The sequence below is a fragment of the Castor canadensis genome, chromosome 16, assembly GCF_047511655.1.
Source record: "Castor canadensis chromosome 16, mCasCan1.hap1v2, whole genome shotgun sequence".
NCBI classification, from domain to species: Eukaryota; Metazoa; Chordata; class Mammalia; order Rodentia; family Castoridae; genus Castor; species Castor canadensis.
The window spans coordinates 7,531,770-7,641,215 of NC_133401.1; the positions used below are offsets into that span (position 1 = coordinate 7,531,770).

The 109,446-nt window shown below is 45.5% G+C and overlaps 7 protein-coding genes, 1 long non-coding RNA gene and 1 other non-coding gene across 20 annotated transcripts; 4 read left to right on the forward strand and 5 right to left on the reverse strand.

Annotated features, from left to right (window-relative positions):
* Positions 1-9,112: 9,112 nt before the first annotated feature.
* Ovol3 (ovo like zinc finger 3) lies at positions 9,113-11,222 on the forward strand. The gene is made up of 4 exons (XM_020168324.2): positions 9,113-9,206; positions 9,285-9,349; positions 10,294-10,495; positions 10,981-11,222. The coding sequence occupies exons 1-4, from the start codon at positions 9,113-9,115 to the stop codon at positions 11,187-11,189; spliced, it is 570 nt and encodes a 189-aa protein (XP_020023913.1). The 3' UTR covers positions 11,190-11,222.
* A 7-nt stretch (positions 11,223-11,229) lies between these two features.
* Polr2i (RNA polymerase II subunit I) lies at positions 11,230-12,524 on the reverse strand. 3 transcript variants are annotated; one of them, XM_020168201.2, is made up of 6 exons: positions 12,314-12,524; positions 12,173-12,227; positions 11,815-11,888; positions 11,665-11,739; positions 11,512-11,563; positions 11,230-11,350 (listed from the first exon to the last, which is right to left on the reverse strand). In XM_020168201.2, exons 1-6 carry the CDS (start codon positions 12,370-12,372, stop codon positions 11,288-11,290), a joined length of 378 nt encoding a protein of 125 aa, XP_020023790.1. In that variant the 5' UTR covers positions 12,373-12,524; the 3' UTR covers positions 11,230-11,287. The 3 variants fall into 3 exon arrangements, with proteins under 3 accessions (XP_020023790.1, XP_020023796.1, XP_073914955.1); XM_020168207.2 differs by having other exon boundaries at positions 11,230-11,403; XM_074058854.1 differs by having other exon boundaries at positions 12,340-12,478.
* Positions 12,525-12,878: 354 nt separating this feature from the next.
* Tbcb (tubulin folding cofactor B) lies at positions 12,879-20,872 on the forward strand. Its single transcript, XM_020168190.2, has 6 exons — positions 12,879-13,132; positions 13,513-13,656; positions 17,019-17,115; positions 17,700-17,891; positions 20,332-20,404; positions 20,592-20,872. Exons 1-6 carry the CDS (start codon positions 13,019-13,021, stop codon positions 20,704-20,706), a joined length of 735 nt encoding a protein of 244 aa, XP_020023779.1. The 5' UTR covers positions 12,879-13,018; the 3' UTR covers positions 20,707-20,872.
* Positions 20,873-24,375: 3,503 nt separating this feature from the next.
* Positions 24,376-26,782, reverse strand: LOC141418229 (uncharacterized). 2 transcript variants are annotated; one of them, XR_012442917.1, is made up of 2 exons: positions 26,162-26,782; positions 24,376-24,745 (listed from the first exon to the last, which is right to left on the reverse strand). It is a non-coding gene; the product is annotated as an uncharacterized lncRNA (long non-coding RNA). The 2 variants fall into 2 exon arrangements; XR_012442918.1 differs by having other exon boundaries at positions 26,093-26,782.
* Positions 26,783-36,214: 9,432 nt separating this feature from the next.
* Positions 36,215-44,994, forward strand: Capns1 (calpain small subunit 1). The gene is made up of 11 exons (XM_020168722.2): positions 36,215-36,360; positions 37,613-37,814; positions 38,820-38,853; positions 39,144-39,233; positions 39,400-39,457; positions 39,554-39,618; positions 41,744-41,812; positions 41,913-41,991; positions 42,134-42,250; positions 44,318-44,376; positions 44,493-44,994. The coding sequence occupies exons 2-11, from the start codon at positions 37,630-37,632 to the stop codon at positions 44,517-44,519; spliced, it is 783 nt and encodes a 260-aa protein (XP_020024311.2). The 5' UTR covers positions 36,215-36,360; positions 37,613-37,629; the 3' UTR covers positions 44,520-44,994.
* Positions 44,995-45,830: 836 nt separating this feature from the next.
* Positions 45,831-47,369, reverse strand: Cox7a1 (cytochrome c oxidase subunit 7A1). The gene is made up of 4 exons (XM_020168731.2): positions 47,222-47,369; positions 46,489-46,575; positions 46,296-46,380; positions 45,831-45,951 (listed from the first exon to the last, which is right to left on the reverse strand). Exons 1-4 carry the CDS (start codon positions 47,234-47,236, stop codon positions 45,896-45,898), a joined length of 243 nt encoding a protein of 80 aa, XP_020024320.2. The 5' UTR covers positions 47,237-47,369; the 3' UTR covers positions 45,831-45,895.
* A 5,722-nt stretch (positions 47,370-53,091) lies between these two features.
* Positions 53,092-83,163, reverse strand: Znf565 (zinc finger protein 565). 4 transcript variants are annotated; one of them, XM_074058362.1, is made up of 7 exons: positions 83,055-83,163; positions 78,853-79,000; positions 76,262-76,356; positions 74,034-74,130; positions 70,601-70,727; positions 69,801-69,896; positions 53,092-58,598 (listed from the first exon to the last, which is right to left on the reverse strand). In XM_074058362.1, the coding sequence occupies exons 4-7, from the start codon at positions 74,043-74,045 to the stop codon at positions 57,331-57,333; spliced, it is 1,503 nt and encodes a 500-aa protein (XP_073914463.1). In that variant the 5' UTR covers positions 74,046-74,130; positions 76,262-76,356; positions 78,853-79,000; positions 83,055-83,163; the 3' UTR covers positions 53,092-57,330. The 4 variants fall into 4 exon arrangements, with proteins under 4 accessions (XP_073914463.1, XP_020024343.1, XP_020024332.1 ...); XM_020168754.2 differs by lacking the exon at positions 74,034-74,130; XM_020168743.2 differs by lacking the exon at positions 78,853-79,000 and having other exon boundaries at positions 83,055-83,098.
* Positions 55,971-56,074, reverse strand: LOC141418290 (U6 spliceosomal RNA). The gene has a single exon (XR_012442972.1). It is a non-coding gene; the product is annotated as a U6 spliceosomal RNA (small nuclear RNA).
* Positions 83,164-83,165: 2 nt separating the features above from the next.
* On the forward strand, positions 83,166-99,746 carry Znf146 (zinc finger protein 146). Of its 6 annotated transcripts, none has more exons than XM_074058383.1 (5): positions 83,501-83,591; positions 87,185-87,219; positions 88,815-88,916; positions 90,251-90,342; positions 96,741-99,746. In XM_074058383.1, exon 5 carries the CDS (start codon positions 97,476-97,478, stop codon positions 98,352-98,354), a length of 879 nt encoding a protein of 292 aa, XP_073914484.1. In that variant the 5' UTR covers positions 83,501-83,591; positions 87,185-87,219; positions 88,815-88,916; positions 90,251-90,342; positions 96,741-97,475; the 3' UTR covers positions 98,355-99,746. The 6 variants fall into 6 exon arrangements, with proteins under 6 accessions (XP_073914483.1, XP_073914486.1, XP_073914482.1 ...); XM_074058384.1 differs by having other exon boundaries at positions 83,534-83,550; XM_074058382.1 differs by lacking the exon at positions 87,185-87,219 and having other exon boundaries at positions 83,166-83,550.
* The last annotated feature ends 9,700 nt before the right edge of the window (positions 99,747-109,446 follow it).

Genomic DNA, 109,446 nt, shown 5'->3' on the forward strand with positions numbered 1-109,446 from the left:
TCCTCCTTCCACTCTGAATCAGTAAAAGTTTCAGCTCCAGGTAGCAAACTAATTTACAGGGACCCAAACTATAAGGATATTTGTTATTCTTATTACATCATCATGGACCTGGCCTCTTCTCTCCTACTTTTCACCCTCTGAATGTTTCACCCTCCAGCTTAGGGCTTCCCAGTTACAACGTGGCTGCTCTAGCACCCAGCAATACATCCTCATCCAGTCAGAGCAGGGCAGACATAAGGGTAGCAAGAAAGAAGTGCAAATTCTTCCCAGAGGCCTCCCTGTCAGATTAGTCATGGGCAACGGGAATGGAGATTGCTTCAATTTGCTTGGACCATCTGCGCCTTGCTGGGCATGTTGTTGAAACAGAATTGGGTTCTTAGCAAGAAAGGAGAGTAGGCCGTCATGTCCCTCTTCCAAATGCTAAGACATTAAGCCCTGGAAGGATCAGACTTGCCCAACCACGTTAAGAAACCACCTCTGATGGTGGAGCCCCCACTGCTGATGGTGGAGCATGCAAACCCGCATTGTTCCAGCAGGAAGCCAATGCCATGGTTTTAGGGATATTCCAAAGAGTTTAACAAACAGGTCATTTGTAAAGGATTGGGCAGGAACTAGGGAAACCACCATGGCTGGTACAGTGCCCAGGACTGGTGCCAGAAGAGAGGCACAAGACACAAAGGGACAGAACAAGATCCCAGAGCAGGTCCTGGAGAGGGGGCCCGCCCTGAGGCTACTCCACAGGCGGGAACTGGGAAGCCAACCCTTTTCCTTATTGCACCTACCCCCCTTCCCCAATCGGTGGGGAGTCCACTATCCAGATCCTACCAACAGCCCAAAGTGATGCAGCCCACCCTCAGCCTTCCAGGATCAAGAGCAGGGTGGAGCCAGTGAGAGGCCTGGAGGCAAATGTCTGGCTCCAGGTCTTCCCCCACCCCCACCCCCGTCCCGCCCCATCGCTGTGTTTCCAGCAGTGAAGCAGGAGCCAGTTTCCCCAGGAGACTGGTGCTGGCATAGGGCACCTGAGAAGAAACAACACTGCTCTCCCCACCCATCTGCCAGCTCACCCCTGCCTGTGCCCCACATCTGCCCTTGCCAGGCACACCAGTCATGACTGCACGAAGTCCAGTAATTGTGAGACAGAATCACTTAAAATCCTGTTTCACAAATGGGTCGGATGAGACCCACCCAAAAGCCTATCCAGCTACCTCATCCCTCATAACTTCCTACATCCCAGTCTTGTGTGTGCTGCTACCAGGCCTTATGCTAAGAACTCTACATGTGATCTTTAGAGATCCACAAAACCAGGGAGACTCATTCCTTAGTCCTCTCACTGCAGGAGGGAAGGCAGAGGGGAGTCCCTCAACTTCCCAGTCTGCCCACAACTCAGGAGTTTGAGATCCACTATGATAACACATTTTGAGGGGGTCTCACAAGATGAAAGCTTTATTTTAGTAAAACATGACAAAGTAGGGAGAAATAGGAAAGGTAGAAACATCTCCCACAAGAAGACTCTAAATGCTTATTTCAAAAATACCCAACATAAGAAAGGGCTGGCGGAGTGGCTCAAGTGGTACAGTGCCTGCCTAACAAGTGTGAGGTCCTGAGTTCAAACCCTATACCGCCAAAAAATAAAAAAGACTCAAATGGTGGTTCTTACCTGGGTCTTTATACTTTGGGGGAGGGGTTCGTGTGGTCATGCTGGCCAGCAAACCTAGCCGTTTTGCCAAATTTCCAAGCATTGAAACTCGGTTTGGGATGGCTAAAATGAGTCTTGCTTATAATTCAAAAACATGGAGGAAATTCTTTCCTTTGGGGCTGGCCGGATATTTCCGCGTCTGGATCCCCAACTATTCTCTCTTGGCGGCCCCTCTGTATGATGCCACTAAGGGGGACCCCTCTTTACTTATCTCCATTGACACCCCTTTCCGACGCCTTCAACAGGCACTTCTCCAGGCCCCGGCCCTCCACCTACCAGATACCCAAAAAACATTCACCCTCTATGTCCATGAAAATAAAGGCTTAGCCCTGGGAGTCCTGGGTCAAGACAAGGGTCCAACATTTGCCCCAGTAGCATATTTATCTAAAAAGCTTGACCCCACAGTCCGGGGATGGGTCCCCTGCCTACGGGCCTTGTCGGCGGCCTATGTTCTAGTTCAGGAGTAGAAAAAACTCACTTTCGGGGGGGCAATCACAATCGTTTCCCCCCACCACCTGGCGGAACTCCTGACCTATCAGTGCTTAAGAACACTTTCCCCTTGCCAGATCTTGTCGCTTCTTGTCTCCTTCCTCCATGACTCCTCCATTACCCTCCGTGCTTGCTCCTCCTTAAATCCCGCCACCCTCCTGCCCACCTCTACCGCCATGCCTACCCACTACTGCGTCGAGACCCTGGAGGCCCTCCTCCCCGTCCACACATCCAGGAAGGGCCCCTGCAGGGCTCCATCTATACCTGGTTCACTGATGGCAGCTCATATGTGGAGGGGGGGTGTACGGACAGCAGGTTATGCTATAGTGAGTGTCCTTAACCCAAACCATCGAGGCACAGCCCCTCCCTCCCAGTACCACCAATCAGCAGGCTGAACTGTTTGCAGTTACGAGGGCTTTTGAGCTGGTGGCCGACCATTCTCTCACTCTATACGCTGACTCTAAATACGTCTTCCACATCCTCCTCTCCCACTCAGCTATCTGGAGAGAAAGGGGATTATTAACCACAAGAGGGACCTCTGTCACCAACTCCACTGTCATTACCAACCTACTCCAGGCCTCTCTCCTTCCTTCTACGGTTGGAATCGCCCACTGCCGGTCCCACCAAAGGGATAGGCGGCAGGGGAGAGCTACTCCTGGCTCTCGCACAGCCACAGGACCAGATTCCTAAACCGGCCCATGAGTCACTCCCTAGACACGTCCTCCTTTCGTATCGACACTCCATCTTCCACACTAGCGCTCAAAATCTCAAACTTTTCCTAAACTCGTTCTTCCCCCTTACCCCAGAAGATTCCCAGTATTTACACCCCCTCACCTCCACATGTCCACTTGTCAGAGGACTAACCCACACACCCCTTTGAGGCCCGGCCCATTCCCTTCTCACCAGGCCAGGGGACACATCCCAGGGGCGGATTGGCAGGTAGACTTTACAAATATGCCCAGAGTGAAGACACACAAGTACCTTCTGGTTCTGGTAGACACTTTCTCGGGATGGGTAGAGGCCTTCCCAACCTCCAATAAGAGGGCCTCCACTGTGGCCTCTATCATTGTAACCCACATCATCCCTAGGTTTGGAATGCCTACCTCCTTCCAATCAGATAATGGCCCAGAGTTCACCTCCCAGGTGACACAAACAATTATCAAGGCCCTTAATATCCCATGGCATTTCCATATCCCTTACCATCCCCCCTCATCAGGAAAGGTGGAACGCTCCAACCGTACTTTAAAGGAGGTTCTCACCAAACTCACCTTAGAACTACACCTAGATTGGGTTCAACTCCTACCAATAGCCCTCTTCCGCCTACGGGTGCTCCCACGAAAACCCACACAAATATCCCCTTTTGAGGTGATGTTCGGGTGCCCAGCTCTGCCTCCGGGAATCACCTCCTCCCGGGCCCCCTCCTGGGACACCTCGCCTTCCCTCTTCTATCCCTCATTCGAACCCAGTTATGGCAACACCATGACACCTTATCTCCAGACCCTTCACGCACCCATCTCTCTTTCCCTTTAAACCCAGGGGACTGGGTCTACTTCTCTCCCCCTTTCCCTGAAAAGAAACCCCTTACCCCAAAATGGAAGGGGCCCCTAAAAATCAGCCCAATTAAAGGAATCTCCGGGGAAAATAACGTCTTGGATTCATATTTCCAGGCTAAAGCCAGCCCGGTCCCCCGGAGACAACTGGCAGGACGACCCCATCGACACTTCACCTCCACCCCCCCACTTTCGTTTGTACCCCTTCCCTTGGGAACCCCTTGAAACTTCACATCTCTCGGCTTCATGTTCCCTCCCCACCTCCGAAGATGTCTTAACCCTCTCCTTTTGTTCTCTGCTCTCACCCTCCTCTCCATGGGTGGGCTGGCTAACACCGGAGGGTACTTTTGGAGGTTTAAGATAGAGAAACCTACGCTGTCTCACAAACCTCTGTCACCAGCCTAATGGGCACTGGAGACTGTTCTCCTAAGGGATGCCAAACCTCTATCTCAATCCCCTTCACACCCAGGTATGGTGGCCCCGTTGGCTATCAGTGCCCTTTCTTCACCCAAACTAAAGAGTACTGCAAAAAAGGGGCCAAATGGACCCACGAATATGGGGGATGCCCCGATTGGTTTTGTTGGTCCTACTGGGTACTAGGATCAAAGGGACCAAACAACGAATTTCACCTTTATAGGGGACAAAATGGGACCATCGTGGTCCATATCCCTGACCCATGGGACAACAGATGGGTCCAGGGTGAAATGATAGCCCTTTATGCTGGGGGCACTGCCTCCAAACCCTCGGCTCACATTATGATATCCAGGGAACTAACCCTTCCAGTTCCTACACAGAAGGAGGTGGCTACTAAGGTTCTACAATTCGAACAGAACCTACAAAAGTCCCTTCACCAGCCCTCCACCCCCCCAACCTGGCTCCAATTGTTCCAGGCCTCACTACGACTCCTAAACCTAACAGTGCCCATTAATGTCGCTGACTGCTTTCTATGTGCCTCCCTCCAGCGGCCTTTACTGGCCACAGTTCGCATTAACATTTCTTCTTCTGTCAAGGCTTCCCCTGCCTTAGGGAACTCCTCATGCACCCCTCCCTTGCCATCAGTACCTCTATGGGCACCTGACTCTACACAAGGTCCCCTTCCTACACACACCTGTTATACCCCACCCTCAATAGCTCAGTCCAACCTTTCTCTCTCCTGTCAACGTCACAGTTACAGCACAACTGGCGTCCCCCTCGGGGCTATATTTCTGGTGCCACAACACCCTACACTCCTGCATAGCTCAGACTACTCCCGGGCCCAGCATACTGGTGATCATAGATCCCCAACTCACTCTTTACGGGGAAGCTGAATTCTCCCTCCTATTTGGCGCTCAACCAAAGTGCACCGCTTTCTTGCCCATCATGGTGGGTATAAGTCTGGCGACCTCCGTAGCTGCCACAGGCTTTGCCGGGGGAGCTCTCGGTCATAGTCTTATTTCAGCAAGGGACTTTGAGGAGCGCTTACAGATCACCCTTGAATCCACCTCAGCCTCGCTGGCCTCCCTTCAACGCCAGCTCACTTCTCTAGCTCAGCCGGCCCTCCAAAATCGCAGGGCCCTAGACCTCTTAACGGCTGAAAAAGGGGGGCACCTGCTTCTTCCTCGGGAGGACTGTTGCTACTATGTCAATGAGTCTGGGATTGTAGAACAAAATGTCAAGAAATTAACAGATCTGGCCAAGGACCTCCTAAAGGGACCCACTAGGAACACCCTAACCGACCTGCTGGACTCTCCTCTCGTCACCCGGCTCCTGCCTTTCTTGGGCCCTTTGTTCATGCTGGTTACTCTCTGCGCCCTCCGACCCTGTTTACTACAGTTCCTCAGATCTCAGGTGAGCAGAATCTCTAACCAAACTTTCAACCAGCTTCTCCTCCAAGGATATCAGCCCCTTGTAGCCCAGCCTGAGGACACCTGCGATGGATCCCACCAGGACCCCGGGTTATGAGCATCATCAACCCCTCACAGAGCGCCTGCTTCGATTCCTCGACTCCTTACGCGAACCAGGAGATATTATGGCTAATATCTGCCATACACAGATATTAGCTCAGATTGGGCTCAGAGGATTGGCTCGAGCCCATTTATGACCTGTGGCTACAAGGGACCTTCATCAACTTTAGGGAAGAAGAAATTTTCATCTTTGAAGCTTGGGTGTTTGCCATTATGATACTCACTACCCCAACATCATTTGCCAACTGACCCTCCCTTCCCCTACCCCGCCCCTTGCCAGCTCTAAGAAGCCAGAGCGAACACAACGCCCCCCTTCCTTAACAAACAAAAAAGGGAGGAATGTTGGCAATAATGGCGTCGATAGGTTTTTGTTTCTTACTGTACCCTTAGGTTTCAATTTCCCAGGACCCTTGGGTTTCAGTTTCCCAGGGTCATAATACCACCCAGCTTAGGACCTCCTTACTTCCCAACCTCCAATCGGCATGGACCAAAGGGCCCTAACCAATCAGATCGGGCCAAATCCCACCAAGGGGTATTTAAGCCCGTGCCCTTCCTGCTTCTCTCTCTCCTGGCTCTCTCCCTCTCCCACCCGGCAATAAAGAATCTCTTGGCCAGATCACTCCTCTCTGTGTGGTCACTTTGGGCCTACATTTGCTTACAGGTTTACCCAAAACACAGGGACAACAGGTGCTAGACACACCCTTTAGGTTTTTTTTTTTTTAGTGGGACTGGGGTTTGAACTTGGGACCTCACACTTGCAAACCAGGCACTCTACCACTTGTGCCATGCCTCCAGCCCATTTTTTGCTCTGATTATTTTGAAGATGGAGATCTCTCAAACTATTTGCCCAGACTGATCTCAAACCTCCATCCTCCCAATCTCAGCCTCCCAAGTAGTTTAGGATTACAGGCATGAACCCCAGCACCCAGCTGTGTTTTTGTTGTTGTTCTTGTTATTAAAATTTTCAGCTTCTTAATATTTAACAGGGAGAAGGCAAGGTGATGGGAGGAGAGCTTAATGCTCTCATTTTTCAGTTCTGCTTCCTGGTTGTTTTAATTTCAGAGTCTGGCCCTTTTGATATTCATTATGTGCAATTTCCCTGTCAGCTCATGTGTCTATCCTGCCTTAATTCCATTTGCGCTTGGAGACTGAGGCTCAATGAGATGACTTGCAGAGATAAAGTGGCAAAGCTCAGCAGGCAGACCATCAGCACTGCCTCCCTTCCATCCCCAAGTGAATCAGCAAGACTGTCCGCTGGATTAGTCACTTTTTCATTGCTGCAACAAATTGCTGAGACAACAAAAGGAGGAAAGGTTTGTTTTGGCTCATGGTTTCAGAGTTTTCTGTCCATGGTTGACCAACGCCATTGCTGTGGGCCTGAGATGAGAACATCGCAGCAGCATGGAGGCCAGGAAGCAGAGAGCCAGAGAGTGAAGAGTCCAGGGACAGTGGCACACCCCAGTGACCCACTTCCTCCAACCAGGGCCCATTGCCCTGTTTCCACCACCTCCCTCTAATGCCATCAAATTGTGAATCCATTAGAGGATTAATCCATTGATTAAGATCAAAGCCCTCATGATTGGATCCACCAGCTGGGGACCAAGTCTTCAATACATTATCCTTTTTTTTTGTTTTATTTTTTGGTGGCACTGGGGTTTCAACTCAGGGTTTCATGTTTGCTAGGCAGATGCTCTACCACTTGAGCCACTAACACCAGCCCTGTTTTGTGGTGGCTATTTTCAAGATACATTCTCACAAACTATTTGCCTGAACTGGCTTTGAACCTCAATCCTCCAGATTTCTGCCTGAGTAGCTAGGGTTACAGGCATGAGCCACCAGCACCCAGCTTTGGTTCTTTTGTTATATATATTTTATATTTTTTTCTTCTTTTTTTTGAAACGGGGTTTCACAGTGTAGTTTAGGTTAACCTGGAACTCACTATGTAGTCCACGTTGGTCTCAAGTTTGAGATCCCCCTGCCTTAGTCTCCCAAATGCTAGGATTACAGGTATGTATCACAAAGCCTGGCTAACACATGAACCTTTTGGGGGACACTGTATCCAAAACATAGTACAGGAATTGTGAAGAAATTCTTCTCTCACCAAGCCATTGTACCGGTTGTTCCCTCTACCTGGAACACCCTCTCCTTTCACCTGAGCATGGTTCTCATCCAAGATGCCATCCTGGAGCCCTAAGCTGGATCAGAAGCCAGACTGGGACTTCTGGTCCCAGTCTCCCAGGTAAAAATTCCCCCATCACAGATTGGATCACTCTGCCTGATCTTCTTAGTCTTGATCATTCTGTGCTCACTCTTGTCTCCCCCATTTTCAGTGCTGAGCTAGTCTTTGTCTTAGTAGGAGCTCAGGAAATTGTTGGTTATATACATAAGAGTAGGTAACTGCAGGAGTGTTCAAAACCTTTAAACCCTACTTCAGACATCAGATGAGGACTGATCCAGAACAGAAACTGGCCAGAGTGCTGGGATGGGGTTCTGGGAACCCCTGGATGGGAGAGAGTTCCAGGCAGTCACTAGTTGCTGAACTATTAAACTAGTGAACTCAAGACCTTGTGCTTGCTAGGCAGGCACTCTACTCTTGAGCCAAGCCTCCAGTCCTTTTTTCCTCTGATTATTTTGAAGATAGGGCCTTGGTTTCTGCCCAGGCTGACATGGATCATTATCCTCTAATTTATGCTTCCTGCCATAGCTGAATGACAGGTGTGCACCACCAACTCTTTTTGTTTGTTTGGCAGTCTGGAACTGCAATCCTTCCTATCTCAACCTCTCAAGTAGCTAGGATTACAGTCATGAAGCCATCAGTACCTGGCTAACAAACTAGTATTTTAATACATGGCAAGCCCTGAATAAGTGCTGTGGCTACATCAGCTTTGGGCATCAGGATCAGAAAGGCAGAGCCTCTGATCTGAGGATGCAGAGACTGCTATTGTACACCCTCTGAAGCTGAACAATCACAGCTGCCCCCTCCCCTGCTTCCTCAGACAGCTGCTGTGATTTGAATAGCCAAGTAGGCTGATGGATGTCCAGTGGTGACTGATTTGCCTGGCAAACAGACCCTCAAGTCCTTGCCCTGCCAGTACTGAGGCCATGTTTCTTTCCTCTCCCCAGCCCACAAAGCTGCCTAGCTGTTTCCCTTTGCTGTGCCTCCCTGGGGGCCCTAGTGCTTGTCTGCGCCAGGATGGAGAGTTCCCTCAAAAGCCTAGGAAAAGGGAGACCAGTAGCAAGCTACAAGGCAGTGGTAACTAGAGCCAGCTAAGGCTGCTTCCCTAGGCCTGTCACAGAATTTGCATGAGAATGAGGTCCCCTTCCACCACTCCCCCTCCCTTCCCAACTGGGATAGTTGTCCTGGGGCAGAGGTTTGACAGCAGGTGGAGGAGGCAGCCTTGCCTGCAAGGAGTCATCCCACTATTCCCAAGGCAATGCCCCGTGTCTTCCTGGTCAGGAGTCGGCGTCCACAGCTGTCTAACTGGGGCCACCTGCCTGACCAGCTCCGGGGAGATGCCTACATCCCAGGTGGGCCCCTCACTGAGCCTGGAGTTGAGAGGTAGGGTAGATCCAAAGCATCACCATCTATCTGGCTTCTCTCTCCAGACTGCAGCAGCCTGGCAGGACCAGCGGGATACCAGACTCCTGGCCTTAGCAGCTCCTGGGCAGCGGTGAGTCTCCAGCTGACCCACAAGACTAGGCTGTTTCACCCCCGAAGGCTCTCAGCCTCAACTGAGGCTGGCTGACCCTTACTCCTGGGCTTATCTGCACCTGCTCTCCAGCCTGAGGAACTCTTGTTCCCTACCCTGTGAGCTGTCAGGCCTTAGTTAAGTCCCCAGAGTGGGCAGCTGCAAACCAAGGGGGGAGGGTTTGTGGGGGCCAGTGGGGTAGAAGAACCGGTTTCTACCCAAGAAGTCAATTTCTTTTCCTTTTCTTTTTTTGCAGTACGGGGTTTGAAATCAGAACCTTGCACTTACTAGGCAGGTGCTCTACCATTTGAATCTTTCCCCCTGCCCTTTTTGCTTTAGTTATTTTTCAATTAGAGTCTCACATTTTTGCTGAGGATCCTACTACCTCCACATTCAGAGAAGCTTGGATTACAGATATGTACAACCATGATCAGCTTATTTGCTAAGGTGGGGGGGGGTCTCATTAACTTTTTGTCAGTGTTGGCCTCAAACCTCCACCTCTGGAGTACCTGGGATTACAGGAGTGAGCCACTTTGTCAGTTATTGGACAAGGAAATAGGGATGGAATGGTTAAGGGACATGTGTGCACTGAAGGAAAGCAGCACTGGCCAGACTAGAATGTGCTGTTATTTCAGTGAGAGCCACATGCTGTTGTGGGTACTGGGCAGCAAAAAACACTCCACTTCTTTACTGAGCTAGTTTCTGGTGAGGGCTGGGGCATGGACAGTTATCATTAGGGAAGGACACTGAAGGTAGTACTTGCTATGGAGACCCCTAAAATAAGGTAAAAGGGGTAGGGTTTCTGTAGGGAAGGCCATAGAGACAGGGTGGCAGCTAGACTTCCTAGTCCTCCTCCACTTCAGTCACTCTAAATAGCAGTCTGCAAAGTAACAAAGATGGGGCTAACTCCTGCATCTCTCTGGCAGCACACTCAAGCAACCCTGGCCTCTGCTCCCAGGGGGTCTGGGACCATTGGCTGCCCACTCTGCCCCAAGGCCTTCCCACTGCAGCGTATGCTGACTCGGCACCTCAAGTGCCACAGTCCTGCACGCCGCCACGTGTGCCGCTGCTGTGGCAAGGGCTTTCATGATGCCTTCGATCTCAAGCGCCACATGAGGACACACACTGGTGAGCAGTGGAAGGGCCAGGGAGGGCTGCTGGGCCCAGGCCAGCAGATATGGCATATGGAGTTTCCAGTGTTTGTGTTTGTGTATATGGAGCAGGGACACAGACCTGGCTGTACTTCAGACCCAGCAGGTGAGGGCAGGAGTCTGGCAAGGGGCAAAGTAAAGATGAGTGCTGGATACAGAATTCAGGTCCCTTTAGAGGGCTCTCACCCTAAAGTAACAGTCAAAGGAACTCCCCCAATTGCTAAGGGTCCCTCTCCCTCCCCCAGGGGAAGGAACTTCCTGGTGAGGGTGGTTGCCACTCAGGAGTCTGGCCAGTGTTTGCACTTTGTGAAGTAGCAAAGAGTGGGTCACAAACAGGAGAGTCTGGTGAGCTTCGAGCAGGGACAGGAAATGCTGTCCCTACAGGAGAGCAAGATGGAAGCACCTTTAGCTCAGAAGCCATTGCCCCTTCTCTCCTCTCTTGTGGGCGCCCCATCTTTGCAGGGATCCGGCCATTCCGCTGTGGCGCTTGCGGGAAAGCTTTCACGCAGCGCTGCTCCCTCGAGGCGCATCTCGCCAAGGTGCACGGGCAGCCGGCCAGTTACGCCTACCGCGAGCGCCGCGAGAAGCTGCACGTGTGCGAGGACTGCGGCTTCACCAGCTCGCGGCCCGATGCCTACGCGCAGCACCGCAGCTTGCACCGCACGGCCTGAGACCGCCCTACCCACCGGGTTAATAAACACGGAACCGGGCGCAAGGACCTGCTGTTTATTACAGGTGGAGGCCGGGGGGGGGGGGGGAGGTAGGCTGCTCACTCGGTCCAGCGGTGGCCGCAGTGTGGGGCGGTGCATACGTAGTACAGGCGCATGGCGTCCTGGCAGAAAGGATGCATGGTTACAAGGATCTTGACCCGACGGTCGTGGGACCCTATGAGAGCCCAGCCCAAGATCCGGGGAAGAGCAGGGTCACCCTAAAATTAAGTGTTTCCGCCCCCACGGGAAGGACCAAGCCTCAGGCACCCAGGGAGTCACTCACCTCGGCCCGGGCACTGTGAGACTGGAAGAACACTGCCTCCTTGTGACCACACCTGAGGGGACGGCTCAGTCACTGGGGCTGGACGCCCTTCCCTCCTCCCTCCCTCGCCCGGAGAGAACGCGCCAGCCCCTCCCCGAGGCCAGCCGCGCTCACTTCTGGCACGGGTGGTCCTCGGTCCTTGGCAACGTGGGGTCCTGGGACACGTCGGCGATGATCTGGGTCAGCTCGCTGCAGGGATAGGGAAGTGGAAAACCACGCCTCCCTAGACGACCCCCTGCCCCAAGCCCTGGTCCCGCCACTCACTCCACTTCGTGCGTGATTTTGTTAACGTAGATGCAGCTGTTGTCTGCTTCCTGCTGGTAATCACAGTTCCGGCACTGGGGGAGGACGAGTGGGGCAGGAAAGGGGGTCACAAAGATGCCCAATGGGACTGGAAGGAAGGGTGGGGGGAAGGTTCCGAGAGAGGATGACGGCGGGATGGAGTATCGAGCGAGGTTAGGTATCTCGGGGAGGGACAAGACAGGACTGCGGGTTCACTCGGGGCCCAGTCAAGGGGCAACACCAGGACACGTCGGGAGTGTGGGTCACGTGGGCAGGAGGACGTAGGGAACCCGAGGGCCGGTTGGAAACTATGGGGGCGTCCCGGCGGGCTCACGCTCACCGCGTACAGCAGAATGCGGTTCTCCTTGTCCTCCTTGGGGTACAGCATGTTGTTACTGTGGGGACAGGGAGAGGAGGTCGGAGGTCATCCCTGGGGCCACTCCTTGCTCCCCAGCCACACCTCCTGCTTCCCCCGCCTCACCATTCCTGGCAGAACCGAATACCCACAAAGCCCGGCTCGTAGGTCCCGTCGGGTTCCATAGAGACGCGCCGCCCGCCAAGCCTTCTGCGCTTGCTCGGCCACGCTACAGGTCGCGCAAAGGGTCAAGCCCCGTTGCTGCGCCAAAAAGGGGCGGAGTTGCGCGCGCGTTGGGTACTCAGCGGCCTTGCGCTCCGCTTCCTCGGATCTTGCCTCGGTCTTCTGATGTTCTATAGCAATTGCTTCCAGTTTGGGGACCCTGCCTCCCTAGTTCAGGGGATGGTATGGACCTAGTATTAAAGCGAGAATATGGTGCGCAACGTAACCCACCAGGCGCTGAGCAGAAATCGAAGAAACCATTGCTCTTTGCTAGGCCCTCGGCCATTGCACATGCGCCGAGCTTAACCTACGCAGAGCCAGACAATTCCTGCCACTCCTTCCTCCCCGCTTCACTCTCCGCCCGCCCGCCTTGGCCGTTTCCCGTGTGGCCATTGGAAGAACAGTGAATACGGAAAGCCTCTCCGGAGAGTTGTTTCTGGCTGTAGCGAAGGGGCGACAACGATTGGCGAACCCATCTTGGGAGAGCGTGCCGATTGGTCAGAACTGGGATAAGGGGCGGGGCTTACAGCCCAGAAGCGGCGGCGGCGGCTCGCGGAGCCGGTGTGAGGCGGCTGAACCGGGCTGCGGGCCACGACAGGGCGCGGCGAGATGGAGGTGACGGGAATCTCGGCGCCCACAGTGAACCTTTTCATCAGCAGCTCCCTCAACAGCTTCCGCTCTGAGAAGCGGTACAGTCGTAACCTCACCATCGCCGAATTCAAGGTGCGGCCGTGGGGGTGGGGTTAGGAGGGGCGGGGAAAGGAGAAATGGGGGGGGCTTCCCGAACGTGGGGCGGGGTCTGAGAGCTGGAGGGCGGAGCCTGAGGTTACCTGAGGTTGCAGAGCCCGGGGGAATCTGGCCTTGGGGGGGTGGGGCGGGAGCGAACCTGAGCTTCCAGAGAGCCGGGACGGGGTCAGATGCTCTAGAGAGCCGGGGCAGAGAAGAGGGGGCGGGACTCCCGAAGGAGCAGGCATGGGTGAGGTCTGCGTGCCGGTGGGTCCTTTGGAATGGCAGGGATAGGATGATGGCTGTTGAGACAGAGGTAGCTTCAAGGAAGAGGATGGGCCACTGACTGCCTTTCTCATCCTTCCCTTGTCCCGCAGTGTAAACTGGAGCTGGTGGTGGGCAGCCCTGCTTCCTGCATGGAACTGGAGCTGTACGGAGCTGATGACAAGTTCTACAGCAAGTTAGATCAGGAGGCTGCACTGCTGGGCTCCTATCCCGTAGATGATGGCTGCCGTATCCATGTGAGGCCACCCTGTCTGGGACCCCATTCATTCATTTATTCAGCAGATTCTTGCCGTGCTTTGCCCCATGTGATAACCAATATTGGTCCTACCCTCATGGAACCCCCAGTCCAGCATGGTGAGAAATGGACCATCACTAGACAGGGACAGCCTAGAGTTATCTGGGCTAGGTTAGCGAAAGCTCAGGGGACTGGGAGCATCTGGAACTGATGCCTGACTCCTCCTGGCACTACCAGAAGGGACTTCCTGGAGGAATAGATGTCTGAGCCGAGCCCTGAAGGATAAGAAATGGGGTGACCTAGGAAAAGAGGTAGAAAGGGCATGCCAGGTGGAGAGAATATGTAGAGGCCTAGAGCTAAGATGAGCTATGGTGAGCAGTGAGGCTGGAAAGGTTGGGAGAAGCCAGAACACAAAGGAACTCTGAACATCAGTTCACATCATCCTTTCTGTCCTCAACCTCCTTCCCGTCCACCTCTTCTGCACCAGCCACATTGCTACTTATACATCCCAGGTGAGCTCCACCTTAGGGCCTTTACATATACTGTATTATATCTCTACCTGAATCATTTTCTTTGTGTGTGACCATATGGCTTTCCCCTTCCTTCCAGTCATTTCTTAAAATGTCACATTCCAAATGACACATTCACTGACCCTCATACAAAATTTTAAGCTCATACCTATCTCCTTTTTATACTGTTATTTTACATTTTTTCCCTTTGTTAATACCACTCTCTGACATATTATGGATTTTTCCATTGTTTGGTTTATTCTGTCTCCCTGATTAGAGTGTCAGGAGGACAGAAGTTTTCCTCACTCTAGTTCACTAATGCATCTCCAGCACCTGGAACAATGTCTGCCACAGAGAGGTTACTCAGGCCAGCACCCAGGAGGCTGAGGCAGGAGGATCTTGAGTTCAAAGCCCTGTCTTAAAAGAAAAAAAAAAAAGGGAGTATAGCTAGTGAATCATTGTTGAATCTGTAAAATAATTACCAGAAAGAGGGTATGATTAGCTCCACTTTGCAGAGGAGAAAACCTAGCTTCAGAATGGAATTTGCTTTCTTAAATGAGGGTCACAGATGTAGTTCAGTAGTAGTACCTGCTTAGTATGCATAAGGCTCTGGGTTCCATCCCTAGCACTGCAACAAAACAAAACAAAATGGCCAGGTGTAGTGGCACATGCCTATAATCTTAGCACTTGGGAGACTGAGGCAGGAGGAGTTCAAGGCCAGTCTGGGCTACACAACAAGACCAGAAGAACTGTCACTGGAATTTTGATCTCAGTTTGCATTACTCCAGAAGTCATGGTGCTCAAAGAACTGGGTTTTTTTTTTTTCTTTTTTTTTTTTGCCTTGTTCTCTCTTTCATTTATTCAATAACTACTCATGGAACAGCTGTGTTGGGCCAGGGATATAACAGTGAACCACTTCTTAGAAGACATGGAACAGCTGTGTTGGGCCAGGGATATAACAGTGAACCACTTCTTAGAAGATCCCTGATTTAGCTCCAGCCAGTGTTGTGAGGTAGCATCACCTAAATGATCACTAAGTGTGAAGGCTTTGGTGAAGACAAGGCCCATGCAGGGTGATCATGGAGCTGGACGACCCCATGCTGGGGAATCTGAACTGTCAGTGAGATCTGAGGGGACTGCCTGCAGCAGGTGCTGCCTGAGCAGAGACCTGGAGAGTAGAGTTAAGAGGGGAAAAGGTGCCCTGGGAGGAGGGCACCTTTCACAGCATGTGAAAACACCCTGAGGCAGGAGGGAGCACAGAAGTGCCAGGGACGGTGGGGAGGACTCAGCCAGGAAGTCCCTGCTCTGACTTGTGTTCATAGGCTCATTTGGACTACAGGCGGGGAGCAGACTGGAGAGCAGGAGTGGGGAGGAGGTTGCTGGGACAGTTCACATAAAGTGACAGTGCCATGGAAGGCTCGGATTAGGACTTAGGTGTGGGCAGTGATGCCCTTAAACAGAAGGCTCTCATGCTCCAGTTGTTCCGGTACAGGCAGGCCCCTGACATCCCAGGCTTTTCAAGGAATATGGTCCAGAGGTAGAATCTCAGGGAATTTGGTGTGTGTGTGGGGGGAGGGTACTAAAATTTTCTTTTCTGTTGATAAATATCAGCCACATTTACTGCCCAAATAGCACATCAAACTTAGAAAAATCCCTGATGGTACAATTGTGAATTGGAGGCCAGCCTAGGGTACATGGTAAGATCCTGTCTTCAAAAACAACTCTGACATAAAAAAACAGATCACTGACCCAGAGATAAGTTCCGTGTCCACCTTGCCTGGAGGTTCACACCAAATTCCTTGAGGTTGTTCTAGACCTTTCTCTTTCCCTTATACTCACATCCAATCTGACACAAAGCCTGTCAATTCCACCTACAAAATCTGTCCAGAATTTACACTTTCCTCCTCTTCCACCCTGGCCCAGCCTCCATCCCTTCTCCCTGGACACCCAGCAGTCTCCTCCCTGGCCTCCTGCTTCCCCCGTCCCTGTCCCTCAGTCTGCAGCCAGTGGGAGCCTATGTACCCATAAGGCATGTGAGAGCCTTCTCTGCATCTCACTCCAGATAACCCCTGAAGTTTCCAGCAATCTGTGTGTCTTCCACTCCCTCCAAGTCACTCCACCCATCTGCACTGGTGCATTGGTCTCTGCTCCTCCACAAAACCAAGGACATACCTGTTTGGCCATTGTGCCTACTGTTCCTTCTCATCCTCAGGCCTTGGCTCCCACATCCTGGAAAGCCTGCCATGACCACACCCCCTTGCCCTTTCTCTCATCTCTCTTCTAGTTTGCTCCCTAGCTCTCCGTCATATCATCTAATGTTCCGTACATGTATCTGTTCATTTGTTTATGGCTGGTCCCCCCCCAGCAGAATGAGCAATGACTGACCAGACAGCAGGGCGTATCTGTTTTTGCTCTGTGTCCCCACCACCCAGTGCAGGTCCCACAAGCACCTGGATGAGCTCTGTAAGCAGCAAGTAGGCGAATGTTTGGAGTGGTGCAAGACAAGATAATTCTGGTTCTGGAGGTGGGGATCAACGTAGGAGGGTCCCAAGGGCCCAAGACCCAGAAGGCTGTGAACAGGTTCAGGGACATCAGTAATATTGATGTCATCTGGGGACAAATGCATCCTCCAGGGGCTTGGATGGGGGTGATGATAAGGAGATGGCCAGTGTCCCTTCTGCTAGGCAGAGGAGAGGAAATAAGATGGATAAAGGTGAGGATGGAGGAACATGGCTTCTCCCACAGCGGGGGAGACCTGAGTCTACAGAATGCTCCAGTGTGCATGTGCATCCCAGCACCCCAGGCTTCCCTGGCCAGACCTTGACCCTCACTGGCCTCCATCCCCTCCCCACAGGTCATTGACCACAGCGGTGCCCGCCTTGGGGAGTATGAGGATGTGTCCAAAGTGGAGAAATACGAGCTCTCACAAGAAGCCTACGACCAGAGACAGGGTGCGTAACGCACGGGATGGCCTGGGTGGGGCCCTCGGCGGTGGCAGGGAGGTCAGTAGTGTGGGCAGTGGGGAGAAAGAGGCTTAGCGGATGGGGGAGGGGACAGATGGGCATGGGAGAGGAGTTGAGGTAGACAGGGCATGGAGTGGGATTGGGGGCTGGGCAGGGAGGTGGGGGCTTAGGAAGGTGGAGAAGAGGTTAGGGCAGCCTTCAGTGTCATTTAGAGGCCTGGGATGGAGTGAGCAGGGTGTGAGGCAGAACATGCTAGATGTGGACAGGGCAGTGTGACTTGATCAGAGCAGGCATCTGGACAGATAGGATGTGTGGTGGGAAAGACTGGGTTCCAAGGGCCCAATGAAGGTAATGTGAGACTTGAAGGACCTGTGACAAGAAAGGCAGCACCCTTTCAGTTTCTGCGTGCTAGGAACCTCGAGTCCTGGGAGAGGGAAAGCTGTGATGGGAGGCTGGTGGGGCTAGGGTGACAGCTGGAACATGAGTGTCTCCATGAATGTCGGCCCTGGGAGGGGGCGTTAGCTCCTGAGGCCAGAGACTGGGTCTAACCCTCTCCACCACCCTGCCCGCAGGCACAGTCCGCTCCTTCCTGAAGCGCAGCAAGCTAGGCCCGTACAATGAAGAGCAACGGGCACAACAAGAGGCCGAGGCCGCCCAGCGCCTTCACGAGGAAAAGGCCCAAGCCAGTGCCATCCCTGTGGGCAGCCGCTGTGAGGTGCGGGCACCGGGGCAGTCCCCTCGCCGGGGCACTGTCATGTATGTAGGTATGTGGTCCATGGGTTTGCAGGGTCCCGAGGCTGAGAGGGATACCATTTGTCCATTCAGTAGAGTCTCAGACCTCTGCTTTGCCCTGGGATGGGTAGTGCCTAGGGCCTGGCCTCAAGGAGATTCCAGTCCAGAGAGGAAGACAACCTGGGGTGTTGGGTGGACTGGGGGGAGTAGAAGCACAGATACAATTCCTGTCCCACACTCTTAAGTGTGCAGCTCATCAGCTGTTTTGCAGTGCTGGGGATTGAACCCAGAGCCTTGCACATGGTAGGCAAGACCTTCATGTGCAAAATTGTGCCACATCACAAAAGTCATTTTTTATTTTTATTTTTTGGAAGTACTGGGGTTTGACTTGGCCTCACACTTGCTAGGCAGGCACTCTACTACTTAAACCACAGGTCCAGTCCTTTTGCTTTAGTTATTTTTTGGATACGGTCTTGCATTTTTGTCCATTCAGTCTAAATCAAGCTCCTCCTTATTTACACCTCCCAGGTAGCTGAGATGACAGGTATGTGCCACCACACTCAACTATTGGTTGAGATGGGGTCTTGCTAACATTTTCCCCAGGCTCACCTTAAACTATGATCTCCCACTCTTTACCTCCCAAATATCTGGAATTACAGGAGTGAGTCATCACACCCAGCCCTTACTGTTCTTTAAGACGAATTCTCACTAGGTAGCCCAGGCTGGCCTCAAACTCGTGATTCTCCTACCTCAGCCTCCCAAGTGCTAGGATTATAGGCGTGTGCTACCACGTAGCACCTCAAGTCAATTTTAGGACATTTCTGTCTCCCCCAGAGAAAACCCTATAATTACTATCATCTACTACGTTTCTAAAGCACCACTTCCCCTCCTCTAGCCAACCAGTAACCTACATTCTTCTGCTGTAGATTGGCAAAAATCTACATGTTCTGCATGTTTCCTTAAATAGAGTTGTACAACATGTGGTCTTTTGTGATGGACTGTATTCATACCACTGACGTGTTCAAGGTTCATCTGTGTCATACATGTATCAGTGCTTCATTGCTGCCAAAGAAGATTGCACTGTCTAGATAGACCACACTCTGTTCATTTATCGGTGATGGACATCTGGGTCATTTCTACATTTTGATTATGAGTAGTGCTGTTAAGAACATTCCTGTATATGTGAAATATTTTCATTTCCATGGTAACTTTGGCTTACCCTTATTTTGCAGGGTATGGGAGAAAGGAAGTATTGGGGTTTGAACGCAGGGCCTCTCACTTGCTAGCCGGGCACTCTACCACAGCCCCAGCTCTGTTTGCTTTCATTAGTTTTCAGATAGGGTCTCGTGCTTTTTGCCCAGACTGGCCTCATTCCAAAATCCTTCTACATACGGTTCCCACATATCTGGAATTACAGGCATGGACCACTTCCCCAATGTGCTTGTTGACATGGTACCCTGATAACTTTTTGCCCCAGCTGGCCTCAAACCTGTGTTCCTCCTCATCTCCACTTCCTAAGTAGCTAGAATTACAGGAGTGAGCCACTGAACCTGTCCGAGTTGTTTTTCTTGTGGTACTGGGGCTTGAACTCAGGTCCTACACCTTGAGCCACTCCACCAGCCCTTTTTTGTGATGAATTTTTTTGAGATAGGGTCTCGAGGACTGTTTGTCCGGGCTGGGTTCAAACCACGATCTTCATGATCTCTGCCTCCTGTGAAGCTAGGATTATAGGCATGAGCCACCATAACCTGGCTCCGATTTGTTTTTCTTTTTGTTGACTGTCTCTTAGTTTGCTAACACAAGTACTACCTATGGGGGCTTATACAACAGAAATTGATTTCTCACTGTTCTGGAAGGTAAAAGTCCAAGGTCACACTGTTGGCAAGTCTGGTTTATTCACTGCTACATTGCTACAGAGGTCTCTGTGTGTGAGCTCTTATTTTTTATTTATTCTTTTTTTTTTTTTTTTGGTGGGACTCATTGCTATGCACTTGCAAAGCAGGCGCTCTACCACTTAAGCCCCACCTCTAGTCCATTTTTCTCTGGTTATTTTGGAGATGGGGGTCTCATGAACTATTTGCCTGGCTGGCCTTGAACCTCGATCCTCCCAATCTCGGCCTCCCAAGTAGCTAGCATTACAGACATGAGTCACCAGCACCAAACTGCATACAAATCTTGTTTCTGAACGTCAGTCTGTTTCTTGTGTGACCTGTGTTCGAGTGTGAGAGCACATCTGTGCCTCTCTCTGAGGCAGTGTGGCTCTGTGTCCCCCTTAAGTTCTTACAGAGGCTGAGTGAATGGGGATGGCATGGGAGGGAACAGAGAGGCAAGTGAAGAGTTTGCCATCTTGGTCCATGGATGTAGCAAGAAGTGGTTTTCATTAGGACAGGCTTTCCATTTGACAGGCAGCATTACTAGGGGAGTGATTGATGACCATGTCCAGAGATTTCACTGGGATTTCTCCCTGGGCAGGACTCACAGATTTCAAGCCTGGCTACTGGATTGGCGTCCGCTATGATGAACCATTAGGGAAAAATGACGGCAGGTAAGTATTCCCGCTGAGGCACCTGTGTGTGTGTGTGTATGTGTGTGTGTGTGCATGTGTGTGCACGCACACATACGTGCTATGTACGTGGAAGCCCATGCACACTGCTGGGTGAACCTGCCCATTTAGCATGAAGAGTGGGAGTCATGTGGAGTCCTGACCACTGCCTTCCCATCATACCCTACAGTGTGAATGGGAAACGCTACTTCGAATGCCAACCCAAGTACGGTGCCTTCGTAAAACCATCACTTGTGACAGTAGGAGATTTCCCAGAAGAAGACTATGGGTTGGACGAGATGTGACACCCAAGGAAGGGCATCTCCCTGCTCCAGCTCCTGACTCGGCCACTTGTTGCCCACCCCTGTGCGTATACCCATGGCTGTTTTTCCCTGACCCCATTGTAATTTTATTCACCTTTCACCTGCCATTGATTTTTCAGACTTACACATTAAATTCATCAGAAACTGAGGAAGTACATGGAGGACTCTGATTTGGGGAGGGGAAGCTGGGGAAATGAGGGAAGCGAGGGTCCTTGGCAAAGTAAAAGTAGTGGTAGCTGGAAGCTATGAGATTGTTCTTTGTCCTTTGCTACTTTGTTCTGCTGCTGTAACACATAGGGCCAAAACATACTAGCTTAAAGAAGATGAAAGGTTAATTCTTTTGCACGTAAGTCTTACGTCTTCACCGGAGGCAAGATAGTGTCAGCAGCCAGTGTCCATCTCTACATGTCTTATTGCTCTCCCATTCTCATGATTCCCACCTCATCTGCTCCAGCTACCAGGAAGAAAAGAGGAGGGGAAACCCTTTGCCTTTAAGGAAGATGAACAACTCACAACTTATTCCTAGCTCATTGACCAGAACTTTGTCATATGGCCACATGTAGCTGCAAAGGAGTCTGGGAAGTGTAGTCCTTATTTTGGGCAGCCATGTCCTCTGCTGAATGTCAGAAATTCCTGTACTACAGAATAGGTGGACCTGCCTCATACTCTGAGGTGAGGGACTGTACGTGCTATTTCATATTTTAAAGAACTAGAAGCACCATTAGCATGAAGCTGCTCTCCATAGTATTCTAGAATCTGGCAGAGAACACCATACTCTCAGGTATGTGATGTGTGGCACCTGTGTGTTCAGGGGGGAGCCTGAACCCCATCATGCATGTGTCTACATGTATAATCACAGTCCCTCAGGAGCTCCTGGAAGGAATTCCTGGTAGGATGACTGTTCGAGGGACTACCTAATTGTTGTAGTTGATTAATTATAACTTCTGGAGAATTGGGAAGCAGTGGCAGGAACACCAGAGTAGAAAGAAGGAGGTGGGGGTGGGGAGCCCTCGCATCCACACAGAGCCTGATGCTATGTGCTCTGATACCCGCCACGAAGCACACAGATACACTTCCGGACTCACACTCAAACATGGGACACCCAGTAACATGCAGATTAACACCTGGAAGCCACACACAAACACATACACTTAGAGACTGACGTCAAATACAGAATATACCTACAGCTGGGCGCCAGTGGCTCACGCCTGTAATCCTAGCTACTCAGGAGGCAGAGATCAGGAGGATCGCGGTTCAAAGCCAGCCCAGGCAAATAGTTCATGAAACCCTATCTCGAAAAACAATACAAAAGGCTGGTGGAGTGTTTCAAGGTGTAGGTCCTGAGTTCAAACCCCAGTACCGCCAAAAAAAAAAAAGAATACACCTACAGAACATACCCCACTCAGAAAAATTAAGTCAATGTACCAAAAAAAAAAAAAAAAAGTTTCTTTGGCCCACTATTCTTTTGGCTCTGTTCCTTTTGAGCCTGTGGCAAGACAGAGTATCATGCCTTGGCTATGGCAGGGAGCCCATAGCAGAGAAAAGCAGCTTACTTCTTGATGGCCAGGAAGTAAAGAGAAAAAGGCAGGAAGCAGCAAGGACCCCACTATCCCCTCCAAGTACACACCCCCAGTGACCTAACCTCAAGCTAGGCCCCACCTCCTCAAGGCTCCATCACCTCCCAATAGCGCCACAGGCTGGCAATCATACCTTTAGCATATGGGCCTTTGGGGAACAGCTAAGATCCAAACCACAACACATACCAAACTAAGTTCAGCCAGAGACTCCAGCAGAATTAGCACTGAGGCCCCGAGACTCACATTAAGCTCAGGCTGCAGAGGTACTCCCATAGGATTGTAATGGGCACTTGGAAACTGCTTTGCTGATGCCTTTTCCCTTGAGTGCACAAGGATAAAAACCTTGCATCCCAGCCTTTATTTTGCCTCTGTCTTGTCTTAAAACTTTGGGTCAGATTCAACTCTGCACATAGGTGTGTCTGTCTAAGGACTGGTGATACCTAACCTATCTTATCCCCTTTCCATGCCGAAGGCACAAAAATAAGAGTAATTGAGGCATCTTTCTTTGGCTTTTTGGCGGCACTGGAGTTTGAACTCAGAGCCTCATGCTTTGCTAGGCAGGCACTCTTACCACTTGAGCCACTCTGCCAGCCCTAAATGAGGCATTTTATAATGCCAGCTTTTACAATGTCTTGTTCCAGAAACCTCCAAAAAGGCATCTGAAAGTCTCCAGTCACTGTCCTAATCCTGCAGTCACCATGGATTCCAGGAAGAGTAAAGCCTTGCAGAAAGATCACCCCATGATGAAATCTCTTCCAAACAGGGGCAGTCATTTCATGGGAACCAGATTGTCCCCTGCAAGTATTAAGGTCTTCAGAGGTACCAGAGAGGAGGGGGATGGTGGTCAGTGTGTTGGCATAACACTAGCTGCTGTAACAAATACCGCTTCCCCACCGCCATACACACACAACCCAATGGAGATGTTCTGGGTGGTCACCAGCAACCTCAGTGCAGTTATTCACACACCAGACTCCCATCTTTGGCTTGATCATTTCCTCAAGCTTGAAATTACCTGGTTTCCACTGATACATGGGAGGGAGGAGGTGTGGAGAAGGTTCTCTGTATTGTTTTAAAGTCTGCTGTGGAGGTGAGGCACATATTTCACTTCTCATCTTGCATGGGTGAGAACTCATCAGTCACGTGGCCCTGTAGATGTAGTACACGTTGAACACGCTTCAGAGCTTGGCAGCCCGCCTCATTCATTCCTATTAAAAAGAGGACCATACACTAGCTATTCAGGAGGCAGAGATCAGAAGGATCGTGGTTCAAGGCCAGCCTGGACAAAATGAAAGCAAGCCCCTATTCTCAAACATACCCAACATAAAAAAGGGCTGGCAGAGTGGCTCAAGTGGTAGAGTGCCTGCCTAGCAAGCGTGAAGCACAGAGTTCAGTCTCCACTACTGCAAAATAAATATTTAAAAAATTTAAAGAGGAGCATGGATGTTGGCGTCCCCACCACTGACCACCCTTTACTGGTCATTCGATCCATAAGCTCAGGGGAAGCAGCAGACAGGAGCTTTGGGTTTCTCTCCTGCAGACCAGTTCAGTCTTCCTGCCAACAACTGACCAGCACCCATCCACCAAGCCCCTTCTGAATTTAACCCTTTTGAGAACAAAGTGAACCTCACTTGATTTCATAAATCCTCTGATCAGTGCAGATGAAAGACAGTGAATGGCCAACACTTTCCTCACATTTTGTGTGTGTGTGTGTGTGCACGTGCACACGCACCCATGGTACTGGAGTTTGAACTAAAGTGCCTGCGCCTTGAGCCACTCCACCAGGCCTTTTTTGTGAAGGGTTTTTTTCAAGATAGGGTCTCCTGAACTATTTCCCTGGGCTGGCTTTGAACTGCGATCCTCCTGATCTCTGCCTCCAGTGAAGCTAGAATTATAGGCGTGAGCCACCAGCACCAGGCTTTCCTCACATTTTTTAAACTATGTTTTTAAGCCCCCACTGAATATTAGGTCTGATGCTGGAAGTGAAACTGGAGTTTTAGGCCCCAGGCTCAAATTCCTGAACCTCCACATGCCAGGTCCGGCCACTGGTCCATAAATGCCAAATAAAGAGACATGGTAAAGGACAGAGAAAGATTTATTACACAGAAGGGGCAGCCACAGTAGGGGCCAAGTAAAAACTTCAGCCCATCTTCAGCCACCTTCAAGACACAGACAGCAGCCTTAGGTTTAAATAGAGAAAGAACTGGGGCAGGGGGAGAAGGGTGTGTGTATGTTCTCCTGGGTTTTGGAGACATTATTACTGTCATCACTTGAAGAGAGCAATCTGGTTCCCAAGAGATGATGACTCCTGCTCCATGGTGCAGTCTCATCATTACAGGTAACTGCCCTCATTTTGGGAGTGATCTGTGTCCTGCAAGGCTCCGCTGATCCTTTGGGGTAGTTTTAATCCTTTGTAATGAAGATGTTATGGATCAGTCCCGTCCTTCCTGGAGCCCAAGGTGATTGCAAAGGGAGTGCAGAGAGAACGATTTAGAGCAAAGACAGATACAGAACAGAGGCAGGAATTCCAAGCTTTTCTCCTGCTTTTTAGCTAATTCCTGGGTCCCAGTAAGGAGTCAGTGCTTTTTGGCAAAAGCAGTTTAAGTTACAGGAACACACCCATGAATTGAGAGTTAAAGGCAGACAAGTACAAAGATAATTACTGAACATTGATTTTTGTTGTTGGGTGTTTTTTTTTTTTTTGGGTAGTACTGGGGTTTGAATTCAGGGCCTTGTGTTTGCCAGGCAGGTGCTCTACCACTTGAGTCATACCCCCAGCCCTTTTTGCTTTATGAATTTTCAAATAGGGTCTCACATTTATGTCTAGGTGGCCTGGACCCAATCCTATTTATGTTTCCTTCAGAGAGGGGTTGATGGCACACACCGGGTTTTTTAAAGGGGGGGGTTGCTGAGATAGGATCTCAAAAACTTTTTGCCCCAGCTGCAATCCTCCTGATCTTGACCTCCAAAGTAGCTGGGATTACAGGTATGAGCCACTGCACCTTGCTGGGGGTTTTTGTTCTTTGTTTTTAATGATATCCTATTATTAATAAGGTTGGTGGCAGTCAGTGAGGAAAAAAATCACCGAATCTGAGGCCTGTGTAGTGGCACACACCTGTTATCCCAGATAGGAGGTGTTAATAGGAAGATTGAGATAGAGGCTGGCCTGGGCATAAATTATTCAGAAAATAAATCAGAAAAGGCTGGGGGCCATGGCTCAAGTAGTTGAGTGGCTGCCTGGTAAGCCAAGGTCCTGAGTTCAATCCTCCCCCCCCAAAAACAAATTTACCAAAATCTGCCAGGAAGGGATGGAGGGACATTTGGTGATTTATGCTGACCTGAGTCCAATGCTAAGCAAACATACTGAATGCAGCCTTCGCTTAGACCGGGGCTAAATCGCTAATTTAAGGATTCCCAGCTAATAACGGCTTCTTAAATTGTTTTTTGTGCCGATTACAAACGGGATATGGGACTAGTCAGGAGAGATGTAATTAGCAATAGTCTTAATGACGAGGAGCGAAGGCCCTGGAGCCGGGAAGCCCAAGTCAAACCCCCGGCTCTCCGACCAGCAGCATTCCTATAGGGCGAGCGATGCCAGTCCCTGTCGGAGAGTTAAATGAGCTGATACAAGCCAGGAGTGCCCGGCCCATGGGGGAATGCTTACTCGTTACGAATTAGCTGCAGTGCAATAACGTGTTCTATGCAGCCCACAGTAACCGCGCGGGCTGCATTTAACCTTCACGGCGGCCCTGCCCCCAGTTTCTAAACCGGCTCCTTTTCCCACCCTCATTCACCTTCCTGGTGATCTTTCCTCCCAGGAAAGGATTCTCAGACGTTCCCAGGACTACCCTGTCCTCCCAAACCTCTGCATCCCCGGCGTCCCAAGCCACGGCCATAAATCTATCACCAGTAGGCAGCAGCGAACCGCTCAACCGCTGAGCGCGCGCGGCGCACTACCGGGCCCGCATCGTGGACTGCAGCTCCTGCTTTAGCCAAAGAACTTCACTTCCCAGAAAGCCATGCGACACCCTCCCCCATCTTCCTCCTGCCTGAACACGAAGTCTTGCCCCTTTTTTGTGGCGCGGGGAATTGTGGGTGGAGAGGTGTGGCTGACCCCCGCGCGGTGGGCGGTGCTGCGCAGGCGCAGTTGGAGATTTTAGGCGGTGAGTATCAACAGCGTCTGGGCGGTGCTGTAGACAGCGTTCAGGACGTCGTAGTAGCAGCGAGATTACGTCACTTTACGTCCCTGAGCGTGCAGGGCCGCATTCCTCCGCTCTGTTGCCTTGAGTCTCAACCGTCCACCTACCGGAGTTTATAGTGGGCCCTCAATGGCGGGTCAAGTTTCAAGATGATCTCGTCTTGAAGGAAAACAAGCCGGGCGCTAATGGTTCACGCTTGTAATCCTAGCTACTCAGGAGGCAGAGATCGGAAGGATCGGGGTTCAAAGCCGTCCTGGGCAAATAGTTCGTGAGACCCTATCTCGAAAATACCCAAAATTAAAAAAAAAAAAAAAAAGGGTTCAAGATGTAGACCCTGAGTTCAAGCCACAGTACAAAAAAAAAAAACCTTTTTTCTTAAACCTATTAAAGGATTTTAATTTAGAACAGTATCAGGATTCTGCAAGGATTCCGGACTCCTGACTCCGTTTCAGTAATTGTCACATACGGCCAATCTTGTTTGTTCAATCTTGTTTGTCATTTCATCCGCAAGTGTTTCTGTGTGGGTCTGTAAAAAAACAAATGATCTCCATTGCACCTTTTAAAATTGCACTAGTTTTAACGTAACATAGGATCAGCATTTAAAAGTCCCTGTGTTTCACAAATGTCTTTTAAAAAAAAAAAAAAAGTCTTGCTATATAGCCCAGGCTGGTCTCCTCTGGAGCCTTCTGCCTCACTCCCCAGTGCAGGAATTACATTTGTTCACCACCATGCCCAGCTCTTAAAATGTCATTTGACTGTTGGCTTGTGCAAATCACAGTCCAGTGTCCACTGGCTACATTCAGGTGGAAGCTCTCAAGTCTTTTATTCTGCAAGAGCTCCTCGCCCTTTCATTTTTTTTCTGGGGATTTGCCATAGTCTTCTGTTAGCTGGTTGCACCTCTTGGCATCCTTTAATATGTTCCTCTTCCCTTACTGGTTACTATAGACTGGTAGAGCCAGTACTGGCTCTACTGTAGACTGGGTCAGATTAAGGTTCAGTTTTGGGGTAAATATACTTTAAGGGTATATAACACTTCCTGATGGAAGTGTTGAGTTCTTCCATCAGGAAGCACATTCCATCTGGTTGTCTTTGAGATGTTAAAATCCAATGTTGGAAGCCTGGCCTAGTGGCCCACGCCTGTAATCCCAGTATTCAGGAGGCTGAAGCAGGGGAATAGTGAGTTCCAGGCCAGCCTCGGCTACATAACCAGACTGACTGATCTCAAAAACCCAAAACCCAAACCAAAGCTACAATAAAATAATTAGTCATTGCATGTTAATATTTACTAAGATAGCTATCTTCATTGTATGCACATATGAATAATAAAACAATAAAAAAAAGAAAAAAAAAGATAGCTATCTTAAACAAACAAAAATGTCTTTTTTCCAAAATGGACAGGAAGGTAAAACAGGACTGGGGGTTGGCATCATTGGGAGGGGAAGAGAGTATAAGGAGAGGGTGTGGGAGGGTGAATATGGTGGAATATTATGTACTCATGTATGAAAATGGAAAAATGAGACCTGTTGAAACTATTCCAGGAATGAGGGGGTGGATAAAGAAGAATGATGGAGGGGGTGAATTCAACTATGATATATCGTAAGAACTAAATGTCACAGTGTACCCCAGCACAACAATAATAAAATAAATAAAATCATAGGACAGAAAATAGAATGGTAATTTCCATGTGCTAGAAGAGAGAAGGTGCTATTGATTAGTTTGTGTAGAGTTTCAGTTTTACAAAATGGAAAGTTCTGAGCCTGGTGCCAGTGCCTCACACCTATAATCCTAGCCACTCAGGAGGCAGAGATCAGGAGGATTGCAGCTCGAAGCCAGCCTGTGCAAATTGTTTGTGCAATCCTGTCTTGAAAATACCCAACACAAAAAAGGCTGGTGGAGTGGCTCAAGGTGTAAAGACTCAGTACCACAAAAAAAAAAAAAAAGGAAAGTTCTGGAGATAGATGGTGTGATAATGTGTTTTATGTTATGTGTATTTTGTCACAATAAAATTTTTGAAAAAAATTGTTATGAATAACTTTTGAAAAATTTAAAAGTGAGCTGGAGGGTGGCTCAGGTGGCAGGGCGCCTGCCTAGTAATTGTAAGGCCCTAAGTTCAAACCCAGGTACCAAGAAAGAGAGAGAGAGAGAGAGAGAGAAGAAAGAAAGAAGCAAGGAAGGAAGGGAGGGAGGGAGAAAGAAAAATAATTATAAGAGTATTATTCTACACTTTGAAAATCTTTATGAGGTCTGGCTAAAAAGAGAGATGGATTCTCATACATGCTGTGCGCGATCTTTTGAAGAGTATCATGGAGCCTCTAAAACTGTACACTCATGGAAGAATAAGACTGGAAAAGCCAGAACACATCTTAGTAGTGCTATGAAAATTGTTTTAACTTCAAAGACTCCTGCATAGCCAGGTGCTGGTGCCTCATCCCTGTAATCCTAGCTACTTAGGAGGCAGAGATCAGGAGGATCATAATTCAAAGCCATGGCAAACAGTTTGACTCTATCTGGAAAAAACCCATAACAAAAAGTACAGGTGGAGTGGCTCAAGGTGTATGTCCTGAGTTTCAAACACCAGTATCAACAAAAGAAAAAAACATGCACAGTAACAAGAACTTGCTGTCACTGTAGGCTGGAGAGAGGAGGTGGTGTCCCCAGAGCCAGTTCACTTAGTAGAAGCTGGGAAAACAGTGGAATTGTCTGGCAGGAGCCAGAGCTGCAGAGGAGGCACGGCCACAGGGAAGTATGGGAGATTTGCCCTGTCTTCTTGTTCCTGCCTTCATCTGCCCCTGCTTCCCACTTAACCATCTCCGTGAATCCAGGGGAGACCAGAAGTTCAGCCTGGGATGCTGAGAGAAAGAGGCGGGTGAGCTGCCCCCACATACACTCTACCGGGGGCAAATGCAGGGCAGACAGCACAGCATGGTTCCCCATGCTGTCACCACCCCTGCTGTCACGTACCCCTGGCCCGCTCACGGATTTACATTCCAGACCTGCTCCAGGGCCAGGCTAGGCTGTATCCACTTATGTGTGTGTGTGTTTATTTGCAGGATGGAGATTGGACTCAGGGCCTTGTGCTTGCTAGGCAGACGCGATGCCCCCACCCCAGGGCTGTATTTTTGGTAATTTAAAATATGTCCAAGGACTAGGAGTATGACTCAGTGGTAGAGCACTTGCCTGAGGCCCTGGGTTCAATCCCTAGCACAGCAAAAAAAAAAAAAAAAAAAAAAAAAAAAAAAATATATATATATATATATATAGAGAGAGAGAGAGAGAGAGAGAGAGAGAGAGAGAGAGAGAGAGACAGAGAGAGAGAGACAGACAAACAGCATAATAATGTCCACTAATGCTTTGGCACTTTCCTCCTTAAGAGCCCTTCATTTGAGTGTCACCTGGCTAGGCTGCATACCCCAAAGTGACTCACCAACTTGGCTGCAGAGATGCTGGCTGTAGGCTGGTTGCTGGAGACAGGACTGTAACCTGAGAACCTCCCCTGGGCCTCTCCAGAAAGTCCCTCCCAGGGCAGGTTGACTTTCTCCAGAGCAGGTGTTCTGAGAGCTGAACACCTTTTCTGACCTTCTCTGATAGCACCTCAGAAGTCACACAGTATCACCTCTGCTGACCAAAGTGTCACAAGCCCACTGAACCCAAGAGGAGACCACATAGACCCCTACTCTTGTGTGTGTGTGTGTGTGTGTGTGTGTGTGTGTGTGTGTGTGCCAGAACCACAGATGGAAGGTCAACGACTTGGTGGTCAAGTTTTCAAAACAGCCCTCCTCGCTGTAAAGAACATTCTTTAACAGAGGGGGTTAAGCTCATCAAAGTGCAGTATGTTCATGGGTGGCAATATCAAGGTGAGCTCCCTTCATGCAGTTAATATACACTAATAAAAATGTAATGGCAGGCACTACTCAGGAGGCACAGATCAGGAGAATCGTGGTTCAAAGCCAGCCCAAGCAAAAAGTTCCACGAGACCCTATCTCGAAAAACACCTTCACGAAAATAGGGCTGGTGGAGTGGTTCAAGTGGTAGAGTGCCTACCACTTAGGAGCCCCTAAGTTCAAACCCCAGTACCACCAAAAAAAAAAAAGGCCAGGTTGTAATTGTGATAAATTTTTTTTTTTTAATTAACATCCTAATTCCCTGCCTAACCCCCTATGTCAGCATGGTGCTACAAGAGCCTAGCAACAAGGGAGCCTGTGAGAGGAGAGGGATCAGGGGAGGGACAGGAATCTGGTCATCACATAACAATTTGGGATAACCATACTTGTGTTCAGACCTGGCTCTCCCAGCCACCCTGTGGCCTCAGGCAAATGACATCACATCTCTTAAACTTCTCTTGCTTTCTCACAGGGTCATGAGAGGCCTTGGCAAGACATGTGTATTAGTCTGTTTTCTGTTACTGTAACAAAATACATCATCCTGGGAAATGTGTAAGAGAAAGAGGTTTATTTAGATCACAGTTTTGGAAGCTGAAAAACTTAAGATCTGGCAGCCCCGTATTTGACTTTTGTTGAGGGTCTCATGACAGATGGCATCATGGCAGGAGTGTGTGCGAGCTCACATCATAAGACACCAGAGAGGGGGGAGGGGCTGTTAGAAATGTAGGCCCCAAAAGTGACCACGTGGAGAGGAGTGATCTGGCCAAGAGATTCTTTATTGCCGGGTGGGAGAGGGAGAGAGCAGAGAGCCAAGAGGAAGAAGCAGGAAAGACAGGGGCTTAAATACCCCTCAGTGGGACTCAGCATGATCGGATTGGTTAGGATCTTATGGTTCATGCTGATTGGAGGTTGGGGCAGAAGGGGGATTCAAGCTAAACTCCAGGCAGGACCGTGACCCTGGAAAACAGAAGCTTAAGGGTGCAGTAAGAACTGAAACCTATTGGCGCCGTTATTGCCAACAGGGGCCAATCTTGCTCTTTTATAAAACAACCCCTTCAGGGGAAATAACCAGAGGCCCAATAAAAATGCATCATTTCCTTCCAAGAACCCCCAATGACTTAATTACTTCACACTAGGTCCCCCTCTTAAAGGTTTCATCATTCCCATATTGTCACACTGGGGTCCAAGCTTGCAACACATTAACCTTTGGAAATGCACTTAAACCATATCCACACCATCTGTCTATACAGCAGTCACTCCAGCCAGTCCCATTAGCCTCAGGCATCCCTATTTTGTCTTTAGTACTTGGTGCCACTATAACATTAATGGCTATTTTTTTGGTGGGACTGGGGTTTGAACTCAGAGCTATGCACTTGTAAAGCAGACGCTCTACCTCTTGAGCCACACCTCCAGTCCATTTTGCTCTGGTTATTTTGGAGATGGGGTCTCTCCAACTATTTGCTCAGGCTGGTTTCAAACTGTGATCCTCCTGATCTTAGACACCTAAGTAGCTAGGATTACAGGCATGAGCCACCAGCAGCTGGCTGAAGGAAACATTTATTTGTATGTTTTGTGTGTTCATTTGGACGTACTCGGGTTTGAACTCAAAGTCTAGCAAGTACTCTTCTCTTGAGCCACACCTCCAACCTTTTTATTTTTGAGATCGGGTTTTGCTTTTATGCCTGGACTTGGATGGGTCACCATTCATTTGTTTGTGTTTCCCCAAGTACCTGGGATGACAGGCTCAGGCCACTGTGCTCAGCCATTGATTGAGATGGAGTCTACAAACTTTTTGCCTGGGCTGGCCTCAAACTGTGATCCTCTTTATCTCTGCCTCCTGAGTATCTGGGATTACAGGCGTGAACCCCTACACCTGACCTGCACTTTTTCCAATGCTTCTGCAAGGGCGGTGGTATGCCCAACCCTTCTACTCACTTGCTGGCCAAAACAAGATATATAACCACTCCTGAGTTCAAAGGAGTCTGGGAAGTGGTGAGGGGTATCAGCAATGCTTGTTGTACTGTCTCCTTGGTAGTGCCAAAAATTCAATTAGAAAATCACATGGAGCATTTAATTCATTCAACAAATATTTACTGAGTACCTAAAATGTACAAGGTACTGTTCAAGAACTAGGTACATTCTGGCTACTCAGGAGGCAGAGATCAGGAGGATCACGGTTCAAAGCCAGCCCAGGCAAAGAGTTCTCGAGACCCTATCTCAAAAAAAAACTAACAGGAAAAAAAGGCTGGTGGAGTGGCTCAAGGTGTAGGCCCTGAGTTCAAGCCCCAGTACTGGAAAAAAAAAAAAAAGGAACTAGGTACAGAACTGGAGGTGTGGTTTAAGTGGTAGAACAACTGTTTTGCAAGTGTGAAGTCCTGAGTTCAAATCCCAGTCTCACCAAAACAACAACAAAAAAGAAGAACCAAGTACCTAGCAAGGCAAACAGAGCAGGCAGGCATGGTGGCACACCTCCGTAATCCCAGCATTGGAAGACAGAAGCAGGAGGATCAAGAGTAGCCTGGGCTACTCTTAGCTAGACCTTATCTCAGAAAGAAGAAAGAAGGGAAGGGAAGGGAAGGGAGAAGGGAGAAGGGAGAAAGGGGGAGAAAGGAGGAGAAGGGAGAAGGGAGAAGGGGGAAGGGAAGGGAAGGGAAAGGAAGAGAAGGGAGAAAGGAAGGGAGAAGAGAAAAGGAGAAGGGAAGAGGGAAGGGAGAATAGAAGAGGGAAGGGAGAAGGGAGAAGGGAAAAGGGAAAGGAAAAGGAAAGGAAAGGAAGAAAAGACAGATAGGAACCCTAGCTTTGGAAAGCTCAGATTCTAGTGGAGAGGGCAGATGAGAAACAAGCAAACCGCACAGTGTGTCAGCCAGGGATAAACGACGAGAGCACTGTAGGGATGACGAGGGTATCAGAGATCTGAGAAGACTTTCCTGAGCTCACTGGATATGCAGACTTGAGGTAGCACTAAGGTGGAAAGGCTTGGCAGTGGAGTTGCAGCCTCATGTGCCAGAAGAGCTGCTGTTTGGATGCCGCTGGCTTGCACAGCCCCATTGTTGAGCTTTGTGGGGTTCAGCTGGGAACATCCAGGTGAAGCTGCTAGTGGGCCTCCTTCTCAAGGAGAAGCGATAGGAGAGGATCTTCCTAAGGAGCAGAGATAAGGGCAGAGAGGTGACAGGGCACATCAGTAGGGACTCGGTGACTGGATGAGAACTTATTTGTTTTCCAAGGCTAGAGGCCTCGCACGCCAGGCAAGCAGTCTATCACTGAGCTACACCCCTGGGGGTGAGAGTTTTGACTCTGGTGGAGTGAGGTGAGGCTGGGCCAGGGCCCTGAGCCAGGAGGGTCCTGATGTGACTCAGGTGTGCATGTACTCTCTCTGGTTGCAGGTGGGAACACTGGGGGGACAGAGATGGGAGCAGGAGACCAGAGAGGAGGCTGGTGCAATGGCCAAGGAGGAAGGGAGGAGGGCCAGGCCTGGGTGGCAGGAAGAATTGAGATTCTGTACCTGCTCCAGTAAGATTGGCTGATAGCTTGGAGTGGGTGTAAAGGAGGCAGAAGTAAAGGACGAGCTGTGGTGCTTACTCTCAGTCCCTGGAAGGACAGAGACGCTGTGGACCAAGTTGGTTAAGGAGTGGGCTTGGGAGGCAGGCAGGAGCTCAGTTGGGATGTGTGAGGCTTGAACAGCCTCTAAAACCCCGGCCCTGCTATCCTCCACAGAGATGGTGGGTAGACAGACGACAGAATGTAGGAGACTGGAGATCAGGCTGTTGGCTGTCTGGGCTGAAGACAGAAATCTGGATGCTGATAGCCTAAAAATGGAATTTAAAGCTATGCACGTGTGTGTATGTGTGTGTGGGAGGCACCCAATGGCATCAGTGGACAGACAGGAGGATCAAAACCTAAGACATGGTTGCCCAGGATTAAGAGACAGGGAGACAGCACTAATGCAACATGGCTGTGTTGGGCAAGAAGAGTTAGGAGAAACAGGAGTTTTTTGTTTTGTTTTTGTGTTTTTGTTTTGAGACAGGGCCTCACTATGCAGACCAGGCTGCCTGGAACTCTCAAACCTCTTAGAGTGCAGAGATTACCGGCATGTGCTACCACCTCAGGCTGCAGGTTTTTTTAGTTCTACAAGAAGTTTGGGAGCATGAAACTAGCATCCTCAACTGAGTTTTTTTTTTTTTTTTTTTTGGGTGGGGGGCATGGAGACAGGGAGACTTCCTAAAAGAGGAGACTTTTGAGCTGACACCCCAAGCCTGACTAAACAGGCAAAACAAACAAACAAATAGGTGTTCCGGGCATAGGGCACAGCCTGTGCAGAGGCCTGGTAGCAAGTGAGCCTGAGGACAGGATAGAGAACTGAAGTGGCTCAGTGTGACAGGGAGGGGTGTGGTGAGAGGGATCCGGATTAGTCACACCAAATGACTAACCATCAGCCAAGCCCAGGTTCAGAATCCGGTCACCACCCTCGGTGACCCTGCCTTTCAGAGACTCCCTTTCTCTCCTGTTTCATCTTGTCTCCTATAAGGCTTGCAGAGCAGTTGCCTGGCCTGGCGGGGCCCCAGCATGCCCTCCGGAGGCATTAGGTGCAACTGTACTGTGATCTTGTTATTTGAGCTATTATCATAATAATTATATCATTGAAGAGTCATTGAAGTGTGTGGTTAGGCATACAGAGTAGGGAGCCTGGCTGCCTGGGTTTAACCTCAGTTTACTTACCTGTAAAATGGGGAAAACAAATTTCACTCATCCCACAAGGCTGTCCTGAGGACGAGTTGCAGCAGCTATCCAAGCATTATTTTAGGATGACTGAGAGGCCATCAGTTGAGCGATACAAGTGGGTTCCAGGCACAGCTGTGCTTACTCAGTGTTTATCACTGAATTTTGATAGGGCCTCGTAAGGAGTGGTGCAACCCCTATAACCATTGTACATTTGAGAAAATCGCTGCTCAAGTTACTGTTTTGGAGTCAGGTGCTGGTGGGTCATGTCTGTAATCCTAGCTACTTGAGAGTTCAGGAGGATCAGAGATCGAGGTCAGTGGAGCAAACAGTTCCTGAGACCCCCATCTCCAAGATAACCAGAACAAAATGGACTGGAGGTGTGGCTCCAGCATAGAGTACAGGCTTTGCAAATGCAGTCTTGACTTCAAACCCCAGTCCCACAAAAAAAGTTACTGATTTGGGATTGTCCAAATCCTGCGACAAAGCCAGGATTCAAAGCAAAGCTTCACAGCCCCCAGGAGAGTGGCCAAGGGCCAGACAGCCAAACTGCCCAGGACCCAGGAAAAGGGCGGGGCACCCAGGCTGGAGGTACAAATTGGACAGGGTTGGGATACCGAACGCCTGGTCTCAAATAACCATATGAACACTTATGCTCATATGGTCTTTAGAGACTGGGGCAACAACTTAGGTGACCCTTGAACCCTGGGGTGCAGGGACATGGGTGAGGTGGGCAGCAGCAATCCTGGCTCTGGCTTGTCGTCACAGATTCAGGCGTCTGTCCCCCAGCTTGTAAGCCCAATGAAACTCGGGCTCCCTTGGTGCTCTTAAGTTTGGTCCAGGCCAAGAATAGGGGCAGCTTGCCGAGTCCCTTTCGGAGCGGACCGTACACCGTGGTCGGGTGGAAGTGGCCCTCAGGCGAAAATTCACACTCTGCCACCGGGAGTGTTCCCTCGGAGCTTCAGTCTCCGCATGCGTCCTCTTGCACCGGAGCGGAAATTGGAAGCGCGATTTAGTCTGGGCAGGGTTTGAACCTGCGGTGCTGGAAGCGCAGAGCCCGGCCACAAGCGCCCGCTTCCCGTTACACGGAGCGTGGCCGCCGTGCGCAGGCGCAGTGTCCGAGGCCGGCTCTAGGACCGCGCGGATGCCTGCTGGGCGCCCGCGGGTTCCTAACCCAGAGCGGCGGTCTGAGTCACGGCCCCGCCCTCCCGAGCCGGACGCAGCGGGAGGCCCGGAGCAGCAGACCGAGGACCGCCGGGCCGCCGGGTAAGTGAGGCCCCAGACGCCCCCTGCACCTCGAAATCCGGGAATCGGCAGCCCGCGGACCCAGGGGGGTCCTAAAGTCCCGGCCTTGGGGCTCTCCCGAGCCTTGATCTCAGATCCGAACCCTAAGGCCTTGTCCGACCCTCGTTTTCGCGTCCCGGGAACCCCTTCCTACCCCCGGTCTCATGATCTAAAATACGGGCCCATAGATTGGACAGACACCCTGTAAATTCTTCCTCCAGGCGCTCAGAACCGCGATTCTACATCCGTGCCCCCAGTTTCAGTGGGGACCCCGTTATCCCGGGCCCTCGGGGCGCACTGCCACGATTTTAGGGCCGAGCCCCACAGAGGCAGCGCTGACATTTGTAATCTCGCTGCTGAGGACCTAAATGCTGAAACCCATATTAGGAATTTCCTGAACCCCGCCCTGAGAATCTCTGAGCCGCACCGCCCACCCGTCCAAGACCCCTAAATTCAATTCTGGAGGTCTGGATTTCTGACTTGACACGTCGGGCACACCTTGCACCAATGTGGGGTCCACATCAGTAGCACTCTCACCAGAACTGCACTCCTAATTTTTTTTTTTTTTTTTTTTGGCGGTACTGGCTTTGAACTCAGGCTCAGGGCCTCACGTTTGCTAGGCAGGTGCTCACCACTTGAGCCACTCCACCAACCCTTTTTTTGTGCTGGTTATTTTTGAGATAGGGTCTCAAGAACTATTTGCTAGGGAGTGGCCTCGAACCTCGATCCTCCTGATTTCTTATCTCCTGAGTAGCTTAAATTAATAGCCGTGAGCCACCCCGGTTGTAACCCTTTTTTTTTTTTTTTTTTTTTGCGGTACTGGGGTTTGAACTCAGGGCCTTCATCTTGAGTCACTCCACCCTTTTTTTTGTGATGAGTTTTTTCAAGATAGGGTATCGCGAACTATTTGCCTGGACTGTCTTCGAACCTTGATCCTCCTGATCTCTGCCTCCTGAGTATCTAGGATTGCAAGCGTGAGCCACCAGCGCCCTGCTGTTACCCCTACTCTTAATGGTGCCTATGCATGCACTCAATCCAGGATGTCAAGCCCGACCTGTGAAATCCCAAGTGGTTTTAACCTGGTCCTCCGCTCCTATCCCTAGACCCCTTGCCTGATGTTACGCCCCGACCCCGAAGTCTCATTTCCCTAAGTCCAGCTGCCGGAAATGCGTATTTTTGCAGGAGAGGGCGGGCTCTGGGCGAGGCTGCTACCTGGCCCCTTTGTCCCCTATAGGAGTGTGAGTCGCAGCCATGTTCCTGGTTAACTCGTTCCTGAAGGGCGGCGGCGGCGGAGGAGCAGGCGGGGGCCTGGGGAATGTGCTGGGGGGCCTGATCAGCGGGGCCGGGGGCGGCGGCGGCGGCGGCGGGGGAGGAGGAGGAGGAGGAGGCGGTGGGACCGCCATGCGCATCCTGGGCGGAGTCATTAGCGCCATCAGGTAAGGCGGGGTCTAGGGGCGGGGCCTGGGGGGCGTGGTCCACCAGGAGTAAAATGGGATTATTAAGCAGGAGACGGTTTGGGAGCCTTAATTAGGCTGGGCTGGGCTTCTGATCTAGGCCAGGGAGCCTGGCCTTAAGGGGAGGACCCCTTAAGAGGTTGATGTCAGTTCATCGGGACAGGCTTGACACGGGTGTAGTCTGCTTGTGTGGGTCGATAAATAGGATGTGGGCTTTGAGGAGACATGTCCAGGTTTGGGGTATGTGGAGCTTAATGTAACCGGGTGTGGCGTTCATTAGCTAGACTTCAGAATAACGTTAAAGGGGCGGAGCCAGTGAGTCTGGGTGACCCTTCCTGGGGGCAGTACTTGACATAGGTGAGGCCTGCTGTTGTGGGTGCATTAGCGAGGAGCCGGGCCTAGGAGAGGTCAAGGCCTAATGGCATAGGAGAATGGCCCATGAAGGGCTGGGCGTGGTCGAGAAGTAGCAGGATTAATGGAGAAAAATGCCCTGGTGGGGGAGGACAGGTCGTGGGTGTCTAATTAGCCTTGGTCACCTAGCAGCGATCCCTTGAAGGGGTGGGGCCTACTGGAGCTGGAGCAGGATGTTGGGAAGACAGACATTCAGGAGAAGAGATGGAGTAAGGTCCTGCGACCTCAGGAGGATGAGGCCCAGGGACCTGGACAGAGCCTTTAGGCAGTGAATCTTTAAGGGACCGGGCCTGTGGAGTCTGGGTGGGATTTCGGGTTTTGATTGAGTGGAGTCACCATCATTCTGACACCTGCCACTGGGTGATGTACCTTGGCAGGGGTGGATTCCACCGTGGGAGTGGAGTTGGTCTGCTGAAGGGAGGGAGGGGCTGGACTAGTCCAGTGTGCAGTGGGACAGGTGAGGACAGGGACAGGGAGGGTGGAGGGCTGGAATGTGAGGGTTGGCTGGCCGTTCTGCTGGCGCTGCCCGTTGGAGGCCCCGCCCCCTGGCGCTAACTCCTCCTTCTCTCCCCTCAGCGAGGCAGCTGCGCAGTACAACCCCGAGCCCCCGGTAAGCTGCCTTCCATAACCAGAGTCTTTCAAGGGCTGCTCCAATAGAGAGGTTCCCCCGAACACTTAGGGAATTCCTCTGCCATTCAGTCTCTCCCTTGCCAAGTCCCCAGACTTAGCCATGGGTGTCAGGCATGGGTGTCAGCATGGGTGTCTCACGTCCCATTCACTGCCTGCCCGTTACTCTCCTGGTCCTCAGGTTTCCCAGCCCACTCTGACTTTTAGGGTGCTTGGGTGTGGGGAGCTAGGCCCCCTTCCCCATACGTGCCCTGAGATCTGCCCCCCCTGCAGCCCCCACGCACCCATTACTCCAACATTGAGGCCAACGAGAGTGAGGAGGTCCGGCAGTTCCGGAGGCTCTTTGCCCAGCTTGCTGGAGATGTAAGTAACCAGGGCCTTCTGGTCCAGCCCTGACCCTTCTGTGCCGTCCCTTGGTGTGCCCTTGTACACACACTTGACCGTGACAATCCCAAAGTTCCCACTGTCCTTCCTAACCCGTCCAGGCCGTTTTTAGTTCCCCTCACCGGCCTCTGACTTCCGCCCACAGGACATGGAGGTCAGTGCCACAGAACTCATGAACATCCTCAACAAGGTTGTGACGCGACGTGAGTGACCAGGGTCAAGGCGTGGGAGGGTTGCAAGGCATAGGTGCTGGGGTGGCTGTGATCTCTGGCCTCTGACCTTCAACCTGTTCCCCTCAGATCCGGATCTGAAAACTGATGGCTTTGGCATTGATACATGTCGCAGCATGGTGGCTGTGATGGATGTATCCTTTTGGGGACAGTCTGGGGAGGCTCTGGGTGAAGAAGGAGTTTTCTGAGAGCACGTTCGGGACAGCCAGGGTATAGCTTTCATACCTGAAGGCATGGATGTCCACATGAGAACACACACCCCACCTGGAGGCATGAGGCCACAGATAAGGACACCAGCAGGCACAGCTGGCACTTTTCTTAGGCTAGTGGATTGAAACTTCACGGATACCCTGACAGACACAATTATTTATAGGTGAGGAAACTGAGGCTCAGAGAGAAGTAGTCATTTGTCCCAAGTTACAAGTAAGAGTAAATGGTACAGGCTGGCAGAGGGGGTCAGGTAGAGCTCCAGCCTATCAAGTGCTAGGCCCTGAGTTCAAACCCCAGTACTGCCAAAAAAAACAAAAAAAAAGAGTAATACATACATATCAGGCTCATCTCCACATACATGAAGGAATGTACATAGAAACTCACATATATATTTGCACATGGGCTAGTTATTAGCAGATCTTGGATACGTGCACACTTACCACATAGGAGAATACATGGACACACATATATGTCATATCATGATACATATTACACAGGGTTAAAACATTCGAAGCTCTGTCCCTTAGCCAGGGTACTGACTCTTTGTCCCTCAGTTTCCCTGTCTGTAAAGTGGGACAGGTGATAATGCTGTCACTGAACCACCGCTGTGTTCAAAAGGTTTAGCACAGTGTGTAGCACAAAGTAAGTAGTCTATACATATTAGCTGTTATGATCTTTTTTGGGTGGGATGGAATTTGAACTCAGGGCTTTACACTTGCAAAGCATGTGCTCTACGACTTGAGCCACACCTCCAGTCCATTTTGCTCTGGTTATCTTGGAGATGGGGTCTGGAGAACTCTTTGCCCCAGCTGACCTTGAACCTCCAGATCTCAGCCTCCCAAGTGGGTGGGACGCCAGGCGTGAGCTACCACACCTGGTAATAACAGCATTACAGTCCTAAGTAGTTTTCCAGTTTTGAATCTGTTTCCTTCTCTGGATATAATCCTTGTAGGGCTGGTGCACTGAGGGCTTAGTGACAAAACAGGTGTTCCTAAGTCATTTACTACAGTATCGAGTGTCTTAGTTGGCTTGATAAATCTTGGCATTATTTTTTTTTTCTGGCCATTGTTATTTAGTGAGAATTCATTAATGTCAGGGCTTTATACCAAAAGTCACTCAGTTGTTTGTCTTGAGTTTTTTTGGTGGTGCTAGGGATTGAACCCAGAGGCACATACTCTACCACTGAGCTGTATCCCCAGCCTCTCTCATTTAGGTTTTTTTTACAAACCCAGGAGGTACTTACTGGGGTTTGAACTCAGGGTCTTATGCTTTTAGGTAGGCGCTCTACCACTTGAGCCACTCCACCAGCTTGGGAGGTACTTTCTACCACCTTATTTCCTTAGAGTTGTTTGTCCATTTTTTTTTTTTTTTTTTTGCAACAGGGTCTCACTATTAATCCAGGCTGGCCTCTAACTCACTGTATGGCCCAGGCTGGCCTTAAACTTGTTCTCCTGTCTCAGCTTGGTCTTACAGGTATGCACTACCACTCCTGGCTGTACTTCCTTAGTTTAAAGACATTCTTGCTGGGCACTGGTGGCTCCGCCTGTAATCAGGAGGCAGAGATCAGGAAGATCCTGGTTCAAAGCCAGCCTGGGCAAATAGTTCGTGAGATCCTATCTCAAAAAAACCCATCATAAAAAAGGGTTGGTGAAGTGACTCACGTGTAGTTCAAACCCCAGTACCACAAAAAAAAGAAGAAAAAAAAAAAAACAAGACATGCATTTTTTGTAACATGCCCTAACATTTATGAAATTGAGTTGCTATTTTATAAATTTGTAACTTTATAAATTTAACAGTTCTCTCCAGATGAGGAATTTGTGGAGAAGTACAGTACCATTTCCCATGGTTATGTTTAAAGACAGTCTTTGTTTAGAAATATGTGTAGATAAAATGAAAACTAAAACCACGCCCCAGGTGACATGACAGGTGTTGAATGGAGCTGGCACACTCACCAGAGGTTCCCTGGCTTCCTATTTGTCATGTTCCCAGTGTGTACAGTGCATGGAACTGGGTATAGCTGTCACACTGTCCTTAACCATCTCCTGCTAGAGTGACACCACAGGCAAGCTGGGCTTTGAAGAGTTCAAGTACCTGTGGAACAACATCAAAAAGTGGCAGGTGTGTGGTAGCCTCTGAGATCTTGAGCACCCAGCCCCCCAGCCATGGATACACCATACCCATGATGCTCACTTGGACCCGGTCCTCTCTATCCCCACAGGCCATCTACAAACGGTTCGACATTGACCGATCAGGGACCATCTGTAGCAATGAACTCCCAGGGGCCTTTGAGGCAGCAGGTGGGGCTGGCAGGGAAGTGGCAGGTGGCAGGTGGCAGGGATGGTTGAGATGCCCCCACTTTGCTGGTCTGGCTCTGAGAGCGGGGCCTGGGAGGGGACTGGGCTGTGTGGCCCCCACACCTAAGGGACTGAACGTTCTCAGGCTTCCACCTGAACGAGCATCTCTACAACATGATCATCCGGCGCTACTCAGACGAGAGCGGGAACATGGATTTCGACAACTTCATCAGTTGCTTGGTCAGGCTGGATGCCATGTTCCGTGAGTGATGCTGCAGCTCTTTTCCTGGTTGGGGATTTGTTCAACCTCCAGGGAACAAGGGTGCCTCCAAACTTGACCTTGAGCTGGGCAATGCTAGGGCCACGGCGCCAGTTCCTGCCTTCATGGAGGTGATAGTGCATTGGAGCTTGTCCACTGACAAGTCACCGAGGAGTGACAGCTAAGACTGGTGTGACTGGGACGGAGGAGCCTGGTGGGAGTAATTGGGGCTGTGAGGGGAAGGCGGAAGCCCAGGGGCGTGTTCAGACCAAAGAGGTACCTGACGTAGCCCAGGGTGTCAGGGAGGGCTCCTCCCCGAGGAAGGAGGAAGAGAGCCTGTGAGAGGGCAGGGAATGGTGTCGCAGGCTGATGGAACAGCCTGTGCAAAGCCCTAGAAGGGAAAGAGAAGACTTATGGTTTGACTGTGAGTTCAGGGTGTGCTGAAGAGAGGTGGGTGGGATAGGGAGGCCAGGACCACCAGGAAGGTCAACAGGGACTAAGTCAGGGGAGCCACTTCCTCTGTCCCGAACCCAAGGGCTAGCACATGCTAAGCACAAGTTGTCCCCTGAGCTACACCCCAGCCTTCATGAGGGCATTTAGAGCATCAATGCACTGAATTCTGAAGGCATCCTGAGAAACAGGGATTATTGCCCCATTTTATGGATGAGGAACCTAGGATCCAGGGAGGCAGAATTGCGTGCTCACAGCCACTCAGCTAGTAAACTGGAATTTGAACTCAGATCTCTCAGGTCTGAGCTGAGTAGAGTGAGGGGAGGCAGGGATGGTGGGCATGGTCAAGGGCCATGAGTGCCAAGGCCAAGGTGTGCCCAGACTCCCTGAGTGACACTGGAGAGCCATGGAAAGGTCTGGGCAGGAGAGGGACAGGGTCCAGTTTGGCTTAGGAAGACCCCTTGGCTTCCCAAGAACTCAGGGAAGACAATGCAGAGTATGAAAGCCAGGTGTGGTAGTACACACCTGTAATCTCAGCACTTGAGAGGCTGAAGTAGAAAGATTGAGAGTTCAAGGCCAGCTGGCTACATAGTGAGACCCTGTCTCAAAAAAAAGGATGTGCCAAGGGAAGTGGGAGTGGACAGTAGGCGGAAGACAAAAGGCATGGATGAGAAGGCCTGAGAGTGGCCCTTGGATTTTCCAGCAAGAAGGCCCAAAGTAATGGCAATGAGCATGGTGTCCAGGACACCATGGGTGGTGACGCCTGTGTAGGCACTTCTTTGCCTGGTTTGGCTGTGGTGGGGAGCATGGAGTTGAGTTTCATGGCAGGAGTGGGGACCGCAGTGAACCCTAGGGGCGGGAAGTAGAGTCTGCAGAGCCACCTGCTTGGGTTGGAACTGGAGATGTGAAGATGTTAGTGGGAGGCTAGGATCGGGTTCCAGTCCCAATTTCTGCATTTCCTTACTGTGTGACATGCAGCAATCAGCTAACTTCTCTGTGTTTCATTCTATTTATTTACTACTTATTTATGAACTCAGGACTTCATGCAGGCTAGGCAGGATTGCTCCACCACTAAGTAATATCATATGCCTCATTTAAAAATGACACTTATAGCCAGACACAGTGGCTCAAGCCTGTAATCTTAGCTACTTGGCTGTGGAAATTGAGAGGATTGTGGTTTGAAACCAGCAGGGGCAAAAAGTTTGTGAGATCCCCATCTCAACCAATGGCTGGGTGCAGTGGTACACATCTGTGATCCCAGCTAAGCTGGGGAGCACAAATAGGAGGGTGGTCAGGTTCAGGTAGCCTGGGTAGCCTATTTGAAAAATACTTACAGCAAAACGGGCTGGAGATTGGCTCAATAGATAGAGCACCTGCTTAGCAAGAGCAAAGCCCTGAGTTCAAACCCCAGTACCGCCAAAAAACCCAGACATTTATCTTATAGAACCAGACTAAATTACTACATGCAAAGCACTTTACACAGAGCTTGGCAGAGAGTAAGAGTCAGTGCAGTAGTGGCTATTAGTATATGATTAGTATGCTATAATAAAAAAAAAAAAGCCAGTCATCTCATCCCCCCTGCCCTGCTGTTTCTTACCAAAATCTTCCTTTCTGTTCCAGGTGCCTTCAAATCTCTTGACAAAGACGGCTCTGGACATATCCAGGTGAACATTCAGGAGGTAAGAAACCCCATCCTGGCTTGAGTTCCAGCCCTCTCCATCCTACTTTCCCAGTAGCTTCTGGGTGAGGCATCTGGGGTTTCCTGCTCCTCACTTCTACACCTTCCTCTCTCCAGTGGCTGCAACTGACTATGTATTCCTGAATGGAACCCCCAGACCTGCCCCCCTCACCGCCTTGCCATCGAGCCACCTTGAACCCTCCCAGGGGCTGATCTCCTGTGGTCTTCGTCCTGTTCACCACAGCCCTTTTATTCTCCCAGCCCCAGGTACCCATCTTCTAGTCAGCAGCCAGGACCCAACATGCTGTAGCATGCCCCTCCCAGAGTTCCCTCTGGCTCTGCACCATGCTAGAGTGCTCTGCCCAAGGGTCACCCCACCCCACCCCGCCACACCCGCCTCACACCCTCTCCACTGCCTCATGTTTCTTCCATGTCCCAAGGGCCCTGTCTCGGTAATGGGAGGATTACTCCAGTCCCACACACCCTGGCAGTTACCACCCAGGCAGTCAAATAAACTGCAAGCCATTCAGGTCCACACCCCCTAGTGCCTTTGCCTGTACTCTGCTCCCAACCTGCCAGGCCCAGGAAGAAATAAATGCTCCCCAGTTGCTGCTCCCTATGGGGTCTGCCTCCTGTCCTGAGAGTTGAGGGATGGCTGGCTGAGGCTCCAGGGAGGAGGGAGTCTGGATGGGTGGGGGTGGCTTATGTGTCTCTTTGCCTGTCCTCACACTGGGCCTGCTTATCTCTTCTCTACATTTTTTTTCCCCCTCGTACTGGGTTCCTGATGAGCTGTACCCTGGTTCTGGCTGAGATGCATCCAGGTCCTTTGGAGGATCGGACTGGGATGCAGACACCCAATGGCTCTGCTGCTGCTTCTAAAACCTGGGCTAGGGCCAGGTGCCTGTAGCTCATGCCTGTAATCCTAGCTATTCAGGAGGCAGAAATCAGAGCACTATGGTTCAAAGCCAGCTCAGGCAAATAGTTCCTGAGACCATGTCTCGTAAATACCCAACAGAGAAAAGGCTGATGGAGTGGCTCAAATGGTAAGAATGTCTTCCTAGCAAGTGTGTGGCCCTGACTTCAAAACCCCAGTACCGCCAAAAAAATAAGACCTGGGCTAGAGGAGGTCCCAATGCCATCCCTGACTGTGTTCCCCAGCATCACAGCTTCAGTCCTCACTTGGCTATACCTCTGAGCAGGGGAGGGATTGCCATCCCAGGATACAAAGCCCCTGTCCCAGGACACTATTCTGGATCCCAGATCCCAAGGGGGCAAGGGGTGCTGTCTGGAGTCTTTAGGATGGGTGGAAGGAGAAGCTGAGCGCGCCAATATCCTAGGAGCAGCTCTGGTCCAGCATGAGGGACACCAAAGCCTGGGTCATTGGGCCTTCTGCAGGCCATTGCCTGCTGGGGACACAGGGGACACAGGCACACACAGAAGTCAGAGCTGGCATGGTTCCCAAGAATCCAATAGTTTATTGATGTCTGCCCACGTTCTCCAGGCTCTCCAATCTTCTTGTCTCACTTCTTGTGGGGGAAAGCGGCCCAGCCGAGGGAGTACAAGCTGTAGACAGTGCCTGGGAAAGGGAAATGGGGTGAAGGATGAGACCCTAACCCCCTCTCTGAGCCTCACCTAGGCCCACATGGACCCCAACCCAGTTCAGGAGCAAGCTCTCAATCCCAAACTGGACTCCTAGTGGGAACCCCCTGGCGTTGATGAGGGCCTGTTTAGGGGCTCTGTTCTCAACTCCTGCCTGAACCCCAAACCCATCACTAGCCCAGCTTCTTCCCCCACGGGACATTATCCTGTCCTAGTAACCCTGTCCCTAAGCACCAGTCCCAAAGGGCTAACCCCAGGCGGGACGTAGCAAGGAGCCCCTCCGCCCCATGCGGCCCAGACCGAGGGGGACCCCACACTCACCCCCCAGGGTCAGCGCCATTGTCAGTCGGTACAGGAGGTTGTCCGTTGTCCCGCCTTTCAAGTGCACCGGGAGGTCATTGTCGGCCTGGGAGTGGGGGTGTCAGATGAGAAAGGGGTGCTGCGGCGGCCTCATCGGGGACTGGGGTGAGACCCCGCCCGCGGCCCCCGGGGCCCCCCGCCCCGCCCCGCCCACCTGGAAGAGTTTCTGTTTCTCCCGGACGCGGTTCTGGAAGCGGCTCCGCGCCGTGGAGCTAAAGGAGCGAATCAGCGCCTGGGAGACCTGCGGGGTGGGAGGTGGGTGGGTTGGAGGCACCTGTTCCCACGTGGGTCCGGGTCCGGCTGGGCTGCCTCCGAGGCTGGGACCTGGCAAGCATCTCTTAAGAGGGGGAGGGGCTTCTTGTCAAAAAGCGACTGGAGGATTGGGCGCGGTGGCTCACGGCTGTAATCCCAGCTACTCCGGAGGCGGAGATGGGGCCAGCCAGGGCAAAACAGCTAGCGAGACCCCATCTCAACATAATCCAGCCACGGTCTCGCGCGTCTGCCAGCTAGGCTAGCGGTGCTAGGCAGGAGCGTCGCAGTCTAGGGCGGCCTGGGCAAAACGGTGAGGCCCTAAAAATAATTAAAGCAAATATGCCCCTCCCCCAAAGCAATTTAAAAAAAAAGAAGCGACTGGTGCCCAGAGAGGACGGCTTGGAGGGTGGCAGCAGGCTGTCTAGGGGTCCTGGTCCCGAGATGTCAGGACGGGGGGTCCCTCGGCAGGTGCAGGGCTGCCGGGGGTGAAGGGGGGGCTTTAAGCTCGTGGCCGGGCGGGGGACCCCCGCAGCCTCCATGCTCGCGTTGTTGGGGAGCCCCAGGCCCCGATCCCGGGACTTGGGGGGCCTGGGCCGCGGCCTCGGGGTCGGGGCCCGCCAGCCCGCCGGGCTCACCCGCAACGCCCTCATCCTGCGTCCTCGGCCGCAGTCACGTCCCCTCTGCGCCAAGGACGCGCCGCGCTCCCCGGGGGGTCCCAGGCCACGCCCACCGCGTGACGCCGGACGTGACCTCCGCCCGGCAAATCGGATCGGCCCGAGCCGCGGCCCGTCCCCGCGCGGGGGCCACGGCGACAACGGTTTCACCCGCGACTTCGCAGGTCAGCGGGGGTCAGGGGTCAGCGCGGGTACCCTCACCCCATCTCCCATGCCGGTCGGAATTTGGCAGCCAGGGAAGGCAGAGATAAACCAGGCTTCCAGATCCTTCTTGTAGCTGCAGTGTGATTGACTGCGCCTTCGAGCCTCAGTTTCCCCTTCGTAACGTGAGGGCTCTGCGGCTCGCTGAGACCACTGGTTGAGCTCCTGTCAGGGCGTGACTAAGCTCACAAAGTCACTTGCAGAGAAAAAACGGGGCCATTGTTTCTAGTGGTAAAGTTCAGAAACCAGTTTTTTTTTTTGTTTTGTTTTGTTTTTGCCAGTGTTGAGACTCAAACCCGGAGCCCAGCGCAGGCTGGACGAGATCTCTGCCACTGAGCCACATCCCCAAGCCCACAGTCAAGATTATTTTCGGAGCTGGGGTCACTATTTTTATATTTAGGTATTCTTTTTGTCAAAGAAAATTTCAAAGATAGATAAGAGTAAAGAGAAAGGGATAATGGATCCGATTTTTGTGGGTTTTTTTTTTTCCCCACTCTTTTTTTACGTGATGGTACTAGGATTTGAACTCGGCCTTGAACTTTGCCAGGCAGGTGCTTTTGCCACTTGAGTCACGCTTCCAATCTTTTTGCTGTAATTACCTTTTGTAGAATCTTGCTTTATGACCTTGTTGGGTGTGTGGCGATCCTCCTAGTTATGCCACCCGGAGTAGCTGAGATGACAGGCCTACACCCCCACACCAAGCTTTTTGTTGTTTGAGATGGGGTCTTGTGAACTTTTTGCCTGGGCTGGCTAGGAGCTGTGATCTTCCAGATCTCCTCCCAAACAGCTGGGATTACAGGGTGAGCCACCACACCCAGCTTAATTGGTATATTTTTAAAGCAAATCCCAACATCATTTTTTCTTTTTTTGCAGTTCTGGGATTTGAACTCAGGGCCTTCACCTAGCGCCACTCTACCAGCCCTTTTTTTGTTTTGGGTATTTTTGACATAGGGTCTTGTGAACTATTTGCCTGGGCTGCCTTTGAACCGCAATCATCCTGATCTCTGCCTCCTGAGTAGCTAGGATTACAGGCGTGAGCCATCAGCACCTGGCTCATATCTCATATTTAAATATGGAACCCTCCAGCGTGCAGGCAGGAGAGCAGACGGTTGGCAACCAGAGGGGTGATTGTGCGATGGGAGTCTTCACAGCATGCCAGTTGTGGGGAGTTTGCAGAAGGAACTGTTTGTTGTGTATAGCCCTCTAGTTCACAGGGGACCAAAAGGATAGTAAAACTTACTCGTTTCTCAGCAAGAGAGCCATAGTTACAATCTGGACAAGGTGCCTACATTAAGCCCCAAGGTGCCAAAAAGTTTGGAACTATGTCTTCAGGCCAAAAAACAATAAAGCCCCAAGCGGCTCTAGGTCATAAAAGCCCGGATGTGGAGGCTGTATGATTCCTGGACAGATTTTATCTACATACCTTGGACTGGAGTGAGGTGGCCTTGATAACTGACAAAACCATTGATGTAGAAAAAAAAGTCTCTCTGATCTTTTCCATACCTTTCTCTCTGAAGCATGGTGGCGAAGGACTTCTCTGACCAACTTTGCCAGAAAGTAGGTTCTAAGAACCTCATTCCAAATGAGTCCTGCCCTATACCCAGGCCAGTGAGAATCTGAGCCAACCCACCTTGCTGGGTGACACTCTGACCCCCAGTTTATTATCCTTAAACTGCTTGTGACCAATCATACTTCATTTTTTTGTTGTTGTTGTTTTTGAGACAGGATGTTGATATATAGCCCAGGCTGGCCTTGAACTCATGATCCTCCTATCTCTTGCTGGATTACAGGCAAGTCCCACCATGCCCTGCTGTGGCCAGTCACACTGTCCATTCTTCATCAAAGCTAAGCTTACAAATACTTTCCCTGGTTGGGAGACCGCGTGGTGTCACATAAAACTTTGGTTGAATAAACTTGCTAGGCTTTTCTCTTGTTATGCTGTCTTTTTTTGTAAGGTTGTCAGCCATGTCCCCTGCGATGGGAGAGAAAAAAGGAGTCATAGGTCACTCCCTGTATCTCCTCCTCACTTGAGGCTGATGCTTCCCATTGAGTGCAAAGTGACACTGAGTCCAAAGTGACTCCACAGCATGTCAGTTGTTTGTCTCCTTCACATTTTACCCCCACTCCACACACTCAAGTTCTTCACCCTGCAAACTAGGTCCCACCTCCCAACACCTCCACCAGCCAGTCCCATTTCCAAGATCTTCTGAGAACACCATTAGCTGATAACAAAAGTATCGGGGTTTGAAGGACTTAGAACGTACTTTTCTTGTTTTTGGTGGTACGCAGGTATGAACTCAGGGCCTTGCACTTGTCAGCAGGCGCTCTACCACCTGAGTCATGCCTCCAGCCTGGCACAAAACCTACAAACCAGCTAATCTCAATATGTGAATCTTATATGGATTTTTTTTTTTTTTTGAAACAGGGTCTCACTATGTAGCCCAAGCTGGCCTTGAACTTGGAATCCTCCTGCCTCTGCCTCCTGAGTGCTGGGATTACAGGTGTGAACCACCACCCCTGGCTTTATTTGGATTTTGATATGAAAAAAAAAAGTAAAATAAAAATTTTAAAATGAGCGGGGTGCTGGTGGCTCCCACCTGTAACCCTAGCTACTCAGGAGGCAGAGATCAGGAGGATCACAGTTCAAAGCCAGCCCTGGCAAATAGTTCATAAGACCCTATTTTGAAAAACCCTTCACAAAAAAAGGGCTGGTGGAATGGCTCAAGGGGAAGGCCCTGAATCCAAGCCCCAGTATCAAAAAAAAATTTTTTAATGACATTTTTGAGACAATTGGAAATTTGAACCAAATTGACTTTTCCCTCAGCAATTTATTATGAAGAATTTCAAAGATACAGAAATGCGAAGGTACGTTAGAACTAACACATACCTCTGTCCATCCATCAGTCAGTCCCTAGTGTTTTCTTTTTGATGCATTTCAAGGTAAATCACAAATAGATCTGAGAATTCTTCCCTTCAAATACTTCAGCATGCACCTTTACCAATTTCCAGACTGCCTGGATATTGGATTATATTAAGTCTCTAATTTTTCTATGTGACATTGCGATTTTAGTTTTTTGGGGTTTTTTTGGTGGGACTGGGGTTTGAGCTCAGGGCTTCACACTTGCTAAAGCAGGCACCCTACTGTGTGAGCCACACCTCCAGTCCATTTTGCTCTGGTTATTTTGGAGATGGGGTCTTGAGAACTATTTGCCCAGACGGGCCTCCTGATCTCAGCCTCCCAAGTAGCTAGGATTGCAGGCATGAGCCACCAGCGCCCACCTTTTTTTTTTTTTTTTAAATAAAAGTTGGGCTGGAGATGTAGCTCAGTGGCAGAGCACTTACCTTGCATGAAGGTATGGAGGGAGGCCATGGGTTAAATCCAAAATCCTGGGGTGACAGGGGGGGTTGGGAGTTTTATTCTAGGAATACATATTCAAATCTTTTTGGGCACAATGGTATGATATATAGTGTATTATCTTTTGCCTAGTAACAAATCACCCCAAAATGTAGCAGCTACAAACAATAAATACATATCACCTCATAGTCTCTCTAGGTCAGGAATTGGAATGGTTTAGCTTGGTCCCAGTCACACAGCTCAGGTAGGGAGCCAGCAGAGTGTCACTGGCTGGGCAGATGGAGACTGGCCTCAGGCAGCCTTCGGGGGCCCAGAACCTAGGTTTGATGTCACTCTGCTGCCACCATGTGGCAGGTATGGAACAACAACCCCTCCCACCTGGACCTTCCCATATTCTAATCCATTTTGATGATGTTTTAAGACTTATTTTTTTTATTTTAGGTTTTTTTTTTGGGGGGGGCAGTACTGGGGATTGAACTCAAGCCCTTTATCTTGAGCTACTCTATCAGCCCTTTTTTGTGTTGGGTTTTTTCGAGATAGGGTCTCATGAACTGTTTCCCTGGGCTGACTTTGAACCTTGATCCTCCTGATCTCTGCCTCCTGAGTAGCCAGAATTACAGCTGTGAGTCATCAGTGCCCGATTTTTTTTTTTTTTTTGGGACAGGGTCTTGATATGTAGCTCAGGCTGGCATTGACTCTCCATCCTCCTGCCTCAGCCTCACCAGTGCTGGGATTACAGATATGCACTACCTTGCCTAGTTTAGAATTGCTGACTTTAAATCAACAGCATAAAAAAGCAAATGAGGGGGAGAGGGAGGGGTCAGAGTGGGTGGTAAGGGAGGGGGTGGGGGCAGGTGGGAGAAATGCCCCAAGCCTTGTATGCACATATGAATAATAAAACAATAAAAAAAAAGGCAAATGAACTATGAATTGCATTAACCAGTGTTATAAGAGCCCTGAAGAGCTGCGGGTGGTGGTGCACCACACCAGGCTAGACCACAAGTTTGGTGTCAGGAAGAAAATCCAAATATTAAAAATGCTTTACCCTCAGAATTTTCTATATTATCTGTATCTCTTTTTCTGTCTGAGCACTTTTTGCCTATAAAATTTGACTTGGACAAAATCATGTACTAATTATGGGTGGGCAGGCATGGTGTGTCATATAGAGTGGGATGACTGAATCAAGTTATTAACATGTCTGTCACCTTATCACTTGTTCCCACTAACTGACTGCAGCTTTATTCCCAGATGTGGAGTGGTTGAATCAAATGGTGATTCTATTCTATTTTTTTAAGGGACCTCATACAATTTTACACAGTAGCTGTATTTACCTTTTTTTTTTTTTTTTTTTTTACTTTATAAGGACACTTTTTTAAAACATTAAAAAATTTATTTGGGTTTTTTTTTTTTTCAGTACTGGAGATTGAACTAGGGCCTCATACTTGCTAGGCAAGCGCTCTACCACTTAAGCCTCTCCACTAGTCCTAAGGATTCTTGATAAGCTCCTTAGGACTTAATAAGACTTAATACGGACTTGGAAGCAAAGATTGTGATGTTCCTAACCTTGTCACTTTCTGTGCTATGCTCATGAGTGAAGTGTATGTAATAGGTGATTCGTCTACAGGAACAACATTGATTTCTTTTTAGTGTCATGTCACACATTCCCAAAGCTATTTTGCTTCTGCCCTTTAAATCAGGAGTCAGCACTTTTAAGGCCTTGGACAAGCAAGTTAATTACTTGAGTCTTACTCTCCTTATCTCTCCAGTAACACACACGTACACACAACACACACACACACACACACACACACACACACACAATACTGGGGTTTGAACACCTTGAGCCACTACACCAGCCTTTTTTGTGATGAGTTTTTTCGAGGTAAGAATCTACAAACTATTTGCCCAGGCTGGCTTTGAACCTTGGTCTTCCTGATCTCTGCCTTCTGAGTAGCTAGGATTCCAGGCGTGAGCCACCGGTGCCTGACTCCCATCAGAGTCTTAAGTGACAATGTGTGAAGATAATAAGGAAAGGAGCAGGCACTTTTTGAGGACCATGTATTGGGCTAGGAACTTTATACACATCTGTCTCTCTCAAAATTAGCTCTTTTTTCATTTTCTATATGGCTATACTGAGGTTTGAATTCAGGGCCTCACACTTGCTAGGCAGATGCTCTACCACTTGAGCTACTCCACCAGCCCCCAAATTAGCTCTTTTAAGTAAGAAAAATATAACCACCCCAAGTTAAATGAACAAAAGATATGAACTCAAAACTAATTTGTTCAATGACCAATTTTTATTGAGTATTTGCTGTTTTTGGCACCAGGCTAAAAGCAATACTAACAGTCAACAAATCTGTGAACAAACAGTCATTAGATTAACCATAACCAAAGCCATGTGACCTGAGACAGTGACTTTTCTCCTTTTCACCTACTACCCAGGGCACATTCAGACTTGATGTGTCCCCAGGTAGGATGAATTTGGGGCTTTCAGTACTGGGGTTTGAATTCAGAACCTCATGATTGGTAGAAAGTGCTCTACCACCTGAGTCATGTTCCAGCTTTGTCTCTTAATATTAATCACTTTTGAATAATCTTAACAGAGTGAATCTCTACTTGACCAAGTCTCCAAATTTTAGCTACCAATTTACAGGAGACACCGGGGACAGAGAAGCAAGTTTAATAACACCTTGGGGATGCAGCCAGCAAAAACAAGGCTCAGGAAACCCTACAAGGCAATAACATACTTTCTTCAAAAACAAGAAGCTGCAGTTGAAAAAAATCAACTGTAATTTGTGGACATTATTCGGATACTGATAACATTTTTTAAAATTAAAAACTGAAGCTAGGTGCTGGTGACTCATGCCTATAATGAGGCTGAGAATGAAAGGATCACAGTTTGAGGCCAGCCCAGACAAACAGATCATGAAATCCCCTCCAAAATAACCACAGCAAAATGGATTAGAGGTGTGGCCCAAAGGGTAGAGCAACTGCTTTGCAAGTTCGAAGCTCTGACTGCAAACCCCAGTCCCACCAAAAAAAAATTGACATTCATGAAAAAAATAGAAATGTGAACACTATCCTTTATATAGTGGCATGAAGATAGTATTCTCAGCATTTTTTTGTTTTGACGTTACTGGGGTTTGAACTCGGGGCCTCACACTTGCTAGGCAGGTGCTTTGCCACTTGAGCCACTCTGCCAGTCCAGTTTTCTAATCTGTTGTAGGCAATGGCACGTACAGAAAATGCAGGAGTTTCTCACAAACACTCAGGATGACTGATAGGATGGCTGGTCACAGAGCGCTGGCCCTCGCCCTACACTCTGCCTGGCTACCCCAGGGGCCACGGGGTGGCTTCTCCACGTTCCTGAGGCTCACTCACAAGCCGTGGTCCAGAAGTCACTGCGACTGGATCAAGGGTCTTTCCCTAAAGTACTATTTCAAATTTCCAAGAATAGGTGAAGACACTCCACTTAAAGTTACCTTCTTAATATTAATAGAATGTTGAATTAAATAAACTGCAATTTTATTTATATTTATCTTTGTAAATAACAATGATCTACAATTGTTTTTAGGAGTTACATTTTTTTTTTCAGTACTGGGGCTTGAACTCAGGGCCTTCACCTTGAGCCACTCTACCAGCCCTGTTTTGTGATGGGTTTTTCGAGATAGGGTCTTGTGAACAATTTGTTTGGGGTTGGTTTCAAACACAATCCTCCTGATCTCTGCCTCCTGAGTAGCTAGGATTATAGGCATGAGCCACTGATGCCCAGCTTCTAGAGTTATATCTTATGTGTTTTTTTTCTTTTTGGTGGGACTGGGATTTGAACTCAGGGCTTTGCACTTGCAAAGCAGGTGCTCTGCACTTGAGCTGCACCTCCAGTCCATTTTGCTCTGGTTATCTTGAAGATAGGGTCTCATGAACTATTTGCCCAGGGTGGTCTCAAACCTTGATCCTCCCCCATCTCAGCCTCCCTAGTAGCTAGGATTACAGGTGTGAGCCACCTGTGCTGGCTTTGTAGTTTTTTTTTTTTCTTTCCTTTCTGGCAGCACTGGGGTTTGAACTCAGGGCCTCACATTTGCTAGGTAGGCACTCTTACCACTTGAGCCACTTTGCTGGCCTGCTGGCCCTGTAGCTTTTTTCCTTAATCAGAATTTTATTTAGCCTTGAAAATGAACTGGCAAGCTTTTCTTAGGGATTATCTGTTCCCTGTAGTTTTATTTTGTTATTTTTTTTTTGTGGTGCTAGTAGGACTAGCCAGGACTGTGCACATGCTTGACAAGTGCTCTACCACTAACCTACACTTCCAGTCCCTGAAATGTTTTCTTTAAAGGGAAAGAGTTTTGATAACTTTTTGAGTCAGGGTCTTATGTAGCCCAGGCTCAACTTGAACTTGCAATCCTCCTGCCTCAGCTTCCCCAGAGCTAGGAATACAGGCTAGCCTTGTTAAGCTTTTTGTCGTACTGTAATCATGGATTTATTCTGGTATTCCACACCTTCTTGAACCAATTATTTTTGTAAAAATTCTCTCTAGAGTTTTAAATATTTTAGAATAAAGTCATGGATAGTAAAAACAAAATCTATATCCTCTTCATCATAATTTTTTTCTAAATCACACTAATAGTTTGTATTGTTAAATAAGCAACCTTCAGGTTGTCTACCATTTTTTTCTTTTTTTGATGGTACTGGGGTTTGAACTCAGGGCCTCACACTTGCTAAGCAGGCACTCTACCACATGAGCCATTCAGCAGCTCTTTTTTGTGATGACTGTTTTTGAGATGGGGCTTGTGAACTATTTGCTGGGACTGGCTTTGAACCTCGACCCTCCTGATCTCAGCCTCCTCAGTAGCTAGGATTACAGACGTGAGCCACATGCACCTGATTTTCTTTCCTATTTTTTATTAATCTTTTATTTTTAATAATCATTCTTACTGCTGTTGGTTTTTTCCCAACTTTTAGCGTTGATTGTTCATTCAGTGACCATTCAGTGACTGGGAATGACTTAGAGATGCTCACGTGAGAACTAGATCCCTGACTTTTGATTTTGGGGTTCTGACTAGAGTACAGCTTTGACTGTAAAGAACTGCTTTTGCTCTTAATTTTCTATTAGTGTATATTAATTGTACAAAATAGTGGATTTCATTGTGACTTTTTTAAAGTATGGAGTGCTTCATGAATTTGTGTCGTACTTGCACAGGGACCACACTAATATTCTCTGTATCGTTCCAGTTTTACTGTATGTGCTGCCGAAGGAGCACTCACTGTGACGTTTTCATACACATAATGTACTGATCATCTTTACCCTAAAATGGTTTTTAGTAGTCATTCATTTGTATAGTTGATTTTTTTTAAATTATTCTTTCTTTTTTTGGTAGGACTGGAATTTGAACTTGTGGCTTTTCACTTGCAATGTAGGCACTTTACTGCTTGAGCCACACCAACTCCAGTCCGTTTTGCTCTGGATATTTCAAACTATTTGCCCAGGCTGGCCTTAAAGAGCAATCCTCCAATCTCAACCTCCCAAGTAGCTAGGACAATAAACATGAGCCACCCTCGCCAAGCCATAGTTTTAGTTTTGATTTCCTTTTTAATTAAGTAACACTAAGAGGTAGTTTTGACTTCTAAGTGGGCACATTTCATCTAGTTACTCTTCTGTTCATTTCTAATCTGAGTTTCTAGCCTTTTGAATGAAGGCCTCCTGTGATAATTAATGCTCCACTGCTGTTTTTGGAATGAATTATAGTAAGTGATTGTGAAGGCTTTTTGCTATTAGACATCCATGAGGCCCTCCCCTTACATGAGCTCCTTGACAGGGATGCTGATAATAAAATTACTGACAACAGCTACTACTTGTGAACACATACATGCTAGATATTCATTCCAAGGCTTTTTATAAAATACCTGATATAGTCCTCATGAAAACTCTCCTAGGTAGGCAAATTATTACCACTAACAAATAAAAATAAATCAAACTGAGGGACAAGGGACAGAAAGATTCAATGATTTGTCCAGTGACACAGTCAGTAGTCAATGGAAGAAAGACAATGTCAGGCAGAATCTATGCCATGCCAAAGGCACTCTCACAATTTCTTTTTTGAGATGGGACCTTGCTCCGTTGCCCAGGCTGTTCTCAAACTCTTGGGCTCAAGCTATCCTCTAGGCCAGCTTATCCTCTAGGCATGCTAAGCCACAAAATATTTTACTTTCTATTTGAAATTCTCAGAAATTTAACCTATTTTGAGTGATAACAGAGGCTTTTCTATGTTTGTGTTTACTCTGTTTAGCATAGGTTCTCTGATGCTTAATAAATACTTAACACTTAATAAACACTGAGTGAGGCAAAATGGACTCTACATTTATTGACTTTTCTTCTGGAATGTGTTCTATGATGTTCCATAATGGAAGTGGCAGAAGATGGCTTGATGACATGGATTACATTACAATGTAAATGAGCAGTACTGAGCCAGGGTGAGCTCCCCTAGCAGCTTTCTGTACCCCTTGCATGTGAGGCTTCCTATCCAGTGTGAGTTCTGTAGTGGTCAATGAGCTGTGAGCCAAGAATAAAGGCCTGCCCACACTGTCTACATTCATAAGGCTTGATACCCGGATGAATCCTCTGATGTTCCGTAAGCTGTGAACTGCGAATGAAGGCCATCCCACACTCCCTGCACTCATAGGGTTTCTCACAGGTATGGATTCGCTGGTGGTGAGTCAGTTGGGAAACACGAATGAAGGCTTTCCCACATTCCTTACATTCATAGGGCTTGTCACCTGTATGAATTCTCTGATGCTGAATAAGGTATGAGCTACGACTAAATGCCTTTCCGCAGTCCTTACATTCATAGGGTCTGTCACCGGTATGAACTCTCTGATGGCGAGTAAGCTGTGCGTGCTGTCGGAAGGCCTTGCCACACTCCCTACATTCATAGGGCTTCTCCCCAGAATGAATTCTCTGATGCCGAGTCACTTCTGAGCTATGAATAAAGCCCTTTCCACACTCCTTGCATTCGTAGGGCTTCTCCCCAGTGTGGATGCGCTGATGGACAGTCAGTTGTGAGTGCTGTCTGAAGGCTTTCCCACACTCTTTACACTGGTAAGGTCTAGCACCAGTATGAATTCTCCTGTGAACAGTAAGTTGGGAGCCACGAATAAAAGCCTTCCCACAATCTTTACATACATAGGGCTTCTCACCTGTGTGAGTTCTGTGATGCAGAATGAGCTGTGAGTGCTGCCGGAAGGCCTTTCCACATTCTTTGCACTCGTAGGGTTTGACACCAGTATGAAGTCTCTCATGAAGTGTAAGTTCTGAAGTGCGACCAAAGGCCTTCCCACACTCCTTGCAGTCATAAGGCTTCTCGCCAGTGTGAATTCTCTGATGCTGAGCAAGGTGTGATGCGCGACTGAAGGCCTTGCCACACTCCTTACATTCAAAGGGCTTCTCGCCAGTGTGAGTTTTCTGGTGCTGAGTAAGGTGGGAGCCACGGCTAAAGGCTTTCCCACACTCACGGCACGCCATCAGTTTCTCGCTAGGTCCACTGCGTGGATGGAGGCTAAGGGACGTGTGATGCTGGAAGGTGGGCTCATTTTCATAGCTTTTCACTGGCTTGAAATTGCACTCCTGGTTACCTTGTGGTCTCTCCAATGAGCCATGGCATTCCCAGACATCTCTGAGACGGGAGCCCTCCAGGCCACCGTATTTAAGGCTTTCCATCAGCTCCCAACTGAATGGCTCTATTCCAAAAATACCTGGCTGTGGACATGTCTCACACCTGGACTTCAGGTCTGGAAAACAAGAAAAAAGTGAACACAAACTATTTTTGCCAATTAAAAATAAAAACTCCATAGTAAAATCGGGAAGACAGGTCCAAGGCGTGGCTCAAGTGGTAGAGCACTTGCTTTGCAAGCGTGAGGGCCTGAGTTCAAACCCTAAGCCCATCAAAAACAAATTGGGAAGACAAAATGAAAATGCCATTGAAAGTGAATGGGTGTGCATTGTAAGCACATATGTAAATGTCACAACGAAACCCCTCGTATAACTAATATATACTAATAAAATTTTTTTAAAAGAACGACAAAAAACACATTTTAAAAAAGGGGATGGCTTAATATTAGTCTCAAATACTGAGAAATTTCCAAAAAGCACATAAAAGCACAAATATGGTAAGAGCCCAGACAGTCCCAGGAGGGAGAAAGAAGAAAAATTAAGCCAGGGGTTCTCAATTTTGATGTGGATCAGAGTCACCCAGGAAGCCCATTAATACAATTGTCCAAGCATCACCCCAAATTGAATGAAAAATGTATAGGAGCAGTGCCATAGCATGTGTGTCTGTCTGTCTGTCTATCTATCACCATCTAGCAATCTATTTATCACTGATCTAGCTATCATCTATCAATTTAGCTATCTATCAATCTATCATCTACCTATCTTTTTTGATTAAATTCTTTTTTTTAAATTATATTATTGTTGTACTGGGGGTACATTGTGACATTTACAAAAGTTCTTACAATATATCATAGTTGAATTCACCCCCTCCATCATTCTCCTTTATCCCTCCCTCCCCCCCAATGAGACAGGATCTTGCTAAGTAGTCCAGACTACTCTTGAACTCACAATCTTCCTGAGTGCAGGGATTACAGATATGCACCACCATGCCCCACTTCTATCTATATGTTTTAAAAGTGTTTCTATAGTTTTAATTTGGGTAAAATTCATATAACATGAAATTTTCCATTTAAACAATTATGACACTTGCAATTCAGTGGTTTTGTAGCTTGAGAACATTTCATCACCGAAATAGAAAACTCAGGGCAATGAAGCAGTCACTCCCCACCCTCTACACCCTCCAGCCCTGGACAACCACCAAAGGTAGAGAAATGCTAATTCTGTTTCTGTGAAGTTGCCTATTCTGGACATTTCTCATGGATAAGGAATCCCTATTATTTTTCTTTTTTCATTTTTGCTTTTACTTTTGGTGGTCTTGGGGTTTGAACTTAGGGCTTTGCGCTTGCTAAGCAGGTACTCTACCACTTGAGCCATGCTTCCAACTTTTTTTTTTTCTTTTATTTTGGTGGTACTGGGGTTTGAACTCAGGGCCTACACTGTGAGCTACCGCATCAGCTCTTTTTTGTGATTATTTTCGAGATAGGGTCTCTTGAGCTATTTGCCTACATTGGCTTTGAACTACACTCCTCTGATCTCTGCCTCCTGAGTAGCTAGGATTACAAGCATGAGCCACCCATGCCCAGCTGGCTGCCCCTTTTCTTATCTTTCAGGTCTCAGATGAAAACTTGCACTTTCATGCCTGTAATCCCAGCGCTTAGGAGGCAGGACTGTGAGTTTGAGGCCAGCCTGGGTTACATAGCAAGACCCTGTCTCAAAAAAGCAAAACCCAAACTAAGAAAAAAAAAAAAAAAAAAAAAAAACCAAACTGTCATACTTCCCAAAAAAGCTCTCAAGCTTGTTAACCAAAACACATACTTTCATTGTCTTTCTCACATCTTGTGCCTGTCTTCATGACACTTGGTCATTTAGAACTGGATTTCATTTACTTATCTGATTATTTTCTTCCCAAAGGCAAACTAATGTCTTTTTCACTAACTGTTGTAACTAACCACCAGAATATACTAGGCTTTTGGTTATGGACTGTGGGTGAATAAATAACTGGATTCTAGGGAGAGAGACCAATGGAACATAACCAAAGGATGGAAATAGACTGAAGTTCATATGGAAACTGAACATCCTATAATGTGGTATCTCAAAGGGGGAACAACAGTTTTGTAATAAAAAAAAAGATAAAATAAGATTCACAGATTATTAAATAGTATTTTTCCCCCGATATTCAAGTTGAAAAAATAATGCAGGGGTTGGGAATATGGCTCAGTATTAATTAAGTGCTTAGATATAGTAAGGGTCAAGCTCAGTACCAAAAAGATAAAAACAAAGCCCCCAAACCTCAAAAAGATTCCCACAATGTAATAGTTATTAACAATGTTAACAGTGTTACCACTTTGAGTAGCAGACCTTTCTCTCTCTCTCTCTCTCTTTTTGGAGAGAGTTTGAACTCTGGGCCTACAACTTGAGCCACTCCACCAGACCTTTTGTTTACGATGGTTTTTTTCGAGATAGGGTCTTGGATGAACTATTTGCCCAGGCTGGCTTTGAACCAGGATCCTCCTGATCTCTGCCTCCTGAGACACTAGGATTATAGGCATGAGTCACTGAAGTCCGGCTGAATAACAGATATCTTAACCTTACTGTCCAACTGCAACTTTGACTGGTATGTCCCCAGTCTGCCTCCTAACCCAGCTCAGGCCTGGTAATTAGCATTCTGCTCTCTGCTTCCAGCAGTTCAGCTTTTTTGGATTCCACATATAAGTGAGATCACGTGCCTGACACACGTCACTTAACATAATGTCCTCCAGATTTATTCACATTACTGAAAAATATCCTTTTTTTCTTTTAATGTAGTACTGGGGTTTGAATTTGCTAGGCAGGTGCTCTAACACTTGAGCCACTCCTTTTTAAAGGCTGAATAGAATTCTATTGTGCATTCAGTATATACTTTTTTTAAATTCATCCATCCATCCATTGATGTACATTTAAACTGATCTTGGCTGTTTGAATAGAGCTATGTAATAATCAGAGATCTCTTTGACATACTGACTTCATTTCCTTTGGCCATATACCCAGAAGAGGGATTGCTGGATTACTGATAGTTCTAGTCTTCACTGGGGGTTGAATTTAGGGCTCAGTACTTGCTAGGAAGGTGCTCTCCCACTTGAGCCATTCCTCCAGCCCCCCATTCTTCACTCTTTGAGGAGACTCTGAGCTGTTTTCCATAAGGGCTGCACAGATTTGCATTCCCACCAACTGGGTGCAGAGTTCCGTTTTCTTTACTTCCTTATTATCTTTTGTCTTTTCAGTGACAGCCATCCTCACAGGTGTGGGGTAATAGCTCAGTGGTTTATTTGCATCCACCTGATGACTAGTGATATCACTCACCTTTTCACACACCAGGTGGCCATTTGTATATATTCTTTTAAAAAGATTATTAAGTCCTTTGGCCATTTTAAAATCGTATTTGTTCTCTTTCCATTAAACTGAGTTCCTTATACATTTTGGATATTAACCCATTATTAGATGTATGGTTTCCAAGTATTTTTCCTGTTCTGTAGGTTGTCTCCACATAGAGTTCAATGTTAAAAGAAAATAGAAACCACACAAGTACTAGATGGAAACACTGTGGATTACTTTATAACTTAGCTATGGGCAAAGCTTTCTAACACTGAAACAATGACTCAGAATCCAAAAGCAACTAAAGAAAAACCAGACAGTTCTATTACCAAATCAAACAAAGCGAGGTGTCGTGGTACAAACCTGTAATCCCAGACACTTGGGAGGTGGAGGTAGGATTGAGGTTAAAAGTGTGAGGCCCTATCTGAAAAAAACCCAAAAGCAAAAGGGCTGGGAAAGTGGCTCAAGGGGTACAGTACTTGCTAGCAAGCACAACACCTTGAGTTCTAGCTCCAGTACACACACGAAACTTTTCAACTCCCCCCACAAAAAAAAACCCCAAAAAAACCCCACCAAAAGCAAAATCAAATGACAAAGAGGAAACTTACAAGTAATGATTAGGGCAATTTTCTTGATTTACGGGATTTTTTTTTTTTCAGCATTGGGGTTTGAACTTGGGGCCTCAGGTTTACTAGGCAGGTGCTCTACCATTTGAACCACTCCATCAGCCCTGTTTCTGTGACAGGTATTTTTGAGATAGGCTCTGGAGAACTATTTGTCCAGGCTGCCTTCAAACTGCAATCCTCCTGATCTCTGCCTCCTGAGTAACAAGAATTACAGGGAGGCCTGGCTGGAAAGTTCTTTAAAAGTTGACAAGTATCGTCAAGAAGTTAAACACAGAATTAGCATGTGATCCAGCAATTGTAATCCTAGGTATATACACAGAATCACTGGAAGCGAGGATTCAAACATACATTTGTAAATCCATACTTACGGCAGCATTGTTAACTCTAGTCAAAAGGTGATTTGAGGTCTGGAGGTGTGGCTCAAGCTATGAAGTGCCTGCCTAGCAAAGGTAAAACCCTGAATTCAAACCCCAGTACCATCCTCCAACAAAAAAAAGGTGATTTTGCCGGGTGCTGGTGGTTCACACCTGTAATCCTCACTACTCAGGAGGCAGAGATGAGGAGGATCGTGGTTCAAGGCCAGCCTGGGCAAAACAGCCTGGGAGACCCTATCTCAAAAACAGCCATCACAAAAAGGACTGGTGGAGTGGTTCAAGATGAAGGCCCTGAGTTCAAGCCCCAGCACCACCACAACAAAAAAAGGTAATTTGATGAAAAGTTGATGAGCTTTTATCTATTTTACTGATCCATGTACATCAATAGATGAGCAAATAAACAAAATGTGACTCTTATATACAGAGGAATACTATTAGCTTTAAAAAGGAAGGATGTCCTGGTACCTAACACAACTTGGATGAACCTTGAAAACATTACTCTACATAGCATCCATGCATATCTAGCTATGTTTATTGTGGCACAATTCACAAGCCAAGTTGTGGAATCACCCTGGGTATCTATCAACAGAGGAATAGATAAAGAAAATGCTACACACACACACACACACACACACATATGACGAGATGGAATATTATTCAACCATGAAAAAGAATGAAATTATGTCGCTTGCAGGAAAATGGATGGTTCTGGGTTATCATGGTGTTAAGTGAAATAAGCCAAATTCAGAAAGACAAATACTTCATATTTTCTCACACATGCAGAATCTAGATCCATAAATACAATGAAACAAATGAAAAGAGAAGAACCTTGGAGAACTATTAGGAAGGGGCCAAGGGGAGAGAGACAAGGGAGAATGGTAGGGTGAACAAGATCATAGTACATTGTATGCATGTGTGAAAATGTCATAATGAAACCAATTATTTTTTGGTGGCACTGGGGTTTTGAATTTAAGGCCTCATGCTTGCTGGGCAGGCCCTCTACTACTTGAGCCACTCGACCATTTTTTTGGGCCCTTGCAGGTCTGAAACTGAAATCCTCCTGATTTCTTGCTTCCTGAGTAGGTAGGATTACAGGCATGAGTCACCAGCACCCAGCCAAAACCCATTGTTTTGTATAATAAAAATTATGCTAAGTGAAGTAAGCAAGACACAGAAGACCTAATATTTTACAACTCCATTTATATGAGATAATTAGAACAGGCAAACTTGCAGAAACAGAAAATGGAATAGAGATTATCAGTGGCGGGAGGACAGTGGGGAATAGGGAGTTACCTAATGGGTACAGAGTTTCTGTTTGGGATGATGGACGTTCTGGAACTGGACGGGGTGTAGTTGCAAATTACAGTGAACATACTTAATGCCAACAAATTGTAATGTTTAAAAGTGGTTAAGGCTGGGCGTGGTGGCTCAATCCTAGCTACATGGGAGCAAAAATCAGAAGGAACACAGTTCAAGTGCCCTGGCCAGAAAAGGTCATAGGATCCTATCTCAACCGATAAAGGCTGAGCACCAGGCGCATACCTGTCATCCCAGTTATACGGGAAGTGTAAAAGAAAGTGGTTAAGACGGTGACTTGGGGCTACAGTGTACCTCAGTAGAGAACTTGCCTAACATGGATTGAATCCCTAGCACTCCACCCCCTTCAAAAAGGTACAGTTTACGTAACGTGTATTTTATCGCAATTTTTTGATGGTACTGAACTCAGTTTATCACAATTTATTTATTTATTTTTTGTGGGGCTGGGGTTTGAACTTAGGGCTTTGAACTTGCAAAACAGGTGCTCTAATGCTTGAGTCACACCTCCAGTTCATTTTGCTCTGGTTATTTTGGTTATACACTATTTGCCTGGGCTGGCCTTAAACCTTGATCCTCCTGTTCTCAGCCTCCCAAATAGTTAAGAGTACAGGTGTGATGTGAGCCACTGGCACCTAGCTAGTTTATAATGGTTTTTGAAAATTGAATTAAAGATTTTCTTTTGCAATTCTGCAAGACCTTAGAAAATATATCAACTAAATACTTTGTGAAAAATCAGAATACTTTTAAGAAATAAATAGCAATAGCTTCCTGCCTAGCAAGTGTGAGGCTCTGAGTTCAAACCCCAGTAACCACAAAGAAAGCAATGGTCTTACTATTTTAATAAAGAGTTGTACCATATACTTTTTTATTTCCTATACTGGGGATCAAATCCAAGGCCTTGGGCATGCTAGGTAAGCACAGTACCACTGAGATACATCCCTAGCCATATACACTCTTTGTGTGTGCGTGTGTGTGTGTGTGTGTGTGTGTGTGTGTGTGTGCGTGATTTGAACTCAGGGCATCACACTTGCTAGGCGGGTGCTCTACCATTTAAGCCACAACCCCAGCCCTATTTTGCTGAGTTATTTTTCAGGTAGGGTTTCCCAGTTTTGCTCAGGGTGATCCTCCTTCCTGTGGCCTACCTGCACAGCTGGGATCACAGGGCATGCCATCAGAACAGGCCCCAGAGCCTTGCTTGCACATATTAGGCAAACACTCTACCACTGAGCTACACCTCCAGCTCCTAGTGTTGAGCTCCGAAGTAACTGTAATTTAAGGATGACTTAAACGGATGTCTAAATTTAGTGACATATAATTTTCTTCTTTAACATTGGCTTTCAATAATATGTCTAAGTCAGGGACTGGCAAGTACTGGGATTTGAAAAGATAAACTTTTTTTAAAGGGCTAGATGGTAATTATTTTAGGCTTTATGGTCCAAGAGGTATAAATGAGGATGTAATTGTTATATAATAAAAGAGAACAAAAAGCCATAATTTTTCTTGATGTTATTGGGGGTTGAACACAGGTCCTCAAATTTGTTAGGCAGGTGCTCTCCCATTTGAGCCATGATCCAGCCTGCCATAAAATTTTAATTGATGAAATTCAAACTATAACAACAGCTCAGCACAATTATTTTGTAATACAGGTCTACAAACAAGAAAAATGGAATTGGGGGGCTAACAGTTTGCTTAATTTGGGTTCAAAATTAGTGTATCCCAGCATCAAAACTAATTATAAATGTTCATGTTAGTGCTGACTTCTTACAAGATTTGATGTATCTCATCTTTGAAAGTATTGTTTTATATATATATATATGTATAATACTGTTACATAGTGATATCAAAGTAGGAGTATATGATTTTAATTAAAAATATGCATCCATTAGAAGGCATTTATAAAATTCAATTAGCATGGAGATCACAAAAACACAGGTGGCAGAGTCAAGTGTGGTGGCTCATGCCTGTAATCCTAGCACTCAGGAGGCTAAGGCAGAAGGATCACAAGTTTGAGGCCAACCTGATTATATAGGGAGACTCTGTCTAAAATATACATTATATTTATTTTATATATATATATACTTATATATATATAAAAGAGGTGGCAAAGTTGGATTTGGCCCTAGGCCATAGTGCACAGATGCTTAAATCACTATTGTTAGAGATTACTATAAATACAGACTTTTGAAATATCATAAAAACAATGGCAGAATAAAACTAAACTTCCAGATCATTAAAGTAGAGTAGATTGAGAGTGGGGAATCTAGACAGGGGTCAACAGACATTTTCCTGGAAGGGAGCGACAGTAAATGTTTTCTGCTTTGAGGGACACACAAGGTCTTTGCAGCAATTTTTTTTTTTTGGTGCTAGGGATGGAGCTCAGGGCTCACTCATGGTAGCCAAGTATTCTACCACTGAGTCACACCTCCAGCCCCTATGCATTTTTTAAAACAAATGTTTTCAAAATATAAAAACTGTTCTCAGGTTGAGAGCTAAAAATCTGATTTATAGGCCTGGGGGAGTGGCTCAAGCAGTAGTGTCTTTCTGGCAAGCACAAGGCCCTGAGTTCAACACCCCCCCAAAAAAATACCCCAAACTGATTATAGATTATAGTTTTCCACCCCTGGCCCAGGGTGTAGGGAAGTAAAAGATGATAAAGATCTTAAGGTCTTACTTTGAGCAGAAAAATAAATTCAAAGGCAGTGTTTCATTCATTGTCTAACAAAAGGAATCAGGGCTCCTCTGAGAAATGGCCAATCTCAGGGCTGAGGCAGGAAAAGTACAGGTAAGATTAGAACATGTTGTGGTACCAGAAAATATGGAAGCACTCAAAAAAGAATGTAGGCATGCTGAGGTAACCCAGGAGTTCTCAGTGGCCAGGCTCTCAACACTAAAGTGAGTAACACCAACCCCAAATCATTGACTTAGCAAATGACTGGGAGGCAGGGAGGGGCAGCTCTTCCTTACAGAAGAGTTCCATTTAACAATGTAGACCAGTAAGGTACGCAAGAAAATCACGGCAAGCAAATGTACAGTAGTGACCGGGACACACAAGACACTCGAGGGGATGTTAAAATTAACGCTGCAATAAGAGAAAGCAAGCACATCCTCAAATGTTGAGTTATTTCCCCTAAGGTAACCTATCAACTTATGGTGGAAAAATAGAAACTTCACAGGGCAGAAACTAGAGACACACAATCTTAACCAGTCCACAAGCCTTTACCAGAAAAGAAGAATATTCTACTTCAGTCCTGAGGTAATGCAAGTTCAAGCACATTTTAAGTGGGGCACCAGTGGCTCACACCTGTCATCCTAGCTCCTTGGGAGGCTGAGATTGGGAGGATCAAGGTTTGAGATCCACCTGAGCAGAGTCCGTGAGACCCCAACTCCAAAATAACCAGAGCAAAATGGATTGGAGGTGTGCAAAGTCTTGAGTTCAAACATGAGACAGCTCTTAGAAGTTATAGCACACGCTCAATGACAGCATTTACATAGAATGAGCAAGACCCTGGGTTCTGTCTCCAGTATCACAAAAAGAAAAAGGAAGTCGATAGCCCAAGTACAGAGAAATTGAAGATGATATGCAGATTATAAACAACTTAAACATAAATGATTATAGGAGGTAAGTACCCTGTCTGAACAACCCTAGTTTTAAATACATGTTGACCATTTTCCAAAATTGGAACAACTTGACTAATCCACAATAGAAGAGGAATGGCAGTGAGAGAAAATACTAGCCCACACAAGGAAGAACATTCTGCAAAAATGAAGGTGGAGGGGGTAAGTATAGCTTAGTGGTAGAGTACTTGCCTGGCATGCTTGAGGTCCTGGATTTGATCTCCAACCTGGAAGGAAGGAAAGAAGGAAGGGCAGGAGGGAGGGACAGCAACAGTGACTCACGCCTGTAATCCCAGCTACTCAGGAGGCAGAGATCAGGAGGATCCAGGTTTGCAGCCAGCCTGGGCAAATAGTTCGTGAGACCCTATCTTGAAAATACCCAACATAAAACAGGACTGGTGGAGTTCCTGCCTAGCAGGTGTAATGCACTGAGTTCAAGCCCCAGTATCGGAAAAAAAAAAAAAAAAAGTAAAAGAACACATGAATAAATGGATTGCTGATAAAATGAGAAGCAGTTTTTAGAAAACAAGCCTTTCTTTTTTTTCCTTTGATGTTTTAGTAAGGATTTATTTTAGTATAATAGAATCAAGTAAGAAGAAATAGAAAAAGGAAGAGAGAAACATTTTCTGCTTCCCATGCAGGAAATGGGAGCATCAACTCCAAAATCAAGTTTTTCTGAGGCAAGAAGATTTCTGCAGAATATATGTAAAGGAACACAAGGCAGTATATAACAGGGACACCCCCACACACCCATGTTTACTGTAGCACTACTCACAATAGGGAGTCAGCGAATCAGTCTAGGTGCCTATCTACTGATGAATAGATAAAGAAAATGCAGAGGTGGGCGTAGGGGTTCCCAGCTACTCAGGAGGTGGGGATTGAAAAGACTGCAGTTTGAGGCCAGACTGGATAAAAAGTTAGACACTATCTCAACCAAGAAGGTGGGTTTGTTGGTATGCCCCTAGCATCCCAGCTCTATGAGAGGCATAAAATAGGAGGATGGTGGTCAAGACCAACCCCAGCAAAAATGTGAGACCCTGTTAAAAAATAAAATAAAGCAAAAACAAAAAAAAAAAGAAGCAAAAAGGGATTAGGAGCATGGGTCAAGTGATAGAATTCCTGCCTAGTAAGCACAAGGCCCTGAGTTCTAACCCCAGTACTGCAAAACAAAAAAAAATGTGGTATGTATACACAATATATTACTCAATCATGAAGAATAATGAAATTATGTCATCTACAGGAAACTGGATGGAACTGTGGATCATCATTTTAAGTGAAATAAACCAGAATGAGAAAGACAAATGTCACATATTCTTACTTATATGCAGAATCTATACCATGTATATATGTTACATGAATGTAGAGAGAGAACACGTGGCAAAGGGGTAAATATGATGAAAATATATTATAGACATGTATGAAAATAGCACAATGAAACTCATTATGTAATTGTAAACATAAGCCAGGCACCGGTGGCTCACACCTGTAATCCTAGCTGAACTCAGGAGGCAGAGATCAGGAGGATCGTAGTTCAAAGCCAGCCTGGACAAATAGTTCACGAGACCCTCTACAGAAAAAAAACTCTTCACAAAAAAAGAGCTGGTGGAGTGGCTCAAGTGCTAGAGCACCTGCCTAGCAAGTGTGAGGCCCTGAGTTCAAACCCCAGTTTGCCAAAAAAAATTTGTAAACATAAAAATAAAAAAAAATTTAAATAATATGGAAAAATACCTACAGAAAAAAGGGTCCAGAGCACAGGTGAAAAGGCAGCCACTGGGGTAGAAAATGGCATATTCTATTTTGAAATGGGAGGAGGATATGGGAGAACAAAGGGTAGACATGAACTAAACAGAGAGGACCAGGTCTCCGTGGGAGCCGATGCTGACAAGATCTCTGCTCTTTGCACTTTCATATCTTAGGCCTTTTTCCACAGCAGGGCTTTGGGGAGCCTCCTGACAATGACTCTATTACAGCTATCTGCAGACTCACTCACTGGGCTGTTAGCCCCATGGCCTCCCCCACCAGATCAGCCCTCACTCACCTGAGTACCATGGTCCTTTCATATCAGTTGTGACCATCCAGGGTTCTTTCCCTTGCTCCAATAAGGAGATAACATCTGGCTTAGCCATGGAAAGACCTGTTTACAGGAACAGAAGAGGGTCATGATCACGCTCTTCCAAAATCCAAAGTCAGTCCCTTGGTCAGCAACAAGTGAGGCGATTATAAAGAGGAAGGTGTGAAAGCTGTCCAAAGGACAGGAAGGTGACTGTGCCTGATGCAATGACTCATTTCCAATCCCACAAAGCCCAAAGCAATTTTCTTGAGAACAGAGGACAGAAATTCTGTTAGAAACTTGTAAGTTGCCCTAGAAATTTACAATAAAGAAACCAGAAATTTCAGAAGGCTATTCCTGAATTATGTGGAGTAGATAAAAGGTGGTGATTACATTCCATTAATCCCCTCTTCCCTCATTCTATCCAGGCTCTGTGCCTGGTCTGTAACCCAGACAGCCTACTCAGAAGGAATGTATCACCCCTGCCCTGTAGCTTGCCATTGGTTTGGCAGATAGAAGGACCCAGCAGGTCAGCTGGCAGGAGGTGAGTGCAGGGCATTTCTTACCCTTCCATCCCTCCCTCCTTTGACCTGGGAGTTGGGGGATAGAGGGGTGGCTGTAGTTGCTGCTGTCCGACTGTTCTCCATGGCTCTAGGTCTCAGCATTTGTGGTGGCACTGATTCCTCTCCTTGCCTCTTTGGATCAGAGGTACAAACACACAACTCCTATTTTTACGGTCCCTGGGTGCTTTGTTTCCTGTCTGTCCCTGGGTGATACACTAGCCTTACCTAGTGAGACCAAGTGACTGAAGTTCTCCAAAGTCACATCCCTGTACAAATTCCTCTGGGCAGGTTCCAGGCACATCCATTCTTCTTGAGAGAACTCTACAGTCACATCCCTGAAGGTCACAACTCCCTAAAACAATCCACACATTATTAGTAGATTAAAGGACTTTGGGTTTTTGTTTTCACTATTCATTATGAAAAATTTCAAAATACACAAAAAGTGTACAGAATGTAATAATGCTCATAAGTCCATCACTGTGCTTTGACAACTGGTAAGATTCTGCACATCTTATTTTCATCTATTCTCTTTCATCTCCCTCCACCCTCTTTGTGGTACTGGGTACTGGGGGTCATGACCACCTATTCCAAAATCCACAGTCCCTTGGTCAGCAAGGAGTGAGGTGATTATAAACAGTAAGGTGTGAAAGCTGTCCAAAGGACAGGAAGGTGCCTCATGCCCAGGGCCTCGTGCATGCTAGGCAAATAGCAAACCACCGAGCTACAACCCCCAGCCTTCCATCTTTTAGCTCGGGTGTATTTGAGGCAAATCCCACATACTGAACTTCATAGTACTTCACCCACAAATACATAGTATCCAACAGATTAGAGAGGTTTTAAAAAAGGCATAATGATCAGAATATCATCATACTTAATAAAATTAACAGTGATTTCCTAATAGGTTAAGTTCAAGTTGTTAGAGTTTTTCAAAAGTGATTTATTATTTTTTAAATTGCACATATTTATGGGGCACAGTGTGATGTCATTTGATATATGCATGCAATATGTAGTAATCAAATCAGGATAATTAAAATTTTCATCTCCTTAAATGTCATTTCTTTGTGTTGGAAATTTTTCAAGTTCTCTGCTCTAGTTCTTTATAAAATATGCAATAAATTTTTGTAAACCCTAACTATCCTACTAGACTGTAGAATGCCAGGGTGTCTTCCTGCTATCTAACTGTATTTGGTACCCCTTGTCCTACATCGCTGTGTCCTCCCTCCCCTTCCACATCTCTGGTGACCACTATTCTACTCTCTGCTTCTGTGAAATCAACCCTTTTCCCACATAAGAGTGGGAATATGTGGTATTTGTCTTTTTGTGCCTACTGATTTCACCTAATGTAATGTCTGCCAGTTCCACATTGCCTCAGTCAAAAGTGATTTTTAAGTTGTTCTGTTCAAATCAGGATTCAAAAAAGGTGGGCGCTGGTGGCTCATGCCTGTAATCCTAGCTACTCAGGAGGCAGAGATCAGGAGGATTAAGGTTTGAAGCCATCCTGGGCAAACAGTTTGTGAGACCCTATCTCAAAAAAACCCACCACACAAAAGCCTGGTGGAGTGGCTCACATGGTAGAATGTCTGCCTAACAAGTGTGAGACTCTGCGTTCAAACCCCAGTGCTGTCAAAAAAAAAAATTCAAACAAGATAACACATACTATGTTTAGTTGCAAGTCTCTAACAACCGTCACAAAACTGCTTAAAATTTTTATTATTTGTTTATTTATTTTGGGGTACTGGGGGTTGACCTTATGACCTTGTGCCCCCAGCTCATCATTTATTTATTTATTTTTGCAATTCTGGGCTTGAACTCAGGCCCTTCATCTTGAGCCACTCCACCAGCCCTGTTTTGAGATGGGTTTTTCAAGATAGGATCTCATGAACTATTTGCCTGGGCTGCCTTCAAACTGTGATCTTCCTGATCTCTGCCTCCTGAGTAACTAGGATTACAGGCATGAGTCACTGGCGTCTGGCAAAGGATTGCTTTTTTTTTTTTCCTTGGTGGCACTGGGGTTTGAACTCAGAGCCTCACCCTTGTAGGCACATGCTCTATTGCTTGAGCCACTCCACCAGCCCCAACATTTACTGATTAGAGAAACTATTTGTTTTGGTAGAATTTCCCATGTTCTGTACTGGGCCGAGAGCATCTTCATGGTGGAACTTAACCCATTGCTTCACTGCTGATACTGTCTGTGAAATGGTAGTAGTTAGACCCGGAGGCCTCATATCCTCTTTTGGGGGGACAGAATATGTCAGAAGTGGTGCTGTGTACTTCCTACAATATGATATTAGGAGGCACATGAGAATTGGCTGCCCCCCTCTTTTTGGTTGTCCCATTTCTTCTTTTTCTTGTGGTACTATGGTTTGAACCCTGCTTGTTAGGCAGGGCTGCTCTATCATAAGAGGCACTTTTTGCTTTAGATATCTTTTAGGTAGGGTCTTGTGTTTTTGCCTGGACCATGATCTTCTACTATGCCTCGCTGGGATCACAAGTATGCATCACTATGCCTAGCTCATTGATGGAGATGGGGTCTTGCTAACCATAAGAGACCTCCATGGGGTCTTGCTCTACCATAAGTGAAATGGTTAAAAGACTCAGTCAGAGGGAAGCCATTAATCAGGTGCCACCTCAGCTTAAAAGTAGAAGGGGTTCATGAGAGGTCTGGTTCCCATAGAGAAAACAGAAGGAGCCAAAGCGGGATGTGGATAAACGGTTGTGTTGTGTTCACTTAGGCTTCGCAATGGCAACTAACAGCCATTATTTCGCTTCTGTTCCTGGGCTACCTTGCTTCACAATGACTGTCAAATAGGACATGGTTTTTGCCTTTATAAACCCTGCTAAAAGTTAGAAAGGTGCTGCTTTGGGTACCAGCGACCTGTTGGTCAGAGCAGTCGCCAGCTGGCTAATAAAGATTCTCCCTTAAAGTCTTTCTTGGGTGGTCGTATATCATTCTGACTCGTAACCTAAGAGCCACTTTTTGCCTTAGATATCTTTGGGTAGAGTCTTATGTTTTTGCCTAGACCATGATCCTCTACGATGCCTCCTACATAGCTGGGATCACAAGCATGCACCACCATGCCTAGCTCATTGAGGGAGATGGGGTCATGTTAACTTTTTGCCTGGACTGGATTCAAACTGTGATCTTCCAGATCTCTGCCTCCAGAGTAGCTTGAATTACAGATATGTACCACTGTCTCTGGTACATGTCCCATTTCTAATGGGATTAGCATTGATGAATAGGTTCAGGTTTTCATAACCTGATCCACCCAAGAAAATGTCTTTAAGATGAGGAGATAAGTACATTAATGTGACTAAAGTCCTATGTGATTTTTTTTTTTTTTGGTGGCAGTGGTATTTGAACTCAGGACTTCACACTGAGGTTTACAGGTACATGCCACCATGTTCAGCCTGAACTCTATATTTTATTTATATGGGTGAATTTCAGTATGTGAATTAAATATACAATAATAATAAGGCTGTTTAAAAAAGTTATTGAGGGAACTGGAGGTGTGGCTCAAGTGGTAGAGCACCTGCTTTGCAAGCATGAAGCCCTGTGTTCAAATTCTAGTCCCACCAAAAAACAAAAAAACCCCACAAATGTTCCTATGATCTGGAGGGAAGGTGGATTATTCCAAGGATAGAAGAAATTTCAACTTACCTGAAGGGCCATGGCTCTCAGAACTATCTGACCTGCTCTGTTTTTTTTTTGTTTTTGTTTTTTTTTTTTGGATTCCTCTCTTTGCAAGTGCAGAGTCCTAAAAAAAGCAAAATGGGGGACAAGAGGTAAACCTCTGACAGGCCGAGCATGCCTCAGCACCCCCAAATAAAATAGATGATCTTCTTAAAACAATTGTACTTCCACTGTCTCTGCTCTGCTTCCCCTGCCTCCTCTTGTCCTATCACACAAATAAGATTAAGAGCAACAGAGTTCACAAAACCCTTCCTAGACTGTAGGGAATCTTTTTTTTTTTTTTTTTTTTGCCCCTTCAGTACTGGGGCTTGAACTCAGTGCCTACACCTTGAGCCACTCCACCAGTCCTTTTTTGTGATGGGTTTTTTTCAAGATAGGGTCTCGGGAACTATTTGCCCAAGCTGACTCTGAACTTCCATCCTCCTGATCTCTGGCTCCTGAGCAGTTAGGATTATAGGTGTGAGCCACCAGCGCCCACCTGACAGTAGGGAATCTACAGCAGCAAGAAGGTTTTGAGGCAGAAGCACTCTAGCAATGGCATGGAACCAAAGCACCTCAGTGTTGGATTCCAACCAAGACAGTCCTCCATCTTATTGATCTAATGTAAGCCACAGATGGCTCCAGACTGCAGCAGGGAGCATCGTAAGTCACCACTTCACCCTTGAAGGATGAGGACAGCAGCAGACATGAGCAAGAAAGCCACAGTTCTATGGGCATCTACACACAGACCTGTGCATCCAAAGTACTGACCTCAATGAGAGTTCAATTTCTAGAAGCTTCTTGGCCCAGCATTCCTTATTTCCCCTCAAGCCTCCCTACTGCCCTCCTGCAGAACTTCACTTCTTCACTGATTTCCCAGAGTGGAGAACTCAGAGAGGAGGTGGATCTGGGCTCCAAGCAGGGTTGTTCCTTTTGCATGTGGGGAAATTATGGGATGTTTTATACTGATGGGAATAATACAACAAAGAAAAATTAGAGAGACAGGGACATGGAGGACATTACTAGGGCAAGTAATAACCCTGAGCAGGAGAAGGGGCTGAATTAGAGGGGGTCACAGAGGGCTAACTGTAAGACAGCGTATGTGGTATGGGGGAGGGGGCAGGGTGCTATAGTGTCATTCACACATACTTTTCACTTAGTTTTTTTTTTTGTAGGAATGGGGTTTGAACTCAGGGCTTTGCTCTTGCAAAGCAGGCACTCTACCGCTTAAGCACTCCTCCAGTTCATTTTGCACTGGTTATTATTATTATTTTTTTAATATCTTTTTTTTTTTTGTGGTACTGGGACTTTAACTCAGGGCCTCACCTTGAGCCACTCCACCAGCCTTTTTTTTTTTTTTTTTTGTGATGGGTTTTTTTGAGACAGGAAGGGTCTGGCAAACCATTTGCCCAGGCTGTCTTTGAACTTTGATCCTCCCAATCTCTGCCTCCTGATTAGCTAAGATTATAGGAATGAGCCACCAGTGCCCACCTCAAGAACTCTTTAACCAGGCTGGCTTAGAACCATGATTCTCCTGATCTTAGCCTCCTAAGTAGCTAGGATTACAGATTTGAGGCACTGGCGCCTGGCTCATTTTAGTTTTATTTTTGAAACTTCTGTGCATTAAAGTTGATTTTATTCCCCTATATTTTACAGAAGAGGAACCAGAATGCCTGAGAGGTTAAGAGATTTCGCCAAGGCCGCAAGTGCTACTGAGTTAGATATGGGGTAAGAACCCAAGTCTCTGGGTTAATGCTATTAACAAGAGAATAAACAATAAATCAACCCCAGGTAGAAAGGGGAATGTGGAAAGTTAAGGGTGAATGGGAAAAGGAAACCAGAGCCTTTTGCAAGTGGCTTGTTGTAATAGGTACTTCAGCTAGGTAACACCTCTTCTCTTTACAGCTCCTGTGTTAGTAAACATTATATTACCCATTTGCTTGTTTTCTCGTATATTTTCTATTTTTTCCCTTAGGGATCTATTTTATAATGAGAACACAATTAATCCCTTCTGGATGAAGGTGGATTATAAAAGGAGTTAGATATGAATGGAGTGACTCATGAGGGGCAGACAGGCGCCGCCTTTGGGAACCTGTATGCTGAAGGTGCTTGATTTTTCTCCCTGATTCTATTGCCTCTGAGAGGCACATCTTGACCTCCCAGAGAGAAGGTGACTTCATCTGAAAGATTTCTGTGTCCTCAGTCCCCTCACTCACCTGTGCACAGGTCTCTTGACAACGCTCTCTCCACGGAACAGGGATGTCTTCTGTACTCCAAAAGGAAATCAACCTTAATTTACAGAAGCGACTTCCTACACATAGAGAAAGAAACAGCTCTTAGCCAGTGTGGCAGACATTAGGAATGCTTCCTCTTGGCCAGCTTTCCTGTCCTTGTGGGCGCATGAAGATGACGCTTCCCAGTTACAACTGGTTCTGGAAGATGAACTATGAACTTCGGTGATGTGTGTCACTTCAGTCAGACTCTGGAAAGCCACTGCACAATTCTCCAATCTTTCGATTCCCAATGTGGTGATTGAGGAGCTGTGTGTTTCAGCTGGTACGGTTATAAGAAAATAGAACCTTCTTTAGTCTGGGACCCTGCCTATCCTGACCCATGCTAGACATGTAGTACTAGCGGAAATACAAAAGTTATTTTGTAAGCCACTGAAATTTAGAGGCTCTTAACTATCATACCATAATTTAGCCTGTCCTGACTGATACACTAATTTGGCTAATCCCTGACTATATAAAAATTTAGGCTGGGTGTGGTAGCACATATCTGTAATCCTAGCACTTGGGAGACAGAGGCATGAGATTTTTTTTTTTAATTTGTTTTCAGGCTCAGGGCTTTTGTCAAAATGAAAAAGGTCAGAGGAAGATTCAGGAATAAAAGGGCAGAACTACCAAATACCAACTCTATTTGTCTCACAGGGATTTTTCACAAATGCACAATGTTAAGGCAGATTGTGAATTAAAGGAAAGTTGGTGTTGACCCAACAAAACCACAGCTCTTTGAATGCCTAACACCAACACTTTGTACAAATCCTTCCAAAGTTTAGTCATCTATATACCACCTAGTGCAACTTGAACTTGCATCCCTAAGTTTTCTCTAGCTTTCATGGGTCCTGCACCATGGACCTGCACTGGGGCACTGGGAGAAGTGGGCTAAGTTACCAGAGCTGGGTAGACACAGGAAGCTCCATCTGAACAGTAGTAATCTACTCCTGGGGAAGCCAAAACCATAACCAATACTTAAAATGCGACAAGTGTAATGCATTGCATTCCCACACAAAGCTCCCAAGTCACTTCCTAAAATAGCATCAGGCACAGCAAAACACTGATATGTAAGTAATGAGGTATCATATTAGACTGAAGATTTCAAAACATCACATTGTGATCGCCAAACAATTATTACAGTTATTAACAATTAGGTTGTTTTTTTTTTTTAATTTGTTTGATTTGGTGTTTTTGAGACAGGGTCTGTAAGGCTTAGACCTCCTGTGCCACCATTCATGGCAACTAGTTTCTGTTTTTGTTTCCTTACAATGCTGGAAATTGAACTCAGGGTCTCATGAATGGCAGGTCAGTGCTAAAGCACTGAGTCACACCCCTAGCTCCATGACAACTAGTTTTTGGTTTTTTTTTTTTTGGTCATCACTGGGCCTTGAACTCAGGGCCTCATGCTTGTTAGACAGGTGCTCTACCACTTCAGTGATTCCACCAATCCTTTTTTGTTTTGGGTATTTTCGCAATAGAGTCTCGAGAACTATTTGCCTGAGATGGCAGTTCAAGAATCAAAATCCTTCGAATCTCTGTCTCCAAGTAGCTAGGATAACAGGCATGAGCCGCCAGCACCCAGGGACAACTAGTTTTTTTGTGTGTAATAACATGACCTTCTTAAAATCATCAACACCCCTTTTGTTGACACTCAAATCTATGCACTTATCAAAATATTTACAAGTTACATGAAACTTGAAACTCTTCCCAAATGTCCTAAATATCCTTTAAAAAATATATTCAATTTTATGGATGCAAACAAACTTTTCCACCATAAACATCAGTGAAAAATCACTACACTGATCTCGGGGCATGGCTCAAGCAGAAGAGCGCCTGCCTAGGAGAAGTGAGGCCCTAAGATCAAACCTCAGTACTGTCAAAAAAGAAAAAGAACATTGTGTCAATGTTGACACAAATGTACATTCTCAGCAATGTTCAACATTCCCAGTCAGACAAGAAAGGATTGGTTACATAAATTAAATATTTCTATACAATGTTAATTTTGAGTACTCGCAAATTGAATAGTAATTTCATAGTTAATAACATAGAAAGTGTTCAAGATACTGTTAGGGAAAACACAGCTGGTTAGAAAATATGTGGTTTTGTTTCTAAAATATATGTATATATTTCTACAGATAATATGGACAAAGTATCAGATAGAAGATGGAAAGTTTTATCTTTAAAGATTACTTTCATTATCTCTGGATTATGATCTTAAATATTCTTATTTTCACTTATGTGGTTTTTTTGGTAACAATGTGTTGTTCGACTGTTTTTTGCAGTGCTAGTGATTCATCCTGAGGCCTTATGCACACAAGGAAAGTAGCCTACCACTAAGCCACACCCCCAAACCCATGCATTGATTTTTAAATGTACATATCTAAATACTGTTAAATGTGAGCCACTCCCAAATAGTCATTAAAAGAAAGAAAATAATGGGTTTTTTTCTTCTTAAAATCTTCCTTTGAACATGAAATTGTAGCTCAGGCGCTTCAAAAAACAGTTGTAAGCCAGGTGCTGGTGGCTCATACCTGTAATCCTAGCTACTCAGGAAGCAGAGATCAGGAGGATCTTGGTTCGAAGCCAGCTTGGGCAAATAGTAGACCTGTCTTGAAAAACGCATCACAAAAAGGGCTGGCAGAGTGGGTCAAGGTGGAGGTCCTAGTTCAAACCCCAGTACTGCCAAAAAATAATAAAATAAAATAAATTAAATTAAATAAAACTGTTGTATTTTCACCAAATGGCTTTTGCTTCTTCAGTTTCCCGTAGTGGCAGTTTCCCTGATTGGGTCACTGTTTTCATGTGTGCTGGAGGCCTGTCCTGAAAAGAACTCAAAGTCACTTGCTTCCTCATGTGTACAACTTACGCCTCTTTCCATCTCTTCTTGCCAGGTGGGTTTATGATATCTCTACACCTGCCTTATTTGCAAGGTTAAATGCAAACGGGACATGATGATGACTGCAATGAAAACCGCAGGGAATATCAGTGACCCAAGAAAACCAATTTACCTCCACAGAGTTCTTCTGGGATGGGTTTGACTTACAGATGACAATGTAAGCTCTGGTGAGTTCCCACAACATGGCATCAGGGTAAACCAGTGCCTTTTATACTGGAGATTTGGGTAAATATATGAACATTTAAAAGCATTTTGTTTTTCCAAGTTCTAAGTAAGGATTTCACATATTAGCAAATTCTTTATCAATGACCAATGGCTAACCCAAAGCTTCAGTTCTGGCTGCTTATTCTAAGGAGTTCATTATAAAAATACACAAAGTTCTTGAATCACAAGAACTTTTGGGACTATTTTACAACTAAAATATAGAAATAGAAATACTATTTATTAGGCAAAAAAGTGAACAAATTTAGGTGTATTGTGATGATGGAATACTACATAGAGATTTTTGTTTTTCAGTACTGGGGTTTGAACTCAGGGCTTCATGATTGCTAGGCAAGAGCTCTACCACTTGAGTCACATCCCCAGACCTTTTTGCTTCAGTTTTTTGTTTGTTTGTTTTTAAGATAGGGTCCCAAGTTAGCTTTTGCCCAGACTGGCCTTGGATCTTGATCCTCATACTTTTGAATACTAAGTAGCTGGGATTACAGATAAGCACCACCATGCCCAGCTTATATAGTGATTTTAAAATATAAAAGTATCATAGTTAGTCATTATTATTATCATTTTTTTATAGTACTGGGATTTGAACTCAGTGCCTCTTGCTTGAGCTACTCTGTTAAGCCTGTTTTGTGTTGGGTATTTTTGAGATGGGATATCTTGAACTATTTGCCTGGATTGGCTTCTAAATATGATCCTCCTGATCTTTGCCTCTTGAGTAGCTAGGATTACAGGCATGAGCCACCAGCACCCAGCTGTTTCTTTGTCTTTTGAGACAGGGTCTCCCTGTGTTGCCCAGGTTGAGCTCAAGTGATTCTCCTGCCTCAGCCTTCCAAGGGTTGGGACTACAGGCAAGTGCTATTACATCTGGCCTACTCAATTCATTATTTGAATGAGGCAGAGGGCTACAGAATTTATATAAAAGTGATACCATTCTATAAAATCCTACAGAAAAATATTTGAAATATCTTCATCAAAATAGTAATATTTATCTCTACATGAAACTGTTTTAGAAAGTTTCTAGATCTTTACATTAAACCTAATATATTTCATAATTTAAAACTCGTAATTGTTTCCATTTAAATAAAAATAAATAAACAGATTTATAGGTGGCATTTATTTTCCTGGAAATGAAAAAATTATTAGCAAGTGGGCCAATGTTTATGAAATGAATGGTGACAAAAAAGGAAATCAGCATGATTGAAACATACAATATGAAAAGTTATTGAACAGTCCATTAAACATTGACTCATCTTTGTCACTTTGATGGCTTCATTATCAGAAACATTACACAAATGTCTGTGATGGTTAATCTTGATTGTTGGCTCGATTGGATTGAGGATCACCTCGGAGACTAGCAAAGGACACCTCTAGGTGTGTTTGTGAGTGCAAGTTCAGAGATGATGACACCATGAGGGCACTGAATGGTTTCATCTCTTGAAGGATTCACAATATAATGTCATGACTGGGAGGTGGTGGAAAGGAGGAGGTAGGGCCTAGTTGAGGAAGTAGGTCACTGGGGGGGGGTGTCCTTGGGGATTATAATCTTGCCCTGGTCCATTCCTGAATGCCATTTCTCTGCTTCCTGTCTGCCATGATATGAACTGCTCTGCTTTACCACACCCTCCTTTGCCATAACAGACTGACACCTCTGAAACTGGGAGCCAAAATAAGTAATTCTTCTCTTTAAGTTGTTCTTAAATTTTGGTGACAGCAATGCAAAAGTAACTAACACAATGACCAGTTTTCAAGTATTTGCAATCTTCATATGAAATAAGGCAGTGTATGCAAGGCAGAAAACATGGTGTTGGAAACTCAGAGGGTGTCTTCTCTATGTAGCTACTAATTTAAACTTTTTTGGATGAGCTCTTTGTAAAATGATGAGTGCCTTTTTCCTTCATCATTTTGAATACTGTGTCATTAGAGCAACATGAATCCTGGACTAGATGCTGTTCCAAAAGAAGGACATTAAGGGACACTGATGAAATCTGAGTAAGGCTGGTAGATTAGTTAATAGTAGCGTCCCAGTGTTAAGCTCTTGGTTTTGAAAACTGTATTGTGCTTATATAAAATGGAAATGTGGAGAAACTGGGTTGAGAGCTATGTAAATTCTATTTTTCTAACATTTCAAAATCTAAAACTAATTCAAAATGAAAAGAAAAACATGTCAAATAAACATTAGATGTGCAGAGAGCTGGCAAGGTATGAACCCTTCAGTCCCTCTCCAGGCATCCAGTAAGTTACTATTGTGGTAAATACTGGAGGCCAGGTCACTTGGGTGGGGTTGGGAGTAGTGGATAGGAGGGTGGATCTGTTTAAGAAGTTTCAGAAGGGAAGAAAAGTATACCCTGAGAATCAAAAAGAGTTTCAGGAAAGGACTAAAACGTGATGCACTTTGAACTTGGCTTTTGGATGTACCAGAGTAATTTTTTCCTTCTCTCAACACTTTGCTTGGAGGAGGGTCAAGAAAAAGGAATCATGAGTGGCAGGACAGTTTTGGGGACAAACCCTTTATTCTACTGCATGTAGAAAGGAGGTCAGAGAAGACTGGACATCCTACCCAATCCAAGTGCCACCTTTTTTTTTTTTTTTTTTGTTTAAAGTGCCACCCTTAAACGCTCATTCTAAGCTAGGCCCCGGTGGCTTACACCTATAATCCTAGCCATTCAGGAGGCAGATATCAGGAGGATCACTGTTTGAAGCCAGCTGGGCAAACAGTTCATAAGACCCTATTTCGAAATACCCAATGCAAAAAGGGCTGGCGGAGTGGCTCAAGTTGTAGAGTGCCCTGAGTTTAAACCACAGTACTACCAAAACAAACAAACAAAACAAAACAAAAAAACTGATTCTTGCCAGGACCAGAAATCTCTCCTAACTTCACAGGTTCTGCAGGGGTCAGAGCAGTGGAGTCACAGGCACTTCACACTTTGGTGCGGCACCATGTGTCACACAAACAACCACACAAAGACAGAGCCTCCCAATCACAGAGACTGCCACACTTTTTCTGCAGTCACACCACTGTGGCACAGTCATTCCCTATGGGCACAGGCTCTCTACACCAACATTCCAAAATGCCCTACACAGTCACAATTATTCTGTGTGCCACTCAGGGGCACACAGAATCACTTGCACTATGCATTTGCTCTGGAGATACACAGTCACACTAGCAAAGTCACTCTCGCCTGCATACACGCCGGCAGTCTCTCTTCCCCTCTCCCTCTCACACACCCCAAGGGGCACAACAGGGTCACCTCAGTCACAGGCACAAAGCAAGTGCACACAGTTCTACACACGGCCACAGGATCACAGTCACAACTATACTCTCACTCTCAGGAACAAGGCGATCGATCAGGCACAGATGCACAGCAGACACACGCAGTGTCATCCCCACAGTCACAAGGATGGGGCACAACGCACAGAATTATACGTTTACAATGTACAACCACACATACACCTTCAAGACAGGTGATGACACCCCGTACACTCACGGCACCCACCGTCGGGCACACAATCACAATCAACACATTCAGAATCGCACGACCTCGGCCCGCTCCCGGCTGCGCGCACAGACCCAACGCTCGGGACACGCCCCGTCCCCGCCCCGGACTCTCAGACCCTCACCTTCTGCCTCCCCTGGTCGCGTCCGGGTCCTTGTGGCGCTAACGATCTCGCCCAGACGTCGAGACGTAACGTCGGGTCGCTGTGAACTCTGGGAAACATAGTCCAACACCAGACCAGTCGCGGAAAAGATGGCGTCCTCTAAGTCTGGTCCGTTTTGAGAGTGTGCCCGGGAGGGATTAAAAGGGAACCTCCACTCCAGATATAGCAGCCGGATTGGGTTTATCTGAGTCCAAGGAAGGGCATTTACCTCAAGGACCCCTAATTCACCGGAGGCGACCAAGTTTGCGTGAGGGAGACAGCTATAAAGAGAAAAGGAGCAGCAACGCTTTATGGGAAATGTAGTCCACGGCTGGAAAAGCGGCATTGCTGGTTTACGAAGGACCATATATCAGGTAAAGGAGCTGGGCCGCGTCGCGGAGACTTCTGGGAGCGCTGGCTCCCCTTCACAGTGCGCAGGCGCAGCGCACCGAGTGGACATTTTGGTCTTTGTCCGCGGGTCAGTACGGCCTCTGGGTCCACGTGGCGCGAAAGTAGGAGGTGGGATCTGGGCTTCTTGGGTCTGTCGGGCCGGGGAGGTTGAAGGGAAGGATCCTCGATGTCTAGCGGCGCGGCGCAGGGATGGGGAGTGGGTTTGAGAGGTTCTGGCCTGTGTGGGGCGGAGGCGGGGGCCTCTAAGGAGGGCTTGAGCAAGTGTGACCCTGGGTTTGACCGAAAGTTTGACCCGTTGTCGGGAATTGTAGAGTGAATGTGAAGCCGGGCGTGGGGGGTGTCTGGTTGCGCCTGAGGAGGGGATGGGGACTTCAGCTTGGGGTGGCCGCGCTTCCCTGTCGAAAGTGCCGGCCCTCATAACGGGGCCATCTTCCTGGAGCATCTGTTTTGCTTGAATTGGAAGGGGGAGAAGCTAAGTAGTGAATAATTTCAAGGCGATTTTTGTTAATTGTGAATATTTTACACGAGACAGGTAAATTTTACTTTAAAATTAAAAAAAACTTAATACAAGAAATGCATTTGGTTTTGGCTGAGGTAGGATACAAGCCATCCTGATTTCTTATTCTTTTTATTTTTTGAACAATAATTTTTTTTTTTTGCAAAGTCCTTTTTCTTTGAAAAGGATTTTTTTGGTTGTTGTTATGGGGTGCCTGCTTCATACTGCCTCAATCCTTCTAACCTTTCATGTACTTTTTTTTGGGGGGGGTACTTTAATAGGATTGCTAGGTAAATCCCTGCACCAAAAAGGAAATTTTAATTGTTGCGTGGTTTGTCCATGAAGTTGGGACTAGATGGTAGATGAGTTCCGGTGTTCTAGGTTGTGTGAATTTTTGAGAAAATGAAGACGGTTTTTCTAACGACATCACCCGAGGTCGTCTTTCATACAGCTTTAAATAAAGAGTTAAGTAATTAATTGGGTATCAAATTAAGATCTGCAAATCAACAGCCTTCGAATTTGCAAACAGCAGCCAGTTAGGAGGTAAAGTTGTATACAACTAGTATTTACAATAGCAATAAAAATAAATATTGGCGAATAATTCCAGGTACGTGCAAAGCTGTTAGGAAAGAACTTAAAAATACTGAGGGGCATTACATAAGATGTGAACAAATAGAAATACGACGTGATGTAAGGAAATGTGCAAACCTGAGTCAATTTGTTTAATGTTACCCTGGTTTTAAAAAGTGATAGTAGGTTTTTTCCCCTCCTGGAACTAAGCTGATTTATAGTTTATATGGAGAAAACAGAAGGGACAGCAGTAGCCAGGGAAAGTCTGAAAAAGAGAGCAGTTGGGTGATGGGGACCCTGTAAAATACAAAGTAGTGCTAGTGTGGGTGGAGCAAAGCCTGTGAAGGGCAATTTGACAGTATCCATAACTAACCCTTACCCAACTCTTTCTCACGTGGAGCTGTCTACAGTTGCGTTAAAATACAGGTATTTTGACCACAGCGTTTGACAAAAAGAGTTTTAGAGACAGTTCATGCCCTTCAGAAGGAGATAGGGTCAACTATGGTGCATCTGTAAGGAAAACAGTATGCAGCTGTGCAAACAAATGAGCCAAGCTTTCTATGTACTGACATGTGTATAACTCCAAAATTTACTGTTTTCTGAAAACAAAGGTGCCGAATATAGAGTATGCTTTGTTTGTAGTAATAAAAATAAAAAAAAAGCGGGGGGGGAGTAATCTTTTTTCCATTTGAAAACTCAAAAGGTAAATTTTTAAAAGTAGGGGATGCTGCCAGAGCCTTTGGCTCCCATGTGTAATTCTAGCTGCTTGGGAGGCTGAGATAATGAGGATTGAGGTTTGAGGACAGCCCTAGCAAATAGGTCTTGAGACCCCATCTTGAAAATAACCAGAGCAAAATGGAGGTGTGGCTCAAGTGGTAGGGCGCCTGCTTTGCTAGTGGGAAGTCCCGAGTTCAAACTCCAGTTCCACCAAAAAGAAAAAAACAAAAGGAAAGTTGTATGGATTCAGTATGTTGTAATCAAGTACAGGTTTGGGGAAGTGGGTGTGTTTTGTGCTTCAGTTAGCACAGTTTTAGCCAGTGAATGTGGCTCCAAGTGAGTTCTCTCTTTGACTTGCTGTCACTTATCTTTGAAAGGCTTAAGTATTTGCATTCTAGGCTAACTTTGCACCTCCCTTTCCATGCTTGGGGTGTGACTACGCCCAGGGGTAACCTTGTTTCAACACCTTCTTTCTCTTTGCTTCTCTTCTCCTCTGCTCCCCTTCTCTCCCCTCACTACTATACAACATCCACAGCCCTCACAGCCATTTTAAGTCATGAATCCACATTAGTATTTGTAACTCAGCTTGCATGGTATATAGTATTTTTACATAGTTTCTTAACTCCTAGTTGTATTTTGTAATTAAAATCTTGGAACAAGTAGGTATAAGTACTTACTCTGCAGAATGAAGAGAATGGTTTCAAAATAACAATACTTACAGTAACCTAATGTTAAAAATGCCCCCCTTTTTTGTTTTTTGCTGTGCTGTGGATTGAACCCAGGCTTTCCCATGTGCTAGTGAAACATTGTACTGTGGAGCCTAGCCCTAAAACTGTCTCAGTGCATTTCATAGTAGGTATAATTATATACAGGGGTTGTCCTTCCAGTGCATCTCCCTGAAGATGTGCTCTAACATCAGTTCATACAAATCCTTTGAGAAATTAGTGACCAAGTTAGCATACAGTTGCATTTGTTTCAATTTGTTTTCAAGTTAAGGAACTTTTTTTTTTCTTTACTTTTATTGTCTTTAATTTTTTGTTTTGTGGTACTGGAGATCAAACCCAGGACCTCACAGATGCTAGGCTGTCAACCACAGAGCCAGACTTCCAAGGGAATGCTATTTAAAAAATGAATGTGAAAGGTAGATGCTGAGGCACTGTTTTTAATCCTTGCAGCCCATGCTGAGGTGGGAGGATTTAGGATTCAAAGACCAGCCTGGGTTACATAGTGAGATCTTATCTCAAAAAACTTTTTTTTTTTTTGATTACTTAAGTAATGCCTTTCTGTGGAGTCAACAAAAATGCATTTCACATAAATATCTCATTCTGCTCCCCCCCCCTTTTGAATTGTTGTGCTGGGTGAGGGTACATTGTAGCACTTAACAAAAGTTCACAATGTATTAAATATATGTTCCTCTCTTTTGATCACATTTTTTCTTTGTCCTCTGTAAGTACATCTTATGGGGTTTTTAAAATTTGTTTCTTGGGTATTTTTATTTATTTTCTGAATCTCAGTATGTAGTGCAGGCTGGCCTTGAATTCTTGATAAATCCTGCCTCAGCCTCTAGAGTGGTAGACCTGTCCTGCCACGCCCAGCTCATTTGTTTCTGGTTTATCCTTCAAGTTGGTTTTTTCTTTGTTTGGCCACTGGTATATAATTATTCATTCCTATTTCCCAGCCCCATTTGTTACATAAATGAAGGCATACTGGATTGACCTCTCTGTACCTCACTTTCTTCACTTAACATTATGTCCTGAATTGTCCTTCTTGATCATTTTTCCTTTTAACTACTGTGAGTAAGGTGCCATTGTGTGGATGTGCCATAGTTGATTCTGTTAATCCCCTGTTGGTGGGTTTCCAATATTTGGCTGTCGCTAACATTGCGGTAATGAATAACTTAACTGTGCTTTGTACATAGGCAGGAGTATCTCTAAAGTGGAATTGCCCAGTGGGGTAAGTACTTATACTCCCACTAGCAGTGCACAAGAGTGTTTTCTCCCAGAACCTCAACAGTAGACTGTAGTGTTGAATTTTTGATTTTTTACCAAAGACCCAAGTGAGAATTGGCTTCTGAGTGTAGGTTTAATTTGCACTGCTTATTATGAGTGAGGTGTCAAATATCTTTTCATATAAGGTTCATACGTATTCATCTGAACTGTCTATTCATATCTTTCTCCCTACTTTTCTCTGGAAGGTCTTCTAGAACCTGTACATTGGAAAGGTTAGCTCCATGTGAAATGAGTTGCACGGTTTTTTAAGTTTTTTGTTTTTTGACATTGTTAGCAGTAATTTTAATTTACTTATTTATTGCTGGTACTGGGGCTTGAACTCAGGGATTCATGCTGCTTCACGCTTGCTAGGCAGGCACTCTACCACTTGAGTCACTCCACCAGCCCTTTTTTGTACTGGGTATTTTCTAGATAGGGTCTCATGAACTATTTGCTTGGGCCAATCCTTCTGATCTCTATTACAGAGTCATTGTTTTTAGTATATATGAAGTTTCTTGGTTTCTATATATTAACTTTATTCCTGGCCTAATTTACTGAGTTAGTATTTGTAACTTTATTAAATAATAGTTGAGGCAGGGAGCATCCTTGTCTTATTTAAAATTTGATTGAAATACCCCCATTGTTTTTGTATTAGATAACATGCCTACTTTTGTGATCAGATATAGATTGTAATAGCTTTCTTGCTATGTTATCTAGCTATAGATTACCTATGCTCTCTGAAGGTGTGAGTAGCAACAAAATGTTTTAAGGGTACTGCTGCATCCTGGATATTACATTCAAGAAAGGTAACATTCATCAAGGAAACAAAAATCCATCCAAAGTCTGTGATACTGAAGTTTTTTTTGTTTGTTCATTTAGTTTTTTTTTTAAAAAGGAACAAAAATAGAAAAATAGTGCCTATATAAGGCTGACTTCTTTTCAGCCTTGTTTCCTGTAATCCTTCACCATACTTGACATCCAGGATGATGCATTCACTTTTAGAAGTTGCTAAATTTGGCATCTCTGTACCCCACTCTCAAGTCATGCTTCTCTCAGTCCTTTTCTCCTTAATTTAGGTCCTGGTTTTCATTGGTTCCCTCATCATTCTGTAGAGAAATATTAGCTGCAGGTTTCTGAAGGCTTCAAGTTCCTAGAACCTTCTGAGGATTCTGTGCAACTTCCTGTCAGGCTTCCTATGTGGGACTGCATTAGGTAGAATTTGGCAGGGGTTTTCTTTTTTTCCCCACTGTGTAACCCATTTCAGCAGCCTATAGGCAGAGACCAGGCAGTGTTTCCGAGCTAGTTTGCTCTGGCATGGGACACTTGAGAGGCTCATGTGCCCTAGTTCTGAGAATGGATATTTGCTAGTTGTTTTTGAGATCTGTTACTACAAGGCCTTCTCTTTGTTGCTATTCCTACCACACTTTGTGGTTCCTGGACTATTTTGGGTGTACACAGTTTAAAATTAACGTTCTTACTGCTAGTTTCACTAAAGATACAGTGTATGGATTGGCTGGTTGTCCCACCCTGGCTATTTTTGATATTTTGTTTGCTTTTTAGGAGTATTTGGACAATTGAAAACTGAGCAGCTACTGTGCCCCTGTGAAGCCTTTCCTGGCCTTGCTGTTGATGTTGCTGCCCTTGACCATCTTCACATACTGTGTATGTTCTCTGTAAGCCCTCACAGTGACATTCCGTTACATACTCAGCCATGATGACAATTCTGACAAGTGGTGAACTCCCACTTCCTCTCTCAGCCTATTCCAAGTTCCTGATCTACATATCCAATGGCCTAATGGTTATACCTGCCTGCATGTTTCCCAGAAAAATGGTACTCTACAGAATATCAAATTTGTTCTGCCTCTTACAGGTTGCTTCAAGCCAGTTCACCCCTCTCTTGTTTCCTTCTTTGTACATTACTGTTTAAATCAGGCCAGATCCTTCTATCTCTGCCATACCCAGTTACAAATTGGTGACCAAGCTTTGTCACCACACCAGTAAATGGTGTGTTAAGTTTTTTTTTATGATTTAGCTTTTTTGTATGACTTCAGACTTTATATAAAACTTGGCACAATACAGAAAATTATTATTAATGATCTTCCCAAAATCACCAGTCATTTGCAATTTTAGGTTTTTTGTTGTTTTTTTTTTTGCCTTTTTTTCCCTTCTGTCTTTCTGAACCATTTGAGACTAAGTTCTATACATGCTCCCTTTATTAGTTCAGTGTGAGTTTTCTAAGAACAGAGACATTCCTTTTCATACCCATAGTACAGTGACCAAGTCAAAAAATTTAACATCGATACTTTATTATTTAATCCAAAGTTTATATTAAAGTTTACCCGTTATCCCAACAGTGTCCTTTAACTGATTTTTTTTTAACAGATGATGAACATATATTCATAGGACATTTCAGATATGACACAGTTTTACTCAAGAGAACAATGCTTCAAACAAATATCAGGCAAATATTAGGACTCTAGGGAAACTGTTGCAGTTTTATTCCTGAATACTGTCTGAACACCTTTGTACACATTATACCTCTGTGGCTTAGTTTTGATAGGTATGTGTTGGTATAGGCTATGTTAGTATTAAGTTTATGCAGAAATAAGAGCCATAGTTAAAATCTACTCAGAAACTTGAGTAGGAGTATGGTGCTAGAGAACAGCAACCAGTCATAGAAGGAATGAACAGTTTTCCTATGTAACTAAAATTCTGGAAGTTAGTTCTCCTTTCCCTCATTTCTGGATGTGTGGCGACTTTAAATGGCTTAGTTAGACTGAAAAAGTCTAATGCCTTTGCCCACACACTTGAGTGCTTTAGTAACTAGGCAGAAGGTCATCACTTTGTTCTTTTTCACAGAGCTTCTTCCTTGTGCATCCCTGGAAACTATGTCTTCATCCTCAGAAGGCCTGGAGGGCCCAGGCTCATCCTGAGATGGAGAATGATACTTTGACTCCAGCATTTACATACTAATGCTGTGTCTTTTCCTCTGGTAGGTGATAAAGAAGCCAAGCTGTATGTGATCCTCCACTGAAGCAAGAAGACAAACTGGATGGTGGGGAAAGGAGTGGAAAGGAAGTTTGTGCAGGTGAATAAATGACAACCGGGCTGGCATGCTTAATTGACATTGATACCTCTGAAGTACTTTTTTTGTTTGCTTACTTTTTATTTTTGAGGTACTGGGGTTTGAACGCTAGGCTTCACACTTGCTAGGCAGGCTTTCTACCACTTGAACCACTCTGCCAGTCATGTTTTGTATTAGTTGTTTTTTGAGATAGGGTTGCTCAAACTATTTTCTCAGGCTCACTTCAAATCTTGATGCTCCTGATCACTCTTGAGTAGCTGGGATTACATGCGTGAGCAACCAGCACCCAGCAGTTTGATTACATTTTTATTAGCATATACTAGTTGTATAAGGGGTTTCAGTGTGACGCATATATGTTTTTACAATGTATCTTAATTAGACTTCACCCCTCCATCATTCTCCCTTCCCCTTCTTAGAACAATTTTAACAGGTTTCATTGTTCTATTTTCTTTTTCTTTTTTTTTTTTTAATATTTTTGTTGTACTGGGGTACATTGTGACATCTGCAAATTTACAAAAGTTTTTACAATACATTGTATTTAAATTCACCCCCTCCATCATTCCCATTTATCCCCTGCCCCCACCATTTCTGGAATAGTTTCAACATGTCTTGTATTTCCATTTTCATACATGAGTACATAATATTTCCACTACATTCACCCTCCCACACCCTTTCCTTATATCCTTCCCTGCTCCCACTGGTATCATTGCTCCGTTTTCATACACATATGCAAAGTACATTGACCATATTCACCCTCCTTCATCTCTGTTTACTTTAGTACCCACCCTCAGACAGGACCTGTTTTACCTTTCCATACGAAATACTTTTTTTTTTCATTAGCATATAATTGTACAGGGAGTATTCATTGTGACATTTACATTTGTGCTTATGATATATCTTAATTAGATTCACTCCCTCCATCATTCTCCCTCATCCCTCCCTCCTCCTGCTTAGAACAATTTTATCAGGTTTCATTGTTCTAATTTCATACACATAATACAAAGTACATCCACCATATTTTTACCATACCCTCTCCCACTGGTGCTTGCCTGCAAACAGGACCTGTTTTAACTTCCTGTCCTCTTCCAAAGTACTTTTGAGGACATTTTCTCAGAGGTCCTAGTCTTGGAGCATCACTTGGGTATGAGTTCATTAGGTACCTGAGTGACATTTCCAGTCAAGATTTTTTTCTATTTCAGTACTATACTTTCTTTCATTAGAGTGCCTAGACAGCCAGGTGCCTCTCTCATCTCACTTCATACTTCATTTTTATACCTCTGTTGTGATTGTTCTTCATTCTCATCCAGTTTCATGTCTCCCTACATTTGTATACTTTTCTCATGCATTGTCCTTTGTAGGCTATATATATACCTTTCCAAACTATCTTACATTTAGGCTCCTTTTTATTATTTACCACTTGGTCTCATTCTTTCAGTGGTTAAATACCTCAGAATTACATTTTACATTTATAGTCATACCTCTTATCATCTTCTTACCTATTTCCGTCCTCTGTCATAGATCAACAAACTACTAAGCCTTCCTCCCATCCAACTTTTGTAAGTTGCTAACTTAGAAAACATTGTTGCCTTTAGCCTTTTAAAAAAATTTTTTTTTGGTGTGTGTATAAGTATATATTTTGTCTTTTGTTTTGGGTGGTGCTAGAGTTCTAACCGAGGGTATTGCATATGCTATGTCAGTGCCCTATTACTGAGCTATGTCCCCATCCTCTTGTGTTTTACTTTGATTTATCTTTTGCCCTTTTTAAAAAATATAATACATGAACTCATAAGAATTTTTGAACCTTGAGGTATTCAGCAAAAATGTTTATCACTTCTAAGGCTGGTGGAATGGCTCAAGTGTGAGGCCTTGAGTTCAAACCCCAGTACTGCAAAAAAAAAAAAAAAAGAAAATGTATCAAAAGTTATATTTTTGCCCATTGTGGTGGTATCTACCTGGAATACCAGCACTTGGGAAACTGAGGCAAGAGGATTATGAGTTTTAAGTCCAGCCTGGGATACACAATGAGACACTGTCTCAAAAGAGCCAAAAACCAAAGTTGTAAATTTGACTGAAATAGGCATGTTGCTGGCAATGTACAATTTACAAATGTAAATGTAACCAATTTACATTTCTGCCAACATGGTATATTTATGTATTCAATAAGTATTGATTGCATGATAGGTATTACATTGTAGGTACCATATCAGTTACTACAACTACTCAGGAGGCTCAGACAAGGGGATTGAGTATAGGCCAACTTGGACAAAATCAGCAAGATTCTATCTCAAAAACAAAATGTAAACAAAAGGACTGGGGCCACAGATCAAGTGGTAGCGTACTTGCCTAGCATGCTCAAGGCCCTGGGTCCAATCCCCAGTACCTTCCGAAAAAAGAAAGAAATTTTAGTAACAGTCAGTTTCTCCCTCCTAGGATCTGTGTTGTAAATGGGAAGGACAGACTGAGTAAATAAGTAAAAAATGTTCTTCAGTGATAACTGCTATGCATAAACATAAAGCAAGCACAACTGGCCTAGGAGAGGGGAGGGCCAGCTGGGGGTTACAATTTTTATTTCTGTGGTGCTGGGGATGGAACCCAGCGTTTGTTCATGCATGGCAAACACTCTGACCTATATCCAAATCCTATGAGGGTTACAATTTTAAATAAGTCAGTTAAGGAAGGTGACATTTGAGAAAAGATCTGAAGAATATGTGGGTGGTGTATGCCATATTTGGTAGAAGAGCATTCAGCCAGAGAATCAAAAAGTATTAAAAATACCAAGGAGAAGCTTGCTGAATTAGATAGGATAGTGGGCTAGAGCAGAGTGAGCAGAAGGGAGTAAGTACAGGCTTTGGCCTTTATTGTAAGTGACTTGGGAGATCTGTAGAAGGTTTTGAGCAGATGAGTGATAAGATCAGAATCACAATTTAGTGGGAATAATTGGTCTGCTATATAGAGAATAAGGCATATACAGGCTGAGGCTAGGAGACTAATTGGAGGTCATTGCAGTAATCAGATGAGAAAGTGTTGGTAGTTTAGGGACAAGTAGCCAGATTGTTAGGATAGTAGTTTTAGGGGTGTAGTTCAGTGGTGCCAGAGGTTTCAGTCATGGTCACTTGGCTCTATTTTCTGGGTAGTGGGGAGGCAGAGCATCATGGCGGGAGGATGTGATGGAGCAAAGTTGTTCACTTCATAGCAGGAAGGGAGAGAGAGAAGGAAGAGTCTGGGGCGAACATACCTCAAAACTATACCCCCAGTGACTTCTTCATCCAATTAGGTCCCATCCCTAATAAATGGAACTGAATCTGCTAATCATGAATCAGTAGTTTAGAGCCAATGTGATCCAGTTACTTAGTACTTTTAGCACATAACCACTCGGCCCTTTTTGACTGGAGTCTTGGGAACTATTTGCCCACGGTATTTTCCAACTGTGATCTTCCTGATCTCTGCCTCCTGAGTAGCTAAGCTGACAGGCATGAGCCACTGGTGCCCATCCTAAATTTAAAATTTTTTAAATAACACCATAAATTGCTCATTATGCAGATCTTTCAGAAGTTGATACGTCATTATGCAGTATCAAATCACTATATTGACATGACCAATTTCATTAGAAAAATCTTTTAATTAAGTATTAGGAAGAAGTATTGAGGGATACAGATTTTCTGGAATTTTAACTTTTGCATAAGAACTGGCAACATACACTGTCAGAGTTGTTTTCCTAGAGATGAATTTTTTTTTTTTTTAATGAACGTATACCTGGAAAATAATACCAAGTCCAAGTAACCATAATATGTAAGTTAATCATTGTTCCAAGTAAAACTGGTGATCTATGAAAACTGGCTAGTTTGGCTTACAACTTGAGTGTTCATGTTTCCTTGAGGTAACAGTCGTACTCTATACAACAGAAGTGTGTATGTACAGTAACTCATTTGCTTCATATGCAGTTGTTTGCCATGCTTTTGTTGCTTGCTTGATTTTCTGTGTTTTGCAATTAATTCCTTTATAATTTCCTCAGAATGGTAAAACCCCTCCTAGTGTTAGTTTTCACAGTCAAGTGCATTGGGAAATCTCGTCCCTTTTTTTTCCCCCTGGAGATGCTATTGGCATTTTGTCCTACTCTAAATCCTGCTCTAATCTGGACTGGCTGTACTGTGATATTTAGTTCTGATATTGCAGCTTTTCACCATCACTTTACTGTTCCATGTTGTATCCTCCTTGGAATCTTGTGTCTCTTGTCTTTTCTGTCTCCTTATTTTGATGCTTCATATCTTCCAGTATCTTCCTGACAGAAAGGTGTGTTTATTTTTTTAATTTTTTGCAGTACTGGGGTTTAAACTCAGGGCCTTCACCTTGAGCCCCTCCACCAGCCTTTTTTTGTGATGGGTTTTTTTCGAGATAGGGTCTTGTGAACCATTTGCCCAGGCTGGCTTCCAACCGTGATCCTCCTGATCCTCCTGATCTCTGCGTCCTGAGGATCACAGGCCTGAGCCACCAGTGCCTGCCAGATGCATTTATTTTTGAGTATTTGTGTATCTGAAGACTTACATTTGTTTAATGTTCCCATCAAACTGCTTAAGTTTAGGATTTTTCTCTAGGAATTTTGACTTGTAGTTTCTCATGTTTCTTTTGAGAAATTTGATGCTATTCGTTCACTTGATGCATGTTACTTTCTGAAAACATAGGCTCTATTTTCTTTAACGAACAACAATAATAATAATGGTTAAGTATGGGTCTTACTCATTGTGCCAGTACCAAGTGTGGTCTTCCTCTCTGGAGATTGATGACTTACTAGTAGCTTTTTGGTTTTTTGAATATTTCCTCTTAAAATAAGTTTCTCCTTTTTCTGAGACTTTTTTTTTTTTTCCCTTTTTTGGTGCTACTGGGATTGGATTCAGGTCCTAATGCTTGCCTGAAAGGCAGTGTTCTACCACTTGAGCCATGGGACCAGCCCCTGAGACTTCCTTTGCTCAGTTATATTCCTTTTGTGTGTCCTCTGAATTTATTAAACTTCACCGAGAAATGACAGTTGTCACTTGTGATTATATTTTATTGGCTGAGCAAGGTACCTGGCCATGCCTGAGTTTGCTACGGTGAGCTAATACGATTCATTTAAAGAATGGAGACTCTGTCCTTGATACTGCTAATATAATCCACCTCATCTCCACTTTATCCCCCCAACCCCAGCAGACTAACTTCTAAGGAAACTTTTTATTTAAATGCTTCTTTCTCATAAACCCTGTTACTGTTTCACTGGCAGTATGTCTTCTCATAGCCCTCTGTGATTGGTTTATATAGTACTTTGTCATTTTCTATGCCCTTATTTCCTCAGAGCTGCTTTTTTTCTCTTCATTTTTATCTGTTTTTCCCTTAGGGGTTCCTCAAATGTGTGCACAGTTATACTTAACAATCACTCAGTAAATAAGCTCCCTATTGCCTAGGTTCTTATAGTTATCTGAATAGCTTCAGTAGATGAAAGTAAAATGCCTCAGGGAATCTTTCATTCTGTCTTCATTTTTTGTGTCTTTCTGATAATTTGTGGTACAAACCAGTTTGCTTGACATTGACATATTTTTACATAAGCTTCCTCAAATAAGACTCTTCATAAGCACTGAAAAGTAGCCATATACTTTCCGTTATTAAAAAATTAATAAATGGGGCTAGGGCTGTGACGTAGTGGTGGACATAAGCACTGAAAAGTAGCCATATACTTTCCATTATTAAAAAATTAATAAATGGGGCTAGGGCTGTGACGTAGTGGTGGACTGCTTGTCTGTAGCATGTGCAGGACTCTTTGATTCCTAGCATCACTTAAAAAAAAGATATTTACTGATATCTGTTGTCTACCAGTGTCTCCTGTATAACCTTTTTCCTTGTGAATTTATACCACTTCCCTTTGTCTGTTTTGATGGGGTTTTGGTAAGAAGCAGTTTTAGTTGATCTTTTCACTTTCTTAGGCATCCATGTGGACGTTTCTCAGTTTTAAGAGTCTCATTGTCTGTGAACTAAGCTAACCATGTGACAACTTCGGCATTATTCTCTGATAATCTTTTTATCCCATTGAGTAATTTCTCATTGTTAATGCAATTGGCCGAATTTTGAAATGGAGTTTATTTTTTAAGAATAATCTAAGCTTTGTAAACTTATGTCAGTTTTCTACTCAAATATCCTTCATTTGGTTCTCTTCTCCAAATTTAGTTTGAGACATTAGTCATAAGAATTTTCATTCTGGGAGATGAGCTACTACTTCATTCCAAAAAAGCACAGTCTATGTTTTTACTATTTATAATGGGGAATTTCATAAATAGTGATGATAGCCTTAGGCAATATTTACTGAATGCTTACACGTGCCATTTAGCCATTGTTCTGAGCAGTTTCTTTTTTTTTTTTTTTGTGCTCTGTTTTAGAACTCTGAGAAGATGAAGAGCAGATAGATGTCAAGCCTTGGAAGGCAAGTTACATCAATCTTCCGTAAAGTACAGACTGAGGATAAAAAACAGGAAATATAAGGAAATTGGAAAAATCCTTCTTCTACTCACAGATCTTATTTCTTTTTGGAGTTTTGAGTTTGGAACACAATTCACACTTAAACAGGAAGGAAGTTACATAGTTTTATTAGTTTGGAACTACTCTACCCCAGCTTACTTCTCATGGTAGTTTTTCCTTGTTAGTATAACCAGTGTGGATATGTCTTCAGTTTAAAAACTTGGCCCCATCTGATAACAGAGCGTTCATATTTGTACTGGAGAAAAACCCTATGAATTTTTTGCATGTCGGGAAGCTTTTACTCAAGTGTCATAGCTCACTGAATGTAGAAGTCATGCTAAAGAGAAACCCCGTGCTTCTAAGGAATATTCAAAAGCCTTTAGCTAGATGACAGGACTCACTGAGCAGCAGAAAATTGAGGCTGAGAGAAATCAGTGAATGTGGCCAAACTTCATTGAATATTAGAAAATTTATACTGGGGAGAAAGGTTTTAATACATTGACCAAAACTTCTCTCAAACTTTGTCTTTTACTCTGCATTAGAGGGATCAGACATAGCCTTACACATGTAAGAAATGTGGAAATATTTTCAGCCTCAATCATCAAAAAATTCATATTGGAGACAAACCTTGTGAATAAAGAAAAGCTTCCATTCAGATGTCACACCACAGTCAGCAGAAAATTTATGGTGGGGCACACCCCTTTGCCTGTAAGGTATGTGGGAAAATCTTCAGCCACAAATCAAATCTCACAGAGCATGAGAATTTTCATAATAGAGAGAAACCTTTTGAATGTAACGAATGTGGCAAAGCCTTTAGCCAAAAGCAGTATGTCATTAAACATCAGAACACTCACACCGGAGAGAAGCTTTTTGAATGCAATGATTGTGGAAAGTCTTTTAGCCAGAAGGAAAACCTGCTTACCCATCAGAAAATTCACACTGGAGAAAAACCTTTTGAGTGCAAAGATTGTGGGAAAGCTTTCATTCAGAAATCAAATCTCATCAGACACCAGAGAACTCACACAGGAGAGAAGCCCTTCATATGTAAAGAGTGTGGGAAAACCTTTAGTGGCAAATCAAACCTTACTGAGCATGAGAAAATTCATATTGGAGAGAAACCCTTCAAGTGTAATGAATGTGGAACAGCTTTTGGGCAGAAGAAGTACCTCATAAAGCATCAAAACATTCACACTGGAGAGAAACCCTATGAATGTAATGAGTGTGGAAAAGCCTTCTCTCAACGAACATCACTGATCGTGCACGTGAGAATTCATTCAGGGGATAAGCCTTACGAGTGCAATGTTTGCGGAAAAGCCTTCTCTCAGAGTTCATCTCTCACTGTGCATGTGAGAAGCCATACAGGTGAGAAGCCCTACGGCTGTAATGAGTGTGGGAAAGCCTTCTCTCAGTTCTCAACCCTAGCTCTGCATTTGAGAATACACACAGGTAAGAAGCCTTACCAATGTAGTGAATGTGGGAAAGCTTTCAGCCAGAAGTCACACCACATCAGACACCAGAAAATTCATACTCATTAAAAACCCTGTGACTCTTCAGTATGGGATAGCATTCACCAGGAATTTACACCTTGGCGTGCATCATAAATACTCAGTCTGAGTCAAAGGACCACCGATGAAATATAGATTAGCAAATGCTAAAAAGTTAAGGAACACCAGAGAATTCATACTGAAGAGAAAATTTGTGTGAATGAAAGCCTGTATCCAATAAGAAAAATCTACAGCAAACAGCAAAGGTAATGCTGAAATTTTAGATACATTTCCACTGAAACCAACAACAGAAAACATACCTATTAATTGCTATCTGCATACAATTAAAGGTCTTTAGTGGTGTTAACAAGAAAAATAAATTTTAAGTACTGGAAAGAAAGACAAAAACTGGTGTCATCTGCAAATAATACACAACTCTTATATTGATTGGAAAGAGCAGAAGCGATTTCAGAAAGTGACTTGTGCATTTATTCAAAGTTAGAATAAGAAAAAAAAAGTATCAGGAGATGAAGAAATAGCCAAACTCTTAAAAATTATTTGGAGGTAATTTGCTCTCCAAGGGAGAAAAAAACTAGACATGAAGTATACGTAAAAGTAAGATCCATGGAGATTGAAAACAGAAATATGAAAAGCTATATACTAAAGTGGCTAAGATGTTAGAAGTAAGGAAACATGCCTTGTAACATTAAAAAATTACCTAGCAGTTATGTTCGTGAGTGTGTTTGCTCAGGAAGTACGTACCAGGAAATACACTGTGGCTTGATTTGTAGTGGCCACATACTGGAAACAATGGACTGACTGCCCATCAGGAGGGGATACTACACGTGTAAAGTGCACTAGTGACATCCGCATGTAATTAGAAGTACCAGAAATGATGCTGAGGATGCACATTGGAGGTGCAGATTGATGGATATGGTACAATGACTTTGTAAATTTTGAGTTAAAAGTTCTCTATGAAACTTAGTTCTTTATATTGTTAATGGATTCACATATGTATGTAAATGTTTTTAAGGTGAATTGGAAGGACACAGACCAAACTCCATAGTAGTGGTGGCCTGTGAAGTGGAGAAGGGAAGAATGAGTGGGAGGTGGGGTGGGCAGGGGCCTCAGCTTTTTATATAGACATTTGTTTCTCTTAAAGACTACAAGTAAATATATGAAGATACTGGGTAATTCTGGATTGTGGTATATGGATATCTTGTCTTATTTTTTGTACTTTTCTGTATTTTTAAATTTTCTCAAAATTAAGTATGGGTGAAGATGGGAACTCTATACCTGTAAAACTGTTACAATGCATTAATCCCCAATCAAATACTAAACTTTTTATAGAACATATTTCTAAAATTTTATCAACAATGAGTGAATGAACTTGCTCTCTATGTAATACTGAAATCATCTATTTTATTAAAATTAAAAATCGCATACTCGAAATATCTTATTTTTAACATGTTATGATGTACACTATGTGATCTCTGTCCTTAGATTTCCAAAATTTTGTAACATATTTAAGCTCACACCTTTACTCCTACCATCTTGTGAGGCTAAGATCTGGAGAATCATGGTTTGATGCCAACCTGGGCAAATAGTTTGCAAGACCCCATCTCCAGAATAACTAGAGCAAAATGGACTGGAGGTGTGGCTTAAGCAGTAAGCCACTGTTTTACAAGTGAGAAGCCTGAGTTCAAACCCCAGTACCACTAAAAAAATTTTTTTTCATTAAGGCTACATGCACAGGCTTCATTGAAAAAATCAGATTTAATTCCTCTTACTGCTTTGATAAACACTTTTTTTTGTTTGTTTCTGTTATATAGGTGGGGAGAGGGTAGTATGTGGATAAGTGGCTCAGATAAATGGACAGAATTCTGTTGTGTAAATTAATCCTGAGGAGTTTAAATTTTGGGGGAGAGGTGGTACTGGGGTTTGAACTCAGGACTTCACTTGAACCACATCTCTGGTCCATTTTGCTCTGGTTTAAATATTCTTCCTTTACATTGTAACTTGATGTATAGAATGTTACTAGTTACTTTAAAAAATAATGGCACCTGTGGCTCACTCCTGTAATCCTAGTTACTCAGGAGGCACAGAGCAGCAGGATCATGGTTCAAAGCCAACAAATAACTGGAGAGATCCTATCAAAAAATATCAAACACAAGATCTAGTGAAGTGGCTTCCTAACAAGCATGAGGCCAGGTTCAAAGCCCAGTACTGCCAAATTAGTGTCAGTTACATGTCACATTTGAAGTTGATCTCAGAACCTTTACTACTTGTCACTGAGGCTGGGCATGATGCTCATGTAATCCCTGCTGCTCTAGGATTTTGGTTTGAGGACAGCCCAGGCAAAAGTTAACGAGACCCAATCTCAAGCAAAGAACCTGTTTGTGGTGATGTGCACCTGTCATCCCAGCTGTCGGAGGTGTAATTCAGAGGCCATGGGCACAGAAAGCAAACTCCTACCTGAAAAAGCAGGCAGAAAGGTGCTGACTCAACTGGTAGACTTGCCCAAAGTGCAAACTCCAACTCCCAAAAACTAGACATGTACTGTTTTTCTTCCTCTTCCTCCCAGGCTGCGGATGAAACCCAGAGAGCCTTGTGTGCCTCAGGTGCGCTCACCACTGAAGCTCACCCCATCTATCCACCCCCCCCACACACACTGCAATTTGAACTAGGGGCTTTGTGCTTGCAAAGCAGGTCTCTCTACCACTTGAGCTACATCTTCAGCCCAACATTTCTTTTAAAGCAAAGATCTTGGCAATGAGTATTTCTAGGGCATTGTCACTGGATATAGAATTGTGGGGTGATAGGTTTTGTTTTAGATATACTCAGCCCCAAATTTGGCCTGCAGAGTGCTGGAATTACAGGCTTGCACTACCATGCGCGGCTGTAGCAGTTCTTTATTAGCACTTTATGGATATAGTTTCCCTGTCTTCTCACTTCCTTTTTCTTCCTTTTCATACCATTTGAATAGTCAAAACACGTAATACATTATTTTAAAATACTTTTGAATACCTTTTATAGCAGTGAAGGTGTTGCCATATTTTTTCACTTCCACGTTTGCTTGCTTTTTCTTCCCTCCTTCCGTTCTTTCCTCCGTCCCTCCCTCTCCTTCTCTTTTTCTATTTCTCTGTTCCTCCCCTTCCCTCTCTCCCTCTTCCCATATCTCTTTCCCCCCTCCCCTCCACCCTTTTTTTCTCCTAGGGTTTGAACTCAGCTTCTCTTTCCTAAGCAGGAGTTCCTTACATTTCTGAGTCCTCAGTTGCTTTTTTTGTTTGATAAGTAGTCTGAGAGACGTGCTGTAATGGATATATCCCATCTTGGCAAGTAATGGAAGGCTGCCATCCCTGACGGCTTCATGTTGTGCAGCTATGTGCCTTAAAACACATGTTTTCCACCTATTGTTCTTGATACCTGATGGCATTTTTTAATTTTTTGACTTACCTATCGGTTTTGAAAAGGCTGTTTCCTTGGTAATATTCACCGCTTTCTTTCTTAGCTCTCTCCTCGAGTCGTTTTTATTCTGGGACTAGAACACTTGAAACTTGACTTTTGCTTTCTTTTGATTTTTATGTCCTGTGGTCGCAGGGTCTCACGGTCTTCTACAGGGACTACATTTCCCAGGTTCCACCGCGCCCTGTAGTGCACGGTCTACTCTGGACTACATTTCCGAAAATCCACTGCGCCTGCAGTTGGTGGGGGCGGGAGCAGCGCCGGACTAAATTTCCCAGGTCTGACTGCCCCCGCAGTGTCCAGCTTTCTCTGGACTACATTCCCCAGAGCGCCCTGCGCCCGCGGTGGCTGTCCTCTGAAACCTTCCCTGTGGCCGTTACCTGTCTTCGGTGCTGGTGATCCCAGCTCCCCGATAGGTCCATCAGTCGAAGACGCTTCGAATTTCCTACTCTGGAAATGGTACCCGCTTTGGCGCTGTCTGCGTCCGTCGGACTCTGGGCCGACGTTCCTGGAGGCCTCCGTGCCCTGAAGTCGCTCTCAGCCCGGTTCTGTCGCCTGGGAGCGCTGGACCCCGCTGCCGGCCGGGGGGTGCGGGGCCGCGGGTCATGCACGTGAGGGAGTCCGCATGTGGTTTGGGTCTGGCGGGTCGGCTGAGACGGAGCTGGTCCGGTCGGTCCGATGAGAGGCCCTCAGCTCCAGAGCCGGGACGGTGCGCCGCCGTTGGGCGGGCGTTGGCGACCGGCGTCGGGCTCGCGTGGCTGTCTGTCGCCTGTGCTGTGGCTCCGTGACTGGGTCCTGTGCAGGTCGCGGTGAGGTGACTCGGCGGGCCGCCGTTTGAGTTCGGTGGGAGGGCTGGAGGTGGACAGCGCGTGTCTTCGTCGTGGAACGGTGCTCTGTGACGGAGCCACTCCGCCCCACCAACCGTTACTGCAGTAAGTGACTCCGCAGACGAGAAAGTGCAGTGCCCCGGAGCGCAGCCGTGCCCTGCGCGTTACCCACGTGGAAGTGGCACTCACCTGAGTTGATTTGTTCCCGTAACTGTGCCAATGTGAAAAGGTTTCCAATTTCCAGCAGGACTTGTCCCCGGCCCAGGGGACATCCAAGTAATGTAGGCGTCACTTGCTAAGGCACCCTGCTTTTCTTGTTGGTCACATCCTGGTTTGTAACCACCGTCCTCTCTTCTCATCCTTTTTCCTTGCTTAGAGCGCCTCCCCTCCCTGCACCTCACCCAACTTCATCGCACGGCAGTGAAAATAATACAGGTAAACGTATTCGTCAGTTTTGTGTTACTGTAACAAAATAGCCCATGCTGGGTGATGTGTAAAGTGGGGGTGGAGAGTAGCTCAGAGGTAGAGCACTAGTCTCACTTACCTAGCAGCCTCCCGAGGCCTAAGGTTGGATTCCCAGCACCACATACAGAAAGAAGTTAATGTGACTCACAATTATGGCAGCTGGAGCTTCCAAACTGCATGGTGCTGGCATCCTGGTTAGGTTTCCCTGGCCTTGTCACCACACAGCAGGGAAGTGGAAAACGAACATCCTCAGGCAGAAGGGACCAACACGTGGGGTGGCCTCACCTTGTAACAACTTTCTGAGGACAGGAACCCCCTCCTATAAGATCTACCCACCCCTTCAGGGCAGGATTAGAACTGGGCACCGTGGCATACCTACACTGCCAACACTCAGGAGGCCAAGGAAGGAAGATCATGAGTTTGAGGCCAGCTGGGCTACATAGCAAGACTCCCATGTCAAAACACAAAAAGCTGGGCAATAGAGTCTCAGGTTAGGCTAGGCAAGTGTTTGAGCCATGCCCCTAACCTTTTTTGTTCTTGAGATAGGGTCTTGCTAATTTTGCCTGGGCTGCCCTTGAACTTGACATCCTCCTTCCTCTGAGTAACTAGTAACTAGTAAGTAGTATTACAGGAGTAAACCACCAGCACCCAGTTCCTTCCCTCTATTTTTTTTAACATGACAAAAGTATTCACTTGTTTGCTGTGGTGTTTTTTGATTTTTAATTAAATTAGCCAGGTACTGGTGGCTCACATCTGTAATCCTAACTACTTGGGAGGCTGAGACCAGGAGGACTGGTGTTCAAAACAGCCTTGGGGGGAAAAGTTCACAAGACACCATCTCAACAGAAAAATCTGAGTGTGGTGGCTCATGCCTGCATCCCGGCTATGGCAGGAAGTATAAAACAGGAAGTGGCAGTGCCAAGCCAGCATGGGCAAAAAGTGAGACTCTATCTCCAAAATACTGAGAGTCAAAGAGGCTGGAGAGCCAGGTGCTTGCTGGTGGCTCACACCTGTAATCTTAGCTATTCAGGAGGCAGAGATCAGGAGGATGGAGGTTCAAAGCAAATAGTTTTTGAGACCCTATCTTGAAAATACCCAATACAAAAAAGGGCTGGTAGAGTGGCTCACGTGGCAGTTGGCCTAGTAAGCATGAGGCCCTGAGTTCAAATCCTAGTGCCACAAAAAAAAAGGGGTGTGTGGGGGAGGGGGGCTTTCAGAGTGTCTCAAGTGGTAGAGAGTCTGTCCAGCAAGCACCAGGCCCCAGTATCACCAAAAAATTAAATTTAAAAAATGCTGAACAATCACAAGCACACTTGAAATAAATGAAAAGAAAATGTGTCAATAAAGAAATAGGATGTACAGAAACAAAAGAGAAGATATAAAAAATAAGCAAAGGTTTAGAATTGAAAAATACAACTGAAATAAACTCAGTGGATGGGCAAAGAGCAGAAATTGAGAGGACAGAGGACGGAATCAGTGGAACCCATTAAAAGAGCAGAACAATCACCCAGTCTCAACAATGGAATGAAAACAGGCTGAAAAAAGAAAAGAACTGAGAATTAGGAGATACTTGATCAAACACTGAGACCCTGAAAGGAGAGGCAAGAGAAGGGTAAGTACAAAGAAACAATGGCTGAAAACTCCCCAAATTTGGCTAAAGAGGATTCAAGAGCAAGTGAAATTCTAAGACTAATTCTCCTCCACCCCCAAAACACACCACCACATGATAGTCACACTTTTAAAAAATGATTTTGGCAGTATTGGGGTTTGAACTCAGGGCCTTACACTTACGAGGCAGGTACTATGCCACTTTAACCACGCCCCAGCCCTTTCTGCTTTAGTTATTTTATAGATAGGGTCCCATGTTTGTGACCAGACCAGTTTGGACTGTGACTCTCCTACTTATTAGAGGTGTAACACCACGCCAGCTTGGTGGTTGAGATGGGTTCTCACTAACTTTTCACTGGGTTAGCCTCTAACTGTGATTCTCCCCGTCTTTGCCTCCAAGTAGCTGGGATAACACGTGGATCACCACACTCAGCCCATACATTTTTAAAAAAGAAAGACAAAATTAAAATCATGAAAATAGCAAGAGAGAAACACCTTACTGTTAAAGAGAAAAACTGAAGCAGAATTTCTCATGAGAAAACAGAAAGGCCAGAAAGAAGTGTCAGATTTTTAAGCCCTGAAAGAACTTTCAATCCCAAATCCTATATCCAGTGAGAATATTCTTCAAGAACGAAGGAGACCTACATATTAATTAATGCAAAGCAAAATAATGAGACACCACTTTACATCTACTCTGATTCCTATAGTTTAAAAAAAATGGAAAAATCAGTGATGGCAAGGATGTGAAATTTTGAACTTTTTGCATTGCTTTTGAGAATGTAAAGATTGGAGGCATGGATCAAGTGGAAGAGCACCTCCTTTGCAAGTGCGAAGCCCTGAGTCCAGACCCCAGAAAAAAAGAGAATGTATCATGGCAAAACTGCTGTGGCAATCAGGATGGTGATTCCTCAAAAAATTAAATACATGGGGCAGGGAGGGGGTCGAGGGGAAGAGATGATGGGTATGATCTAACCAATGTACAATTTAAACCTACTTGGAATTGTGCAATGAATCCCTCTTGTACAACCACTATATCCTGATAAAATGGGAAAGAAATAGAAGTATGTGATGCAGCCATGGCTAATTTATAAGAAGCTATTTCAATTTCATAAATTTTCCATGCAATGGACATCTTAAAACTATGGGCATATATATGAAGAGATTTCCAGTGATTACTGCAGAACTATAGTAATATATACTATATAAATAGGTGGTTTATATAACTTATATTGTGTGTTCTCATGGTTGTTTTTGAGCTCACATTTACTACACCATATTTTCTAGTTCTTCATATTGAAGACCTATAAAACATGAGTATATGTTCTACGTATAAAAGTAAAATGGACATGATACAGTGTTCTACTGTAAAGACCTTGGCTACTTCCTGATCCCGTCAAGAACTCAGGAAGCTGTGGATGTTTTATGTTTGTGGCAGCCACAGAAGTGTGGCAGAAACCAGAGCTATTAGGTTGATTGAGAAAATGTGACTCAAAATCACCAAGATTGGGCTGGGCATGTAGCTCGGTGGCAGAGCACTTGCCTGGTGTGCACAAAACAGGCTAGGGTTCCAGCTCAGTTAAACATGCTCCCCTCCCTTTCTCCCAAAGAAGGAACCTCCAGATCTTTGGTGGCTTCAGACTGGACAAACAGTCACTCTTCCCTTTCATTACTCACCTAGAAATAGAAGGGAGGCCTGCGTTTCTGCTCTTGAGTACGATTCTTTTGTGTCACTAACACATTAATCTGCAAGTAGATTTACTTCAAATGCTACAATCCCTAGTTTCTCCCAGCTCTGAACACAAATCCTGTAATCTTATGTATTTGTTCATTTTACTCTAAAATGTTCATCTTGCCTGTTCTCTGAAAATCAACCCAACAGGGAAAAAAAAAAACCCACCTCTAAACACAAAGACTAAAGTTCACGAAGCTGTCAAGACAAGATGCCGCTTTCAAGTCTAAATTTTAATCACATCTTTTTCCTCATTACCCAGTTCCCTTACTGCTCTGGAGTGAGGCAATGAGGAGGTTTACTTACAATCTCATTGTCATTTGCTCTCTTCCTATAGAAGAGGATGACTTGTTTTGGTTTTGGTTTTGGTTTTGTTGGTACTGGGGATTAACTCAAGGCCTAGTGCTCTACCACTTGACCTGTACTCTAGTCCTTTTGTTTTTACTTTTTTTTGATGGGACTGGGGTTTGAACTTACAGATTTGCACTTGCAAAGCAGGCGCTCTACCACTTGAGCTACACCTCCAGCCCATTTTGCTCTGGTTATTTTTATTTTTTTAAATCATTTTTACATATACTCACATGTGTATACATTGTTTGGGCCACCTCCTCTCCCCCACCCCTGCTTCCAGGCAGAACCTGTTCCGCACTCTTGTTCTCTGATTTTGTTGAAAAGAGATAAAAAAGACATAGTGTTTTTGCTAGTTTGAGATAAAGATAGCGATACAGAGAGATTCCTAGCGTTGCTTCCATTTACATGTGTATTGTAATCCATATCGATTCATCTCTACCGGACCTCTTCACTACGTCCTGGTCACCTTCCCATAGTGGCCTCTGCCAGTTTAAGATTACTAAATTCACTCCTCTACAGTAATCACATCAACCACATTCAAGTTTTAGGTTTCCTTCTCTTTCCCTATTCCTCCCATGAATGTTGTCCCCTTAGTGTGTGACGCATGCCCAATAATATTACTGCATCTGTTTTAGGTCTGTAATCCACAGATGAGGGAGAACAGGCTATTTTTGGCCTTCTGAGCCTGACTAACTCCTCTTAATATGATGTTCCCCAGTTCCATCCATTTACTTGCAAATGACAAAATTTAATTTTCTTCATGGCTGAGTAAAATTCCACATTTTCTTAATCCATTCGTCAGTAGTGGGGCATCTTGGCTGTTTCCATAACTTGGCTATTGTGAATAGTGCCGCAATAAACATGGGTGTGCAGGTGCCTCTGGAGTAACCTGTGTCACAGTCTTTTGGGTATATCCCCAAGAGTGGTATTGCTGGATCAAATGGTAGATCAATGTTTATTATTTTAAGAAGCCTCCATATTGTTTTCCAAACTGGTTGTACTAGTTTATATTCCCACCAGCAGTGTATGAAGGTTCCTTTTTCCCCACATCCTCACCAACATTTGTTGTTGGTGGTGTTTTTGATGATGGCTATTCTAACAGGAGTGAGGTGGAATCTTAGTGTGGTTTTGATTTGCATTTCCTTTATAGCCAGAGATGGTGAGCATTTTTTCATGTGTTTTTTGCTCATTTGGATTTCTTCCTTTTAAAAAAAGTTCTGTTTAGTTCAGTTGCCCACTTCTTTATTGGTTCACTGATTTTTGGGGAGTTTAGTTTTTTTGAGCTCACTGTATATTCTGGTTATCAGTCCTTTCATGTATAGCTAGCAAATATTTTCTCCCACTGTGTGGGTGGTCTCTTCAATTTAGAGACCATTTCTTTTCTTGTGCAGAAGCTTTTTAATTTCATGTATTCCCATTTGTCCATCCTTTCTCTTCGTTGCTGGGCTGCTTGTGTTCTACTGAGGAAGTCCTTGCCTGTACCTATTGTGTCCAGAGTGTTCCCTCTCTTTCTTATACTAAATACAAGGTTTCAAATCTGATATTAAGGTCCTTCATTCATTTTGCGTTGCTACAGGTACAGGGTGATAGACATGGATGTAGTTTCAGTTTTCTGCAGGCAGTTAACCACTTTCCCCAGCAACATTGGTTGAAGAAGCTGTCTTCAACACATGTTTTTGGCACCCTTGTCAAAATTAAGGTGGGCGTAGCTGTGTGGATTCATATCTGGGTCTTCTATTCTGTTCCATTGGTCTTCTTATCTGTTTTTGTACCAGCACCGTACTGTTTTTATTGCTATAGCTCTGTAGTATAGTTTGAAGTTGGATATTGTGATACTTCCAGCATCGCTCTTTTTGCTCAGTATTGCCTTGGCTATTCGTGGGTCTTTTGTGTTTCCAAGTGAACTTTAGGGTAGATTTTTCAATCTCTGTGATGAATGTCATTGGGATTTTGATTGGAATTGCATTGAACATGTAGATAGCTTTTGGGAGTATAGACATTTTTACTATGTTGATTCTGCCAATCCATGAGCATGGGAGATCTCTCCACCTACTGTAGTCTTCTTTGATCTCTTTAGTGATTTGTAGTTCTCCTTGTACAGGTCATTTACATCCTTTGTTAAGTTTATTCCTAGGTATTTGATTTTTTTTGAGTTTATTGTAAATGGAATTGTTTTCTTATATTCTTTCTCACTTTGTTCACTGTTGGTGTATAGAAAAGCTACTGATTTTTGTAAGTTGGTTTTGTATCCTGCTACATTGCTGAAGCTGTTTATGGTGTCCAGGAGTTTTTGGGTGGAATTTTTTAGGTCTTTGAGGAATAGGATCATGTCAACTGCAAATAGGAATACTATTTCTTTACCTATTTGTATTCCTTTTATTTCTTTTTGCCTTATTGCTCTGGCTAGGAATTCCAGGACTATGTTGAATAGGGGTGAGGAGAGTGGATATCCTTGTCTCATTCCTGACTTTAGGGGAAATAGTTTCAGTTTTTCCCCATTAAGTATGATGTTGTCTTAGGTTTGTCATATATAGCCTTTATAATGTTGAGGTACTTTCCTTCTATTCCTAGTTTTCTTAGAGCTTTTATCATGAAACTGTCCCACTACCACTGTGTTGGAGTCTATATGTGCTTTTAAATCCTTTAGTGTATGTTTGATGAAACTGGGGACATATAGGTTGGTAATTGTCATTTCCTT

Excerpts from the sequence above, each read along its gene's own strand:
- Capns1 (XM_020168722.2), top strand. The coding sequence starts at position 37,630 with ATGTTCCTGGTTAACTCGTTCCTGAAGGGCGGCGGCGGCGGAGGAGCA. Across the intron at positions 38,854-39,143 it reads AGTACAACCCCGAGCCCCCG|CCCCCACGCACCCATTACTC; the intron begins GTAAGCTGCCTT and ends CCCCCCCTGCAG. Across the intron at positions 39,234-39,399 it reads TTGCCCAGCTTGCTGGAGAT|GACATGGAGGTCAGTGCCAC; the intron begins GTAAGTAACCAG and ends TTCCGCCCACAG.
- Tbcb (XM_020168190.2), top strand. The coding sequence starts at position 13,019 with ATGGAGGTGACGGGAATCTCGGCGCCCACAGTGAACCTTTTCATCAGC. Across the intron at positions 13,133-13,512 it reads TCACCATCGCCGAATTCAAG|TGTAAACTGGAGCTGGTGGT; the intron begins GTGCGGCCGTGG and ends CTTGTCCCGCAG. Across the intron at positions 13,657-17,018 it reads ATGATGGCTGCCGTATCCAT|GTCATTGACCACAGCGGTGC; the intron begins GTGAGGCCACCC and ends CCCTCCCCACAG.
- Cox7a1 (XM_020168731.2), bottom strand. Across the intron at positions 46,381-46,488 it reads AGAAACAGAAACTCTTCCAG|GCCGACAATGACCTCCCGGT; the intron begins GTGGGCGGGGCG and ends CCCCACTCCCAG. Across the intron at positions 45,952-46,295 it reads AATGGCGCTGACCCTGGGGG|GCACTGTCTACAGCTTGTAC; the intron begins GTGAGTGTGGGG and ends TCCCTTTCCCAG.
- Polr2i (XM_020168201.2), bottom strand. The coding sequence starts at position 12,372 with ATGGAACCCGACGGGACCTACGAGCCGGGCTTTGTGGGTATTCGGTTC. Across the intron at positions 12,228-12,313 it reads ATTCGGTTCTGCCAGGAATG|TAACAACATGCTGTACCCCA; the intron begins GTGAGGCGGGGG and ends CTGTCCCCACAG. Across the intron at positions 11,889-12,172 it reads ACCGCATTCTGCTGTACGCG|TGCCGGAACTGTGATTACCA; the intron begins GTGAGCGTGAGC and ends GTCCTCCCCCAG.
- Ovol3 (XM_020168324.2), top strand. The coding sequence starts at position 9,113 with ATGCCCCGTGTCTTCCTGGTCAGGAGTCGGCGTCCACAGCTGTCTAAC. Across the intron at positions 9,207-9,284 it reads GGGAGATGCCTACATCCCAG|ACTGCAGCAGCCTGGCAGGA; the intron begins GTGGGCCCCTCA and ends TTCTCTCTCCAG. Across the intron at positions 10,496-10,980 it reads CCACATGAGGACACACACTG|GGATCCGGCCATTCCGCTGT; the intron begins GTGAGCAGTGGA and ends CCATCTTTGCAG.
- Znf146 (XM_074058382.1), top strand. The coding sequence starts at position 97,476 with ATGTCACACCACAGTCAGCAGAAAATTTATGGTGGGGCACACCCCTTT.
- Znf565 (XM_074058362.1), bottom strand. Across the intron at positions 69,897-70,600 it reads CAGTCACTTGGTCTCACTAG|GTCTTTCCATGGCTAAGCCA; the intron begins GTAAGGCTAGTG and ends TCCTGTAAACAG. Across the intron at positions 58,599-69,800 it reads GAAAGGACCATGGTACTCAG|ACCTGAAGTCCAGGTGTGAG; the intron begins GTGAGTGAGGGC and ends CTTGTTTTCCAG.